Source organism: Pristiophorus japonicus, chromosome 8 (genome assembly GCF_044704955.1).
Source record: "Pristiophorus japonicus isolate sPriJap1 chromosome 8, sPriJap1.hap1, whole genome shotgun sequence".
NCBI classification, from domain to species: Eukaryota; Metazoa; Chordata; class Chondrichthyes; family Pristiophoridae; genus Pristiophorus; species Pristiophorus japonicus.
In genome coordinates, this window is record NC_091984.1 from 19,340,784 (window position 1) to 19,484,962 (window position 144,179).

General features: G+C 45.6%; 2 protein-coding genes across 2 annotated transcripts in view; both read left to right on the forward strand.

Moving 5' to 3' along the window:
• Positions 1 to 8,075: 8,075 nt before the first annotated feature.
• On the forward strand, positions 8,076 to 54,276 carry LOC139268021 (calcium-activated chloride channel regulator 1-like). Its single transcript, XM_070885998.1, has 14 exons — positions 8,076 to 8,349; positions 20,606 to 20,746; positions 21,252 to 21,402; positions 26,641 to 26,746; positions 30,551 to 30,716; positions 32,510 to 32,731; positions 35,562 to 35,786; positions 35,883 to 36,060; positions 42,168 to 42,274; positions 42,370 to 42,591; positions 42,682 to 42,952; positions 43,103 to 43,270; positions 44,580 to 44,816; positions 53,706 to 54,276. The coding sequence occupies exons 1-14, from the start codon at positions 8,188 to 8,190 to the stop codon at positions 54,179 to 54,181; spliced, it is 2,832 nt and encodes a 943-aa protein (XP_070742099.1). The 5' UTR covers positions 8,076 to 8,187; the 3' UTR covers positions 54,182 to 54,276.
• Positions 54,277 to 95,373: 41,097 nt separating this feature from the next.
• LOC139269109 (calcium-activated chloride channel regulator 1-like) overlaps positions 95,374 to 144,179 on the forward strand; it is a 78,855-nt gene continuing 30,049 nt past the window's right edge. Inside the window, exons 1-8 of the mRNA XM_070888213.1 lie at positions 95,374 to 95,535; positions 95,739 to 95,882; positions 104,796 to 104,946; positions 108,150 to 108,258; positions 113,415 to 113,580; positions 114,909 to 115,130; positions 125,751 to 125,975; positions 126,067 to 126,244. Coding sequence (XP_070744314.1) covers positions 95,374 to 95,535; positions 95,739 to 95,882; positions 104,796 to 104,946; positions 108,150 to 108,258; positions 113,415 to 113,580; positions 114,909 to 115,130; positions 125,751 to 125,975; positions 126,067 to 126,244 — 1,357 coding nt within the window. The remainder of the gene's footprint in view (positions 95,536 to 95,738; positions 95,883 to 104,795; positions 104,947 to 108,149; positions 108,259 to 113,414; positions 113,581 to 114,908; positions 115,131 to 125,750; positions 125,976 to 126,066; positions 126,245 to 144,179) is intronic.

The following is a 144,179-nucleotide window of genomic DNA, read 5'->3' on the forward strand; positions in this document are numbered from 1 at the left end:
TCACAATTGCCTTCATTCCACCAACCTCACGAAAAATATAATGTTTGGATCATTTTTGAAATCATTAAAGTGTGTAATCTTGGCCAATATTTAAAGAAACTCATTTGATACAGTGTATGTGTATAATTTACGAGCTGAAAATGTTTAACTAATGCCTGAGATATCCTTTCACACTGATGCAAACAGGTCCTGTGCCTTTTTGCACCATCTGTAACACTTTCTTGCATAATTGCTGGTCAGTCGGCGGGTAAAGTTTTTGTGGCCCGCGCGGATGGCCTGTCAACGTGTACGTTGACCGACTGCAAGTTCTGGATTTCGCACATGCGGAAATCCCAAACTTGTGGTGGATTTCAAAGGAGGTATGGCAGCGTACTCTTTGAGAGAGCACCGTTATCCCAACCGCAAAATCTGGGCCATCAAAGCTGCCATTAACCCTGCAAAATTAAGAAAATACAAAGACAGCTACTTGAATTTTGGTTTTATTTGTACTGTAAGTGGAGATATACCTCAACCGAATTATGTAATTTGTGCACAAATACTGTGCAATAAATGTTTGAAGTCGTGTCCCCCCCCAAATTACAGCGACATTTAATTATCTAGTAAGAAATATGTAAGAACAAGAAATGTTTTTTTGAGTGACAGGCTAAGGAACTGAGCAGTACTAACGCAGTAATGAAATCCACAACTACCGCTGATAAAAAGCGTTTAGTCTCATCCTACTTAGTGGCGCAGAAAATTGCTAAAGCAAGAAATTATATACAATTGCTTTGGATTTGATAATGCGGCCTGCCATTGAAAAGGCCAAGCAACTAGAAAAATACCAATGTCAAAAGATGCTGTTAAACGACGGATTGATTTAATGTCAGAAGAAATAGTTTGCAGCACATTGATCGGGTGCGTGACACTGACTTTGCTATACAACTTGATGAAGCCACAGACATTTCTAAAATATTTGAGATGTCTAAGCTGTAAGATTTCTGAATCTCTCTGGGCTTATCTTTGACAGTGAGATGATTTGTTCAAAACAATTGTAAGGGTTTATTAAAAACATACACAGATGCACATTAGCAGTAGTGATCAGTTATCCTAAATAGACACACACATGCTCATTACCAACAGTTGTCAGTTATGTTATAACAGAGCTACAATGAGGTGATAGTAACGTGTGATATACTTTATGTCCCTTTGGCTGGCTGGTTTGGACACACGGCATGCTGATTTGGCTGGTCTTCAACAGGAGGTCTTTTGCCGTGTGTCCAGCAGGGAGAGAAGAGAGTAGAGAAAAGTTCCTGGCTTGCGTTTTTTATATTCCTCAAGGCCATTGTCCTCAAAAATCCTCCTGATTGGACTTTGGTTCCAGGGCAGCTCCTTATTGGCTCTCCTCGCACATGTGGCTGTCAGGTTTGGCTCAGCCATCTCTGATTAGTTTAAATGGCTTTCCAATACACAAAACCCATGCGGCAGCTCTGGGGGCTTTCATTTTGTTTCTTACAAAACTTAGCCCATGCTGGCAATCTGTGGGCTTCCATTTTATCTCAACACAAACAGGCCTTGCTGTTAATCTACACTTTTAACATTTATACACACACAGAATCAATTAATAAACACTTTTCTTCTTACAAAGCTGAGAACATAAGAAATAGGAGCAAGAGTAGGCCATTCAATAAGATCATGGTTGATCTGATCTTGGCCTCAACTCCACTTCCCTGCCCGCTCCCCATAACCCTTGACTCCCTTATCATTCAAAAATCCGTCTAAGGAAATGAAAGACGGCTTTTTATTTTGCAAAGCACTCAAAACAACAAAGTCAGATGATATTTTCAAGTGGTTCAATGACTTTGTGGCACCAGCTGAAATCAGCAGAACAAATTGCATTGGGTCTGCACTAACGCAGCTGCAGCACTGGCTGGAAAGCATTCTGGTGTGCAAAAAATAAAAACCGCTGCACCTCCCACTATTTGGACACATTGTTTTTTAAACCGAGCGCGCTTTGCTGCGAGAGATAGTGAACCAGGTCTTCATAATGTCCTCACACAGCGGTAACACTCGTTAATTTTATTAAATCCAGAGCAACAAACCTCGGGGCCAAAATTGCTCACTGCCGGAAAAGCGGCGCCCCTACCCTGTTGCAGTTTTTACCGGTGCGGTGAATGAGGTGGCCTCTTGAACGAAATTCCGCTCTTTGGCTATTTTCTTCAGCGGACCACGAGCCGTTCATAATGGGGGCAGATGTGCGGCGGTGAGCGGAAGTTCGCACACTAGAGGGGTGGAAGTTGGGTGGGTGGAGTGTCCGCTGCTGTCACTCACACCACCGTAGCGCCGATGACATCACAGTTGCCGTGTCACCACGTCTCGCCCTTCTCTTAAAGGGGAGCGATGCTGTGATTCTTTAGGTTTGATCCACTGGGCCACCAGGGAGGGTTTTGGCCGGGACAGCGGCCTGGCACCCAAGAGGTGTCGCCAGGCTGTCTGTTGGCGGTCCAGCCGAACCCGGGGGCACAATTGTTGGCCCGACACGGCAGCCGACAAAACAAAAAGATGGCGGCAGCAGGCCCTCCCCTTTAATGGCAGCCGCTCCACCATTTTGAACAGACTCCAAGCTCAGTGACGGAAAAGGCGGCCGCTGGCACCGAGCGGTGGGAGCAAGATTTTTCTCGGTGGGATTTTGCGGTCGGGGGGGGGGGGGGCGAACATCGGTGGCGTGCGCACTGCCGATGCACTTAGAACGGATCGGCAGCAGCGGAGCGGGTCACTGCCGGGATACCGCAGCAGCAGAATTTTCAAAATGGCAGTTATTCCACGAAAAATCGGCAGCCATCGCAGTCCGCAGCGTGGCCGCTGATTTCTGGCGGTAACGGGCCTTAAGGCAAGGGGCAATTTTGGCCCCCAGGTGTGTTGCTGCACTTTGTAAGGAAGTGGGTGCAGAGGACAATTGCATGCTCATGCAGACAGAGGTGAGATGGCTACCTCGAGGCAGAATACTTGTATATTTCATCTCCAGGAAGAGACAGGTACTTAGCTGATCAGGAACCTGAACTTGGCGAGGTGCTGAAAGTTGACACATGGCTGGCTAAACTGGGTTACCTCACAGACACATTCAGTGATATGTATAAGCTGAATAAAACTGCAAGGTGGGAGAATTTTTTTTTGTCCAGTGTGAAAGAATTGTTTCATTCGAAAGGAAACTGCAAGTCTGGAAGGTTCTTGCCTGTGGAGGGGGTGGGGGGGTCACTTTGGATACCTTTGAGCTCTCGTATTCTTTCATTTTAAGAAAGAAATGTTGACTTTGATGAAATGAAACCACAGCTGGCAGTGCATCTATCTGATCCACTCAGCAAATTGGAAAGCCCAGTAATTGCGGTCGGAGGCCTCCAATCACAAAAATATTTACGAATGTACCCGGTGGTCCAGGAGGAACGAACACTTGTGCTACGAGGCCTCGATACGCAGCCCAGTGCAGGGGCCCACGTATTCCAGGAGCGTACGTGCATCCCTGGGCCGAACCGACCAATGAAAATGGCGTATCCCCATTGACAGTAATGGTGAGTTGCGTTTGTAGGGAGTGGGGATTTCTATGAGTGGGGATACTCCCAGAAACACACACATTTTAAATAAGTAACAAAAACACTTCACATATTTCAAATTAATTGGAATTTAATGCTTCAAACAAAAATTTATTTTAACTGAATTTTTTTAAATATGTTTTAATAGGGGTAAAAAATAAACTTCCCTTAATGGACAGGGATTTTAAATATAAAAATTATTGATAATGTTATTTTTCTATCTTTTAAAACTCTTATGCTGGTAAAAGCAGGCCACAAAGGCTCGTCTCCCAGGGATACGTTGGAACTGTCAATAGAAATGTTGACAGTTCGCAAATGCCGGTTCTCTCCGCGTGCGCCGGAACTTGAGGCCTCTTCGGGCGTGAGCTCACACCGTACGCACCAGGAGAGGCTGCAATTTACGGCCCGATACTTATTTTCCAGAATTCTCAATGGAACCGTCTGCTACACACCTGTGGGCTACAAACCCCGTTAGTGAGAATATTGATTGAAGCTAAACTGCCACCCTCTATTCAAAGAGCTCACTGACATTTCATACAGCTCCCTCAGAACCAAGTTCACCGAAATGCTGCTGGAGACATCTTGGTGCGAAAGCTCCGATGAATACAGCACTGAAAGTGTTGGCCCCATTTCATACAACTGACTTATGCGACATTGGATTTTCAGCAATGACATCAATGGAATCAAAGTACCGAGTCACATTGACCATGATGTGCACGCGTGCTTGTCGAAATTACCCCTACATCTCGACAGAATTGTTACTCAGCACCAGCAACAAGTTCCACATTAAATAAGTAAAACAAAAATAATATATATGTTTAATTGTATAACTAATTTTTATACAGAAACAATACTAGGGGGTCCGTGGAATTTTTATAACACGGGATGGGTTTTGGGGGTGCCTCAGAAGCAAAAGGTTGAGAACCTTTGGTCTAAGGAGCCGTCCTTATTCCATGTGGGAGGGGGACACTGTACAAAATTCACATGAATTTTTTGGTTGCAGTATGTGACCCCATCAGATGGTACTTACAGATATGTACTTTTTAAAAAGATGTTACACGGTTGTTACATTTCAAGGTCGTTCCTTCAGGATTTGGGATCAGCAAGGTAAATGGGTACAAGAATAGACTGAGATGTCAGTCATCATCTGCTTCAAACCGAAAGAATGAGTGAACCCATGTACAAGGAAGTGCCAGCTGTACCAGAACTGATTAAGTCTGACTCTTGGTACTCTGATACAAAGAGCAACACATTGTCTGGATCGAAGTTATTCATCTTTTATTAACAATTTATTCTTGGTAATAAAGATACTGCTTTAATTGATATAATCTTGCGTGCACGTCCTGTCCGCATATGTTATTTCTGTAGCACTTTTTGTGTCAGCATTTTCCAATGGGAAAGCCGTATATAAACATTTTATCATTTCACCATCGTTTATCTTTTGGGGAAAGAAGATTGTGCACCAATTTTTCTCTCTCTAGTTTCCAATGTCCAAATTATTAAACACACTAGATTTCATATTTCACAATACAGATTGAACCTCCCTTATCCGGAACCCTCGGGACCTGTCCTGTTCTGAATAAGGGATTTTTCTGGATGAGGGGTGGTCACGCTAAATTGGATGTTACAGGCACTGAGCAAGGGGATATCAGGGCTGGCTGGCTTGGAGCTGGGAGTGCGGCAGAGAAGTCTTGGGGGGGGGGGGGGGTGCGGGGTAATGGATCGTGGGATCAGGCCAGTGATTGCGGGAGTCGGCAGAGAGGAAGGACTTCAATTTGTTCATGTCAGAGTTCTGCGCATGTGCCACCCGATGGCCAAGAATAGTTCCGGGGATTCAGACTAGATTGGGGTAGATTTTAACTTGACCGCCTAGTGTGATCTGTATGGTAGTGGTGTTAAAATAATTGCAGTGCTTAATGCCTTGTTAACGCAGGTGAAAGGGACCTATCAGTGGGTGGCCAGACTGCTCAGCTGTCTTGGGTGGTAGGCATTTTCATATGCGAGGCTCAAAACCACACTCTTCCCATTTTACCCAATGGATACAGTTGAAGAAGACCCAAAAAGAGCAAATTTGATTTTCTATTTGTGGGTCACGAGATGCAGGAGTCCTCCTCCGAGCCCCGCAAAAATGGTGGGCCACGGCTGCACCCCTGTCGGAGGCTGGTCAGGAGTGCATTGGAATAGTCAAGTCTGGAGGTAACAGAGGCATGGGTGTGGGTTTCAGCAACAGATGAGCTGTGGCAGGGGCGGACACTGGCCATCTTATGGAAGTGGAAGTTGTCGGGCTTGGTGATGGTGAGGATATGGGGTCGGAAGCTCGTCTCAGGGTCAAATAGGACAGAGTTCGTGGCGGGGACCGAAGACAATGGCTTTGGTCTTCCCAATATTTAACTAGGGGAAGTATCTTCTCTTCAAGTATGGGACGTAGAGCAAATAGTGTGACAAATCAGAGGCAGTGGCGGGGTGGAGAGGTGGTGGGGTGAGCTGGTTGTGGTCACCGTACAGGTGGAATCTGATGGGCTTTTGGATGATGTCGCTGAGGGGCAGCATGTAGATGAGAAATAGGAGGGGGGGGGGGGGCCAAGGATAGATTCCTGGGGGCTTCCAGAGGTAATGGTGTGGGAACGGGAAGAGAAGCCGTTGCAGAAGATACTCTGGCCATGACTGGATAAGTAAAAATGGAACCAGCTGAGCGCAGTCGCACCCAGCCCGACAATGAAGGAGGGGTGTTGGCGGAGGATAGTGTGGCCAATCATGGCAAAGGCTGCAGACAGGACAAGGAGGGATAGTTTACCATGATCACCATCACACAGGATGTCATTTGGGACTTTGATAAACCAATTTTCTACGCCAGCTACCTTGAGTCTGTTTAAAAAATGTCTGACTGCCGAGCTGTCAGTTTCCTTTCTCATTGGCTAAGTGTTTAAGACTCTGCCTTTTCAGGCACAGAATCGGTACTGCCCCAACCAGGTGGGTCAGCCCATAATTGGGAGTCTGGCCTTGTTTCAATAAGTTTTACGAGCTACCAGCCCGTCGCACCTCCACTGCAGAGCGCCCATTCCGCTTTTTGAATTTCGGGCTCCTTGCCTCGGCGAATGGGTCGGGAAGAGGGGGAAGGAACGGCAATGGGTGTGTCTGATCACAATAATGTGGGGTCAGGGGAGCACGCCTGCGCCTCCTGGCTACACAGGAACGATTTGTTTTACGTTTTTTCTTTAAATGTATCATTTGTTGGAGCCCGCCGAAGGACCCTGGGTGGAACAGGCACAGCTCCTGCCGTGTTCTTCCTAAAGCAATTTCTGCCAGGGTGCCTAAAACAGGTAGTATACCTCTCGTTTACATCTGGCAGGGGGTCTAACGCCTGTTTTAGGTGGCTGCCAGGGACACTTGCAAAAATTACCTGACCCAATATCCGGTTGAGCGTCTTTTGTAAGAACATAAGAAATAGGAGCAGGAGTAGGCCATTTGGCCCTTCGAGCCTGCTCCGCCATTCATGGCCGATCTGTTCATGGACTCAGCTCCACTTCCCTGCCCGCTCCCCATAACCCTTTACTCTCTTATCGCTCAAAAATCTGTCTATCTCCGCCTTAAATATATTCAATGACCCAGCCTCCACAGCTCTCTGGGGCAAAGAATTCCACAGATTTACAACCCTCTGAGAGAAGAAGTTCCTCCTCATCTCAGTTTTAAATGGGCGGCCCCTTATTCTGAGACTGTGCCCCTTTCAGGCATCCTTTGAGCGCAAGCTGTTTCCCAAAATTGGTGGTGATTATGCGTGTTGTGCACTCGTAAAATGGCTGCAACGAAGTTCAGTTTGTACCCGAGTAACTATAGTCAGCTGCTATTTAAACAGGACATACTGACTAAAAGAAAGACTTGGATTTATATAGCGCCTTTCACAACCACCAGACGTCTGAAAGCACTCTACAATGAAGTACTTTTGGAGTGTAGTCACTGTTGTAATGCAGGAAACATGGCAGCCAATTTGCGCACAGCAAGCTCCCACAAACAGCAATGTGATAATGAGCAGATCATGTTTTTTTTTGTTATGTTGATCAAGGGATAGACATTGGCCAGGACACCGGTTATACCTCCCTTGCTCTTCTTCAAAATAGTGCCATGGGATCTTTTATGTCCACCTGGTAGTGGCAGCCTAGATTTATGTGCTCAAGTCCCTGGGGTGAGACTTGAACCCACAACCATCTGAGTCCAAGGTCAAGTGGGCTATCCACTGAGCCATGGCTGACACAGGGAATGATAGAGAACAATAATGGAAGAAATGGTGTTGGATAAGTTTGGTCAGTCTTGTTACTGGTTGGGAAATTTTCTTGGGGCTCGATTTTCTTCCCATTTATAGGATGAAAAATCTTGCTGGCATGTTCTTATCTCCAAAAGATAGAGCTAGATTCCACCGTTAAAATATGATTGCACCTATCTAAAAATGAGTAACATATTAGCAATTATATCTGTTAGCTGCTGAAGATGATTTCCTTATTGCACATTCAGATTTCAGCAATAAATTCATAGCTGACGTGAAAGCCATTAATACAATTCAGCATAAATTAGTTTCGCTTCATAAGTACGATCCTTTGGGAGCAGAGAGGGCTTCAGTTCGGCTCCCATAATGAAATTCACAACAGTATTTCCTCTATCTCTGGCGTGCCTTATCTCTGTCTACGTTGTAAGGTGTTCTAAAGTGAAGCTGGTGAATAACGGTTATGATAATGTCGTCATTGCTATTAACCCTGGGATTCCAGAAGATCCCAAGCTCATTGTAAAAATCCAGGTAGGAAATAAGACATTGACTGAATTCCCCAATGCAGCGGTTCACGGTTCTTCATTATTTGTATAAATGTCATTGCAAGTAGTTGGTAAAACCATTAAAAGGGCACTTTAACAATGTGATATTCCCCACAAGTTTTCTTTTGTGGCTGTGTCTGTAGGAAAACAGGAACAGGAGTCGGCCATTCAGCCCCTCGAGTTGTTACGCCATTCAATTACATCGTGGCTGCTATGTATCTTAAAAAGATAAAAGAAAGACTTGCATTTATATAGCACCTTTCATGACCTCAGGATGCCCCAAAGCGCTTTACAGCCAATGAAGTAATTTTGAAGTGTAGTCACTGTTGTAATGTCGGAAACACGTCAGCCAAGTTGCACGCAGCAAGCTGTCACAAACAGCAATATGATAATGACCAGATAATCTGTTTTTGTTACGTTGATTTGAGAGATAAATATTGGCCAGGACACCAGGGATAACTCCCCTGCTCTCCTTCAAAATAGTGTCATGGGATCTTTCACGTCCAGTTGAGAGAGCCGATGGGGCCTCGGTTTAATGTCTTATCCAAAAGACGGCACCTCCAACAATGCAATACTCCCTCAGTACTGCACTGGTGTGTCAGCTTAGATATTTGTGCTCAAGTCTCTGGAGTGGGACTATGAACCTTCTGACTCAGAGGCAAGAGTGCTACCAACTTAACCATGGCTGACATTTAACTACGTTTATCTGCCTTGGTTCCATATCCCTTAATACCCTCCCAAGCTTTTCTTCAAAATAGTGTCATGGGATCCTCAGAAACTCTGATGTTTGGCAACCCCGCTCCCAGACTCCGGTTTTAAAATTCATAACATAAATTGGTAACTGTAGGGCTACAAAGGAGGCTTCGCTCCTTCTAAGGTGGACTAACTGATATAATTAATCGACACCTCGCCTTTCTGTTGGGGTTAAAAGGAAGGCTTCGCTTCCCCGGGGTGGATTAACTGATATAGATAATCGACACTTCGCCCAACTCCCATTGTATAATGATCACAGAAGTAAACAAACGAAACCTCAGGTTTACCGGTTTTATTACGAGCAATGCACGGGAAGATTCAGCCTAAAACATCCAAAATACAAGAGGTTTCTGTAAAGTCGTAACTCTACAGTATGAAACCACACAAGGCACATTCTGGGGACAAGGTCACTCTGTGACCTTAACTCTTTATTTACAGGACTCCAAAAACCATGGCCCTGCGTGGGACCTCCCGTTATATACCTGGGTGATCAGGTAAGGAGTGTCTCCCACAAGTTCACCCCTCGTGGTCAAGGTGTGCATCTAGGTTGAGTGTATACAGTAATACAGTGGTGTTACATTGTAGTTACATACATGACATCACCTCCCCCCCCAAAGTCTTATTGGGATCATAGGTTTAGTCTTTCAGGTGGTCTACGCTCCCTCGTGGAGCGCCACAGTTGGGGCTCTGGTTGTTGGACACTGACATGAGTGTCTGTCACCTGTGGTGATTCCGGCCTGTCCGGACTGACCGCAGGGACTGTGCATTCTTCAGATAGCTCTTGTTGCTCGTTCACTGGCAGTGGTGTGAGCTCCATCTTATGGTCTTCTTCAGGTTCCTCTGTGTCGATGCTGAACCTTTTTTTTACTTGGTCCAGATGCTTACGGCATATCTGACCATTGTTGAGTTTTACCACGATGACCCTATTCCCCTTTTTGTCAATTACAGTACCCTCAAGCCATTTGGGCCCCATGGCATGATTGAGGACGAATACAGGATCATTTATTTCCATACATCTCCCCTCGAATTACAGTCATGGTACTCATTTTGTGACTTGCGCTTGCCCTCAACTATGTCAGTCAGGACTGGGTGAATGAGGGACAACCGAGCTTTGAGTGTCCGTTTCATTAGTGGCTCTGCGGGCGGGACCCCTGAGAGTGAGTGCGGTCGGGATCTATAGGTCAGCAGGAGACGCGATAGGCGGCATTGTAGGGAGGGTCCTTAAATCCAGAGCATGCCTTGCTTAATGATTTGGACCGCACGTTCCGCCTGGCCATTGGAGGCTTGAATGGCGCAGTCCTGACTGGTTGATGCCATTGCCCGACATAAACTCTCGGAATTTGTAGCTTGTGAAGCATGGGCTATTATCACTAACCAGGATGTCCGGCAAGCCATGGGTTGCAAAGACTGCACATAGGTTTCCGCGGTGGTGGATGACGTGCATGACTTCAGAATGATGCACTCGATCCATTTCGAGTACGCATCTACCACAATAAGGAACATCTTTCCCATGAACGAGCCCATGTAGTCAACATGAATGCGTGACCATGGCCTTGTGGGCCAGGGCCATGGGCTGAGCGGGGCCTCCCTGGGGGCATTACCCAGCTGGGCACACGTCGTGCACCTGCAAACGCAGGGTTCCAGGCCACCAAACATGTGACCGGGCAATGGCCTTCATCAGCACAATGCCTAGGTGCTCGCTGTGGAGTTCCCTGATGAATGCCTCCCTGCCTTTCTGGGGCATAACTACCCAGCTGCCCCATAGTAGGCAGTTGGCTTGGATGGAGAGCTCATCCATCCTTCTGTGGAACGGTCTGTCCTCCTCAGGGCATGCTCCTTGTGCGGGCACCTAATCCCCAGTCAGGACACATTTCTTAATCAGGAATAGGAGGGGATCTCTGTTTGTCCAGATTTTGATCTGGCGGGCTGTGATGGGTGAGCCTGTGCTGTCAAAGGCATCGAAAGCCATGACCATCTCAGCGCTTTGCTCCGCTGCCCCCTCAGTGGTTGCCAGTGGAAGCCTGCTGAGCGCGTCAGCGCAATTTTCAATGCCGGGCCGGTGCCGGATGGAGTAGTCATAAACAGCCAGCGTGAGAGCCCATCGCTGTATGGGAGCTGATGCGTTGGCATTGACAGCCTTGCTGTCTGACAACAGGGATATTAATGGCTTGTGGTCCGTCTCTAATTCAAAATTCCTACCAAAGAGGTATTGATGCATTTTTTTTACACTATAGACACAGGCAAACGCTTACTTCTCGACCATCCCATATCCCCGTTCTGCTTGAGAGAGCGACCTGGAGGCATAAGCCACAGGTTGTAGTTGACCCTCAGCTTTGCCCTGCTGCAACACGCACCAACCCCATAGGACGATTGTCAGAACCAATTTTTTACAGGGGTCGTACAGGGTCAACAACTTGTTTGAACAAATTAGGTTTCGCGCCCGATCTAAAGCCCGCTCCTGACAGTCCCCGCAAAACCAATCGCAACCCTTACACAGGAGCACGTGTAGCGGCTTCAACAACGTGCTCAAGTTTGGCAGAAAGCTCCCAAAATAGTCCCAGGAATGAACGCAACTCCGATGTGTTTCAGGGCCTGGGTGCTCGTCGAATCGCCTCTGTTTTGGATTCGGTGGGCCGAATCCCATCTGCAGCAACCCTCCTGCCCAGAAACTCAACGTCAGGAGCTAAGAACACACATTTAGACTTCTTGAGTCGCAGGCCTACCCGGTCCAGTCGGCGTAGCACCTCCTCCAGGTTGTGGAGGTGTTCCTCGGCGTCTCGACCTGTGATGAGGATGTCATCCTGGAATACGATCGTTCCAGGAATGGATTTAAGCAGGCTTTCCATGTTTCGTTGAAAAATCGCGGCCGCTGATCGAATGCCAAACAGGCACCTGTTATAAACGAATAGTCCCTTCTGCGTGGTGATGGTGGTCAGTAGTTTAGATTCGTCGGCCAGCTCCTGGGTCATATAGGCTGAAGTGAGGTCCAACTTGGTGAACAGCTTGCCGCCTGCCAGCTTGGCGAAGAGGTCCTCTGCTCTCGGGAGTGGGTATTGATTTTGTAGGGACACCCGATTGATGTAGTGGCCTTGTAGTCGTCACAGATCCTGACAGAGCCATCCGCTTTTAGGACGTAAACGATGGGGCTCGCCCAGTCACTGAATTCAACAGGCGAGATGGTGCCTTCTCTCAACAGCCGCTCCAATTCGCTCTCGATTTTTTCCCACATCACATACGGCACCGCTTTGGCTTTGTGATGCACTGGCCTGGTGTCTGGGGTGATGTGTGTCACTACTTTAGTGCCTTTGGCCCCAAGTTTCGCCATGATTTGCTCCTGATTTTTAGGAGCAACTGGTGTAGAACGGAATATCTTAAAATTGGAATTCTCGCCATTTAGTTTGCTCCAGTTCTAGTCAGTTAGAACAGTTTCACTTTGGAACAGAATTTTTTTCCCAAAAGCGGACGTGTCCGGCCACTTACGCCTGTTTTCAAAGTTTCGTCAGTGAAAACTTACTCCAAACTAACTTAGAATGGAGTAAGTGAAGATTTTTGTATGCTCGAAAAAACCTTGTCTACACTTTAGAAAATCAGGCGTAGGTTACAAATCAGGCGTAGGGAATGGGGGGGGGGGGTTTAAAGGGAAGTTTACAAACATTAAACACTTCAGTTTTACAAATAAAGAGCCATCATCAATAATAAATGATAAAAACATCAATAAATCAACCAATAAATCAATCAAAAAAAATTAATAAGAAATAATTTTTTAAAAAATCAATAAATAAAACATTTTCTACTTACCGACTGCAGCACCGGGAGCCCTCCAACAGCGTGCTGGGATGCCCCCCACCCCCTCCCCCGCCCCCCAGTGTGTCTCTATCTCTGTCTGTCTGTCTGTCTGTCTGTGTGTCTCATTCTCTGTCTGTCAGTGTCTGTGTTTCTGACAGCGAGGGGAGGGGGAGGAGGGGGTAGAGGGAGAGAGGGGGGAGCAGAGGGAGGGAAGGGGGAGGGATGGGGGAGGTATGGGGGAGAAGGGGAAGGGGGAGGAGCGGGGGGAAAAGAGATGGGGGGGAAAGGAGATGGGGGGGGGAAAGGAGAAGGGGGAGGGAGGCTGAACCGGCCGGGCCCGAGACTTCGGGCAGGGCCCGTCCCTAGCACCAGATTTACAGGTAGGTGGCGTTGGGTCGGGTCGGGGGGAGCGCGGGTCGGGGAGGTGGTGGGAGGTCGGTCGGTTCGGTTCGGTTCGGGTCGGGGGGAGGGAGGGAGAGGAAGGTCAGGTCAGGGGGAGTGAGGTCAGGTCGGATCCAGTCTGGAGGCGGGGGGTGGGGTGGGGAGGGAAGCGGGAGTCAGGTCGGATCGGGTCCAGTCCGGGGGGTCGGGTTGGGTCCGGTCCGGTCCGGGGGCGGGGGGGAAGCGGGAGTCGTGTCGGGGTCTGGTCCAGGGGCGGGGGGGGGGGGGGGTGGAAGCGGGAGTCGGGTCGGTGTCGGGTCCGGTCCAGAGGCGGGGGGCGAGAAGCGGGAATCGAGTCGGGTCGGGAGGAAGCAGGAGCTGGCCGTGGGAGGAGCCTTATTCACGCAGCCCCAGTGAGGCCATTCGGCCAGGGCTAGGGGATGCGTGCTTCAGCCCCTCCCACACAGTTTTGGGCGCCTGGAGCTACTGCACATGCGCGCCCACTGTAGCGCGCATATGCAGAGGTCCCGGCACTGTTTTCAGCGCAGGGACCTGGCTCCGCCCCCTACAGCTCCTGCTGCGCTGCGCCGAGCTGCAAACGACCTGCAGGGAGCTGGAGAATCTGGAACTTTTTTTTAGACGCACTTTGTGGCGCGAAAAACGGGCGTCCAGGTTGGGACTGTGTCGTTCTAGGCGCGGCTTGAAACTTGGGCCCTTTGAAAGTCCCGATGCCAGGTTGGAATAGTGAATCGAATTGTTGTAGGACTTGTGAGCATGAACTTCGCTCCACAGATGACATTGCGTGAACATCCCCCCATTTCCAGTTCATCTCGGCTAACCAGCTCCTCCCCAACAGTGCGGGACCATTGTCCGGGACAATCCAGAGCGGCAGTCGATTCACTAACCCATTGTGTGTGACAGCCAACATTGCACTGCCTAGCACCAGAATGATTTCTTTAGTGTAAGTCCGTAATTGTGTCTCAATACGTGCTAATTTGGCTCCACTGGCTTTAAGTGGCCATAGCTTTTCAAATTGCTGAATGCCCATGAGTGACTGGCTGGCCCCAGTGTTCAGCTCCATGCGTACTGGGATACCATTTAATAAAACCCTCATCATCATCATTGTTGGCGTTTTGGTGTATGAACTGTGAATATTCGCCGCATGGACCCGCTGAACCTCAGCGTCCATCGATTTTCCCCAAAAGTCATCCTGCCTCAAAGAACCCTCTTCTGGTCCATCCACCTCATATATTGGTCTGGTTGCAGGCTTCCTGCATATTCGAGCTAAGTGGCCACTGAGATTGCAGTTCCTGCAGACAAACTGTTGAAATCTGCAAGATCTGGCTGAGTGTTTTCCCCCACACCTCCAGCACAAGTTAAAGTTTCCATTGTTGGGAACAAAGGGACTTTGGCCAGGCATTCCGCGCTGACTGTCCCTTTGACTGCTCTTAAGTACCCTATTAGTGGGGGTCAATGGCCCCATCCCGGGCCGCATCGTCCACTGTGATAGCGTGAATGTCTGCTCAGCCTGTCATTGTCTTAGTCGAGGTCCTGCTCTGGGGTCTATTGCTGCCTGGGGGGTATTGGACTGCCTCTGCCTGCCTGCGGGGCTCTGAGTCGCATTGATGATGTTGACTCCCTGATCCATCGCTGCGTTAGAGGCAGAATTGCGCGCGTATATTATTTTCGTCTCTTCCTCCCCCGCCATGAAAGTTTGAGCCATCAGCACCGCCGCTTCCAAGGTCAGATCCTTGGTCTCAATTAATTTGCGGAAAATTCCCGCATGACCGATGCCCTCGATAAAGAAGTCCCTTAGCATCTCCTCCCTGCAGGCGTCTGTGAACTTACAAAGGCTGGCCAAACGTCGGAGGTCCACTACGAAGTCCGGTGTGCTCTGTCCTTCACGACGTTGGTGGGTGTAGAATCTGTGTCGGGCCATATGTATGCTACTCGCCGGTTTGAGGTGCTCCCCGATCAATTTGCTAAGTTCTTCAACGGTTTTGTCCGCTGGCATTTCGGGTGCTAGTAAGTCCTTCATCAGCGCGTAAGTCTTTGGTCCGCAGCTGGTCAAAAGATGAGCCCTTCGCTTGTTGGCCACTGCATCCCCCAGCCATTCTTTCATAACGAAGCTTTGCTGAAGCCTCTCAACAAAATCGTCCCAGTCTGCCCCAACACAGTACTGTTCCTCTGTGCTACCGGTCGTCACCGATTAGTTAATGGCCATGCTTTTTTAACTGGGTCCAGTGTTTCCACTTGCCGATACACCTTATAACTATCATAACCTACCATTATTACCTGATAGGGTCAATTCCATTTGGGTGCCAGCCTGGACCTCTCTGGGGTAATCACCTGACTGCCTATTTGGGGTGTTTGGACCTTCTGTTCCTTAGTGTCGTTCTCTAAGTCCTTGATTTGCTAATCTCTAGCCTGTGTCTTTAAATCATGTAACCGCTTACAGAGTTCCATTACCAATTTTAGTATCCTGCCTTTTTTTTAGTTCAAAGGGTGTCAGTCCTGACGTCCGACGAGGGGTTGCCTTGAGCTTCATTAGTACTCGGAGTATCCTGTCTACCCATCCCTTTCCAGTCTCTTTGATATGGGATATTTTTGCCTGATCCCTAGTAAAGCGCAGGCCTATTTCATTATCTCCCTTGTGAAGTGTGTACCTTGATTTAAGTCTACTGTAGTGGCATTATTTCTTCTGCTAGGATCCTGGCCACAGATTCTGCTGAACAATTTCTAGTGGCGAAAACCTCTACCTACTTCGTAAACTGTTCTATTACTTCTAGGCAGTATGTCTTCCCCTTGTTGCTGGGTAACGGTCCAGTAAAATCTATCTGCAAGTTTTCCCAGGGTCCTTTCGGTCGGTGCTGATGTCCCATTCTGACCTTTACTTTCCCCCCTGGGTTGTATTATGCGCATATCACGCACCTTCTACAGTGGTCCTCTATATCTTTACCCATTTCCTTCCATATCCCGTCAGTCACTTGTTGGGCCTCTCTTTGCTTCCACCCCTCCTTTTCCTGTGGAGTGGCTTCTCCCTGTACCTTAAGCATGTTTACATCTTCAGGCTCGATGCTCCGACTTGGGCTTCCCCGGCCAGTGTACCTGTCTCTGCCACTCGTTTGGCCGCTTCATCTGCCCATGTACTCCCCTGTTGATGTTGATCGCACACTCCTGGGGTAGGAGGGAGGCTTCCACTAATCTTTTAATAATCTCCTCATGTTTAATCGGCCCTCCTCTTGAGGTCATGTATCCCCGTCTGCTCCAGGCTATCATATAATCATGCACTACTCCAAACGTATATCGACTGTCTGTATAGATGTTTACTCCGTTTCCCCTGGCCAGCCTCAGAGCTTCAGTGAGAGCCACTAATTCAGCCATTTGACTGATTGACCCCCTTCAAACCTTCCTTCCCTTTTGACCGGTCCGCTGCTATCTACTACGGCCGGTCCGTGGTGTCCCGTATAGCGCTGAGACCCATCTACATATAGATCCATGTCTGTCTCCTCAAGCCTGACTACTTCCCTCATCTGCTCCTGTTGGGCTGCACTGATGCTCCTTTCCCTGCGTAATGATCCATCCTGCAGGGTTGTTACCGTTGTCTTTTATTGTTACCATCCCGTTGGGGGTGGGGGAGGCGGGGGGTAAGAGCATTGCTTCCCACCTTGCCCTTTGCACGTCAGATACCGTTTTTAGCCTTCCTGCGTTAAGCAATTCTACTAAGTTTTGCTGGGTATGTGTCCCAATATTACTATGCCACTGGCCTATGCCTGTTCCCATGTAATGATCTTTACTGTGGTGGGTATAGATGTGGAAGGGCCTATTCTGGTCAGGTAATCCCAAGACTGGAGCACTTGTGAGAGCTGTTTTTAATCTTACAACCACAATTTCCTGATCTCGGCATTTCTGCAGTAGTTGAATAGCCCTAGTACCTGCTTGACCCCTTTCACGATTCCTGGCCTGGGCATTGATTGAATTGCTTCCTTTCTGTCCTTGGGCATCTGTCATGTATCCTAGATGTTACTTCGCTCCTTCCCACCTGCACCCTCCTAGGATTTATTTTTAATCCTGCACTCTGTATAGCTCCTAGCATTGTAGTTGAAGCTAGTACGTGTTGTTGTTCTGTGCTGGAGGCAATAAGGATATCATCCACATACTTCAAAAGGGTGTTCCCTTCTTTGCCTGTTGTGGGCCTCGCCTTCCTGCGCCTTTTCCCTTATCTTCTACATGTTCTGCCCATTCCAAAGTTTCATCGTAATTGTTATGGGTGGAGAAAGAGTCAGACTGAACACTGTGAGCTCAAAGTAAAGTGTGACCTTAAGTCTTTTATTGCAGGTCTCCAGAGTGCCTCTCCAACCTGCGAGGCCTCCTTAAATACCTGTGCTCCCAAAGGATTATGGGATCCCTTGGGACTCCAGGGGATGAGCCCTCTGGTGGCTGTACAGAGTAAATACAAGTTTACATATATAACAGTAATCATCTCCTATCTTAAATCATAACTTAATTATCTTTTGATGTACCTCTCCTAGTCCGTCTTTAAACATTTTCAAGAATGCTGCATCATTTTTGTCGTGGTCATCAGACCTAGAGATGTTTTTGTATTCAATCCACTTCCGTTCCCTATACTCCCCTATCCTTTTGCCTGCCTTTTGAGTCACAGTATTCTACTCCAATCTTTTGTCAAAATTCTGTATTTCTACTATTTTGCTTTTGGGGTTGGTAACTTAGTCAATAAAATTTGTCTCTCCTGTGGGCTGAGGGGTACCTCCTGTATGGTAATGTGCGCGGCTCTACGTCAGTTGGTGGGAATGGTGATAGTGCGTATCGGTGCCACTGATAACTAGCCATTGTCATGTGCCGGGGGCCACTCTACTCCGCACTCATTATCCCAGTCTGGTTTACTGTTAGGTTGGGTTTGAGGACTGCACTTACCCACCGTGAGGTACATTGGCTCTATTACCGTAGGCGATGGTGTTATGGCTGTGCACTGCACTATCCGTCTGGTCCTGTCTTTATTTCTTCCAGCTTTTTTATCTTAGCTTCTAACTCTTGAATTTGTTTTGTTTGAGTATCTATCTGTCCTCTGTAGTTGGCGAGTATTATTACTTAGGCTTTCTTCGTTTTATTTTTATTCTGACTAGCCTACCATTTCCTCTGTCTGTCAGGTGAGTCTTCTTTCTTTTATTAAGAAATCCAAATTAATAATGTCCAGTATAAAACAGCTGTCAATGGAAAGGGTTAACTTCTTTACAAGTTTGTAAGAAGGCCTGACGTCATTATGTGACTTCGCGTAATCATCCGAAAATTTTTCCCCAAGTCTTTGTGCTTTCAAAACTTGCTTAGAAATTAGGAATCCGTTAAAATAGCAGAAATCATTAGTAAAGTTGTCATAATAAAACCTTCTCATCGGGAAAGCCAGCATTTTAGATTAAACTCCAATTTCTTTAAACTTCCAATTCAAATATTTTCCAAATATTTTTTCATTGATTTAAAACGAGACCGCACATTTTTAATAGCTATTTTGTTTACTGAAATCCAATTTTCACACAAGCACATTCCAGCATTTTGTTTTTACGGTCCCGTTCACTGAGCAAATCTTGTGTTTTATTTCTCTCGGCACAAAATCTAAACTTCCGTGCCGGTTCCATCTTTTTAAAGAACTCTCTAATTCCCAGTTTTTTCCTTCCTTTACTGAGTTCGCATAACTTAGATTTTTTTTCCCCCTTTTGAATCCTAACTTAATTTTTTGATGACCTTCCTCTAGTCCATAGTTAAACATCTTTGTTTCTCTTTCTCAGCACAAAGCTTCTGTGTCAGGTTTAACTCCGTAAGTTTTTATATTTAAACCAATATCTTTTTCACAGCCAATTTAAATCTCCTTTCTTCAAATTAGGTTTTGTATTTTAATGATCTTCCTCCAGTCCATTTTCCTAAAAATCTTTGTTTCTCTTTCTAACAGCTGCAGCTTTCAAGGTCGCATTTTTATCTTTTGATAAAAACACGCTGTCCTTTGTAAATTCAATTTAAATCTCCTTTTCTTTTATTGCAAACACTTTTTTTCCCAATTAGATGTTCAATTTTTCTCAGCTAGCATATATACCCAGGACCCTTTTGGTCCATATTCCAGAGACCTGCCTTGGTCTTCATTTTATCTCACTGGCCAGTTTTCCTAAACATCTTGGGGTCCCACCCCCTTTTTAGGTTGTATTCCTTCTTGTTTGCGCTGCGCACGATCAATACCGACTTCTCCGTGTTACTACCGTGTCACGCTTCGGGACATACACCTTATTTTTCCTCTAATGATCGCTGGGGTCCTCTCCCCCTTAGGTTGTATTCCTTCTTTTTTCAGGCAATACACCTATTCCCAACCTTGCTTTTCGTCCTTCCGTGGCTCGCTATAACTTGTTCTACAGATTACCCCTTCTAATTCTTTATACAGATTACCTCCTTCCCCGTCAATGCTCCAGCTGCAGGTGGTACAAAATCATACTCACTGCCATTCAGCTCTCACATCATCCAGGTCAGAGGGTCTATCTCCTACCGACTGTGCCAAATATAGGGGTGCAAAGGAGGCTTTGCTCCTTCTAAGGTGGACTAACAGATATAGTTAATCGACACCTTGCCCTTCTGTTGGGGTTAAAAGGAAAGCTTTTCTTCCCCGAGGTGGATTAACTGATATAGATAATCGACACATCGCCCAACACCCAGTGTATAACAACCACGGAAGTAAACAAACAAAACCTCAGGTTTACCGGTTTTATTACGAGCAATGCATGGGAAAGTTCAGCCTAAACCTCCGAAATACATGAGGTTTCAAGTACAATTTATACAGATTTTGGAGAGGAGCTACCCTCCTACAAAATCCTTGATAGGTCTAATTCTGTCAGCGAAGTTACATTGATTTGTTGACTCTTATCAAACTCTCTGAGTGGTATATGCAATTGCCCATCTTCTATGGTGTTGTTCCATGACTTACACTTTGCCACAGTATAATAGATGCCTAAACTGGCTTCCTTATCTCTTCCTCAGAGACTTCTGATCAACAACTGCTGATTTTGCTGTTTAAGTATTGCAGAGGTTACGGATTCAGTTTAATACATTTGTGCTATACCTACATAAGCAAGTGTTACATACACAGGCAATTATACAGACCCACCTAATACTGATAAGTTCACTACCTTCAGCATAATTCTGACCACCTATTTGCCACTCTTACAATTTATCCCTTACAGTAATGTTCTACAGGCTTAAGGAATTGTGCCAATTTTGTATATAGAGTACAACGGTAAAATGTATTGTGAAAACTGTGTTTCTTCTAGGAAATGGTGACTTCTGCCTCGTCCTTCTTGTACAACACCACCAAACATCGAGCTTATTATCGAGATGTGAAAATCCTGTTGCCCAACACCTGGAACCAAAACGCCAGCTATAAGAGACCAACCACCCAGTCCTACGAAAAGGTAAAATCTGGAACAATGGTATCGTAAGCATTATCCTTTTCTATTTTCGTGCGTATTCTATCACCCACACTGCGACTTATTCTTAAACGTGATACTTACATGTTCTACCTCAGTCACTTTTGTGAAAAAGTACAATACCAGCATCAGCAAAGATCTATTCTTTATTTCATTTATCCAAATAATCCACTCTGAGACCATGTGTGGTTTGGAAAATGCATGATGCTTTATCTTGGATGTTGCAAACATAAGAAAGAACATAAGAAATAGGAGCAGGAGTAGGCCATTCGGCCCCTCGAGCCTGCTCCACAAACATGCACCAACACACTTTGGTTTAAAAGGACAAGTTAATGAAAACTTGTTCGTTCAGAGAAAAAACTTCAACTTTCACTTTTGTACTTCTTCCTTCCCTGTCTTTGTTTACACACTTTTGCTGTTTATGTCTCACAGTTTTCAGAATAGTTCATTGACTTTTCGCGTGTTATTTCCCGCATTTTTATTTTAATAGGCTGATGTGATCATTGCTGACCCACACCTTAAGCATGGAGATGACCCGTACACCCTGCAGTATGGCGGATGTGGTGCGAAGGGGCGGTATATTCACTTCACCTCGAATTTCATGCTGAACGATAGCCTGTTCCCTGTTTATGGCGCTAGAGGTATAAACTTGGCAGGAAATTCCTTTCAAATGTGCAGCTAGTTATAATGAATTCCCATATGACTGGAAATATATTCGCATTAAGTTTTGCGGGGCTGAAGTTGAGAAAAATCTTATTTTGAAGGATCTTCAACAACTCAGAACAAAATAGGAGCACTGAACCAAGTGAGCACCAAAGCTTCACTTTAAAAAGTTCACTCAGGAACAAGTCAGATATTCTCCTGTTTACCTTTGGACTGGATGCAAAATTGCACTATGGTACTAAGTGTGTTAAAAAAGCAATTGAACCCAACAAAATATTCATTTCTATTTCAAAACCATTTGCTTCCTGAAGAAATAAATTCAAGGACAGAAGTATCAACAAACCTAAAAATAGAATCAAGGGTCACGATGTTATAGTAATCTGTTCTTTCCTTTACTCCTTTCCCTCTTACCCTTGCTTCCTCTCCCTCTCCCCCACTTCCCCCTCCCCCACCTTTGTCCAATTATCCTACCCCGCTCCCCAACCTTGCCTTACCTGAATATTGGTACTTAAGCACATAAGAACATAAGAAATAGGAACAGGAGTAGGCCATTTGGCCCCTCGAGCTTGCTCCGCCATTCAATAAGATCATGGCTGATCTGATCATGGACTCAGCTCAACATCCCTGCCCTTTACTCCCTTACTGCTCAAAAATCTGTCTATCTCCGCCTTAAATATATTCAATGACCCAGCCTCCACAGCTCTCTGGGGCAGAGAATTCCATAGATTTACAACCCACTGAGAGAAGACATTTCTCTTCATCTCAGTTTTAAATGGGCAGCCCCTTATTCTAAGACTATGTCCCCTAGTTTTAGTTTCCCCTATGTGGAAATATCCTCTCTGCATCCACCCTGTTGAGCCCCCCCATTATCTTACAAGTTTCAATAAGATCACCTTTCATTCTTCTGAACTCCAATGTGTATAGGCCCAACCTACTCAACCGATCCCGATAAGTCAACCCCCTCATCTCCGGAATCAACCTAGTGAACCTTCTCTGAACAGCCTCCAATGCAAATATATCCTTCTTTAAATACAGAGACCAAAACTGTACGCAGTACTTCAGGTGTGGTCTCACCAATACCCTGTACAGTTGTAGCAGGACTTCTCTGCTTTCATACTCTATCCCCCTTGCAATGAAGGCCAACATTCCATTTGCCTACCTGATTACTTGTTGTACCTGCATACTAACATTTTGTGTTTCATGCACAAGGACCCGCCAGGTCCCGCTGTACTGCAACACTTGGCAATTTTTCTCCATTTAAATTATAATTTGCTTTTCTATTATTTCTGCCAAAGTGGATAATCTCACATTTTCCCACGTTATAGTCCATCTGCCAAATTTTTGCCCACTCATTTAGCCTGTCTATATCCCTTTGCAGATTTTTTGTGTCCTCCTCACAATTTGCTTTCCCACCCATCTTTGTATTATCAGCAAACTTGGCTACATTACACTCGGTCCCTTCATCCAAGTCATTAATATAGATTGTAAATAGTTGAGGACCCAGCACCGATACCTGCAGCACCCCACTAGTCACTGTTTGCCAACCGGAAAATGACTCTCTGTTTTCTATTAGTTAGCCAATCCTCTATCCATACTAATATATTACCCCCAACCCCGTGAGCTTTTATCTTGTGCAGTAATCTTTTATGTGGCACCTTATTGAATGCCTTCTGGAAATCCAAATACACCACATCCACTGGTTCCCCCTTATCCACTCTGCTCTTTACATCCTCAAAGAACTCCAGCAAATTTGTCAAACATGATTTCCCTTTCATAAAACCATGCTGACTCTGCTTGATTGAATCATGCTTTTCCAAATGTCCCGTTACTGCTTCCTTAATAATGGACTCCAGCATTTTCCCAATGTCAGATTTAGGCTAACTGGTCTATAGTTTCTTGCTTTTTGTCTGTCTCCTTTTTTAAATAGGGGCGTTACATTTGCAGTTTTCCAATCTGCTGGGACCACTCCAGAATCCAGAAAATGTTGGTAGATTACAACCAATACATCCACTATCTCTGCAGGCACTTCTCTTAAGACCCTAGGATGTAAGGCATCAGGTCCATGGGATTTGTCCGCCTTTAGTCCCATTATTTTACCGAGTACTACTTCATTAGTGATAGTGATTGTATTAAGTTCCTCCCTACCTATAGCCCCTTGATTATCCACTATTGGGATGTTTTAGTGTCTTCTACCGTGAAGACCGATACAAAATATTTGATCAACGTCTCTGCCATTTCCCTGTTCTCCATTATTAATTCCCCAGTCTCATCCTCCAGGGGCCCAACATTTACTTGAGCCACTCTTTTCCTTTTTATATACCTGTAGAAACTCTTACTATCTGTTTTTATATTTCGTGCTAGTTTACTTTCATAATCTATCTTTCCTCTCTTATCATTATTTTAGTCGTCCTCTGCTGGCTTTTAAAAGTTTCCCAATCCTCTGGCCTCCCACTAGTCTTGGCCACATTGTATGCCTTTGTTTTCAATTTAATACCCTCCCTTATTTCCTTAGTTAGCCACGGATGGTTATCCCTTCTCTTACAGTCTTTCCTTCTGATTGGGATATATTTTTGTTGCGAGTTATGAAATATCTCCTTAAATGTCTGCCACTGCTCATCAACCATCCCATACTTTAGTCTATTTTCCCAGTCCACTTTAGCCTACTCTGCCCTCATACCTTTGTAGTCTCCTTTATTTAAGCTTAGGACACTAGTTTGGGAACAAACTTTCTCACCCTCCAAGTGAATTTGAAATTCAACCATGCTATGGTCACACATTCCTGGAGGATCTTTTACTACGAGATCATTTATTAATCCAGTCTCACTACACAGTGCTAGATCTAAGATAGCCTGCTCCCTGGTTGGTTCCTCAACGTCATGTTCAAAGAAACTATCCTGGATACACTCTATGAACTCCTCCTCAAGACTACCTTAGCCAATTTGCTTTGTCCAATCAATATGAAGGTGAAAATCACCCATGATTATTGCTGTTACTTTTTTACAAACCACCATTATTTCTTGATTTATACTCAGTCCAACAGTGTAGCTACTGTTAGGAGGCCTATAGACTATGCCCACCAGTGACTTTTTCCCTTTATTATTCCTTATCTTCACCCAAACTGATTCAACATCTTGATCCTCTGAGCCAACATCATTTCTCACTAACGCACTGATCCCATCCTTTATTAACAGAGTTACCCCGTCTCCTTTTCCTTTCTGTCTGTCCTTCCGAATTGTCAAATACCCCTGAATATTTAGTTCCCAGTCCTGGTCACCTTACAACCACGTTGGTGTTGATGGCTATCAGATCATATCCATTTGTATCTATTTGTGCCGTTACCTCATCTATTTTGTTACGAATGCTACGTTCATTTAGACAAAGAGCTTTTAAATTTGTTTTTTTACACTTTTTTCCTGCTTGTTTTCTCTGTCCTTCAAACTCACTTTCTATATTTTTGCTTTCTAATTCCAGCTTTACTCCCCTTCCTACTGAATCTATTCTGAGGTTCCCATCCCCCTGCCAAGCTAGTTTAAACCCTCCCCAACAGCACTAGCAACGCCCCCCGCCGCCCCCCCCGCCAACGAGGTCCAAGCTCTGTTGAGGTGCAATCCGTTCGACTTGTACAGGTCCCACCTCCTCAGGAATCTAAAGCCCTCCCTCCTGCACCATCTCTCCAGCCACGCATTAATCTGCTCTATCCTCCTATTTCTGTGGCACTAGCTCGTGGCACCGGGAGTAATCTGGAGATCACTACCTTTGAGGTCATGCTTTTTAATCACTCTCCTAGCTCCATAAACTCTATGTCATTGGTACCGATATGGACCACGACCTCTGGCTGTTCATCCTTTCCCCCCAGAATGCCCTGCAACCGCTAGGTGACATCCTTGACCCTGGCACCAGGGAAGTAACATAACATCCTGGAATCACGTCTGCGGCTGCAGAAACGCCTATCTACTCCCCTGACTATTGAATCTCCTACCAGTACAGCTCTTCCATTCTTCTTCCTCCCCCCCTGTGCAGCTGAGCCACCCATGGTGCCGTGGTCTTGGCTCTAACTGCGCTCCCCAGAGGCACCGCCGTTCCCACCGGTACTCAGAAGAGAATACTGGTTGGAGAGCGAGATGGACTCAGGGGACTGCTCGACTACCTGCCTAGTCCTCCTCTTCTGTCTGGAGGTCACCCACTCCCTCTCTGCCTGCACACTCTTAAGCTGCGGGTTGACCGCCTCTCGAAACGTGCTATCCAGGTAGCTCTCAGTCTTGCCAATGCACCGCAGTGACTCCAGCCGCCGCTCAAGCTCCAAAACACGGAGCTCGAGTTGCTGCAGCTGGAGACACCTCCAGCACACATGGTCGTCCTGGCTGCGCGAAACGTACATGACTTCCCACATACCACAGGATGTGCAATCCCTTTAGTTAGACTTGGAACTATCAAGTAAAAATAAACTCTAAACCTTAGCAAAACACACCCAGCAAATATTCAGCAATCAGCTGATTTAACTAACCGTTATTTAAAGACTAAATACTAACTTAACACTCACCAATCAGCTACTTCCCTTGTGCCGACGTCACTTTTAAATTCTGACATCCCTTTCGAGTGTTGCCTGTTGAGTCTTGCCTTTTAAGCTCTGCCACCGCCTCAGCTCCCGCTGCTGCTCCCACACAGGTTGACTGCCTCTGTGAAATATCACTTCCCTAGTTTTAATTTTTTTATTAATCTTCCCCGCTTCTACGAATTACACTCTTTCCAAATTCCCGAATAAACCACTCTGTTTAACTCCACTCCGTTGGTCTTGATTTCCGGTTTGCAACACCATTAGAACATAAGAACATAAGAAATAAGAGCTGGAATAGGCCATTTGGCCCTTTGAGCCTGCTCCGCTATTTAACAAGATCGTGGCTAATCATTCTACCTCAACTTCAACTTCCTGCACTATCCCCAAATTCCTTAATTCCCTTCGTTCCCCCAAAATTATCAACCTCTGTCTTGAATATACTCAACGACTGAGCATCCACAGCTCTCTCGGGTAGATAATTACATGGATTCACAACCATTTGATTGAAGACATTTCTTCTCATCTGAGTCCTAAATGACCTACCGCTTATTCTGAGATTGTGACCCCAAAGTCCAGATTCCCCAGCCAGAGAAAACCAATTGTACAATTGAAATTTGAATGAAACACAGTTTATTTTAAACAAATACTTCTGTTTCTACAGGTAGAGTATTTGTTCATGAATGGGCCCACCTCCAGTGGGGAGTGTTTGATGAATATAACGACTTGGTGCCTTTTTATTTCTCTAACAAGGAAACCAAAGCAACAAGGTAGAATATTCTTCAATTCTGATTTATTTAAGTAGAAAAATCCTTTTAGGTCTCCAGACATGTCTATAGTAGGGAGAATGTTCTTGTGATGCATTACACTAACACACAATTAAAACAACATATTGTTCAAAGATCGAAACTATTTACAATGACCAACAGCATAACACAAGGTCTAAAGATTTTTAAAAATTCATGGCCAACATTTAATGCCCATCCTTGGTTGTCCTTTAGAAGGTGATGGTGAGCTGCCTTCTTGAACCGCTGCAGTCCCTGTGTTGAAGGGACTCCCACATTGCTGGTAGGTAGGGAGTTCCAGGATTATGACCCAGCAGTCAAGAATGATACTCAGACTGCACAAATACTGCTTTCAGGTTTTGATAACCAAGGCACAAGATGAACATTCAATACCTAAAGCAGGTGAATAGAAGAGACACAAGATCATAAGATAGATGTGAATGAGGAAGACAATTCTGTCTATCCTAACTCAGCCTCTGAGAGAAACTCTCCTTCATCACACCATCCAGCTACCTTCTAAATGAATCCATGCTTTTAGCTCCCTATCTTACCTGGAAGTCCATCCAATGATTTGAACATTGATATCAGTCTTAAATTTGCCTTTTGTCAGTTTGAACTTATGCTCACCTGTCCTACTGTCATAATTTAACTTTAGGTAGCATTCCACATTTACCCTTTTTATATGATTAACTATATAATATACCTCTGAGATCCTCTTTTATTCGTTAAGGCTAAGGAGCCCAAATTTCTTTACTCGGATCAGCATTGTGGCTCTTCTATTCACCTGCTTTAGGACTTGAATGTTTATCTTGTGCCTTGGTTATCGAATCTGGAAGCAGTATTTGTGCAGTCTGAGTACTGTACTGTACAATGCTTCAACTTTTCTTTGTTGTTTTACTGTTCAACAGTCACTGAGCATGTTAGGTGTTGAACCCGTTAACTCTCCTGGATTCCACCAATATCTCTTGATCTCTTTCAATGCCTTTAACTATTTCAATACCGTTCATGGAATATATAACTTCGCCCAAGGACAAATGTTGAAGATCATAAAATAAACATATTTCAAATGATGGATCCCAGCAGGAGACACTGCCTCTGGATTGAAAGGGAGACAAAGGAACAGAGATTATTTCTGGTTGAATTAAGTCCTGCATTACTTGTTGACAATTTGACGATTTTCCTCCCCTCTTTCTGGTGAGATGGGATAGTCAGGGTTGTAACAACAATAATTTGCTACTTTATGCCTTTTAATATAAATAAACAAGGCACTTCACTAATGGATGCAGATAAAATTGACATGAGCAAATTAAGAGGGGTAGCTGAAAATCTTCTGATAAAAATGGGTTTTGAGGAGGCTGTTAAAGATGGAAAGAGAGGCGCAGAGAGTTGGGGAGGTAGTTCCAGAGAATACGACCAAGACAACTGAAGACCGTCCCACCAATGTTGGGGCAAAGGGAGGGGATGCACAAAATGCCAGAATCAAAGCAACAGAGTTCAGAGAAGAATATAGTGTTGGAATGGATTCCAGAGGCCATGGAGGGAGTTATAAACAAGTACAAGGAATTCAAATTTTAGTTGGAGGCAGGGAGCCAATGCCAGTCAGAAAGGACAGGGTGGGACCTAGTCAAACTAGAATTAGGTGCAGACTGAAATGTTTCATTATGCCAATCCTACTTTCCCCCCTTTGTGTTAGGTAGCATGACAATAGAATGCACATAGATACCACTCTAACAAGCACATGTGGTTCACAAAATTGACCGTTTTTAAATGTGTTCACGGTATATGGGTGATGCCGGCAAGGCCTCATCCATTGCCCATCCCTGGTTCCGTAGGTTTATTGCAGTGTTCTCTGTAACCTCCTCCAGCTCTACACCCTACTGCAATCTCTGCGATTTTGGCCTTGTGAGCCTCCCCAATTTCCTTTGCCCCACCATTGGCGGCCATGCCTTCAACTCCCTAGGTCCCAAACTCTGGAATTCCCTCCCTAATCTGCACTGTCTCTCTACCTCACTCCCTCCTTTAAGACGCTCCATAAAACCTACCTCTGTGCTTAAGCTTTTGAGCATCAGTTCTAATATTTCTTTATGTGGCTGGTGTCAAATTTTGTTTGTTAATGCTCCTGTGAAGTGCCTTGGATCATTTTATGACTTTTAAAGTTGCTATATAAATGCAAGTTGTTGTTGTATTAAAAGTCTGCACAGAATACAAGTGACAAAACTTTCCCTATTGCTTCAGCCGCCTGCAAAACTCTCTGAGCCAGTATTGTCATCGGTTCCTGCAGAAAGTCTTGTCCTCCTGATGCAGGCATGGAGATCTGGCCTCAGATCTAGATGGGATTTCTCAAATGGTTACATTTGGTTGGTTCATGCCATGTCATGCAACATGCAAATCAGATCCCTGCCGGGGGTATCTCACCACATCGTCTCTGTCACAGGTGGGGCAGACAGTGGTTGAAGGAAAAGGTGTTCAGGGATTGACGCACGCTCCTTCCGCTGTCTACGCTTAGCTTCAGCTTGCTCTCGGCGATGAGACTTGAGGTGCTCAGCGCCTTCCCGGATGCTCTTCCTCCACTTTGGGCGGCTGTGGGCCAGGGATTCCCAGAGGTCAGTGGGAATGTTGCACTTTTTGAGGGTGTCCTTGAAGCGTTTATTGCAAAGGGGATGGAGTATAAAAGCAGGGAAGTCTTGCTACAGTTATATAAGGTATTGGTGAGGCCACACCTGGAATACTGCATGCAGTTTTGGTTTCCATATTTACGAAAGGATATACTTGCTTTGGAGGCAGTTCAGAGAAAGTTCACTAGGTTGATTCCGGGGATGAGGGGGTTGACTTATGAGGAAAGGTTGAATAGGTTGGGCCTCTACTCATTGGAATTCAAAAGAATGAGAGATGATCTTATCGAAACGTATAAGATTATGAGGGGGCTTGACAAGGTGGATGCAGAGAGGATGTTTCCACTGATAGGGGAGACTAGAACTAGAGGGCATGATCTTAGAATAAGGGGCCGCCCAGTTAAAGCAGAGATGAGGAGAAATTTCTTCTCTGAGAGGTTTGTAAATCTGTGGAATTTATTGCCTCAGAGAGCTGTGGAAGCTGGGACATTGAATAAATTTAAGACAGAAATAGACAGTTTCTTAAACGATAAGGGGATATGGGGTTATGGGGAGCGGGGAAATGGAGCTGAGTCCATGATCAGATCAGCCATGATCTTATTGAATGGCGGAGCAGGCTCGAGGGGCCGTATGGCCTACTCCTGCTCCTATTTCTTATGTTTTTATGTTCTTATGTTCCTCTGTCCACCTGGGGCTCGTTTGCCATGTCGAAGCTCTGCATAGAGCGCATTCTTTGGGAGTCTCGTGTCGGGCATGCAGACGATTGTGGCCTGACGAATGGAGCTGATCGAGCGTTGTCAGTGCTTCGCTGCTGGGGATGTTGGCCTGAACGAGAACACTGACGTTGGTGTGTCTATCCTCCCAATGGATTTGCAGGATCTTGCGGAGGCAGCGCTGGTGGTACTTCTCCAGTGTTTTGAGGTGTCTGCTCTATACAGTCCATGTCTCTGAGCCATATAGAAGGACGGGTATAACCACTGCCCTATAGACCATAAACTTGATACTGGATTTGAGATTCTGGTCTTCAAACACTCTCTTCCTCAGGCGACACTCCTGAATTGACAGCCATTTATGAACAAACATGTCTCAAATTTTTTTTGTTTTCTGATACGTTTCGGAAAGACTACTACAGAAATCACATGATCAACAGAGTGCTGTGTTTCATTTTCACTTCCAGGTGTTCAAAAGAAATAAAAGGAATGACTGCCTCATGCACAGGAGGTTCCTGTTCCCCGTGTGGCATTGATAGCAGCACAGGATTGCCAAATGCAGATTGTATGTTTTTCCCAGACCAAAGCCAAATTACAACAGCTTCAATAATGTACCTACAAGGGTTACCAGAGGTAAGGAGAATTACTGAGAGGTACTTTCCTTATACATTATTAATAGCTATAATTCTGCAACAACAGAAAAGGAACACTTCTGAGCTAATCGAGTAATGGAAACCCTATTCAATTTAGGCACCCATCGTCAGTATCAAATATTCACAACTCGAGTATAGCACGGGCCAGATGCTAAGCTTCCTTCATGCTGCTGCAACAATATGGGCTACCCCCAACATTCCTCCAGTTCTTTTTCCCTGCGAGGGTCCTTAAATTTTGCTGCAGTGGCTGCTGTCACATGCATCATCATCATCATAGGCAGTCCCTCGAATCGCGGATGGCTTGCTTCCAAGTCAAAAAGTTCACAGGTTCTTTCAATGATGGACCTAACATTCCAGGTCCGAACTAAATCTTGAAGGGTGGAAGATGCCTGTGCGTGGATTTTTTTAACGTGTGGTGACCGTTGCACACCAGCCACCACACGGGCTTGACAGAGCTAGGTCTTGGTCCAGTAGCAAGGATTAACCAAGACGACTGGAGACCTGCTCTGCTGCACAGACCTAGTGCACACACATATCGCAGTGTGGGCTGGCCCGTGCTGCCCCTGGGCCCTCGCCTCTTCTGGGCCCCGAAATCGCGCCTCTCCTGGGCCCCGATCACGTCCCTCTACAATCTCTCGCCGCTCCTTCGCCCCGACCTCGCCGCTCCTGATGTACCTGCCCACACTCCAATCACCGACCTGGACCTTGGTGACGTCACTTTTCACTGCCATTGCTCTCCTGCTCCAGCACGTGCTGCTCCCTGGAGTGGTATGCTGCCATGCTGCTCCTTCCACCCCCGTTTGGGGGCACTAACTTTTCAAAGTTAAAAAAATTTGCATCAGGCGCTAGTGATTCTCAACATTTAAAAATTCGGGTTTTGCGCTCCAGGAAGGAGGCTGCTGTGTTCAGAAGCTTCTTCCTTCCCTTAAAGGGAAGGGCCATCGCTGCAGGCTCTGCAGTGGAAACACTTACCTGGTCCCCGACAGCAGCTGTGAACCGGCCCGATCAGCCCAATGCACTGCAGCAGGGTGCTGGGATGATCGATCGCAGTTGCAGAGGATTGAAAAAAATTGACAGAAACCAGTGTATAAATATTTTCACTTACCTTGGCCACCTCGCCTTTAAGTTTCGCCCAGCCTCCCGATCAACGCCTCCTGCAGCTGCCGGTGTTTTCATCCGGTGATGCTGCAGGGGCGGGACTGAAGTTTGTGTCCAGGGCGATGCGCACGGGAATGACGTCACGATCTCTGGGCGAAGGAGATCGGGACGCAACATCCTACCGCTGCCGCAAATCTCCCGCCGAATTTAGCGGGAGTTGTTCATCTCGCCGTGCCCGGGTGGTAAGTGGTTAGCGCCTCGTTTTCTCCCCCCAGATTCGATAACAGGAGGCGCTAAGGAGGCCAATTTCTAGGCCTCAGTCTTTACAATAACAGCAGCAGCCATCACCACCACATTGCGGAAGCAAAGTTTTCAGAGGGTTGTAGAGCTGGAGAAGGCTACAGAGAGATAGGGAGGGGCAAAGCCTAAAGTGGGACTTTAACGCACAACCTTCTGACTCAGAGGAGAGAGAATGCTGCCAACTGAGATTTCTGATAACAAACCTTCCATTTTGATCCAGAAAGCACATATTCGCTCAGCTAATATCACCCGACAAAACACCGGTGCTGTCTGCGCTATTATTTCTGCCGGCGGTTAATTTCAGCAGGCTTCCAGCCTACTGTAATTTCTAGGCCTGTGACATGTGTTACATCTGATCTTGTATTCATTTTCCAGGTGGCTGAATTCTGCAACAATAAGACTCACAATTCTGAAGCACCGAATATGCAAAACAAAATGTGCAATTACAGGAGCACTTGGGATGTAATCAATGAATCAGAAGATTTCAAGAACAACTCTCCAGCTAATATAATTCCCCTTGCGCCAAGATTTCATTTGCTGCAGGCCAGAGACCGAGTGCTGTGTTTAGTTCTTGATAATTCTGGAAGCATGAACACGGTACGTCCTGTTATGAGACTGTGTGAGTTCACGCTGATGCTATTTGAGGGCCATCACACATAACTGGTCATTATTAACCAAATGATTTAACCAAATAGTGAATTTGTTTTAAGTTTGCAGCTAGCGAGTCAAGCCTTTCATACAAGACCTACTTGTCTTATAACAGACATTTTCTGTATAGTTATGGAGTTCCTCCTAGCTTTCTGGTTGGCCTATACTAGTGTGTGCCTTTCAAATGGTTTCAGAGTTCAAGTAGAACAAAGACCATCAGAAAAGAGGACTTGCAGACATCCCACTTTACCCGCCCAGGTGCAATACCACAGGAAGTCTTTTTTATTGAATTAAAAGCAGACTAACAAATCTAGCATAAAAGCAGAAAATGCTGGAAATACTCAGTAGGTCAGGTAGCATCTGTGGAGAGAGAAACAAAGTTAACATTTCATGTCGATGACCTTTCGACAGAACCAGCTAATCTGGCACACAGCGCCACACACCCAGGCCATTATTTTCAATGTGTGTACATTCCTGTTTACATGCACTGTGACATGATCTTATTGAATGGCGGAGCAGGCTCGAGGAGCCGTATGGCCTACTCCTGCTTATAATTCTTATGTTTTTATGACAAAATATATGAAGACATTAATAAACTTGCAGAATGGATGTGTCATTGGCAAATGAACTTCAATGTGTGGGGCGGGCATGTATAAGCATGAGGTAGTACATTTTGGTAGGAAGACTAAGGAGGCCACATACTCCTTGGAAAATAAATGTCTTTTAGGGTAGAGGAACAGAGGGATCTATAGGTACAGATACATAAAAGTAGCAACACAGGTGAGTAAGGCCATAATAAAAGTAAACACAGCACTGTGGTTCATTTCTATAGGGATAGAATTGAAAAGCAGAGAAGTTATGTTAAACTGGTATAGAAACTTGGTTATACCACATTTGGAATACTATAAACATTTCTGGTCTCCATATTATAAAAAGGATATAGAGGCACTGGAGAAACATAGAAACATAGAAAATAGGTGCAGGAGTACGCCATTCGGCCCTTCGAGCCTGCACCACCATTCAATATGATCATGGCTGATCAAGCAACTTCAGTACCCCATTCCTGCTTTCTCTCCATACCCCTTGATCCCTTTAGCTGTAAGGGTCACATCTAACTCCCTTTTGAATATAATCTAACGAACTGGCCTCAACAACTTTCTGTGGTAAGAGAATTCCACAGGTTCACAATTCTCTGAGTGAAGAAGTTTCTCCTCATCTCAGTCCTAAATGACTTACACTTATCCTTAGACTGTGACCCCTGGTTCTGGACTTCCCCAACATCGGGAACCTTCTTCCTGTATCTAACCTGTCCAGTTCTGTCAGAATTTTATATGTTTCTCTGAGATCCTCTCTTATTCTTCTAAACTTCAGTGAATATAAGCCTAGTCGATCCAGTCTTTCTTCATATGTGCAAGGTGCAAAAAGATGTACTAGAATGATCCTGGAACTGACAGGTTATACCTATCAGGATAGATTGAACTGGCTGGGACTTTTCTCTAGAAAAGAGAAAACTGAGGGGTGACTTGATAAAGGTCTTTAAGGTTATGAAAAGGTTTGATTGAGTAGACGTAGAGAAGATTTTTCCACTTGCGGGGGAGACAAGAACTAGGGCCATCAATATAATATAGTCACTAATAAATACAGTAGGGAATTCAGGAGAAACGTCTTTACCCAGAGAGTGGTGAGGATGTGGAACTCGCTACCACAAGGAATAGATGAGGCGAATAGCAGAGATGCATTTAAGGAGAAGCTAGATAAACACATGAGAGGGAGAAATGAATAGAAGGTTATGTTGATAGGGTTAGATGAAGAAGGGTGGGAGGGGGCTTGTATGGAGCATAAGCACCGGCGTGTACCTGTTGGGCTAAATGGCCTGTTTCTGTGCTGTAAAACTATGTAATACACTGATAGACACAATCGTGTCACTGTGATTTACCCACCACAGGTCAGAGCAAACTGAAGCCAGCTAGAGCAAAAAAATGAACTAAAAATAAAGAGTTACTCTCAGGAAAGAAAGGAAGAAAGAAATAGTGTTGGCTGAGATCAGGATATCAGGAGAATTCCATGCTCTTCTGTGATTAGTCTCAGGGGATCTTATATGTCCACTTAAATAGATAGGTGAGACCTGAGTTTGACATTTCATCCAGTACCCCCAACAGTGCAGCACTCCCTCAGTACTGCACTGAAGTGTCAGCCTAGATCAGTGGTTCTCAAACTTGAGTCCACGGACCCCTAGGGGTCCATTGAGACTTTACCGAGGTTCCGTGAACAAAATCATATATATCATTAATATGTTTTTAAAAATTCATAAAATAATCCCGCCCCCTTTTTGATTGGTGAGAGACCAATCGTTGGAGAGCATTGATTGGATAAAGTATCTGTCAATCATTTGCAAGTGTCAGTGTCAAACATCACATAAAGGACAGACAGACTGTACAGTGAGAAGCAGGAACACCCAGTTCACTGATATCTGTAAGCAAATACTTGTTTTTTTAAAAGTATTATTAAAACACTCTTTACATGCAGCACTTTCAAATTATATAATATTATAATTTAGATGAGAGGACCGTGATTACTAATCCATTTGAGAACCACTGGCCGAGATTATGTGCCCAACTCTGTTTAAGTTTGACTTCACAAAGGGAGTGATGGGATTTATGAAAATTACATTGAAAGAAGCATTCTATTAATCTCTTAAATACAGAGCATACAATATGAAGATGGCTGCTTGTTAAGGAGATTACGTTTTGCATCTGACTTGTGTTCTTTTTGCAAATAGGCAAACCGAATTAACAAGCTCCAACAGGCAGCGGCGATATTCTTGATGCAGATCATTGAAAAAGGATCACAGGTTTGCATCATTAGTTTTAACAGTGGTGCAACGATTGAAAAAAGATTGACATTAATTGAAAATGATGATATGCGGAAGCAGCTTATAAAATTTCTACCTACAGTAGCTAGAGGTGGAACAAATATCTGTGCAGGGGTTCTGGCTGGTTTTAAGGTAAGTCCTGAAGTCCTGTAAAACTTTTAATAATCCATTATTTTCAATGTAATTATTGCACTTTTCCCACATTGACGACAACTGATTGCTTTGCAGGTACTTACTGATGATGATGGTGCTAAAAATGGTGATGAAATAGTTTTGCTGACTGATGGATTGGACAGTACAATAAAAGACTGCTTTACAACCGTGAAACAAAGTGGAGCTGTTGTTCACACCATAGCACTAGGACCAAGTGCAGCCGAAGAATTGGAACAGCTGTCAAATATGACAGGCAAGCAATATTTAGTGGGCTGAATTTTCCGGGTGATCGCGGGCGAGATCAGTGGCGGGTCAGGTGGGAAAGTTGATTTGTTTGACAGCGGGCCGGGGGAACCCAGTGTCATCTCGCTCCCACGTGTCTTTCCCATGCGTGTCTGTCAGTGTGAAGCCGACCCGACTTGCAGCGGCAGGGACCCGAATTGAAATCATTATGAGGTACTTTACAGGCACTTACAAGCCTTCCTTTCCCCCCCCCCCCCCCCCAACTTTTTAAATTTACCTGCCTGGCCACGGGATTCCCACAACCTGAGGCTTGAGTTCCATGGCCGTTGCTCCAGCTGATTACTTGACAGCATGGAACACAAACTAAAATAAAAACATTTTGATGACATCAGCTAACAGATTGAAGAAGATTCTGTACACTTGAAAAGCTACTGGTAAATGTTAATTCCGAAATTCCTGAAGGAATGTAAGTGCTACCCTGGATGGTGAGGAATGTACATTTTTTACTGCCCATTCTCGACTGTTGTCTTCCAACTCACCAGTAATTGCAGTGAATTGATCTGCACTATAAAAAAATGCATTTTTGTGTTGTTTCTGGTCAGGTTTTTCTGCAGTATACTGTGATTGTTCACTTACACATTAAATCAAGTCATCAACCGTAACAATTTCATTCTCATCACTCATTCCACTGCATCAATTTGCTTTCAATCCCTGAATATGACTAATGTAATTTTTCGGACTGAGACTTTGGGGTGAATTTCTGCAGAGGTTCTCTCATTTGCCCATTGTTAACTTCAACGGAAGAGCTGCAGAAATCCCAGAAACACATTGTAAGCACCACTTACACTGTTTGTCAGCGATTCCACAGCTTTTCTGCTGAACTTGCATAAGATTGTAAATCCACCCTTTTATAATTACATTGAAACTCTGTTTAATTTTATGTATTACCCATACACACACATCTTTTATTTGTACCAGTTACTGATACAAAATTCTATAGATTTGTGACAAAAGCACCAATAACTTCCCAATTAATGTACTTGCTAATTATGTCCCACACAAGAGATTAATATGCAAAGTTAAAGCACATGGGATTGGGGGTAGTGTGCTGATGTGGATTGAGAACTGGTTGTCAGACAGGAAGCAAAGAGTAGGAGTAAACGGGTACTTTTCAGAATGGCAGGCAGTGACTAGTGGAGTGCCGCAAGGTTCTGTGCTGGGGCCCCAGCTGTTTACATTGTACATTAATGATTTAGACAAGGGGATTAAATGCAGTATCTCCAAATTTGCAGATGATACTAAGTTGGGTGGCAGTGTGAGCTGCGAGGAGGATGCTATTAGGCTGCAGAGTGACTTGGATAGGTTAGGTGAGTGGGCAAATGCATGGCAGATGAAGTATAATGTGGATAAATGTGAGGTTATCCACTTTGGTGGTAAAAACAGAGAGACAGACTATTATCTGAATGGTGACAGATTAGGAAAAGGGAAGGTGCAACGAGACCTGGGTGTCATGGTACATCAGTCATTGAAGGTTGGCATGCAGGTACAGCAGGCGGTTAAGAAAGCAAATGGCATGTTGGCCTTCATAGCGAGGGGATTTGAATACAGGGGCAGGGAGGTGTTGCTACAGTTGTACAGGGCCTTGGTGAGGCCACACCTGGAGTATTGTGTACAGTTTTGGTCTCCTAACTTGAGGAAGGACATTCTTGCTATTGAGGGAGTGCAGCGAAGGTTCACCAGACTGATTCCCGGGATGGCGGGACTGACCTATCAAGAAAGATTGGATCAACTGGGCTTGTATTCACTGGAGTTCAGAAGAATGAGAGGGGATCTCATAGAAACGTTTAAAATTCTGACGGGTTTAGACAGGTTAGATGCAGAAAGAATGTTCCCAATGTTGGGGAAGTCCAGAACCAGGGGTCACAGTCTGAGGATAAGGGGTAAGCCATTTAGGACCGAGATGAGGAGAAACTTCTTCACCCAGAGAGTGGTGAACCTGTGGAATTCTCTACCACAGAAAGTAGTTGAGGCCAATTCACTAAATATATTCAAAAGGGAGTTAGATGAAGTCCTTACTACTCGGGGGATCAAGGGTTATGGCGAGAAAGCAGGAAGGGGGTACTGAAGTTTCATGTTCAGCCATGAACTCATTGAATGGCGGTGCAGGCTAGAAGGGCTGAATGGCCTACTCCTGCACCTATTTTCTATGTTTCTATGTTTCTATGTTTCTATGTTCTTGATTGTATTTGTAGATGGCGTCATATTACTTAATGATATTATTTAAATATTTATTTGTCACTCATAAAGAATTTTTATTATATTATTGTACAGTAAAGATTCAACATCTACGATGTTAGGTTAAACTTAAAATTTAATGTGGCCAAGGTCCCCTTAAGGATCCCGGCTTAAAACGCATCATGAATGACATCACCAGACCAGCTCCATCTCATTGGGCTGGGTAATGCGCTAGGCGGGCTCATTAGGTCCAATTACAGAAAGTTCATTTGCTAGTACGGGATGGAGTCAGCAGCAGGGTCATGACCTGCCATGGACCTACCCAGGTAAGAAAAATTCAGGGTGATCAATAATGAAATTTGATTTCTGTAGCAAATGAAATACAGGAATTTGTTTTAATGGCAATTTGAAATATTTTTGTTAATACCCCATATTCATTTACTGAGTAAAAAGTGTATTTTTTAAGGGGCTCCTTAATGATTCTGTGAGTAGCTGAACCTTACAGACCAACAATGTATGTAATCCAGGGCGCCAAATACTCCTGCCAGGTGAAACAACAATTTACTTGTACTTACATAAGAACATAAGAACATAAAAAATAGGAGCAGGAGTAGGCCATAAGGCCCCTCGAGCCTGCTCCGCCATTCAATAAGATCATGGCTGATCTGATCATGGACTCAGCTCCACTTCCCTGCCCGCTCCCCATAACCCCTTATTCCCTTATCGTTTAAGAAACTGTCTATTTCTGTCATAAATTTATTTAATGTCCCAGCTTCCACAGCTCTCTGAGGCAGCGAATTCCACAGATTTACTCATCTGAGTTCTAAATGGGCGGCCCCTTATTCTAAGAACAAGCCCTCTTGTTCTAGTCTCCCCCAACAGTGGAAACATCCTCTCTGCAACCACCTTGTCAAGCCCCCTCATAATCTTATACGTTTCTATAAGATCACCTCTTATTCTTCTGAATTCCAATGAGTAGAGGCCCAACCTACTCAACCTTTCCTCATAAGTCAACCCCCTCATCCCCGGAATCAACCTAGTGAACCTTCTCTGAACCAGCCTCCAAAGCAAGTATATCCTTTTGTAAATATGGAAACCAAAACTGCACACAGTATTCCAGGTGTGGCCTCACTAATAACTTGTACAGCTGTAACAAGACTTCCCCGCTTTTATACTCCATCCCCTTTGCAATAAAGGCCAAGATTCCATTGGCCTTCCTGATCACTTGCTGTAGCTGCATATTATCCTTTTGTGCTTCATGAACAAGTACCCCCAGGTTTGCTGTACTGCAGCACTTTGCAATCTTTCTCCATTTAAATAATAACTTGCTCTTTGATTTTTTTCTGCCAAAGTGCATAACCTCACACTTTCCAACATTATACTCCATCTGCTAAATTCTTGCCCACTCACTTGGCCTGTTATGTCCTCCTGCAGCCTCTTTATGTCCTCCTCACACATTGCCCTTCCTCCCATCTTTGTATCATCAGCAAACTTGGCTACGTTACACTCCGTCCCCTCTTCCAAGTCGTTAATATAGATTGTAAATAGTTGGGGTCCCAGCACTGATCCCTGCGGCACCCCACTCATTACTGATTGCCAACCAGAGAATGAACCATTTATCCTGACTCTCTGTTTTCTGTTAGTTAGCCAATCTTCTATCCATGCTAATATATTACTCCCAACCCCGTGAACATGTATCTTGTGCAGTAACCTTTTGTGTGGCATCTTGTCAAATGCCTTCTGGAAGTCCAAATACACCACTTTCACTGGTTCCCCTTTATCCACCCTGTAGTTACATCCTCAAAGAACTCCAGCAAATTTATCAAACATGACTTCCCCTTCACAAATCCATGCTGACTTTGCCTGACCAAATTTTGCTTTTCCAAATGTCCTGCTACTGCTTCTTTAATAATAGACTCCAACATTTTCCCAACCACAGATGTTCGGCTAACTGGTCTATAGTTTCCTGCTTTTTGTCTGCCTCCTTTTTTGAACAGGGGTGTTACATTTGCAGTTTTCCAATGTGCTGGGACCTCCCCAGAATCCAGGGAATTTTGGTAAATTACAACCAGTGCATCCACAATCCCTGCCACTCCTTCTCTTAAGACCATAGGATGCAAGCCATCAGGTCCAGGTGATTTATTTGCCTTTAGTCCCATTATCTTACTGAGCACTGCCTCCTTAGTGATTGTGATTGTGTTAAGTTCCTTCCCCCCTATAGCCCCTTGACTATCCACTGTTGGAATATTGTTAGTGTCCTCTACCGTAAAAACTGATACAAAATATTTGTTTAGAGTTTCTGCCATCTCCATGTTTCCCATTACTAATTCCCTGGTCTCATCCTCTAAAGGACCAAAGTTTACTTTAGCCACTCTTTTTCTTTTTATATACCTGTATAAACTCTTACTATCTGTTTTTATATTTTGTGCTAGTTTACCTTTTGTGTGGCACCTTGTCAATTTAGTATACTGTATTCGCTGCTCACAATGTGGTCTCTTCTATATTGGGGAGACCAAGTGTAGATTGGGTGACCGCTTCACGGAACACCTCCATTCAGTCCGCAAGCGTGGTCCTGAGCTTCCAGTCGCTTGTCACTTTAATTCTCCACCACTCCCTCTCTGACCTCTCCATCCTCGGCCTCCTACACTGTTCCAACGAAGCTCAACTCAAGGTCGAGGAACAGCACCTCATCTTTCGTTTAGGCACTTTACAACCTTCTGGAATCAACATTGAGTTCAACAATTTTAGAGCGTAACCGCTGCCCACCTTTGGCTCCGTTCCCCCGCCCCCACCCCCCGAGCCCATGTTTTTTTTTCTCCTTTTCTCCAACAGCAGCTGGTCATTATTCCGCCATTCACACCTTATCTTGACTAATCTTTTTCTAACACCAACCATTATCATTTCAATTCGTCCCATCATCCCTTTTGTCTCTCTAATCTTTCCTGATTTCCACCCTATCATAAATCTTCCCTTTTGTTCTTTCTTCCCGCCCCACTTTCAGTGCTACTTTAGAATGTGTTCTTTCCAATCACTAGCCAGTTCTGACGAAAGGTCATTGACCCAGAACGTTAACTCTGCTTTTCCCTCCACAAATGCTGCCTGACCCGTGGAGATTTCCAGCATGTTCTGTTTTTATTTCAGATTCCAGCAACTGCAGTATTTTGCTTTTGTAGCAATAAACATAAGAACATAAAAACATAAGAATTAGGAACAGGAGTAGGCCATCTAGCCCCTCGAGCCTGCTCCGCCATTTAACAAGATCATGGCTGATCAGGCCGTGGACTCAGCTCCACTTACCCGCCCGCTCCCCGTAACCCTTAATTCCCTTATTGGTTAAAAATCTATCTATCTGTGATTTGAATACATTCAATGAGCTAGCCTCAACTACTTCCTTGGGCAGAGAATTCCACAGATTCACAACCCTCTGGGAGAAGAAATTCCTTCTCAACTTGGTTTTAAATTGGCTCCCCCGTATTTTGAGGCTGTGCCCCCTAGTTCTAGTCTCCCGACCAGTGGAAACAACCTCTCTGCCTCTATCTTGTCTATCCCTTTCATTATTTTAAATGTTTCTATAAGATCACCCCTCATCCTTCTGAACTCCAACGAGTAAAGACCCAGTCTACTCAATGTCCCGGGCTTGGTCCCTGATCATAATAAAGAACAAACTTCCATTTATACAGCGCCTTTAATTAATTCAGGACATACCAAAGCACTTTGTAGCCAATGAAGTGCTTTTGTTTTGAAGTGTAGTCACTGTTGTAATGTCGGAACCTGATCTGTGTTACGTTATCTGATATCAGTCTTGGATTCTGTGATTTTAAATTTGTGCAAAGAAAAATCCAAGTGAACACGATATTGATTAAATCATTTTTAATTCTTTAGGAGGTTTACAGTTTACAGCCTCTGATAAAGTGAATGCAAGTGGATTAATCGATGCTTTCACTGGATTAGTATCAGGAAATGGCGACATCAACCAACAGTCAATCCAGGTTTGATTATCCTTCAGAGAACGACTTTCCAATTTTTACTTTCTGCTAACAACTGCCTTAAGGCTTTAAAAATAATTCTTCTGTTTGCTTTACAGCTTGAAAGTTCTGGAAAGAGCATTAACAACAACGGTTGGTTCAACGGCACAGTTTTTGTTGATAAAACGGTTGGGAATGAGACATTCTTTGTAATCACATGGCAGCATGGTGAACCCGTTGTCTTAGTACATGACCCCAGTGGAAAGACTTACAATATCGGAAACTTTGAGATAAACAAAATCTTACTGACAGCCCGGCTTAAAATTAATGGCACAGCACAGGTATGGCTCTCATTGGACTGTGTTTATTTTTCACTGTATTTTACCTTTGGCTTCCTTAGTTTAAATTAAAATGACATGTTTTTCAATCAGACAGGAGCCTGGACCTACACGATACAGAATCAAGCTGGCACAGTTCAGGTTCTAACCATTACGGTAACATCCCGTGCAGCAAATGAGAAAGTCCCCCCAGTCACAGTCAATGCGCACGTCAATCAAGATACATCGGCTTGGCCGAACCCTCTGGTCATTTATGCAGAAGTCAGTCATGGCTTTTTGCCTGTCGTTCGTGCACAAGTGAAGGCCACGGTGGAACGGGCTGATGGTCACTCTGTAGACTTTGTACTTTTGGACGATGGTTCGGGTAAATGCATACATTGCCATAGAAATCGATTTGCCGATTGGTTACTTTTAATTATAAATAAGTACGACGTTATCATGGGGTGAATTAATTTTCTATACATTCAACCCTGTACTTGACAACTTAGGCCACTATTTGTCTTTTTATCGTTAGGTGCTGATGCTGTTCAAGATGATGGTATTTATTCTCGATACTTTACTCATTTCGGTGGGAACGGGAGATACAGCGTTAAAGTATCTGTCCAAGGAAAAGATGGAGTAACAAGACTAGCAGCCAGGACGCAAGGTCGTGCCATGTATATACCAGGATATGTACAAAATGGTAATGTATTGATGGATAAATGCTACATATTGAGAATTGCCTGTCTCTGCCACTGCCTCAGCCCATCTGCCAAAACCCTCATCCATGCCTTTGCCACCTTCAGACTTGACAATTCCAACGCTCTCTTGGACAACCTCTTTCCCTTCATCCTCCTTGAACTTCCCCTCATCCAAAGTTCTGCTGCCTGTATCCTATCCTGCACCAAGTCCCAATCGCTATTTACCCCTATCCTCACTGACTGACATTGGCTCCCTCAATGCCTCAAATTTAAAATTCTCGTCCTCGTGTTTAAATCAATCATAGCTTCGCACCTCCCGACCTCTTAATTCTTCTGACTGTGGCCTCTTGCGCATCACCCCTCCCCTCACTCCACCCCAGCATTGGCAGCTGTGCCTTCAACAACCGAGGCTCCATGTTCTGGAATTCACTCTTCACCTCCCTCTCCTTCATGAAGACCCTCATTAAAACCCACCTCGATTAGCAAGCTTTTGGCCATCCTTCAGCTTGGCATTAATTTCTTCATTATGACTCTGTGAAGCTGTTTTTCTATTTTAAAGGCATTACATAAATGCTTGTTCTTGTAGTGACAGTAGTGGCTATGACTATGGCTAGGGCACTGGACTAGGAACCCAACGGTCATGGGTTTAAATCTCACCATGATAAATTGTCAAGTAGAATCTCATAAATCTGTTATTTGTGGGCTAATACCAGACAAAATGGCCATGAAAACTGCTGGACTGTTATATCAAAAGAAACAACTTGTTCATTAATGCCACTGTGCTAGTGATCAATGCCCTCTGAAGTGGCCTAGCAAGACATTCAGTTGCAAGCCAATTGCTATGGCAGCTAGGGATGGGCAATAAGTGCAGCATTGCCCACATCCCAAGAACACATAAAAGCAATTTTATTCTTTTTGTAAGTTACAATCATTTCCACGAGATAAGTTCAGCTGCAGAATGTTCTTTGTCTCATTTGATCGGAACCTTCAAGGATAACAACCATTAGAGTCTTACCATCTACCCGAGCAAGCAGACAGATGTAACATCTCACAGCACCTCTGACAATGCACTAGTTCCTCAGTTCTGCAATTTAGTGTCAGCCTAGACTATGCCCTCAAGTCTGGTGTTGGAAAGTTTTATAAGGTTGAAGTTGGGATTGGAAAGTGACTGTTTGGTAGTCCATGGCCTAAAATCTGTGCTGTAGTGTGTCAGCACGCATATGTCCTACCTCCATCACAGAGTTGCTGATTAAAATAACCTTTTAACTGTTTTAATCCATTTCTGGAATGTATCCTTTGCTTTTCTTGTAGGCCAGATTCAACAGAACCCACCAAAGCCTCCAATCGTTGATGATGATTCTCAGGCAAAGTTGGGAAGCTTCAGCAGAGTCAAATCAGGGGGAACATGTATTGTAAGTCAGGTTCCTGCGGGACCTCTCCCTGACAAGTATCCACCGAGTAAAATTATGGATCTTAAAGCAACAATAGTTGAAGATAAAATACAACTGATTTGGACAGCACCAGGCGATGACTATGATCAAGGAAATGGTAACTTATATGATATTTTAGTTTGTACATTGTGAGTGATTCCATCACTGAGCTTTCAGTCCACTTTAGGACTGGGCACTCTCATAAAATATTTTATCATCGATCAATACCTTGTCAATTCGATGCAGTCACTTAGCTGGGGAGATATTTTCCTTACCTGCACATTTCTGATGTCATGAAACATTGAATTCATTTAGCATTTAAAAATAACCTTTATTTTAAATAGGTTAATGATAGCATTTTAGTCTGAACTCTTTAACCAGTGCACTGCAAACAGGAACAATTAAATTCGCTAAATGTCCTCATCAGCCTTTCAAAAGTCAAAGTAGTATTGGCTTTAAAGAAGTCCTGATTAATCTTTCCTTCTTGAAAATTTTCATTCCCACCTTGCCAGGCTTGGCAGCAAAGTTGAAGCCCATGGAATAAAAGGGACAGTGGCAGCCTGGATACGAAATTAGCTAAGTGACAGGAAACAGAGAGTAGTGGTGAACGGTTGTTTTTCGGACTGGAGGAACGTATAGAGTGGTGTTCCCCAGGGGTTGGTACTGGGACCACTGCTTTTCTTGATATATATTAATGACTTAGACTTGGGTGTACAGGGCACAATTTCAAAATTTGCAGATGACACAAAACTTGGAAGTATAGTGAACAGTGAGGAGGATAGTGATAGAATTCAAGAGCACATAGACAGGCTGGTGGACATGTAGCAGATGAAATTTAACGTAGAAAAGTGTAAAGTGATATATTTTGGTAGGAAGAACGAGGAGAGCCAATATAAACTAAAGGGTACAATTCTAAAGGGGGTGCAGGAACAGGGAGACCTGGGAGTAGAAAAGCAAAATACTGCAGATGCTGGAATCTGAAATAAAAACAGAAAATTATGGAAATACTCAGCAGGTCAGACAGCATCTGTGAAGTGAGAAACAGAGTAAAACGTTTCAGGTCAAGGACCCTTCGTCAGAACTGGAAAAAGTAACAGATTTTTAAGCAAGTGTAGAGGCAGGGAAAGGGGGAAGGGGAGCAAAGAACAAAAGGCAAAATCTGTGACAGGGTGGAAGGCAGAAGAGATTAAGAGACAAAAGGGATGATGGTGCAAGGCAAAAGGAGATGGTAATGGGACAAGTTAAGAAACAAAAGATGAGACTAGATAGGGTGTAAATAGAGATGGCAGAATCATCAACAGCTGCCGTGGGAAAGAGGAAAAAACAGAAAAAGCAAAGAAAAATAGGAGAGGTTATGGTTTGAAATTGTTGAACACGATGTTGAGTCCAGAAGGCTGTAAAGTGTCTAAATGAAAAATGAGATGCTGTTCCTCAAGCTTACCTGAGTGTATATGTGCACAAATTGTTGAAGGTGGCAGGGCAGGTTGAGAAATCGGTTAAAAAAGTATACAGGATCCTGGGCCTCATAAATAGAGGTATAGAGTACAAAAGCAAGGGAGTTACGATGAACCTTCATAAAACACTTGTTCGGCCTCAACTGGAGCATATTGTCCAATTCTGGGGGCCGCACTTTAAGAAGGATGTGAAGGCCTTAGAGAGGGTGCAGAAAGGATTTACAAGAATGGTTCCAGGGATGAGGGGCTTCATTTACGTGGATAAGCTAGGGTTGTTCTCCTTAGAGCAGCGAAGATTGAGAGGAGATTTGATAGATGTGTTCAAAACCATGAAGGGTCTGGATAGAGAGAGTGCGGTAGATAGAGAGAAACTGTTCCCATTCGCGGAAGGGTTGAAAACCAGAGGACATGAGGGGAAACATTATTACGCAGCGAGTGGTTAGGATCTGGAATGCACTGCCTGAAAGGGTGGTGGAGACAGATTCAATCGAGGCTTTCAAAAGGGAATTACCTAAGTACCCAAAGAAAAAATATTTGCAGGGCTATGGGGAAAGGGTGGGGGGCGGGGGGGGCAGTGGGACTAGCTGAAGTGTTCTTGCTGAGAACCAGCATGGGTTCAACAGGCTGAATGGCCTCCTTCTATGCTATAACCATTCTATGTTTCTATGATTCCTTGCTCCTTTCCAGTAGGCCTCAAATCCTTGCTAAGGTATCATTTCACAGGAGTCCTGCACTCTCGGGTTCTCACCCATGTGGCTATTACTCATGTGCAAATCTTGACAATAAGCATTGGCATGGGGCCAGCGCGACCAAGCCCTTTCCAATATCCACACATGTAAATTTCCAACAAATGTTGGATGACGATCAGCATTAGGAAATCTGACTTCATCATCCAAGGGTGATGTGATCAATTGTTGTACACTTACTGTTACACGTTTATGAATAACTAATAATTGACAAATTTGCTGGAGTTCTTTGAGGATGTAACGAATAGGGTAGATAAAGGGGAACCAATGGATGTGGTGTGTTTGGACTTTCAGAAGGTATTTGACAAGGTGACACATAAAAGGTTACTGCACAAGATAAGAGTTCATGGGGTTGGGGGTAATATATTAGCATGGATAGAGGATTGGCTAACTAACAGAAAACAGAGAGTTGGGATAAATGTTTCATTCTTGAGTTGGCAACCAGTAACCAGTGGGGTGCCGCAGGGATCAGTGCTGGGACCCCAACTATTTATAATCTATATTAACGACTTGGAAGAGGGGACTGAGTGTAATGTAGCCAAGTTTGCTGATGATACAAAGATGGGAGGAAAAGCAATGTGTGAGGAGGACACAAAAAATCTGCAAAGGGACATAGACAGGCTAAGTGAGTGGGCAAAAATTTAGCAGATGGAGTATAATGTTGGAAAGTGTGAGGTCATGCACTTTGGCAGAAAAAAAAATCAAAGAGCAAGTTATTATTTAAATGGAGAAAGATTGCAAAGTGCCGCAGTACAGCGGGACCTGGGGATTCTTGTGCAAGAAATGCAAAAGGATAGGATGCAGGTACAGCAAGTGATCAGGAAGGCCAATGATATCTTGGCCTTTATTGCAAAGGGGGTGGAGTATAAAAGCAGGGAAGTCTTGTTACAGCTATATAAGGTATTGGTGATGCCATACCTGGAATACTGTGTGCAGTTTTGGTTTCCATATTTACGAAAGGATATACTTGCTTTGGAGGCAGTTCAGAGATAAGTTCACTAGGTTGATTCCGGGGATGAGGGGCTTGACTTATGAGGAAAGGTTGAGTAGGTTGGGTCTGTACTCAATGGAACTCAGAAGAATGAGAGGTGATCTTATCGAAACGTATAAGATTATGAGCGGGCTTGACAAGGTGGAAGCAGATAGGATGTTTCCACTGATGGGGGAGACTAGAACTAGAGGGCATGATCTTAGAATAAGGGGCTGCCCATTTAAAACAGAGATGAGGAGAAATTTCTTCTCTCAGAGGGTTGTAAATCTGTGGAATTCACTGCAGAGAACTGTGGAAGCTGGGACATTGAATAAATTTAAGACAGAAATAGACAGTTTCTTAAACGATAAGGGGATAAGGGGTTATGGGGAGCGGGCGGGGAAGTGGAGTTGAGTCCATGATCAGATCAGCCATGATCTTATTGAATGGCGGAGCAGGCTCAAGGGGCCGTATGGCCTACTCCTGTTCCTATTTCTTATGTTCTACCTCAGCCCAGATCAGGGATCAAACTTGGAACCTTCCTGGTCTGAACTGGTCAGCTAGTCACTGGATAAACTTAGCCATTGGGAAACCCTTCAGTCATCTCTTTTCATCCAATAAAAAATCCCCAACGTAGGTCCAGAATTTCCGGTGGGTAATAACAACGAACGAACAGCATTCGCTGTTATTACCCCTTTGAAGCTGTCCGCAACTTTAGGATTTAGCTCATGTGCATCCTAACGCAAAAACCCTGAAGTTGCGGTCAGTCATTCATTGCTCCGCCACTGACTGTGTTGTGTCCCCACACCCCTGCCCCCCCCCCCCCCCCCCCCCACCCCCAGCAGGAATATCGCTGTTAAATACCCCATTAAAAGTTAGAACTTGTTGGATTAGGTGTAACTGGAGTTTTAACAGCATAGTGGCTGCGAACCAAACGTTAACTCTCTGAAAAGAAATATTTAATATAGTGGAGAGTCAAATTTCTCCACTTTAATAGGAATTACAATTTTTAAGAAACTTTTTCAAAAAATTATATTTTTTTAAAGTTTGGTCATGTGTATTTCAAGTTTACCTTTTCCCCATGTGAGAGCCAAAATCTTTGTTTTGCTCTTTAACATCTTTAAAAAGTCAGAATAAAAGTCACGAAAGTAACAGCCCATGCGATCCAGCACAAAGTGGGAAGTTGGATCCAAAATTGTCTCAGAGGCAGGAAGCAGAGGGTAATGGTTGATGGGCCTTAAACTAATTAGAGGGGGGGAGGAGGATTCAGGTGGGCAAAAATTTTAAAAGTCAAAGAGTAATGAGAAGGCAATAGAGCAGGGTAGCACTGGGGGAAATGATAACCACAGCGTGACAGGAAGGGACAGAATGTATAAACATAAAGCTGAATCAGAAAGTGGGGTCAAAGCAGGAAAAAATGGTTAAAAAAACATTATAAGCTCTTTATCTGAATGCACGTAGCATTCGTAACAAAATAAATGAGTTCACGGCACAAATAGATACAAGTGGGTATGATCTGATAGCCATTACAGAGACGTGGTTGCAAGGTGACCAGGACTGGGAACTAAATATTCAGGGGTATTTGACAATTCGGAAGGACAGACAGAAAGGAAAAGGAGATGGGGTAGCACTGCTAATAAAGGATGAGATCAGAACGTTAGTGAGAAACAATATTGACTTAGAAGATCAAGATGTTGAATCAATTTGGGTGGAGATAAGGAATAATAAAGGAAAAAAGTCACTGATCGGAGTAGTCTATAGGCCCCCTAACAGTAGCTACACTGTTGGATGGAGTATACATCAAGAAATAATGGAGGCTTGTAATAAAAGAATGGCAATAATCATGGGCAATTTTAACCTTCATATTGATTGGACAAAGCAATTTGGCCAGGTACCTTGAGGAAGAATTGATAAAGTGTATCCAGGATAGTTTCCTTGAACAGTACATTGTGGAACCAACCAGGGAGCAGGCTATCTTAGATCTGGTACTGTGTAATGAGACAGGATTAATAAATGATCTCGTAGTAAAAGATCCTCTAGGAATGAGTGACCATAATATGGTTGAATTTCAAATTCAATTGGAGGGTGAGAAAGTTGATTCTCAAACCAGTGTCCTTAGCTTAAATAAAGGAGACTACAAAGGTATGAGGGCAGAGTTGGCTACAGTGGACTGGGAAAATAGATTTAATATGGGACGGTTGCTGAGCATTGGCAGACATTTAAGGAGATATTTCATAACTCGCAACATAAATATATCCCAATGAGAAGGAAAAACTGTAAGAGAAGGGATAACCATCCGTGGCTAACTAAGGAAATAAGGGATGGTATCAAATTGAAAACAAGGGCATACAATGTGGCCAAGACTAGTGGAAGGCCAGAGGATTGGGAAACTTTTAAAAGCCAGCAAAGAAGGATTAAAAAATGATAAAGATAGGGAAGATAGATTATCAAAGTAAACGAAATATAAAAATAGATAGCAAGAGTTTCTACAGGCACATAAAAAGGAAGAGAGTGGCTAAAGTAAATGTTGGTCCCCAAGAGGATGAGACTGGGGAATTAATAATGGAGAACAGGGAAATGGCTGAGACGTTGATCAAATATTTTGTATCGGTCTTCACGGTAGAAGATACTAAAAATATCTTAATCATGGATAATCAAGGGGCTATAGGGAGGGAGGAACTTAATACAATCACTATCACTAATGAAGTAGTACTCGGTAAAATAATGGGACTAAAGGCGGACAAGCCCCCTGGACCTGATGGCTTTCATCCTAGGGTCTTAAAAGAAGTAGCTGTAGAGATCGTGGATACATTGGTTGTAATCTACCAAAATTCCCTGGATTCTGGGACGATCCCAGTGGATTGGAAAACCACAAATGTAACGCCCCTATTTAAAAAAAGGAGGCAGACAAAAAGCAGGAAACTATAGACCAGTTAGCCGGACATCTGTTGTAGGGAAAATGCTGGAGTGTATTATTAAGGAAGCAGTAGCGGGTCATTTGGAAAAGCATAATCCAATCAAGCAGAGTCAGCATGGTTTTATGAAAGGGAAATCATGTTTGACAAATTTGCTGGAGTCCTTTGAGGATGTAATGAGCAGGATGGATAAAGGGGAACTAGTGGATGTGGTGTATTTGGATTTCCAAAAGGCATTCGATAAGGTGCCACATACTGCACAAGATAAAATTTCATGGGGTTGGGAGTAATATATTAGCAAGGATAGAGGATTGGCTAACTAACAGAAAACAGAGAGTCACGTTAAATGGGTCATTTTCCGGTAGGCAAACAGTGACTAGTGGGGTGCCGCAGGGATTGGTGCTGGGTCCTCAACTATTTACAATCCATATAAATGACTTTGATGAAGGAACCAAGTGTAATGTATCCATGTTTGCTGATGATACAAAGCTAGGTGGGAAAGTAAGCTGTGAGGAGTCCACAAAGAGCCTGCAGATGGATATAGACAGGCTAAGTGAGTGGGCAAACATTTGGCAGATGGAGTATAATGTGGTAAAATGAGAAGTTATCCACTTTGGTTGGAAAGAAAAAAAGCAAATTATTATTTAAATGGGGAGAGATTACAAAATGCTGATGTATAGAGGGATTTGGGGTCCTAATACATGAAACACAAAAAGTTAACATGCAGGTATAGCAAGTAATTAGGAAGGCAAATGGAATGTTGCTAGGGGGATGGAGTATAAAAGTAGGGAAATCCTGCTACAATTGTACAGGGTATTAGTGAGGCCATACCTAGAGTACTGCATACAGTTTGGGTCTCCGTATTTAAGAAAGGATATACTCACATTGGAGGCTGTTCAGTGAAGATTCACGAGGTTGATTCCTGAGATGAAGGGATTGTTTTATGAAGAAAGGTTGAGCAGGTTGGGCCTATACTCATTGGAGTTTAGAAGAATGAGAGGTGATCTTATTGAAACGTATTAGATTCTGAGAGGGCTTGACAGGGTAGATGCAGAGAGAATGTTTCCCCTGTGGGGGAATCTAGAACTAGAGGGCTTAGTTTCAGAATAAGGGGTCCACCATTTAAAACGGAAATGAGGAGGAATTTCTTCGCTCAGAGGGTCGTGAATTTTTGGAATTCTCTACCCCAGAGAGTGGTGGAGGCTGGGTCATTGAATATATTTAAGGTGAAGATAGACAGATTTTTGTATGATAAGGGAGTCAAGCGTTATGGGGTGTGGGCAGGGAAGTGGAGTTGAGGCCAAGATCACATCAGCCATGATCGTATTGAATGGCAGAGCAGGCTCGAGGGCCAAATGGCCTACTCCTGCTCCTATTTCTTATGTTCTTATGTTCTATGGAATTCCCACCAAACTGCACTGATCTCAACTGCACGTCGAAAAGACAAGCTTCTCGCCACAGATTGCCAGATCTTTTGGGGCAGCTTTCTTCAGGGCCAACAGCGAACGGCATCGCTTCACCGCTGACTGCAGATTATGGGCCATAAAGTCAGGTGTCGATAATGTAATGATGAATATGATGCGAGGCTCTTTCTGCTCTTACCGTTCCCAAACAGAGGGAAAAAACTGGTTTCACAAACACTACTTCTTGAAGTCTGTGCCCTTTGGCATCATTCTTGTGCTCTTAAATATTTATTTTAAAATTGAGTGTTGATTATTCAACTAGCAGAACTACCTAGTATGAGTCCAACAGTGTGAAGGCATGGAATTATCATCAGTTGATACATAGTCATTAACACAGTGCCTCAGCTTAAACTATGGATATAATGATCAGGAAGAAAAAGACAACAGAAGAGGAGGAAGTGTAACGGTCTACATTCGAGATGGTTTGGCAATAACTGATTTAATATCCATGGGGAAGGCTGTGTTGTACTATTTTCACCCACCTGATTTTCTTTTCTATTATCTTCAATGAAAAAGTGCATCAGGCAGGATGTAAAACGGGCTACCGATTTGCTATTGCCCCACAACGGCAATGTCCTCTTTAAATATACAGGTTGGGCTCCGATATCGTAATCGGGGATCTAACCTGCCATTTTACCCTGAGGCCTGATGGTGGAGCAGTGATTGCTTCCCCGCCAGGCCGAACCTGTTGGGAACACCATCCGGGGCTAGATGAGCCACAGCAGGGTAAGTATTTTTTTCTAGTATTCTTGTGGGACAGGAGGAGCTGGAGTGCTCAATATTTCCTTATTGGGCCGGACCTCGGCTTTTCCCTTCCTCCCTTGTCAGGGATTCCCTTTTCATGGCCTTCAATTGAGGCCTCCTGCTACCCAAATTCCTGCGCCCACTTGCCAGCCAGGCAATGGCTCCTGCTGGGTTTGGGCGGGAGGCTGATCTTGCATATGTAAATGAGGTATAAGAGCTAAAATCTTTCCGGGCCTCAGCATGTGAGTTTGTTGCTCGCCATGCAATACCCGCACCTACGCCGCCCCTCCTCCCCCCATCACGTACCTGTACCTATCCCTGCCTGAGCTAAGATTGAGTTCAGATCTCAAGGGGGTCCTATTCTTACTTCCCTGGGTTACACTATTCTGTAATTATATATTGGGCACTATGGGCACACTTCTGAACATAAGGCAGTCAGACCACTTAGTACCACTGTATCTCAGAGAATACGTAAGATAGACTCAAAATTGTAATGGGGGCATTCAAAAACTGAATGAATGTTATAATGGGAGAGTCCAACTTAGATGACGTTTTTGGGCTGTATGGCCTTTTCTTAGGTTCTCAATTCAGTTCTTTCACACCATTGGCTTCACTCAATTATTTGAACAAATCCCATAGTGTGCAAGAGGGTAATTTCAAGAACCTAAGTGACACAATAACTTGCATTCACATTTTTTGTTTCTCTTTTTTTTAGCTTCCTACTACGAAATAAGGTTGAGCAAAAACTTTCCACAACTGAAAGATGACTTTCAAAGTGCTCAAAGAGTAAACACCACAGGCTTGAAGCCAAAGGCTGCTAACTCGGAGGAAACATTTATGGTATCTGAGAATATCGAGTTGAAAAATGGGACCTTCATCTACTTTGCAGTTCGTGCAGTTGATAAAGAGAACCAAACTTCTGAGTTGTCAAATATAGCACAGGCTGCTTTGATTTTACTCCCTATAGTCCCAACGAATCCACCTACGCCACCTGAACCATCTCAGCCACCCAGTCCATCTAACCCAACCAGCCCACCGAACTCATCTCTGCAACCTAGTAAACCCATAATATTTAACATTGCAACAATTCTTCTGATAGCTGGTGCTGCTGTAATTGTTGTTGCCCTGATAATTGCCATCAGCGTGTGTGTTTTGGTTAACAGAGGTCATAAGAAAGTGTCACCCAGTTAGGAAACGTACTAGCTACAGCAAGATATAATTGGTGACTCTTGATTTTAATCTAATTATTCAGAGACAACAACAAAAGTCACCCAAGTTCAATTTGTAACACCGTAATTTAACTTGTGTGAAGATAAACAATTGGCCGATGTTGGGCTGAGACTCTGTCATATTTGACATAAATAGTTTTAAACCCAACTTGTGCAATATAAATAGATGAGTAAAGTATATTCCATCTAAAACGTCTGGTAGAATCCCATTGAGTTGTTCTGTGCTATTTGACCATTTGTTGATTCAAGTATATTTTCAATTCTTTGCATTTGGGTCTAATTATCCTCTCTGTATTTCGGATCTAATGTTATTTCTGCTTAGGCAAATTAATTTTGCAACCAACATAAATATGGTCTTGTTTGGGGTGGGCAGAGGCTCTGGCAAGACCACTTGGAACTACCAAATTAAAACTGGGACCTGCTGTTTTTGGATCCCAACCTAATTCCCGGTTCTTCTGGAACACTTAATTCCACTTGAAGAACGGCCATTTAGATGATATACCTGCGAGAGGTGAGCTCCCACAGAGTCGAGTCAGTGCCTTCAGAAGACAAAAGAGGGGTGGAAACTGGAACAAGAGAATTTCTTCGTTAAAAAATATATATTCTGCAGCATCTCTGCTAAATCTGCTGCCAATGCAAATGCCAAAATATCTAAGCGATGTAATGTTATTTCCTTAAGTTTCACAATTCTGTCTCATCGTCCTCTGTTTCACTGTGGAGAAAATCAACAAATCAAAAAACACTGGTTCATCTCATTTATACCTGACTTTGCATCCAAACATGCACAGCCCATTCCTATCATCAGTAATAATGGGCCCAAGTTTCGGGCCGCGCCTAAAACGGCGCCCGTTTTTCATGCCAGAAAGTGCGCCTAAAAAAAAAACGTACCTATTCTCCGGCTCCCTGCAGGTCCTCTGGAGCTGGGTGCAGTGCAGCACGAGCTGTAGGGGGCGGAGCCAGGTCCCTGCGCTGAAAACAGTGCCAGGACCTCTGCACATGCGCGCTACAGTGGGCGCGCATGTGCAGTAGCTCCAGGCACCCAAAACTGTGGGAGGGGCCCGAAGCACGCAGCCCCTAGCCCTAGCCGAATGGCCTCACTGGGGCTGCGTCGATAAGGCTCCTCCCACCCAACCGGACCCGACCCGACCTCCGCTCTTCCCCCCCCCCCCCCACCGGACCTCCGCGACTCGACCTCTGCTTCCCTCCACCCCCCCCCCCACCCCCACGGCGACCCGACCCCCGCCCCACCCCGGAGACCCGACCTCCGCTCCCCCCCCTCCCCGGACCTCCGTGACTCCCCCCCCCCCCCAGACCTCCGCGACTCTCCTCCCCCGGACCTCCGCGACCGCCCCCCCCCCCCCCCCCCGAGACCCGACGCCACCTACCTGTAAATCCAGCCCGAAGTCTTGGGCCTTTCTCCCCCCCTTCTCTCCTTCCCCCCGCCTCCTTTCCCCATCTCCCTCCTTCCCTCCTCCCCCCCTCCTCTCCTCCCTTCTCTCTCCTTCCCTTTCTCCCTCCTCTCTCCTTCCCCCCCCCCACTATCCTTCCCTCCCCCTCTCTCCTTCCCTCCCTCCTCTCTCCTCCCATCCCTCCTCTCCCCTTCCCTCCCTCCCTCCCTCCTCTCTCCTTCCCTCCCTCCCTTCTCTCTCCTCCCTCCCTCCTCTCCTCCCTCCTTCCTCTCTCCTTCCCTCCCTCCATCCTCTCTCCTTCCCTCCATCCTCTCTCCTTCCCTCCCTCCATCCTCTCTCCCTTCTTCCCCTCTCTCCCCCCTTCTCCCCCTCTCCACCCCCTTCTCCTCCCCCCCAACCCCCTCCTCCTTCCCTCCCTCCTCTCTCCTTCCCTTCCTCCTCTCTCCTTCCCTCCCTCCATCCTCTCTCCTTCCCTCCCTCCATCCTCTCCCATCCCCCCTCCTCCTCCCCCCCCCACCTCACCCTCCACCCCCCTCTACCTCCTTCCTCCCCCTCTCCCCCCCCACCCCCCTTCTCCCTCTCCCCTCGCTGTCAGAAACACACACACAGACAGAGAGATAGAGACACTGACAGAGACACACTGGGGGGGCTGTCCCAGCACGCCGTTGGAGGACTCCCGGTGCTGCAGTAAAAAATGTTTTCTTAATTAATTTTTTTAATTTTTTTTATTTTTTATTAATTTTTTTTGATTTATTGATGTATTTATCATTTATTATTGATGATGGCTCTTTATTTGTAAAACTGAAGTGTTTAATGTTTGTAAACTTCCCTTTAAACGCCCCCGCCCTCCCCGTTCCCTATGCCTAATTTGTAACCTACGCCTGATTTTCTAAAGTTTAGACAAGGTTTTTTTCGAACGTACAAAAATCTTCACTTACTCCATTCTAAGTTAGTTTGGAGTAAGTTTTCACTGCCTAAACTTTGAAAACAGGCGTAAGTGGCCGGACACGCCCCCTTTTGAAAAAAAAATTCTGTTCCAAAGTGAAACTGTTCTAACTGACTAGAACTGGAGCAGACTAAATGCCGAGAATTCAAATTTCTAAGATACTCCATTCTAAACCAGTTGCTCCAAAAAAAACAGGAGCAACTCAGGCCAAAACTTGGCCCTAATGTCTCTACTAATCTTGTGCAGTTATTGGTGTAATTTCAGTACTGAAATAAACTGTGTATGAAATAAATAGTTTAGACTTTTCTTTAATAAAGAGTATCTGATTTGCAATATTGTTGCGGAGTTAATTTCTTCCACATATTCCATTAATGTCATTTTCAGTGTGAACGTGGAGCTGCTGTTGGTTTAACATTGTTTTTAGGAGGGGCTGCATCTTCTATATTCCTTGATTCTATAGAACAGAAAATACAAATAAATAAGGAAGATAATGAATGCTGATGAAAAGAAGATGTATGTGGTGACCAACTGCTCGGTCAAAAAGCTAGATTTAAGGAGAGACTGAAGGATTTAGGATGGGAATTCCAATGTGCGAGGCCTAGGCAGCTCAAGACATGGCCACCACTGGTGGGGCGAAGGGAGGGGACAAGAGGGCAGAGTCAAAGATGGAAAGTTTAAGAGAGGGAGGTTGTAGCAGAAGATTACAGAGTTAGGGAAGGGTGAAGTCATGGAGGGATTTGAACACACGTTTGAGAATTTCAAATGTGTGGCACTGGGAGATTGTGAGTCAGTTGTGAGAATAGTGAAGACAAGGCGATGGGCGAGCAGGACTTGGTATGGGATAGGATACAGGCAGCAGAGTTTTGGATGGGGTGTAATTCATGGAGAATGGAAAGCTGACCAGGAGAGCATAGGAATGTTCCAGTCAGGAGATGATAAAGGTGTTATGTCTCAAATAAAGCAATGTGACTGAATACTGTAGACTTGAGTAAGTGTGATCTTAGTCTCTTTATTCTGACTCCAGAGTGCTGGCACAGCAGGGGAGGTCTGCTTATATACAGTGCTCCCAAGGAATGCTGGGATCCCTTGGGACTCCAACAGATGCGCCCTCTGGTGGTGATAAAATGCCAGTTCCAAGGCATTGAATACATAACATCACTCCCCTCCCCAAAGTCAATTGTACACTTATTTACAGGGTGAGACAATCTGGAGCTTTCCGCTCCCTAGTCGATCGTCTCGGTACAAACACAGGTGCAGGTGAGTTGGTTGGGCCTTCGCTGGACTGCTGCTGTACAGCTGGCCTTGCTGGGCTGCTGGGGATGATGAGTTCAGCTTCGTGGTCAACCGTGATGTCGGTTGCCACTTGTATGTGTATCGGAGGGTCGAAGTTGGTGGTATCCTCTTCAGGTTGCTCGTGGCTGTCTGTGAATCGTAGTTTGGTTTGGTCCAAATGCTTTCTGCAAGTTAGTCCATTTGCAAGTTTGACCTCAAACACCCTACTCCCTTCTTTGGCTATGACAGTGCTAGCAAGCCATTTGGGATCATGTCCATAGTTGAGTACAAATACAGGGTCATTGACTTCAATATCGCGTGACAAATTTGCGCGATCATGGTCCATGCTTTGTTGATGCCGCCTGCTCTTGACATGATCATGGAGATCAGGGTGGACTAGAGAGAGCCTTGTTTTGAGTGCCCTTTTCATGAGCAATTCGGCAGGGGGAACTCCGGTGAGCGAGTGGAATCTTGTGCGGTAGCTGAGCAGGACTCGGGACAGGTGGGTCTGCAGGGAGCCCTCCGACACTCGTTTCAACCTTTGCTTGATGGTTTGGACTGCCCGTTCTGTCTGGCCGTTAGATGTGGGCTTGAATGGGGCAGATGTGACGTGCTTGATCCCATTGCAGGTCATGAATTCCTTGAATTCAGCGCTGGTGAAGCACAGCCCATTGTCGCTGACAAGGACATCATGGCAAACATGGCTCATAGGCTCTCGATGGTGGCAGTGGCTGTGCTTACAGACATTATTACACACTCAATCCATTTTGAATAAGCATCCACAACAACCAAAAACATTTTGCCTAGAAACGGGCCAGCGAAGTCAACATGGATCCTAGACCACGGTTTGGAGGGCCATGACCACAAACTTAGCGGTGCCTCACTGGGTGCATTGCTCAGTTAAGAGCAAGTGTTGCATTGGCGCACGCAAGACTCCAAATCTGAGTCGATGCCGGGCCACCACACATGGGATCTGGCTATAGCTTTCATCATTACTATGCCTGGGTGGGTACTGTGTAGGTCGCGTATGAACATTTCCCTGCCTTTCTTAGGCAAAACCACGCGATTACCCCACAAAAGACAGTCCGCCTGTATGGCCATTTCGTCTTTGCACTGCTGGAACGGCTTGATCTCTTCATGCATCTCCACTGGGACGCTGGACCAGCTTCCATGGAGGACACAGTTTTTTACAAGGGACAGTAAAGGATCCCGGCTGGTCCAGGTCCTGATCTGGTGGGCCGTAACGGGTGACTTTTCGTTTTCAAATGCATTCATCATCAAGAGCAAGTCTGCAGGCTATGCTATTTCCACCCCGGTGGTGGACAATGGTAGCCGACTGAGAGCATCAACGCAGTTCTCTGTGCCTGGCCTGTGGCGAATTTCATAGTTATATGCAGACAGCGTGAGTGCCCATCTTTGGATGCGAGCAGAGGCATTGGTATTAATACCTTTGCTCTCTGAGAGTAGCGATGCAGGCGGCTTATGGTCAGTTTCAGCAGCAGCTGGGCTGAGGAAGAGGTAGAAGCGGGTGATGTTACTGAGGTGGATGTAGGTGATCTTTGTGCTGGAGGGTTTAAGGGCTCAGAAGCTCAGTTTGGGATCAAATAGGACTATGAGGTTGCAAACAGTCAGGGATTGAGAAAGGTGGCGGAGAGATAGATCTAGTTGCCATCAGCGTACATGTGGAAGCTGACCCCATTTCTGCAGATGAAGTCACCCAGAACAACATGCAGATTAGGAAGAGGACGGGGCTAAGGATGATTTGTGGGGTCAAGGATGGCTCCTTGGGGAATCCCTGAAGTAATGCTGGGAGGAGAAAACATTGATCGAGACAGTTGAGCATATGAAACTTCGCTCTCATTGTCCAAGTACATATGACTACCAAGATTACTGGTTGAGATTTGTATACAAATGTGTATTCAGATTGTTTTGTTATCCATTCAAGCTCGCAGGTATGGGCTACTATGGACAGCAATAGACAGGCAATGCAATTGGGGCCATAGTCCACAATGGACACCCAATGGGCAGCAAAGAGCATTGTGCAACACCACTTTTAATGGCTAGCATGTGGGGCGTGATGTGCAGCAATTTGATCATGACTTCAAAAGCTCTAGATGGAGAACTTTCTTCGAGCAGAGTTCATATTGCTGCTATTTCTGCTTAACACCTACCTGTCACCCACCCCTCAGACCACAGTGTTGCAGAGGTATCCTAGTTTTGCGGAACATAGGATCGGAAGTAGCTAGTCAGCCCCTCAAGCCTGTTTTGCCATTCAATTAGATCATAGCTGATCTGTACCTTAACTTCATTTACATGCCTTTGGTCCATATCCCTTGATACCCTCATCCAACAAAAAATTATCAATCTCAATCTTGAAAATTTCAATTGACCCAGAACACACAACCTTTACGAATTTCCACTCCCCTTTGTGTGAAAAAATGCTTCCTGATTTCACACCTATCTGATCTAGCTCGAATTTTGTGATCAGGCCCTCTTGTTCTGGATTTCCCCTCTGGAGGAAGTGGCTCCTCTGTACAGGTATATACCTGACCGAATCCGTTCATCATTTTAAAGGCCTCGATTAGATCATCCCCAATGTTCTAAACTCGAGGGTATACAAACCAAGTTTATGCAAGCCGTCCTCATAAACCATCATTCATTATATGTTTGATGTCTCCTATTGTCTCTTGCTAATAACTTTTTTGCTCTTTAACCATCTCGAATTAAGCACTTTACAGGTCATTACATTTATTTCCCTGTGTGGAAGTGGGGAAGAAATTTGTGTAGCTCCAGAAACCAATGCGAAGTGTGAGATGCTCCTGGAATGTGAACTGAAGAGATCGGCCTGAGCCTTGCTGCAAACCGGGCCTCGGGCCTTATTTCTACAAAGCAGACGAGCTGTGGATGCCAATTGGCCAGATTTGATGCCGAGCCGTCCCTGGGAGGCGAGCGGTGGTTGTGGGGAGCCTGAGTTGGCAGTGGCCCGCAGTACTGTTGCGGAGCCAGGAGGAGCGCTCTTCCTCCTTTTGCCTCCATATAAAGGTACATAAGTTTTAAAAAAAGCCAACTTTAATGCAGATCCGCAAAACCTGTGCGGAGACTGCGCACAGTGTGCTGCACCAGGTTATGCCGAATTTAGGAGCGGGGGTCCCAAAAGAGGCATTTGGGACCCTGATTTGCATTTTCAATAAGAACATAAGAACATAAGAATTAGGAACAGGAGTAGGCCATCCAGACCCTCGAGCCTGCTCCGCCATTCAACAAGATCATGGCTGATCTGGCCGTGGACTCAGCTCCACTTACCCGCCCACTCCCCGTAACCCTTAATTCCCTTATTGGTTAAAAATCTATCTATCTGTGACTTGAATACATTCAATGAGCTAACCTCAACTGCTTCCTTGGGCAGAGAATTCCACAGATTCACAACCCTCTGGGAGAAGAAATTCCTTCTGAATTCAGTTTTAAATTGGCTCCCCCGTATTTTGAGGCTGTGCCCCCTAGTTCTAGTCTCCCCGACCAGTGGAAACAACCTCTCTGCCTCTATCTTGTCTATCCCTTTCATTATTTTAAATGTTTCTATAAGATCACCCCTCATCCTTCTGAAGTCCAACGAGTAAAGACCCAGTCTACTCAATCTATCATCATAAGGTAACCCCCTCATCTCCGGAATCAGCCTAGTGAATCGTCTCTGTACCCCCTCCAAAGCTAGTATATCCTTCCTTAAGTAAGGTGAACAAAACTGCACGCAGTACTCCAGGTGCGGTCTCACCAATACCCTATACAGTTGCAGCAGGACCTCCCTGCTTTTGTACTCCATCCCTCTCGTAATGAAGGCCAACATTTTCAAGTAGGCTTAACATCTGTTTCAGATTGGTGCCCTGGACAACTGGGAGTTGCTGGCTTTCAATTTGGCAACCGGCGCATTTTTGGGGAAGATCGGGCATGAGACATCGCGCCAGAAAATTGTTTCTTACCCCAAAGCTAATTTTTCATACAGGTAAAGGGGCGTGACAGCGACCAATTTCTAACCATTCCCCCCCCCCCCCCCCACTCCACACACAATTTGTGGGTGTGTTTTTCCTCCTGTTCTCCTTGTTCTATTTCTTTTTAAGTGCTGGAATGTGAACGCAGAATGAGAGAGGTAAACATTTTAGCGGCCTTTCGAAGGCAGCCAGAGAGGTAACTGGGCAAAATGGTTTTGCAAGAGAATTGCAGCCTCAGGGCTTCAATGGGAAATGGAGAGGGTTGGGGAACAAGTAATAATCCAGGGTCAGGGAATGCATGGTTCGTGAGGAGAAGGAACTGGCAGTAACTCTGACCCCAGGAAATTTACAACCTTGCAAAATATTCCAGCTGCCACTGACTTTGCCCGAATGATCTCACCTGTGGAGAACCTAAGTTATCAGATTGTGCAACTGATGCTGATTTGTAGATAATGTTATCTGAAGGTCAAAACATAGCCATTGAACCTAAATACTTACAGCTGTATCGTAAGGAATATCACACATTAACTTTTAAATGAGGGTTTAATGTTAGTGACCAATTTATATAGGTAAAAAAAACATAATTGCAGTCTGACATTCACGGGCAAAAACTGGTGGGCTCAGAGTTCCTCCGGTCACTATATGTTCTGGGACGGACACGTTGTGTATGCAATAACTGTTAGACTGAGTACTGTTTAACTCCAAGAGGTATGACCTTGGCTCTGCTTTATTAAGGCCCAAAGTGATTAATATACAAAATGGCTGGCCTTTTATACATGGGCTGCACACACGTGCGTACAGCCCCATGGCCTTCAACAGTGACGCCATCTAGTGGCTAGTGATCTCAAAAGTACACACATGACACACGTCGAGAGCGAATTTCAACTGCCGGCTGCCTGTTTCTGGACAGCAGTTGAAAATTGGGGGAGGGGATCTTCGACCCAGCCCCATTGACACTCAAGACCCACCTGATGCAATGTTCAGGTGGGCCTGTAAATATGCGAGCAGCACGCCAGCCTTTATTGGGTTTGAATATGCTTGAATATGCATATTTCTGAATTATTTTTAAACAAATTGGGAATTTTCATCAACTTTTAACTTTTAAAGTAACTTTGGAAGTGACCTTGCATATGCCTGCCCCCCCAACCAAGCCTCGGGCCATCTACCATCAATGGCGCTACTCGGCGATGAGCTTGCGGCCAACACTTTGCCATAGGCAATTAGGCTTATAGAGCTGTGCCTGGTCTTCAGTTGTCTTGGACCCCCTTGCCACTGGACCAAGGCCTTGCTCAGCTAAGCCCGTGTGGTTGCCGGTGTGCAGCGGCCACCCCACGTTAAAAGAACTCACGCACAGGCATCTTCCACTTCGTCAGTATGAAGTTCGGGACCTGGAACGTCAGGACCCTCATGGACAATTCCAACAGCAACAGGCCGGAACGCCGCACCACCCAGGAACTCAGACGTTTTGACATTGACATCGCTGCCCTAAGCGAGACCCGGCGGGCAGGGGAAGGCCAGTTGAAGGAACATGGTGGGGGTTGCACCTTCTTCTGGAAAGGAAAACCAGAGGCAGAACGCCGCCTTCATGGAGTCAGCTTTGCCATCAAGAATGAGCTGGACGACCGCCTCAAAGATTTCCCCTGTGGGGTTAACGAACGCCTCATGACTCTTCGTATTACCCTATCTTGGAACCAATGCGCCACAGTCATCAGTGGGTACGGCCCTACACTCGATGCAACGGATGAGGTTAAAGAGGGTTTTTATTCCAACCTCAAGACATCCTTGTCCCGCATCCCCAGGGGTGACAAATTGATCCTCCTGGGTGATTTTAATGCCAGGGTCGGCAAAGATACAGCCCTCTGGGGAGGCGTGATTGGCAGAGAGGGGGTAGGGAAAGCCATCTCCAGCGGTACTCTACTCCTGACAAAATGTCTAGAACATGAACTCCTCATCACCAACACCCTGTTTCACCAGAGGGACAAATACAAGGCATTGTGGCAACATCCTCGCTCCAAACACTGGCACCTGCTCGACTAGGTCATCGTCCGAGCCAGGGATCGCAAGGATGTGCGCATCACCCGCGCTATGACAGGAGAAAACGACTGCTGGACAGACCACCGCCCAATCAGATCCATCATCGACATTAACATTGCCCCAAAGCAGAGAGGACAGCAGAAGCAGTTTTGCAAAAAAGTTAATGCCGGGGCACTTAGAGACCCAGCTAAGGGAGCCTTGTACAGCCAGCGTCTCACAGCTAATCTGGCGTACCCTGATGACCCTGAGATGCTGAATGCCCACAGCGCTTGGTCTGCCCTCCAGGCCTCTATAACCAGTGCCTGTGAAGCGACACTTGGTCACTCAACTAGAAAACACCAGAACTGGTTTGATGAAAATGATCAGGAGATCAAAGAACTAATAGATCGCAAACGCAAAGCATTTCTAAGCCTCAAGCAACAACCCAACTCGGGAGCTGCAAACTAACATTACAGATGGCTCAAGGCTCAGGTCAAACAAAAAACCCAGGACCTAAAGAACAGGTGGTGGATGGAGAAAGCACAGGAGATACAACAACTGGCTGACAGCCGCGATATGCGAGGATTCTTCACTGCAGTCAAGGCCACCTACGGTCCAAACTCCCAAGGCCCCACCCCACTCCTGGCCAAGAACGGGGAAATACTCATCAAGGACACCGAGGCTGTCAAGGCCCGATGGAAGGAGCACTTTGAAGATCTCCTCAATCGAGACTCGCCTTTGACTCGAGTGTTCTCGACTCCATCCCGCAGCATGCGACCCGCCACCAACTCAGTGAAACTCCAATGTTGCACGAGGTAGGCAAAGCCATAAAACAGCTCAAGAATAACAAGGCTATGGGTGCAGATGGAATCCCTGCTGAGGCGCTAAAGTATGGCGGAGAGGCGCTGTTGGCGCAAATACTTGACCTCATCTCTCTCATCTGAAGGGAGGAGAGCATGCTGGGAGATCTCAGAGATGCAGTGATTGTGACCATTTATAAAAAAGGGGACAAGTCCGACTGCGGCAACTACAGGGGAATCGCCCTGCTATTAGCCACTGGGAAAGTTGTCGCTAGAGTTAGAAACATAGAAACATAGAAAATAGGTGCAAGAGTAGGCCATTCAGCCCTTCTAGCCTGCACCACCATTCAATGAGTTCAACCTGAACATGCAACTTCAGTACCCCATTCCTGCTTTCTCACCATACCCCTTGATCCCTCTAGTAGTAAGGACGTCATCTAACTCCTTTTTGAATATATTTAGTGAATTGACCTCAACAACTTTCTGTGGTAGAGAATTCCACAGGTTCACCACTCTCTGGGTGAAGAAATTCCTCCTCATCTCGGTCCTAAATGGCTTACCCCTTATCCTTAGACTGTGTCCCCTGGTTCTGGACTTCCCCAACATTGGGAACATTCTTCCTGCATTTAACCTGTCTAACCCCGTCAGAATTTTAAACGTTTCTATGAGGTCCCCTCTCATTCTTCTGAACTCCAGTGAATACAAGCCTAGTTGATCCAGTCTTTCTTGATAGGTCAGTCCCGCCATCCCGGGAATCAGTCTGGTGAACCTTCGCTGCACTCCCTCAATAGCAAGAATGTCCTTCCTCAGGTTAGGAGACCAAAACTGTACACAATACTCCAGGTGTGGCCTCACCAAGGCCCTGTACAACTGTAGCAACACCTCCCTGCCCCTGTACTCAAATCCCCTCGCTATGAAGGCCAACATGCCATTTGCTTTCTTAACCGCCTGCTGTACCTGCATGCCAACCTTCAATGACTGATGTACCATGACACCCAGGTCTCTTTGCACCTCCCCTTTTCCTAATCTGTCACCATTCAGATAATAGTCTGTCTCCCTGTTTTTACCACCAAAGTGGATAACCTCATATTTATCCACATTATACTTCATCTGCCATGCATTTGCCCACTCACCTAACCTATCCAAATCGCTCTGCAGCTTCATAGCATCCTCCTCGCAGCTCACACTGCCACCCAATTTGGAGATACTGCATTTAATCCCCTCATCTAAATCATTAATATACAGTGTAAACAGCTGGAGCCCCAGCACAGAACCTTGCGGTACCCCACTAGTCACTGCCTGCCATTCTGAAAAGTCTCCATTTACTCCTACTCTTTGCTTCCTGTCTGCCAACCAGTTCTCAATCCATGTCAGCACACTACCCCCAATCCCATGTGCTTTAACTTTGCACATTAATCTCTTGTGTGGGACCTTGTCGAAAGCCTTCTGAAAGTCCAAATATACCACATCAACTGGTTCCCCCTTGTCCACTCTACTGGAAACATCCTCAAAAAATTCCAGAAGATTTGTCAAGCATGATTTCCCTTTCACAAATCCATGCTGACTTGGACCTATCATGTCACCTCTTTCCAAATGCACTGCTATGACATCCTTAATAATTGATTCCATCATTTTACCCACTACCGATGTCAGGCTGACCGGTCTATAATTCCCTGTTATCTCTCTCCCTCCTTTTTTAAAAAATGGGGTTACATTGGCTACCCTCCACTCCATAGGAACTGATCCAGAATCAATGGAATGTTGGAAAATGACTGTCAATGCATCCACTATTTCCAAGGCCACCTCCTTAAGTACTCTGGGATGCAGTCCATCAGGCCCTGGGGATTTATCGGCCTTCAATCCCATCAATTTCCCCAACACAATTTCCCGACTAATAAGGATTTCCCTCAGTTCCTCCTCCTTACTAGACCCTCCGACCCCTTTTATATCCGGAAGGTTGTTTGTGTCCTCCTCAGTGAATACCGAACCAAAGTACTTGTTCAATTGGTCCGCCATTTCTTTGTTCCCCGTTATGACTTCCCCTGATTCTGACTGCAGGGGACCTACGTTTGTCTTTACTAACCTTTTTCTCTTTACATATTTATAGAAACTTTTGCAATCCGTCTTAATGTTCCCTGCAAGCTTCTTCTCGTACTCCATTTTCCCTGCCCTAATCAAACCCTTTGTCCTCCTCTGCTGAGTTCTAAATTTCTCCCAGTCCCCGGGTTCGCTGCTATTTCTGGCCAATTTGTATGCCACTTCCTTGGCTTTAATACTATCCCTGATTTCCCTAGATAGCCACGGTTGAGCCACCTTCCCTTTTTTATTTTTACGCCAGACAGGAATGTACAATTGTTGTAGTTCATCCATGCGGTCTCTAAATGTCTGCCATTGCCCATCCTCAATCGTCTTCTCCCTGTGGCTGAGGAGTTCCTCCCGGAATCACAGTGCGGATTTCGTCCCCTACTGGGTGCAACAGACATGATCTTTGCAGTGCGACAGCTGCAGGAAAATTGCAGGGAGCAGCGCCAGCCCTTATACAATGGCCTTTTTCGATCTTACAAAGGCCTTTGACACTGTCAACCATGAGGGTCTATGGAGCGTCCTCCTTCATTTTGGATGCCCCCAAAAGTTTGTCAACATCCTTCGCCTGCTTCACGACGACATGCAGGCCGTGATCCATACCAACGGATCCATTACAGACCCAATTCACATCCGGACCGGGGTCAAACAGGGCTGCGTCATCGCTCCAAACCTCTTCTCAATCTTCCTCGCTGCCATGCTCCACCTCAAAATCAACAAGCTCCCCGCTGGAGTGGAACTAAACTACAGAACCAGTGGGAAGCTGTTTAACATACACAGCCTCCAGGCCAGGTCCAAGATCACCCCAACCTCTGTTGTTGAGCTGCAGTACATGGACGATGCCTGCGTCTGTGCACATTCTGAGGCTAAACTCCAGGATATAGTCAACGTATTTACTGAGGCATATGAAAGCATGGGCCTTACGCTTAACATCCATAAAACAAATGCCCTCCACCAGCCTGTCCCCGCCTCACAGCACTGCTCTCCAATCATCAAGATCCACGGCACGGCCCTCGACAACGTGGACCATTTCCCATATCTCGGGAGCCTCTTATCAACAAAGGCAGACATTGATGCGGAGATTCAACATCGCCTCCAGTGCGCCAGTTCAGCCTTCGGCCGTCTGAGGAAAAGCGTGTTTGAAGACCAGGCCCTCAAATCTACCACCAAGCTCATGGTCTATAGGGCTGTAGTAATACCCACCCTCCTGTATGGATCTGAGGCATGTACGATGTATAGAAGGTACTCAAATCGCTGGAGATATATCACGAACGATGTTTCCGCAAGTCCCTGCAAATCCCCTGGGAGGACAGGCGCACCAACATCAGTGTCCTCGACCAGGCCAACATCCCCAGTATTGAAGCACTGACCACACTCGATCAGCTTCGCTGGGCAGGCCACATAGTTCGCATGCCAGATACGAGACTCCATTAAGCAAATGCTTTATGCGGAGCTCCTTCATGGTAAACGAGCCAAAGATGGGCAGTGGAAACGTTATAAGGACACCCTCAAAGCCTCCCTGGTAAAGTGCGACATCACCACTGACACCTGAGAGTCCCTGGTCGAAGACCGCCCGAGGTGGAGAAAGTCCATCCGGGAGGGCGTTGAGCTCTTCGAGTCTCAACGCAAAGAACGTGAAGAGGTCAAGCGCAGGCAGCGGAAGGAGCACGCGGCAAACCAGCCCCACCGACCTCTTCCCTCGACGAATGTCTGTCCCACCTGTAACAGGGTCTGTGGCTCTTGTATCGGACTGTTCAGCCATCAAAGAACTCACTTTGAGAGTGGAAGCAAGTCCTCCTCGATTCCGAGGGACTGCCTATGATGATGATATCTGAATATGCCATTTGCAATTTTAAAAGAAAGGACTTGCATTTATACAGTGACTTTCACGACCTCAGGACGTCCCAAAGCATTTTACAGCCAATTTTTGAAATGTAGTCACTGCTGTAATGTCGGAAACGCGGCAGCCAATTTGCACACAGTAAGCTCCCACAAACAGCAATGTGATCATGGCCAGATATTTTGGGGTTTTTAATGGTGTTGATTGAGGGATAAATATTTGCCAGGACACTGGGGAGAATGCCCCTTCTCTTCTTCGAAATAGTAAAGAAAGAAAGATTTGCATTTATATAATGCCTCTCATGACCATCGGACATCTCAAAGTGCTTTACAGCCAATGAAGTACATTTGGAGTGTAGTCACCGTTGTAATGTAGGAAACGCGGCAACCAATTTGCGCACAGCAAGCTCCCACAAACAGCGATGTGATAATGACCAGATAATCTGTTTTTTTGTTATGTTGATTGAGGCATAAATATTAACCAGAACACCGGGGATAACTCCCCTGCTCTTCTTCAAAATAGTGCCATGGGATCTTTTTCATCCACTTGAGAGAGCAGATGGGGCCTCGGTTTAACGCCTCATGTGAAAGATGGCACCTCCGACGGTGCAGCACTCCCTCGGGTACAAATAGACAGAAGCTGCGTCGTGCATGTTCTGCCCATTTCTACCCAATAGTGAGCGGCCTAAGCAGTGGTCATTAAAGGGACCGTTGGCAGCCACGGTCAAGAAAAGGGACCAGGATTTACTCTGTGACAATTTTCTGAGGACCGGAGGAGCAGAAATTGTTCTTTTGACTCCTCAAAATATTGCAGCCCGCTGCTGGTCTATGCTCAACTCATGCGGAACCCGACAATGGCTTTAGCTTCCTGATGCCATCTTCGGACGGGCAGCATGGCTGCTCCTCCCGACCTTGCGTCGTTTCCGGCTGTAGGTTTTGATTTCTCTCAATCTGTAGGCTACAAGAGGCAAGAACCAACTGAATCTGAAACACATTTCAAAATCATTGGTTTTATACGACCCAACAATTTTGCAGATAAAGCTGCTCACAACTTTATCTGGGAGTGCAACTGAGAAGGTGGGGTGATCAAATCCTTCTTCTGGGAGACTGATGGGTTAATTCTTTGACTCTTAAATGCTTCTTGTGGTCTCCTACATATCACTGTAAAATGGTTTTTTTATGTATCCTTGCTGCTAGGAGAACAGCCTGCCAGTGGTTTCTTCTCCTATTTATCACGGCTTGAGAAGACTTTTCATTGCTTATCTCTCCTGCCCTTCGAAGGTATGGCACATCTTGAACACTTTCCAGGCCTTGGCACCTGCTAAGGCTCCAGACACATGCTTTCAACCAAACTTCAATGGACAGTAAACAAAGACCATCATGAACTCTGATTTTAGCCCAGTTGAATTAAATTCTGCTCTGTTACCAAGTAATCCAATATTTCAAGTCCATTCTTTCGGTCTTCCTTAATAACAAATATCCAAAGTCCATATTGAAAAGTTCAAAATTCTCCAGGTCATAAGTCCAATTTCCCGCTCCCCCCCAATCTACTTTTATAGCCACAAAATCCCAGAAGCTTGAGAAGGAAATGATATATTTGTTTTAATCTTTGCATGCCTGCCTGCAATAAACAGCTTGCTTATGCAATGAGTACACTCTTGCCAGTAAAGGACCAAAATTAATCTTGTTCGATGTTCCTGTATGCCTGTGGTTTTCTCTCTCTGTCGCATGTTTCTCTGCCCCTTGGGACATTTTACTACATTAAAGGCGATATATAAATACACACTGCTGTTGTCTGTGGTTCTCTTTCTGTAGTTACATAAAATTATGTAGAATTTTACAGCACAGAAACTGACCAAACGACCCAAATGTGTTTATGCTCTACAGGAGTGACCCTGTGAGTCCTCAACATTGACTCAGGACCCCATGAAGTTTCATGGTTTCAGGCCAAACATGGGAAAGGAATCCTCCTGTAGGTTGCCACCTATTCCCTCCCTCAGCTGATGAATGAGTAGTGTTGTATAAGGGCAACGAGGGGATACGCAATAAATGCCAGCCTTGCCGGTGATGCCCACATTCTGAAAATGACTGTTAAAAAAGGTGACTTCCGACAAAGTTGATTATTTGATATTAAAATAATTTGCGGCTCAGGGACATTTTACCCTTCACGAGAGGAAAGATACGTTTCCAGCTTTTGTTAACATAATCCACACGGGTGGTAAATAAAGCCTTTAAAACCTAAACAGGGTATTAGATTTTATATTCAATCTCAGGATGAGGGCGCCACTGGCAAGGCCGGCATTTATTGCCCAACCCTAGTTTCCTGTGAGAATCTGGCTGCCTTCTTCAACCACTGCAGTGTAGTGAAGGTGATCCCACAATGCTGTTAGGGACAGCAGTATAGGATCAGGCTGGTGTGATTCCCATGCACCTGCTGCCCTTGTCCTGTTAGGTGGTATAGGTTGTTGGTTTGGGAGGTCCGGTTGAAGAAGCTTTGGTGAGTTACTGTAGTGCATCCTGCAGATAGGACGGACTGCAGCCACGTTATGCCGATGGTGGAGGGAATGGATGTTTAAGCCAATGGATGGGATTACCGATTAAGTAGACTGCTTTGTCCTGGATGGTGTGAATTTTGAGTATTGTTGGAGCTGCACTCATCCAAGTAAGTGCAGCATAATCCACCACACTCCTAACTTGTGTCTTGTAGGTGGTAGATAGGCTTTGGGAAGTTGGAAGGTGAGCCACTCACTGCAGATTATCCAGTCTCTGAACTGCTCTAGTAGCCATTCTATTTATGAGGCTGATCTAGTTCAGTTTCTGGTCAACGGTGACCACCATGACTTTGATGGTGGGGGATGGTAATGCCATTGAATGTTAAGAGGAGCTGGTTATGCTCTCTCTCGTTGGAGATGGTCACTGCCTGACATTTTTATTGTATTATTCTGAGGCAGCCGAGACTAATGTGAAATTGTGCTTCATTTGACTCCGCAAGAGAAATATAATGATACACGTCCAGCCAAATGTTTGATTATTTGTACATTACACATTCTAATGGTCTAATTTTGATGTGTGTACTTCACAAGTAGATCGTAAGAACATATCTATTGGAAGAGCTGCCAACTTTATGTCACCTCTTATAACTAGCACACAACATAGAATTACTGAAAACAGCAGAAGACAGCAGAAGCAGACTAAAGAATTACTGGTAACAGTAACAAGAGAAAGAGGCCATATGACGAAACTGGCAAGTTAGGCCAAAATGTCGGCCCATCTTGACCGTTGGCAACTTAAGGGCAAAATGTCCTGAGAATCTCATCAACATCTGACAGAAGATAAAAGCTGACGTAAAACAAGCAGAAATCAGTGTAAACATTCGGGGAACGAGGTAGTGGAAATCTGGAACACTCTCCCCCAAAAAGCTGAGATTGACAGGCAAGGGTCTTTAGGGTGACGGGACCAAGGCGAGTAGATGGATTTAAGATGCAGATCAACCATGATCTAATTGAATGGCAGAACTGGCTTGCGGGGCTGAATGGCCTCCTCCTGTTCCTATGTTCCGATGAGGGCTTGGCACTTACACCATATTCCATCTTCTAGTCCCTCTTTAAATCAAAATTAAAGTTTGAAGCCATTAGACTATCAATTATGCACATTAGGTGGAACAGCATATTTAAAAAAAATGCAATCATGGAAGGATTTTAAATTTTAATATGACTCATTCTAATGCCATAAAAATGCTTCTAAGATACAGAGAATATTGTGAAGGTCTCAGTGAGGATAAATAAAATTTCTTTAAAAATCATTGAAAATCGGCGTAATTACACCATTGTTTTGCTTAAGGTTTCAGGAATTAGGGGCAGCAGCGAGGTTTATAATGAAGGTAAGAAATCCGCTTCCCGATGCTGTAATTATTCATCCACGTTCACAATGTTCATAGTTCACATTGAACAGTTTTATTGCACTGTAAAAGTTATGGAGCCCAGCAGCAAGGAATGAAGGAGGGATTTTACAGCACTGTAAGAATCATAACTGTTCACCTTAGATGATGAATAATTACATTGAGGGGAAAAGCCATGAACAGCAAAGCCATTGGCCTAGAAATTAGTGCTCATTTTTCAAGTGCCAAGCAGCCTATTAAGTCCCCAGAATGGCGGGTAGCGAGCTCACATGCACGTCTGGCCAGAAATGCACAGCCGCCACACTGGTAGAGGAGTTAACACTTGCATCAGGAACACACACCGACAACATTCTAAGGTGAGATGAATATTTTGTAGATGAGAGTCCTGCACTTTCTGGAGGACTCGGTTTCCATTTTCCAGCGCTTCACTTACCACATGCTGACCTCACGCAGTACAACGTGACACTAATCGGCATGAAGGCCCTCTCACTGGTGCTATTTTAAGGGACGATGCAGCACTTACAGATCAGTTGCTGCGTTAGTATTGCTATGCACTGATTGACTTCTAAAGTCATTAAGGAGACATGGTTGCAGAGTGACCAAGGTTGGGAACTAAATATTCCAGGATACTTCTCTTTTAGAAGAGATAGAGTTAAAAAAAGACTTGTATTTATATAGCGCTTTTCCAGAACTCCGGACACCTCAAAGCGCTTTAAATGCAAAGAAGTACCTTTGCAGTGTAGTCACTGATGTAATGTAGGAAACACGGCAGCCAATTTGCGCACAAGTAAGCTCCCACAAACAGCAATGTGATAATGACCAAACAATCTGTTTTTTTGTTATGTTGATTGAGGGATAAATATTGGCCAGGAACACCGGGGATAACTCCCTTGCACTTCTTCTAAATAGTGCCATGGGATCTTTTACGTCCGTTTGAGAGAGCAGACGGGGCATCGGTTTCAGTGTAACTATTTGTACTGCCCCGAATCATTCCCTCCACGTGGTGCGAAGAAGAAGGACCCGAGGCCTGAGACTCCTCTCTCCCCCCCACAACTCTCTTCCCCCACTCAGGCCTCAGCCCCAACTCTCTTCACCCCCGCCCTCCCGCGCCCCCACCCGCCGCCTCTCTTTGCCTTCTCAGGCCCCGACCCCGACTCTCTCCCCCGCTCTGACCCCGACCTCTCTCGGGAGCCCGAGAGCGGCGGCCAGGGGTCCAAGGGCGGCAGCGGAGGGGCATAGAGTGCTGATGAGCGGCTGAGAGGATCTGTGGGTGGCCGAGAGTGGCGGCGGCAAGCAGAGAAGCTGCGGGGGTCCGAGAGAGGGGTGGAAGAGAGAGACTGGAGGAGGGAGAGGGAGAGAGAGAGAGGCTGGGGTAGAGGGAGAGAGGAAGAGAGAGAGAGGCTGGGGGAGTGAGAGAGAGAGAGGCTGGGGGAAGAGTGAGAGAGACTGGGGGAGAGAGGGAGACTTTGGGTGGGGGGAGAGACATGGGTGGGGGAGAGGGGATCGGAGGGGAGAGAGGGAACTTGGGAAAGACGGATCACATTCTTCCAAACCCCTTTCAGGGATATCATTGAAGTGAATGATATCCAGAAATCACGACATTGTCACTATTCACTTCATGCCCAATAAGCCTGTTAGCAATCCGTACAAAATGCCTAACTCATCTATGATGGGGTGGGGCGGGGGAAGGATGCACTTGCACTGGGGTAAGGCATTTTGGCTGGGGAGGGATGCACTTGTGCTGGGGTACGGGACTTCGGCCGAGGGAGGGATGCACTTGCACTGGGGTAAGGCACTTTGGCTGGGAGAGGGATGTACTTGTACTGGGGTACAGGACTTTGCCTGGCCCTTGTTGTCTTCTGGGAGCTCTGTCCTCTGTCACTTCAGGAAGTCAAAGTGGATCGAGTTACAATTTGCAAAGTCAGGGAGACCTTGGGTTGGGCGGTTCCAGTTACACATTCCAGTGAAACTGCAGGGTGTGGCTTATCCTCCAAGGGGACCAATCATAGACAAAGGGTGGAGCATGGTGGCCATTTTTGCAGTACAAATAAGTGCATCCTCAGTTTACGTCTCATCCGAAAGATGCCACCTCCGACAGTGCAGCACTCCCTCAGCACAACACTGGAGTGTCAACCTAGATTTTTTTTTGTGCCCCAAGTCCCTGGAGTGGGCCTTGAACCCACAACCTTCTGACTCAGAAGCAAGAGTATTATCCATTGAGCCACAGCTGAGATAGAAAAAATGGAAAAGCGGGGAGGGGTGATAGCCCTGATAATGACGAATGGGATAAAGACTGTAGAGAGAAAGGTTCTTAGCCAGAAAATCAAGATATAGAATAAGTTTGGGTGGAGCTAAGAAACAACAAGGGGCAGAAAACACTGGTGGGAATAGTTTACAGGGCCCATAATAGTAGGTGTAGTGTCAGGCAGAGTATAAATCAGGAAATTAGAGGTGCAGCTGAGAAGGGCAATACTGTAATCATGCGGGATTTTAATCTTCATATAGACTGAGCAGCAATAGTGTGGAGGACGAGTTATTGGAATGTATCCAAGATTTTTTTCTAGATTAGTGTGTTAAGGAACCTACTAGAGAACAGGCTATTTTAGATCTAATATTGTGCAATGAGAAACGGTTATTTAATAACCTTGTGGTAAAGGAGCCTCTGGGGAAGAGTGATCATAACATAATAGAATGTTATGGAGTTTGAGAGTGATTTAATTAAGTATGAAACTAGGATCTTAAATCTGAATAAAGCAAATTATGTAGGTATGAGGGGCGAGATGGCTAAGGTAGATTGGGAAACTAGATTAAAAGATATGATAGTAGATAAGCAATGGCAAACATTTAAAGAATTAACTTATAACTCGCAACAAATATGTATTCCCTTAAGGAATAACAAGAGAAGTTAAAGATAGTATTAGATTAAAGGAAGAGGCTTCTAATATTGCCCAAAAAATCTGAGGATTGGGAAGATTTTAGAATTCAGCAAAGGCTGACCAAGAAATTGATAAAGAAAGAGAAACGAGAATATAAGGGTAAACTAGCAAGCGACATACAATGTAAGATTTAGATCACAGGTCACACACAGATTACCCAAAGGGTCTTAGGAGTTGTAAGGCGTTTTATTATAGACCGACAGTTTAAGCGTAATCAGATACTACATGTGATTGAGATAGGTATAGTAGACAACCCGTGATAGATGAAAGCGATCTATGTCCCAGGAACAGAACGGAATGAACGGATAGACAGACGGACGGTAAGGCATAAGGGTTGTCTCGGATTGGGTGGATCTGAGCAGCTTGCGGCAGTGGTCACTTCTATTTGTTTGATTCCCTGATCTGTTGGAGGTGTTAGGTCATAGCCAACATCGATCCACTCCAGAGATTAAGCATGACCAAGATGTTAGGTCATAGCCAGCACGTATCCACCTTGGGGAAGCTGTTCTCCCTAATTGCCTGTCTCGCTCTCTCTTGGTCACCCATTTATATACCTTATTTCGATGGGCTGGTGGATACCTGTAGTCAATCATTTTTACCCATTCCATGGTCCATTAATGGGGAGTGAGTACCTCTGACAGCCCACTTCCATCCTCATGAGGTCAGCTTTTTCCTTATCTCTGTTCTAACTGTCGTCTTGTTCTTCTGTCGTCAGTTTTCTTACCCAAGGCTTCTTGCTACTTCCATTATCAGTTTAGTCATGTTTGCTAGGAGACCTGCTTTTCATGTCCTAACCTTGGAACAACCTGTGTCTGCTGAGCTGGCATAAGTACTTCTTTTACAAAATAATTATTCTATAATTCGCAATTTCTTTGGATTCATGATTTCTTACAAAAAACAGATTATGGGATCCATTTTACACTTTTGTGCATATCGCCCAAAAATGGGCATTATTTCCGATGTGGGCGGTAAAAATGGGTTTTCAGGTCGCCGTCTTCTCTCCCATTCTCAAAGCACCTAGTCTCCATTTTTGCAAGCGATATGAAATGGGCGGTAGTGTTACATCTCGCTGACCTGCCATAAAGTGTTGCCGACCTTAGCAATGGCATGGCAACGCTCGATTCCCGCGATTCAGGAGGTCAAGGGTCATCATGACATGCGCAGAAGAGGAGACAGAGAGAGAGGGAGTTGAGAGGGACTGAAGGCGTGTGTGGGTGTGGTGTGGCTGCTTTGGGATGAAGGAGGTACAGCTTAGTGCTTTACAGCAAATAGGGAAACAAAAATTAGCTGTTACTAGCCACATTTTTGACCGAATTTGGCCTATAATGGAGGAAGAGGAGGAGGCATCACAGCACGCTGTGGAGACTGATGCTGGAGAGAGCAGTGAGCTGGAAGAGGAGCACATTGGAGGGTGGAAAAGAGCCAGGAGGTTCTCGGATGAGGCAAATGACTCCCTCCTGCAGGTGGTTGAGTTACGCTGGGGTGATTTGACACAGGGAGGGCGTGGGAAGCCCACCCCAAAGGCATACCAGAAGATATGGACCGAGATAGCAGAGGTGGTCTCGTCGGCGACCAACGAGGTGCGTGAGGGCAACCAATGCCGCAAATGATGGAACGACCTTGTGGGATCCGCAAGAGTAAGTATTACATTTATTTACATGTACTTAAGTATTTACATAATTTGATTTGTAACAGTCATGAGTGACTATCAGCAGATGTGAGGTCTTTCACTTTTATCGGGAATGTTTTACTCAAAGCCTGCAGTCACAGTGCACATTTTCAGTAAAGAATGATAATTATCATAATAATCATGATTACATCTGTCGGTTATGTGTTGTGTCAGTCTCTGTGACAATACCTAGCAATGATATCACACAATGATCTCATGCCATGTCATCCTGTCACCTTTTACAGAAGAAGCTATCGACGATGAAGTCCATGCAGAGGTGAACAGGTGAGGGGCCACCAGTCCCCAGCGACATCACTGAGATGGAGGAGTGGGTGCTCGCACTCGTGGGGAAGTACACCCGGACAACCACGGAAGCATCTGCAGATCCTGAAATGATGCCATGTGAGTAAAGTTTACACCATTGCGTGATGTAAAGTCAATTTATGCCACACTTACTCATATCTGAACAATCATATGTGAACGATGATTCCTAAAATTGTCATAGAAATAATGCTGCCCTAATGAAAATCATTGCAATGCAAATGTGTTGATGATCATGAAATGTGATGTCTGTGATGATTTTGAGAGCGGTGGTGCTTTTGTTGTGCATATGCTGTGAGTAACGCTGGACTCACCTTGTGACCCTAGCATCCCCTTCTCCTCTAAATAACCTAATTTGTGTTTTGCAGCTCAGCCAGCAGTGCAGCCCCAGGCAAGATCAAAGAGGCCAGAAGCAAAATTCGGTCAGGCAGAGTCAGCATCGATTTATGAAGGGGAAGTCATGTTTGACAAATTTGCTGGAGTTCTTTGATGTAACGAATAGGGTGGATAAAGGGGAACCAGTGGATGTGGTGTATTTGGACTTCCAGAAGGCATTTGACAAGGTGCCACATAAAAGGTTACTGCACAAGATAAAAGCTCACGAGGTTGGGGGTAATACATTAGCATGGATAGAGGATTGGCTAACTAACAGAGAACAGAGAGTTGGGATAAATGGTTCATTCTCTGGTTGGAACCAGTGACTAGTGGGGTGCCGTAGGAATTAGTGCTGGGACCCCAACTATTTACAATCTATATTACCGACTTGGAAGAAGGGACTGAGTATAACATAGCCAAGTTTGCTGACGATACAAAGATGGAAGGAAAAGCAGCGAGTGAGGAGGACACAAAAAATCTGCAAAAGGACATAGACAGGCTAAGTGAGTGGGCAAAAATTTGGCAGATGGAGTATAATGTTGGAAAGTGTGAGGTCATGCACTTTGGCAGAAAAAATCAAAGAGCAAGTTATTATTTAAATGGAGAAAGATTGCAAAGTGCCGCAGTACAGCGGGACCTGGGGGTACTTGTGCATGAAACACAAAAGGATAATATGCAGGTACAGCAAGTGATCAGGAAGCCCAATGGTATCTCGGCCTTTATTGCAAAGGGGATGGAGTATAAAAGCAGAGAAGTCTTAATATAGCTATATAAGATATTGGTGAGGCCACACCTGGAATACTGCATGCAGTTTTGGTTTCCATATTTACGAAAGGATATACTTGCTTTGGAGGCAGTTCAGAGAAGGTTCACTAGGTTGATTCCGGAGATGAGGGGGTTGACTTAAGAGAAAAGGTTGAGTAGGTTGGGCCTCTACTCATTGAAATTCAGAAGAATGAGAGGTGATCTTATCGAGACGTATAAGATTATGAGGGGGCTTGACAAGGTGGATGCAGAGAGGATGTTTCCACTGATGGGGGAGACTCGAACTCGAGGGCACAATCTTAGAATAAGGGGCCGTCCATTTAAAGTAGAGATGAGGGGAAATTTGTTCTCTCAGAGGGTTGTAAATCTATGGAATTCGCTGTCTCAGAGAGCTGTGGAAGTTGGGACATTGAATAAATTTAAGACAGAAATAGATGGTTTCTTAATCAAAAAGGGGATAAGGGGTTATGGGGAGCGGGCAGGGAAGTAGAACTGAGTCCATGATCAGATCAGCCATTATCTTATTGAATGGCGGGGCAGGCTCGAGGGGCCATATGACCTACTCCTGTTCCTATTTCTTATGTTCTTATGTTCTAAGGTGGGGCGCGGGGCCTGACTCTCCGGACAATCCTACATCTGGTGCTGAGTGTAATATATGCAAACACTCTAATAACGACCCCACGAGGTAAGGGTATTGTACTTGAACTGTAGTGACCTTAGTCGTTTTATTTGCAGCTCCTTGAATGAGGACACAATGAGGTGAGCTCACTTTTATACTTGGTTATCTGTAGTGTGCAGGTGACCCTTAGGTCTCCACCAATAGCACCCTCTGGTGGTATAGGTATGGTCTATAGATTGCAAAGGTACATTCAGTGGTCTAGTGTTACAGTATATACATTAACATACATAACAACACTCCCCCCTAAGTCTTATGCCACAGGCTTTTGCACTGTGTTCTCTGGCCCTCGACTTGAGTGCCCAAAGCCCTTGCACTTTGTATTTGCTAGGGAATGGCTCACTCCCTGTGGACCCCCAAGTCCTTATTGCCATGACATTGGGAAGTGGTCGGCAGTGGACGGTTGGAAGTTGTAGTGAGGGTTGTGGGGTTCTGGGTGTGATCCATGTGTTCATGGCTACATGCATCCATTACCCCCCCCCCCCCCCCCGCCCCATACATAGACCATGTGTGTGGCTCAACACCTGCATTGGCATACATGTCGGGTGAGTAAGGGATCAGGTTGGTTATGTCACTGTTTTTGAGTTCAGCAGTGGTGGAGCAAGTACATGTTATCGGTAAGGTACATACATTATATTGTCTGGGTGGGTGAGGAAGTTTAATAGTGGGCAGAGCCACAGGGTGATGTGGCCTCCCTGTCCTCCATTGAAGGCTGCAGAATCACCCTGCTGCCCTTCATTGGTGGTGGAAGTCTGGTCATCCCAGGTCCCGCTGGGAAGGCTGAAGAGTGCTGGCCTCTTGTTTCCGGTGCTGGTCCTGGTGGCCAGGGGGGTAGGGGCAATCTGGGGCAGGTTGCCAGTGGTGGTGACTTTGCCGTCCATTGATCGCTGGCCCTGCAGTGGGTATGCTCCCACTGTGTGTGTGTGTGCACGCTCCCTGGGGCATCACATTAGTCCCGGAGGCGCAGGCTACATGATCGGGTAGCCCGTTGGACCTGGGTGTTTCCCACGGGGGGGTTTCCTTTGGCTTTGTCGACATATGTGTAGAACCCGGCATCATTTCTCATTTCATCATGAGCATTCATGATACATTGGCTCCGATTTTCACATTTGTCCATTACAGCACTTTCTTGTGTACTATCAGTTATACTTTCACACTTGTCCATTACAACATTTTCCTGTGTACTATCAGTATCTCTGTGCAGGGTTACAATTGGATGCCTGCCTTTGTTAATTACATTTGTCTCATTAGCATTACCAGCATCACTGTTCAGCAGTACGAATTTGTCACTTACATCACTTTTTTGAGTGTTATCAGTATTACCGTGCAAGGTTACATTTGGATACCTGCCTTTGTTAGCTACATTTTTCTCATTAGCATTACCGGCATCACTGTTCAACAATATATTTATATACTTCCGTTCATTAATTACACTTTTATCATTAGTGTCACCGGCATCGATGTACCAAGAGTGGAATTGTCCCTTTAATTGTTTCGGGTTGCCAGTCTCTTTTAAGAGGGCCTTGCAATCTTTACACCAATCCGGTTCACTGCTCGGCATCATGTGTTGCTCCCTCAAAGCTGCCCCTCGTGGTCTGGTCGTGGCCATCTTGATTTCAGGTGCTTCACCTCGTGGTGTGGGCACCATCTTCTTTCTCTCCACGAGGTAGGCTGCGGTGATCCTTTTCTCCCCAGGTTCTGTCGCGGAGGCCAGGAATCCACCTTCTGTGCCAATTTTCTTCCCTCGGAGTCCTGCCACTGGAGCCTGGAACGTGAGGTCTGGTCGTTCAGGTTGGATCATCTCGCCGTTGAGTTGTGCAGCCTATGTCGTCGGCACGCAGTCGAGCTGGATGGTAGGATTTCCAGGTGCTGCGATGGATCCAAGTTTGGGGTCACATAGGACGTCGATCGCCGGGGCCTGGAGGCTTTCCGCTCCAACAGATTTGGATTTGCTCCATCCATCTTCTTCCCAGCAGCGTTGGACCATCACCGGCAATGATCCACAAAGGAAGCTTGTGCATCGCGCCGTCATGGGTCACCTGGACATCTACGCTGCCAACGACTGGGATGGTGTCTTTTGTGTAAGTGAGCAGCTTCACCTGGATTGGGAATATTTTGGGTCGTTTGGCGGGATTGTCCCAGAGTTTCTCAAAGGCCGTCTGATTCATCAGCGATTGGCTCGCTCCTGTGTCGATCTCCATCGAGCCGAGAACACCATTGATTTCTACTTCCATTTTCCACAGGGAGCTCTCGGTGGAGCAAGTATACACTCCGTACACCTCTTCCAGGGGCTGAGCCACTTCGTCTTCATCAGTGCTGGAGCCCGGGTGATCAGCCAACTCTTCAGCGACTCGGTGAGTAAAATTTCTTCTACATATTCGCTGGAGATGACCTTTAATGTTGCAGCCTATGCAGGTATAGTCTTTGTATCGGTACTGGTGGGCCCTGTGATTTCTTCCACAGCGCCAGCACGGGGCCAGCCGGTTGGCCCCATGTGGCGGACTCAGGGTTGTGGGACTCGGGGCAGCAGCCTTGCCTCTGAAAGGCGCCATTCGGTTCACTGGACTCGTCAGGTTAGAGTCCTGGGGGTGAGCCATCATCTTCTTGGAGTCGTAAACCAAAATCATGAAGACCTGGCTCACTGTGATTGCCTTCTGCAGGGTGACCGTAGTGTCCGCAGAGAGCAGCTTATGGAGGAGGCCCTCGTGGCCGATTCCAATAACGAAGATGTCCCTTAGTGCTTCAGTGAGGTGGTTGCCAAAATCACACGGTGCAGCCAATCTTCTCAGGTCTGCCGCATATTTAGCAATTTCTTGGCCTTCAGGTATAGAACCGGTGTCTGACTATGAGGATGCTCTCTTTAGCTTTGAGTTGTTCTTGTATTATAGTTACGAGCTCCGTGTAAATTTTGGTTTTCGTCTTCGCTGGGGCTAACAGGTCCCTGACGAGGCCATGGACATTGGGCCCACAACTGCTGAGCAGGACGGCTCTGCGCTTATTAGCCAGCGAGGTTGGTGTGTCTCCAGTCAGGTCGTTCGCGATGAAGAAGTGTTCGAGCCTTTCCACAAAGACATCCCAATCTTCCCCATCAGCGAATTGTTGGAAGTTACTTAGGTTAGACCTGTTGTGCGTGGAAATTCGTAACCTCATCGCCAGTTGTCGTATATGCAAACACTCTAATAACGACTCCACGAGGTAAGGGTATTGTACTTCAACTGCAGTGACCTTAGTCCTTTTACTTGCAGCTCCTTGAGTGAGGACACAATGAGGTGAGCTCCCTCTTATACTTGGTTACCTGCAGTGTGCAGGTGACCCTTAGGTCTCCACCAGTAGCACCCTCTGGTGGTATAGGTATGGTGTATACCGTGTGAAGGTACATTCAGTGGTCTAGTGTTACAGTATATACATTAACATACATAACACTGAGGAAATTCTCGCCCGTCAATCCGCTGGGTCTGTTCTCTACGGATGAGAGCGCAGACTTCGAGGAACCTGCATTGCCACGCTCCAGAAGCCATTCCACCTCAAGGCCATCGAGTGCTCCTCTGGTCATTCCCGCCTCCACTCTGGAGATACCGGCCCCAAGCACCTCGCCCAGCATTAATTTCCGCACGGAATTCACGCCGAGATTCAATAATACCGCCCGCCCATTTATTTTGTTGTTGTAAAGAGCACATTTGGCGAAACTAACGCCCAGGAGATTGCCCACTGTCACTTTCACCACCTCGCACACATATCGCCCACAATATCGCTCGCCCAAAAAATCGCCCGGAAAAAGTGGAACTGTTCTGAAATAAAGCCAGTGGTGGGGCTACCATTTTTTAAATCGCAGGTCGCTTTTTTCAAAAGGCTGCTTCAACTTCGGTGGAGTTTGCATTGACTCTGGAGATCTTCTCAGGTGAAGTGACCATCACAACAGACATATTTTCAGACTCTGGACTATTGGTGGTTTACTGTAGGTGTATTTTAGTGAGGAAATTATTGCTTCTGATCAATCGCGATTATACTTCATTGCAATGGGGCCGGCCATTTCTCAGCCTGCATCAATTAATACGCAGATGCTGCAGAGTGCAGATGGCTCAATGTGTGATGCATCATTATGTCCCCAATTTAACATGTGCAAGAATGAGGAGGAGGGCCAGACCATACACATCTCGCACGTACAGGGAAAAGAGGTCTTACCTCGATGTGTCCGACCACACCTGCCTTCGGAGACTGCGCTTCCACAAGGTGGTGATCAATGAAATATGCGAGCTCATCAGGTCACATATGCAGCCTGTCATCAGGACATCAGTGTCGGTCGAGGTCAAGGTCACCGCGACACTGTCTTTCTGCGCATCCGGATCCTTTTGGGCCTCCGCGGTCGAGATTTCCCCTGTCTCACCATGCCACCCATCGCTACATTAGGCAGGTCACGGAGGTCCTGTACATGAGAAGGATGGACTTTATCTGCTTCCCCATGACCACGGAGGCTCAGACTGACAGGGCTGAAGCATTCTACCGCATTGCTAATTTCCCCAGGGTGCATGGAGCAATAAAGTGCACTCACATCGTCATGCAGGCACCTTCTCAGGACCCAGAGCTTTTACGTAACAGAAAAGGATTTCGCTCCCCGAAGGTTCAACTAGTTGTCGACCACAACCAGATCATAATGGCAGTGAATGCCAAATGTCCGGGCACCTTCACTGAGGCTCACATCCTGCGTGAGAGCACTGTCTCTGACATCTTTAAGAGTTAGCCACAAGGACTGTTGTAGAAACATAGAAACATAGAAAATAGGTGCAGGAGTAGGCCATTCGGCCCTTCGAGCCTGCACCATGATTCAATAAGATCATGGCTGATCATTCACCTCAGTACCCCTTTCCTGCTTTCTCTCCATACCCTTTGATCCCTTTAGCCGTAAGGACCATATCTAACTCCCGCTTGAATATATCCAATGAACTGGTATCAACGACTCTCTGCGGTAGGGAATTCCACAAGTTAACAACTCTCTGAGTAAAGAAGTTTCTTCCCATCTCACTCCTAAATCCTTAGGCTGTGTCCTCTGGTTCTGAACTTTCCCAACATCGGGAACATTCTTCCTGCATCTAACCTGTCCAGTCCCGTCAAAATTTTATATGTTTCTATGAGATCCACTCTCATCCTTCTAAACTCCAGTGAATACAGGCCCAGTTGATCCAGTGTCTCCTCATATGTCAGTCCTGCCATCCCGGGAATCAGTCTGGTGAACTTTCGCTGCACTCCCTCAGTAGCAAGAACATCCTTGCTCAGATTAGGAGACCAAAACTGAACACAATATTCCAGGTGAGGCCTCACCAAGGCCCTGTACAACTGCAGTCTTAAGTTAAGGGGTAGGCCATTTCGGACTGAGGCCACTTATGGCTAAAGGGATCAAGGGGTATGGAGAGAAAGCAGGAAAGGGGTACTGAGGGAATGATCAGCCATGATCTTATTGAATGGTGGTGCAGGCTCGAAGGGCTGAATGGCCTACTTCTGCACCTATTTTTATGTTTCTATGTTTCTATGATTACCCGACAGTATACATTGATTGAATAGATAGTTTGTCTTTGCGATGGATGTAAGGTTTGGTCTACTCACACATTTGCTTGGGTATGGCAGACCAATCACCACTAAGGATACAACGTTTCACAACAAATAATATCGGGTCCTGGCTGATCCAGGTCTTAACTTGTTGGGCTGTGACAGGGGTTTCCTTCACTTTCAAAAACATCCATGACTAACAGTAGGTCTGCTGGTTGTGGCGTTTCCACTTCCAGTGTGGGCAACGGCAGATGGCTCAATGCATCGGCACAATTCTCAGTGCCAGGTCTATGGCGAATTACATAATCGTAGGCAGATAATGTCAGCGCCCACCTCTGGATATGGGATGATGCATTGATATTGATACCTTTGTTTTCAGAAAACAATGAAGTGAGTGGCTTGTGATCTGTTTCCAGTTCAAACTGAAGACCAAACAGGTACTGATGCATCTTTTTAACCCCGTACACACAGGCTAGTGCTTCTTTCTCTACCATGCTGTTGGCTCTTTCCATCTTTGACAAACTTTTTGAAGCATATGCAACAGGTTGTAATTTTCCCGACTCATTAGCTTGTTGGAGCAGGCAACCAACTCCATATGACGAAGCATCACAGGCCAATACTAGACGCTTACATGGATCATAATGTACCAGCAGCTTGTTAGAGCAAAGCAGATTAGTAGCTTGCCCAAAAGCTCTATCTTGAGACGCACCCCAAACCCAGTTGTCACCTTTTCTTAGCAGCATGTACAGTGGCTCTAATAAGGTGCTCAATCTAGGTAAGAAATTATCGAAGTAGTTGAGTAGTCTCAGGAACGAACATTCTGAGGCTTGGGTGCATTTTTGATGGCCTTTGTTTTCGAGTCTGTAGCTCTGATACCGTCAGCAGTAATTTTCCTTGCCAGGAATTCGACTTCCGGTGCCATGAAGATGCACTTTGAGTGTTTCAGTCTGAGTCCCACTTTGTCCAGACGATATAGAACCTCTTCCAGGCCATTCAGGTGTTTGGCAGAGTCACGACCTGTGACCAGTATGTTATCTTGGAACATGACGGTTCTAGGGACAGACTTCAGTCGACTCTCCATGTTCCTCTGAAATATTGCTGCAGCCGAGCAAATTCCAAAAGGACACCTGTTGTAGATAAACAGTCCTGTATGAGTGTTGATGCACGTAAGTTTCTTCAACATGTCGACCAGCTCCTGTGTCATGTAGGCTGACGTCAGATCCAGTTTTGTGAACGACTTCCCCCCGGCTAGCGTTGCAAACAGGTCATCAGCCTTCGGTAACGGGTATTGATCCTGTTTCAAAACTCGGTTGATTGTAACCTTGTAGTCTCCACAAATCCTGCCAGTGCCATCACTCTTTAACACAGGCACAATGGGGCTGGCCCATTTTCTAAATTCTACCGGTGATATGATCCCTTCCAGTTCGATTTTGACCTTGTCCCTCATCATGTACGGAACCGCCTGAGCTTTATGATGGACGGATCTTGCATCTGAGTCCACGTGGATCTGCACCTTGGCTCCCGTGAAATTGCCGATGCCTGGTTTAAACAGTGAGGGAAATTGCTCAGTACTTGAGCACATGGAGTATCATCCTCCGACAACAACGCTTTGATCTTGTTCCAGTTCCATTTGATTTTTTCTAACCAGTTCCTGCCGAACAATGTTGAACCATTGCCTGGAACAATCCATAACGGTAAATCGTGAATCGCACCATCATACGATACCTTGGTTACTGCACTGTCAATCACCGTTATGAGTTCTTTAGTGTACGTACGCAACTTGGCATTGACTGGACTCAGCTTAGGCCTCACAGCCTTAGTATCCCACAGCCTGTCGAATGTCCTCTGGCTCATTATTGATTGATTTGCACCCGTGTCCAGTTCCATTGATACCAGCACACCATGAAGTTTTACATTAATCATTATCGGTTGGCTCTTTGTTAGGAACGAATACAGTCCATACACTTCCTCCTCTGATATCTCGGATTGCATATCCAGATCCGCGTTAGATTGATCATCATCCTCCACATGGTGTGTCGCAGCACACTTGCTCAGTTGCGGACACATGCACTGGAGATGCCCCACTCTCAAACAGCCTTTACAAATATACTGTTTAAACCAACACTGATGATGCCAATGATTTCTGGCACATCGCCAACATGGTGATATCGGATTCATTCCCGTTGGTGGATTTTGAGCAGCCACAGGTTTCGTGTACGCAGTCGGGTAGGCCCTGCCATATGCAGCTCTGCCAAACGACGATACTATCTTGTTTACAATACTTGCCGAGTTCCGATTTTTCAATGATATCTGCTTTAAGCTTTTGTCCGTCGTCATGCATGATTGGGCAATCGTGATGGCCTTGCTCAAATTCAGCGTCTCCGCCGCCAGTAGCTTACACAGGATCACCTCTTGGTTGATGCCGATTACAAAGAAGTCCCGCAGCATGTCTGCCAATGCAGTTTCGAACTTAGCTAGACGTCTTAGGTCGGCAATGAATTCTGATACATCATGGCCCTCAGAACGAACGTGTGTATAGAATCGATATCTTGAGATGATGATGCCTTCATCTGGTTTGAGATGGTCACGTACCGGAGCACACAATGTTTCATAGTCCTTGTCTGTTGGACTTGAGGGTGAGAGGAGATACTTTATGAGTCCATAGATTTTCGGACTGCAACGAGCATGGTGGATAGAGGTGTACTGATGGATGTGGTGTATTTAGATTTCAAAAAGGCATTCGATAAGGTGCCACACAAAAGGTTACTGCAGAAGGTACGCAGAGTCAGAGGAAATGTATTAGCATGGATAGAGAATTGGCTAGCTAACAGAAAGCAGAGAGTTGGGATAAATGGGTCCTTTTCGGGTTGGAAATCGGTGGTTAGTGGTGTGCCACAGGGATCGGTGCTGGGACCACAACTGTTTACAATATACATAGATGACCTGGAAGAGGGGACAGAGTGCAGTGTAACAAAATTTGCAGATGACACAAAGATTAGTAAGAAAACAGGTTGTGCAGAGGACACAGAGAGGCTGCAAAGAGATTCAGATCGGTGAAGCGAATGGGCGAAGGTTTGGCAGATGGAATACAATGTCGGAAAATGTGAGGTCATCCACATTGGAAAAAAACCCAGTAAAAGGGAATATTATTTGAATGGGGAGAAAGTACAACATGCTGCGGTGCAGAGGGACCTGGGGGTCCTTGTGCATGAATCCCAAAAAGTTAGTTTGCAGGTGCAGCAGGTAATCAGGAAGGCGAATGGAATGTTGGCCTTCATTGCGAGGGATGGAATACAAAAGCAGGGAGGTCCTGCTGCAACTGTACAGGGTATTGGTGAGGAAGCACCTGGAGTACTGCGTGCAGTTTTGGTCACCTTACTTAAGGAAGGATATACTAGCATTGGAGGGGGTACAGAGACGATTCAGTAGGCTGATTCCGGAGATGAGGGGGTTACCTTATGATGATAGATTGAGTAGACTGGGTCTTTACTCGTTGGAGTTCAGAAGGATGAGGGGTGATCTTATAGAAACATTTAAAATAATGAAAGGGATAGCCAAGATAGAGCCAGAGAGGTTGTTTCCACTGGTTGGGGAGACTAGAACTAGGGAGCACAGCCTCAAAATACAGGGGAGCCAATTTAAAACCGAGTTGAGAAGGAATTTCTTCTCCCAGAGGGTTGTGAATCTGTGGAATTCTCTGCCCAAGGAAGCAGTTGAGGCAAGCTCATTGAATGTATTCAAATCACAGATACATAGATTATTAACCAATAAGGGAATTATGGGTTATGGGGAGCGGGCGGGTAAGTGGAGCTGAGTCCACGGCCAGATCAGCCATGATCTTGTTGAATGGCGGAGCAGGCTCGAGGGGCTGGATGGCCTACTCCTTTTCCTAATTCTTATGTTCTTATGTTCATATATGCGGGAAGTGTATCCGCCTCCAGCTCCTGACGGACCGCGTTGAGGAACTGAAGCTGCGGGTGGATTCACTCTGGAGCATCCACGATGCTGAGAATGACGTGAATAGCATGTTTAGTGAGTTGGTCTTACCGCAAGTAAAGGGTCCACAGCCAGATAGGGAATGGAAGACCAACAGGAAGAGCAGTGCAAGGAAGGTAGTGCAGGGGTCCCCTGCGGTCATCCCCCTGCAAAACAGATACACCGTTTAGAGTACTGTTGGGGAGGATGACTCATCAGGGGAGGGCAGCAGCAGCCAAGTTTACGGCACCGTGGCTGGCTCTGCTGCACAGAAGGGCAGGAAAAAGAATGGGAGAGCGATAGTGATAGGGGATTCAATTGTAAGGGGAATAGATAGGCGTTTCTGCGGCCGCAACCGAGACTCCAGGATGGTATGTTGCCTCCCTGGTGCAAGGGTCAAGGATGTTTTGGAGTGGGTGCAGCACATTCTGAAAAGGGAGGGTGAACAGCCAGTTGTCGTGGTGCATATAGGTACCAACGATATAGGTAAAAAACGGGATGAGGTCCTACGAGATGAATTTAAGGAGCAGTTAAATTAAAAAGTAGGACCTCAAAGGTAGTAATCTCGGGATTGCTACCGGTGCCGCGTGCTAGTCAGAGTAGGAATCGCAGGATAGCTCCGATGAATACGTGGCTTGAGCAGTGGTGCAGTAGGGACCGATTCAAATTCCTGGGGCATTGGAACCGGTTCTGGGGGAGGTGGGACCAGTACAAACTGGACGGTCTGCGCCTGGGCAGGACCGGAACCAATGTCCTCGGGGGAGTGTTTGCTAGTGCTGTTGGGGAGGAGTTAAACTAATATGGCAGGGGGATGGGAACCTATTCAGGCAGACAGAGGGAAATAAAATGGAGTCAGAAGCAAAAGATAGAAAGGAGAATAGTAAAAGTGGAGGGAAGAGAAACCCAAGGCAAAAAACAAAAAGTGCCACATTTCACCAAAATTCTAAAGGGGCAAAGTGTGTTAGAAAGACAAGCCTGAAGGCTCTGTGCCTCAATCTGAGGAGTATTCGGAATAAGGTGGGCGAATTAACTGCTCAGATAGCAGTTAACTAATATGATGTCATTGGCATCATGGAGACATGGCTCCAGGGTGACCAAGGCTGGGAACTCAACATCCAAGGGTATTCAGCATTTAGGAAGGATAGGAGGCGGGGTGGCGTTGCTGGGTGAAGAGGAAATTAATGCAATAGCAAGGAGCGATATTAGCCTTGATGATGTGGAATCGGTATGGGTGGAGCTGCGGAATTCCAAAGGGCAGGAAACGCTAGTGGGAGTTATGTACAGACCACCAAACAGTAGTAATGAGGTTGGGGACAGCATCAAACAAGAAATAAGGGATGTGTGCAATAAAGGTACAGCAGTTAGCATGGGCGACTTTAATCTACATATTGATTAGGCGAACCAAACTGGTAGCAATGCGGTGGAGGAGGATTTCCTGGAGTGTATTAGGGATGGTGTTCTAGACCAATATGTCGAGGAACCAACTAGGGAGCTGGCCATCCTAGACTGGGTGATGTGTAATGAGAAAGGACTAATTAGCAATCTTGCTGTGTGAGGCCCCTTGGGGATGAGTGACCATAATATGGTAGAATTCTTTATTAAGATGGAGAGTGACACAGTTAATTCGGAAACTAGGGTCCTGAACTTAAGGAAAGGTAACTTCGACGGTATGAGGCGTGAATTGGCTAGAATAGACTGGTAAAGGGTACTTAAAGGATTGATGGTGGATAAGCAATGGCAAACATTTAAAGATCACATGGATGAACTTCAACAATTGTACATCCCTGTCTGAAGTAAAAAATCAAACTGGGAAGGTGGCTCAACCATGGCTAACAAGGTAAATTAAGGATAGTGCTAAAGCCAAGGAAGAGGCATATCATTTGGCTAGAAAAAGCAACAAACCTGAGGACTGGGAGAAATTTAGAATTCAGAGGAGGACTCAGGGTTTAATTAAGAGGGGGAAAATAGAGTACGAGAGGAAGCTTGCAGGGAACATAAAAACTGACTGCAAAAACTTCTATAAATATGTGAAGAGAAAAAGATTAGTGAAGACAAACATTGGTCCCTTGCAGTCGGATTCAGGTGAATTTGTAATGGGGAATCAAGAAATGGCAGACCAATTGAACAAATACTTTGGTTCTGTCTTCACAAAGGAAGACACAAATAACCTTCCGATTTTACTAGGGGACAGTAGGTCTAGTGAGAAGGAGGTACTGAAGGATATCCTTATTAGGCGGGAAATTGCGTTCGGGAAATTGATGGGACTGAAGGCCGATAAATCCCCGGAGCCTGATAATCTGCATCCCAGAGTACTTAAGGAAGTAGCCCTAGAAATAGTGGATGCATTGGTGATCATTTTCCAACAGTCTATTGACTCTGGATCAGTTCCTATCGACTGGAGGGTAGCTAATGTAACACCACTTTTTAAAAAAGAAGGGAGAGAGAAAACAGGTAATAATAGACCGGTTAGCCTGACATCGGTAGTGGAGAAAATGTTGGAATCAATCATTAAGGATGAAATAGCAGCGCATTTGGAAAGCAGTGACAGGATTGGACCAAGTCAGCATGGATTTATGAAAGGGAAATCATGCTTGACGAATCTTCTGGAATTTTTTGAGGATGTAACTAGCAGAGTGGACAAGGGAGAACCAGTGGATGTGGTGTATTTGGACTTTCAAAAGGCTTTTGACAAGGTCCCGCACAAGAGATTGTTGTGCAAAATTAAAGCGCATGGTATCGGGGATAATGTATTGATGTGGATAGAGAACTGGTTGGCAGACAGGAAGCAGAGAGTCGGGATAAACAGGTCCTTTTCAGAATGTTAGGCAGTGACTAGTGGAGTGCCACAGGGCTCAGTGCTGGACCTCAGCTCCTTACAATATACATTAACGATTTAGATGAAGGAATTGAGTGTAATATCTAAAAGTTTGCGGATGACACTAAACTGGGTGGCAGTGTGAGCTTTGAGGAGCATGCTAAAAGGCTGCAGGGTGACTTGGACAGGTTAAGTGAGTGGGCAAATGCATGGCAGATACAGTATAATGTGGATAAATGTGAGGTTATCCATTTTCAGGGCAAAAACACGAAGGCAGAATATTATCTGGATGGCGGCAGATTAGGAAAAGGGGAGGTGCAACGAGACCTGGGTGTCATGGTTCATCAGTCACTGAAAGTGGGCATGCAGCTACAGCAGGCGGTGAAGAAGGCAAATGGTATGTTGGCCTTTATAGCTAGGGGATTTGAGTATAGGAGCAGGGAGGTCTTACTGCAGTTGTACAGGGCGTTAGTGAGGCCTCACCTGGAATATTGTGTTCAGTTTTGGTCTCCTAATCTGAGAAAGGATGTTCTTGCTATTGAGAGAGTGCAGCGAAGGTTCACCAGACTGATTCCAGGGATGGCTGGACTGTCATATGAGGAGAGACTGGATCAACTGGGTCTTTATTCACTGGAGTTTAGAAGGATGAGAGGGGATCTCATAGAAACGTATAAGATTATGATGGGACTGGACAGGTTAGATGCGGGAAGAATGTTCCCGATGTTGGGGAAGTCCAGAACCAGGGGACATAGTCTTAGGATAAGAGGTAGGCCATTTAGGACTGAGATGAGGAGAAACTTCTTCACTCAGAGAGTTGTTAACCTGTGGAATTCTCTGCCGCAGAGAGTCGTTGATGTCAGTTCATTGGATATATTCAAGAGGGAGTTAGATATGGCCCTTACGGCTAAGGGGATCAAGGGGTATGGAGAGAAAGCAGGAAAGGGGTACTGAGGGAATGGTCAGCCATGATGTTATTGAATGGCGGTGCAGGCTCGAAGGGTCAAATGGCCTACTCCTGCACCTATTTTCTATGTTTCTATAAGGGGATTGTTCTTCGAGGTGAGATTGAGTAGACTAGTTCTATTGTTCAGAAGAATGAGAGGTGATTTCATTGAAACATACAAAATTCTTAAGGCGTTTAATAGGGTAGATGATGGGAGGATGTTTCCCCTGGCTGCGGAGTCTAGAACCAGAGGTTTAAGTCTCAGAATAAGGGGTCGTCCATTTAGGGCTGAGGTGAGGAGAAATGTCTTCAATAAGAGGGTTGTGAATCTTTTGAATTCTCTACCCCAGAGGGCTGTGAATGCTCAGTTGGTGAGTATATCGATAGATTGTTAGATACTAAGGGAATCAAGGGATATGGGGATAGTGCGGGAAGGTGGAGTTGAGGTAGAAGATCAGCCATGATCTCATTGAATGGCAGAGCAGGCTCGAAGGGCTGAATGACTTATTCCTGCTCCTAGTTCTTATGTTCTTATGTTCTAGTAGTTTGGTGTTGTGTTCTATCACTCAGGAACATTCACTTTGTCTGCACCAGGAGGTTTTGTTGCTTTTGCACTGCTGCTGATCTTTGTCTTAAAAATAATCTGCTGCAGACTTAAGTGGTCCACTAAGGCTATCTTTGGGAATAGAGGATGAGGTGAAGCAGCAAGGTAGAAACCACAGAGCAGGAGAAGCTGGCTGAAGAGGTCTAAGGAGGGCACTGAACAGGAGGCCATACCCATAGAGGGTTTTCAGTCGAGCATTTCTCCATAACCGAGCTGTGTTATCTGCTGCAGCCACAATTCCAGCCTCAAACCAGGCCACGGACAGCACAGCCTGTGGCTGGTAAGGTCACCAGCGCCTTCAACTTTTATACTGCGGGCTCCTTTCAGGCTGCTACAGGTGACATCAGCAACATCTCGAGTTGGCCGTGTACGAATGTATCAGGGAGGTCATTGAGGCTCTCTACACCAGGAGAGATACCTACTCCCCTTCCCTATTGACGAGAGAGCACTACGTTTCACCCACATGGCAGGCATCCCCATGATGCAGGGTGCCGTTGATTACACGCAGCACTGAAATGTTTATCAATCGAAAGGGATTCCACTCCCTCAATGTACAACTTGTTTGCGACCACAGGCAGCGCATGTGCTTGTTATCCCGCAGTAGAATAAAAGTGCAAACTCTCTCCGTCTGCACCTTTATTCAAACCAGTCCTCCAAGTTACAGGTTGACTCTGGACATTGCTAACGATTCCAGTCTGGGCCAGAACATGCCTACAATGAGAGCCAAGCTGCCACACAGAACATCATTGAGCAAACAATCAGCATGCTCAAGCACCACTTCCGTTACCTGGACCGTTCTGGCGGAGCTTTGTAGTACACCACTGAGTGAGTATGCCAATCTGCTGCATGCCCCACAACTTCGCCATCATGACCGAGCAGCCCTTGCCACCACCTGGGCAGCAACAAGTACAGGTGGAGGACCAGGAAGAAGATGAAGACTAGAAGCAGCCACCACGAGAGCCCCTATCTGCCCAAGCTCTTATCAAGGAGCGGGTCAATTGAGTCAGCCCTCCCATTCCCCGTTCACCAACAGTGCCACAATCCTTATGACTATTTTACAATCACCATCCGATTACCTTCCTTCACTCCTCACTTATTGGTCTTGCCCTCACTTCACTCCAAAGACAAATGCCAACACCAAATCCAGATCAAAAAACAAGTTTATAAAACAAATCAGGTCAGCATTGACACATACAATAACCAATCACCCTTTTGCAAGCCCTTAGTCCCTGTCTTGTGTGCTCTATTGTCCTATCCTGATGCTCTTACGAGGTGCTTCCCCAATGCCTACAGTTTGAGAGATGGAAGGCTGCCAAGCTTCCGTTAAGTACACTTCAGATGGCCCTGGGGAATGACCCCAAGAAGCTCTGGGCCTTGAGGGCCCAGCTGCAGGGGCAGTCTGGCCCACCTGTCTGAGTAGCACCAGCAAGGGTACTGGTGGAGTGGCTGGTGATGGAGCAGGCATGCTGTCATCCTGAGAGAGGAGTCCTAGTGCATTCCCCATGGAGCCAAAGCCACTCACCTGGGTTGGAGCTTCAGAATTCCTATGGTTTAGCCGGAGAATAGTGTGCAGAAGTGATGTGATGCTCTGCAAGCCCTTTGCAACAGTTGTCCCCAAAGCCAATATGGCAACCATCTGAGCTTCCATGCCAGCAGTATGTGCTGCCATGCACGCTGTCAGAGTTGTAACAAGACGCTCCATCATAGTGGTCTCCACTTATGGACATGACCACTCGGTCCATGTTGGACAGAATAGTCTTCATGCTCCGTGCAAAGACTTGAGACAAGTTAGAGCAGGGTTCCTCCATGCTCTCTGACATTGTGCGCAAACTCTCTGGCAGTCTTCCCAGTGCACCAAGCATTCCCTGATGTACGCCCATCAATAGTGCTGATTGTGTGAGCAGCAGGATGGTTAGAGATGTGTGGTGCACCGTTTGCAGTACGGTGCAGCTAGCCTTCTTCTTGAACCAATAATAAATCTTTCCTTATTCACTACGTTACTCATCCCTCAAACCCCCTGTTTGAACTATTTTTCCACTTTATTCTCTATTTTTAGCCTCTTACATTCTACTGTCCTTCATCAGAATGCCAACAGCAGTTAACTGCCTAACAACAGTGTTATCAGCATGAATGTACACAGACCATTTAAACACTTCTCACAATTACTCTTTGGACCCTGATACCAACATTTACAAGCTATCATTTATACCATCAAGAAAATTACAGATTAAATGTGCTATATGACAGGCAGCATTGAAGCTTTGCTCTGCAGATCAAAGCCTCGGTGCAATGATGGTGCTCCAAAAAACATTTGGCTTATTGTTTGGCTGTCTTCTGTGTACTTGTAATATAAACTGTTCCGGAGTAAAGTTGGTGAATAATGGATATACAGACATAGTTATTGCTATTAACCCTGGAATCCAATATAATGACAACCTTATTGACAACATTAAGGTGAGGTACTAATGTGGTGTCTGAAGAGAACTAATAGCTGTTACTTTGTGGCATTGTACGTTCTTTATGTTGTATTTTATTGTTTTGAATTGAGGATTTGGTGCTAGGAGGGAGAGTTAAAGGAATATGTTGCATCCTCTTCCCCCTCAACAATTGATTAAAATGCAGCAAGGTATTGATTTTAAACCTATGGTCCTTTTCAGGAAATGGTGACGGAAGCCTCCTCCTACCTGCACCGAGCTACCAAACAGCAAGTTTATTTTTCAGATGTAAAAATCCTGCTGCCTCTTAATTGGGGAATTAATTCTAGCCTGGTTCAGAGGCCGACTACTCAATCCTACGAGAAGGTAAGAACTGAGGGGTGAAGACAGAAAATTTCCTCGGGGCTTCTCCCATTCAGCCGCTGGTAACTTCTCCTGAAACCCCGTTCACATGTGTAAGTGGGGTTTGCGCCAAATTCCTGCCAAAGTTACAGCGGGCGGAGCAGGAGACACTCCGAGGAAATTCCTGACTGAATGTGACACTTTCTAAAGGTTTGCTTAATTGTCTATAATATATCCTTACTATACAGTATAAATATACACGAGACCCATGCTTGAGAGAAGGTCACTCTGTGACCAGTAAACTTTATTTGCCAGCACTGAAGTGAAGAAGGTGGGTGGAGCTTCCCCTTTTATAACTGAAAGTCCAGGTTAGGAGTGTCTCCCACAAGTTCACCACGTAGTGGTCAGTGTTCTCACGGTGTACAACTTTGGTCAGTTTATACATGGGTTACAATGACAGTTGAATACATGACAGTCTACATTACCCTAAAGATGATTTATTACTTACTTAGTTATCTATTACTTAACAGCTTTCCCATGGCGAGGCAGGGAGTACCCTGTTTGGCAACAAAAATGGGAATGATACCTTGTAATGAACAACTATATTGTCACTGGTGTCAGAATAAGATCAATTCCATTGTGTTTCGGAATTATTACTGGTGCTTTGGGGATTGAGTTCCACAACCCTGTCTATTTTCTCATGAAGTCGGTAACTCAGTGGCTTAGAATATTATTGTATTTCCCTTTAACTGTGTATTAGATTTTTAAGCTCAACTACCTGAGCATACACAGGTTCAGCAATACTGGGGACAGGGTTGTGGCATTCCCGAGCAGTTGTAGGGATGGTTGTGTTTTAGTAGCATTGAGAGGTAGTTCTGGGATCTGGCAGGATTGCAGGACTGTAAAGGGTGCACCTGCAGTTTGGTGGCATTGGGGGATGAAGTGATAGGATGCAATTCTTACAGTCGTGCAGTATTGGTGGAAGGAAAGTCAACCGTTTTTCAGAGCACAGAGTGGTCTGCACAGAGTGGACTTAAAGAGTGGTTTATTTGGGAATTTGGAAAGTGTGTGAATTTCTGGTAAGTATTGGGTAAGTTGAAGCTCTAAAAAGTGAAATTTAGTTTAACATTTTGATTTAAACCTAAACCTTTAAAACTGTAGTTGACAGAAATTGTCTGCCAGTGGCAGTTAACTGTCAGTCAGCTGTTAGTGTTCGTCTTGAATAGGTGTTAATCACAGGGGATAGGGGAACTGAGCCAACACTTGCAAATTGGGTGTAGCTCTTCAGAGTACAAAGGTCAACTGTTTTTCAGAGCACGGAGTGGTCTGCACCAGTGGACTTAAAAAGTGGTTTATTTGGGAATTTGGAGAAGAGGGGGAAGGAGTTGCAGCTTTTTGCCCACACTATTTGTAGTGCTTTGTCTTACAGATAGATATTTAATTACATGACCCATTACTTAATCCAGATCAATTAAGGTCAAGGAACTAAACTGTAAACTGAGTTACTTAAATACAAAATGTAATTACATTTAATTAAATAGAGCAAGATCATATAGGGAGGCCGTGCAGGTGGTGTGCCTCAACTGCAGCATGTGGGAGTTTGTGGAGAGCATTGTGACCCAGATAACCACGTTTGCAGTAAGTGCTTAGGTCTTGAGGAATTTCAGCTCAGAGTTGTTGAGCTGGAGTCTGAGGTGCAGATATTGCGGGGCATCAGGGCAGGGGAGAGTTACCTGGACACTTTGACCCAGGAGGAAGTCACACCCCTTGGGTTAGGTAGTGGTGCAGGTCTGGTTAGAGGTCAGGGACAGGAGGATGTGACTGCAACTCAGGCAGGTAAGGGGACCCCAAGTGCAGTGCTGGAGGAGCCTCAGCTTTTGCCCTTATCCAACAGGTGTGAGGTTTTTGCTGCCTGTGTAGATGAGGGGAAAGCCTGCATGATGGATGAGCAGGCTGACCATGGCAGCATGGTGCAGGAGGCCATTCAAGTGGGGGGAGTGAAAGGGAATATAGTTGTGGTAGGGGACAGTATAGTCAGATGGATAGATACTGTTCTCTGCAGCCGTGACCGGGAGTTTTGAAGGTTGTGTTGCCTGCCAGGGTTAAAGTCATCTCCTCCCAGCTGGAGAAAAACTTGGAGTGGGATGGGGAGGATCCAGTTGTCATAGTCCACAAGAGAACCAGCGACATAGGTAGAACTAGGAATGAGGTTCTGCTGAAAGAGTTTGAGGAGTTGGGGTCCAAATTAAACCAGAGAAATTAAACAAATACTTTGTGCCTGTCTTCACGGAAGAAGACACGAAAAACCTCCCGAAAATAGTGGGATATCAGAGGTCTAAGCGAGAATGAGGAACTGAAATAAATTAGCATTAGTAAAAGAATAGTACTGGAGAAATCAATGGAGCTCAAAGCCGATAAATCCCATAGACCTGATGACCTACATCCTAGGGTTTTGAAAGAGGTGGGTATAGAGATATGGAATTCCAAAATTCCATAGATTCTAGACTGGTTCCTGCAGATAGGAAGGTAACTAATGTAACCCCGTTATTTAAGAAAGGAGGGAGAGAGAAAATGGGGAACTACAGACCAGCTAGCCTGACATCAGTAGTAGGAAAAATGCTAGAATCTATTATTAAGGACGTGGCAATAGGACACATAGAAAATAATAATAGGATTGGACCGATTCAACATGGATTTATGAAAGGGAAATCATGTTTGACAAATCTGTTAGAGCTTTTTGAGGTTGTAACTGGCAGAATAGATAAGGGAGGACCATTGAATGTGGTGTATTTAGATTTTCAGAAGGCATTCAATAAGGTGCCACACAAGAGGCTATTGAACAAAATTAATTGGATTGGGGGTAATATACTAGCATGGATTGAGGATTGCTTAATGGACAAAAAAGATAAAGCAGGAATAAATGGGTCATTTTTAGGTTAGCAGCCTATAACTAGTGGGGTGTCCTTGTACACAAATCACTGAAAGTTAACATGCAGGTACAGCAAGCAATTAAGAAAGCAAATGGTATGTCGGCCTTTATTACAAGAGGATTTGAGTATGAGTAAAGACGTCTTACTACAATTATATAGGGCCCTGGTGAGACCGCACCTGGAAACATAGAAACATAGAAAATAGGTGCAGGAGCAGGCCATTCAGCCCTTCTAGCCTGCACCGCCATTCAATGAGTTCATGGCTGAACATGAAACTTCAGTACCCCCTTCCTGCTTTCTCGCCATAACCCTTGATCCCCCGAGTAGTAAGGACTTCATCTAACTCCCTTTTGAATATATTTAGTGAATTGGCCTCAACTACTTTCTGTGGTAGAGAATTCCACAGGTTCACCACTCTCTGGGTGAAGAAGTTTCTCCTCATCTCGGTCCTAAATGGCTTACCCCTTATCCTCAGACTGTGACCCCTGGTTCTGGACTTCCCCAACATTGGGAACATTCTTCCTGCATCTAACCTGTCTAAACCCGTCAGAATTTTAAACGTTTCTATGAGGTCCCCTCTCATTCTTCTGAACTCCAATGAATACAAGCCCAGTTGATCCAATTTTTCTTGATAGGTCAGTCCCGCCATCCCGGGAATCAGTCTGGTGAACCTTCGCTGCACTCCCTCAATAGCAAGAATGTCCTTCCTCAAGTTAGGAGACCAAAACTGTACACAATACTCCAGGTGTGGCCTCACCAAGGCCCTGTACAACTGTAGCAACACCTCCCTGCCCCTGTATTCAAATCCCCTCGCTATGAAGGCCAACATGCCATTTGCTTTCTTAACCGCCTGCTGTACCTGCATGCTAACCTTCAATGACTGATGTACCATGACACCCAGGTCTCGTTGCACCTTCCCTTTTCCTAATCTGTCACCATTCAGATAATAGTCTGTCTCTCTGTTTTTACCACCAAAGTGGATAACCTCACATTTATCCACATTATACTTCATCTGCCATGCATTTGCCCACTCACCTAACCTATCCAAGTCACTCTGCAGCCTAATAGCATCCTCCTCGCAGCTCACACTGCCACCCAACTTAGTATCATCCGCAAATTTGGAGATACTGCATTTAATCCCCTCGTCTAAATCATTAATGTACAATGTAAACATCTGGGGCCCCAGCACAGAACCTTGCGGCACTCCACTAGTCACTGCCTGCCATTCTGAAAAGTACCCGTTTACTCCTACTCTTTGCTTCCTGTCTGACAACCAGTTCTCAATCCACGTCAGCACACTACCCCCAATCCCATGTGCTTTAACTTTGCACATTAATCTCTTGTGTGGGACCTTGTCGAAAGCCTTCTGAAAGTCCAAATATACCACATCAACTGGTTCTCCTTTGTCCACTTTACTGGAAACATCCTCAAAAAATTCCAGAAGATTTGTCAAGCATGATTTCCCTTTCACAAATCCATGCTGACTTGGACCTATCATGTCACCATTTTCCAGATGCACTGCTATGACATCCTTAATAATTGATTCCATCATTTTACCCACTACTGAGGTCAGGCTGACCGGTCTATAATTCCCTGTTTTCTCTCTCCCTCCTTTTTTAAAAAGTGGGGTTACATTGGCTACCCTCCACTCCATAGGAACTGATCCAGAGTCAATGGAATGTTGGAAAATGACTGTCAATGCATCCGCTATTTCCAAGGCCACCTCCTTAAGTACTCTAGGATGCAGTCCATCAGGCCCTGGGGATTTATCGGCCTTCAATCCCATCAATTTCCCCAACACAATTTCCCGACTAATAAAGATTTCCCTCAGTTCCCCCTCCTTACTAGACCCTCTGACCCCTTTTATATCCGGAAGGTTGTTTGTATCCTCCTTAGTGAATACCGAACCAAAGTACTTGTTCAATTGGTCTGCCATTTCTTTGTTCCCCGTTATGACTTCCCCTGATTCTGACTGCAGGGGACCTACGTTTGTCTTCACCAACCTTTTTCTCTTTACATACCTATAGAAACTTTTGCAATCCACCTTAATGTTCCCTGCAAGCTTCTTCTCGTACTCCATTTTCCCTGCCCTAATCAAACCCTTTGTCCTCCTCTGCTGAGTTCTAAATTTCTCCCAGTCCCCAGGTTCGCTGCTATTTCTGGCCAATTTGTATGCCACTTCCTTGGCTTTAATACTATCCCTGATTTCCCTAGATAGCCACGGTTGAGCCACCTTCCCTTTTTTATTTTTACGCCAGACAGGAATGTACAATTGTTGTAATTCATCCATGCGGTCTCTAAATGTCTGCCATTGCCCATCCACAGTCAACCCCTTAAGTATCATTCGCCAATCTATCCTAGCCAATTCATGCCTCATACCTTCAAAGTTACCCTTCTTTAAGTTCTGGACCATGGTCTCTGAATTAACTGTTTCATTCTCCATCCTAATGCAGAATTCCACCATATTATGGTCACTCTTCCCCAAGGGGCCTCGCACAATGAGATTGCTAATTAATCCTCTCTCATTACACAACACCCAGTCTAAGATGGCCTCCCCCCTAGTTGGTTCCTCAACATATTGGTCTAGAAAACCATCCCTTATGCACTCCAGGAAATCCTCCTCCACCGTATTGCTTCCAGTTTGGCTAGCCCAATCTATGTGCATATTAAAGTCACCCATTATAACTGCTACACCTTTATTGCATGCACCCCTAATTTCCTGTTTGATGCCCTCCCCAACATCCCTATTACTGTTTGGAGGTCTGTACACAACTCCTACTAACGTTTTTTGCCCTTTGGTGTTCTGCAGCTCTACCCATATAGATTCCACATCATCCAAGCTAATGTCTTTCCTAACTATTGCATTAATCTCCTCTTTAACCAGCAATGCTACCCCACCTCCTTTTCCTTTTATTCTATCCTTCCTGAATGTTGAATACGCCTGAATGTTGAGTTCCCAGCCCTGATCATCCTGGAGCCACGTCTCCGTAATCCCAATCACATCATATTTGTTAACATCTATTTGCACAATTAATTCATCCACCTTATTGCGGATACTCCTTGCATTAAGACACAAAGCCTTCAGGCTTGTTTTATTAACACCCTTTGTCCTTTTAGAATTTTGCTGTACAGTGGCCCTTTTTGTTCTTTGCCTTGGGTTTCTCTGCCCTCCACTTTTCCTCATCTCCTTTCTGTCTTTTGCTTTTGTCTCCTTTTTGTTTCCCTCTGTCTCCCTGCATTGGTTCCCATCCCCCTGCCATATTAGTTTAAATCCTCCCCAACAGCACTAGCAAACACTCCCCCTAAGACATTGGTTCCGGTCCTGCCCAGATGCAGACCGTCCGGTTTGTACTGGTCCCACCTCCCCCAGAACCGGTCCCAATGCCCCAGGAATTTGAATCCCTCCCTGCTGCACCACTGCCCAAGCCACGTATTCATCTGCGCTATCCTGCGATTCCTACTCTGACTATCACGTGGCACTGGTAGCAATCCCGAGATTACTACTTTTGAGGTCCTACTTTTTAATTTAGCTCCTAGCTCCTTAAATTCGTTTCGTAGGACCTCATCCCTTTTTTTACCTATGTCGTTGGTACCAATGTGCACCACGACAACTGGCTGTTCTCCCTCCCATTTCAGAATGTCCTGCACCCGCTCCGAGACATCCTTGACCCTTGCACCAGGGAGGCAACATACCATCCTGGAGTCTCGGTTGCGGCCGCAGAAACGCCTATCTATTCCCCTCACAATTGAATCCCCTATCACTATCGCTCTCCCACTCTTTTTCTTGCCCTCCTGTGCAGCAGAGCCAGCCACGGTGCCATGAACTTGGCTGCTGCTGCCCGCCCCTGATGAGTCATCCCCCTCAACAGTACCCAAAGCGGTGTATCTGTTTTGCAGGGGGCTGACCACAGGGGACCCCTGCACTACCTTCCTTGCACTACTCTTCCTGCTGGTCTTCCATTCCCTATCTGGCTGTGGACCCTTTCCCTGCGGTAAGACCAACTCACTACACGTGATACTCACGTCATTCTCAGCATCGTGGATGCTCCAGAGTAAATCCACCCTCAGCTCCAATTCCGCAACACGGTCCGTCAGGAGCTGGAGGTGGATACACTTCCCGCACACGTAGTCGTCAGGGACACTGGTGTCATCCCTGAGTTCCCACATGGTACAGGAGGAGCATAACACCCGACCGAGCTCTCCTGCCATGTCTTAACCCTTAGATACACTTAAACTGGTAATAACAATGTTAAAAGTTACTGACCAATATAAGAAGAAAAAGAAAAACTACTCACCAATCACCAGCCAATCACTTACCCCCTAGGCTGTGACGTCACCTTTGTATCTTTGCCTTCTCCCTGTAGCTGCACCGGTACGCCTCTCGCCGACCCCGGAATCGCGCTGCTCCGAGCTCCCGCCTCCTCGACTGACTGCTCGAACTGCTCGACTCCCGCTGGCCTTTATAGGCCTCTCGCCGACCCCGGTCTCGCGCTGCTCTGAGCTCCTGCCTCCTCGACTGACTGGAGTATTGTGTACAGTTTTGGTCTCCTTACCTAAGGAAGGCCATTGAGGGAATGCACCAAAGGTTTACCAGACTGATTCCTGGGATGTGGGGTGTTTCCTATGAGGAGAGATTGAGTAGACTATGCCTATATTCTCTAGAGTTTAGAAGAAAGAGAGGTGATCTCATTGAAACATACAAAATTCTTACAGGGCTTGACAGGGTAGATGCAGGGAGGATATTTCCCCTGACTGGGGAGTCTAGAATCGTGGGTCACAGTCTCAGAATAAGGGCATGGCCATTTAGGACTGAAATAAGGAGAAATTTCTTCACTAAGAGGGTGTTAAATCTCTGGAATTACTCTATCCCAGAGGGCTGTGGAGGCTCAGTCTTTGAGTATATTCAAGACAAATATTGATAGATTTTTGGATATTAAGGAAATCAAAGGATATGGGGACAGTGCAGGAAAGTAGAGTTGAAGTAGAGGATCAGCTATGATCTTATTGAATAGCGGAGCAGGCTCAAGGGACCGAATGGCCGACTCCTGCTCCTAATTCTTATGTTCTTATGAAGGTATACGGTGTTTGGCAGCAGTGAGGGGGGGACGGGATTTCAGGTGATGGCAGCGCTGGGAGCAATGGCAGCGCTGGGGGAGGTCTTGAAGTCTGGCCGCACTGGGAGCAGGTGTCAGGCTCTGGCAGCATTGACTGTGGGAGGTACCAGGATCTGTCCATATTGCGGACAGGAGGTCCTAGGAATCAGTATTACCAAACAGAGAGTCTCGGTTCCAGTGGCTCTGGGAGTGTGCTGTGTCTGGGAGCAATGAGAATGGAGCTCATGACGGTTGGAATCATTTAAGTCTCGGAGCATTGGATGGGGTTTCTCACAGGATCTTAGAACACTGAGAGAGGGATATCAGGATCTGGGAGGTGGTATCTTACATCAGGGAACATACGGAAGGACTCAGAGCATTGGGGAATGAACTAATGGGTACCAGGGGCATTGTGAATAGGATACTTGTGTCCAGGAGTACAAGGGGATGGGCCTGTCCAAGGAATATTGAGAGTTTGGGATGTGGCACCACTGGAGCGGGGAGCCAGAGTTAGGTAGCCTTGAGGGGGAGGAGGGACCAAGACAATTTAGATTGACCCTGGACTGGTCCAGGCCACCAGGCACTCCTGTACATAGTACTCAGATTATGAGTCATGTCCAGCCAGCTTTGAGCACACAAGGGACTTTAACACTATTGTTGCTGTTATTCTATAATGAACATAGCTGTAATTAATTAGAATGGTTATAATTGGACTATGCAGGACAAAGTTATGGCAGCAGATTGGGAGAATCCCCTCAGAAATTCTACCCCAAGTACTGCATCGGTATTTACACTTCTGCTGTATGCAGTAATGTGTGTGTGTGTGTGTGTGTGTGTGTGTGTGTGTGTGTGTGCGCGCATGTGTGTGTGTTGCAGTGATTTTCACGTGGAAACATGCAATTGTCTCTTCATAGGCTGATGTGCTCATTGCTGAACCATACCGTAAGTATGGAGATGACCCGTACACACTGCAGTACGGCGGATGTGGTGAGAAGGGACGGTATATTCACTTCACCCCGAACTTTATACTAAACAACAGTCTAACCGCAGTTTATGGCTCAAAAGGTAAATTACTTTAAGTAAGTTAACACCATTGTAGCATGTGTTTTGGGCACTGAATTACATAGAAACAGGAGTAGGCCATTAAGCCCCAATCCACGTCTGGACCGGGGTCAAGCAGGGTTGCGTCACCACACCCACGTGCTTCTCAATCTTCCTTGCTGCAATGCTTCATCCCCGCTGGAGTGGAACTAACCTATTGAACCAATGGGAACCTGTTCAACCTTCGTCGCCTCCAGGTTAGATCCAAGGGCATTCCATCTTCTGTCATTGAACTATAGTACACGGATGATGCTTGCATCTGCGCACATTCAGAGGCCGAACTCCAAGCCATAGTCAACATCTTCACCGAGGCATTACAAAAGCATGGGCCTTACACTAAACTTCTGTAAGACAAAGGTCCTCCAGCAACCTGACCCCGCCACATAGCAGTGCCCACCCCCCCCCCCCCCCCCCCCGGTAATCAAAATCCATGGCACGGCCTTGGACAACGTGGGACATTTTTCATATCTTGGGAGCTTACTTTTAGCAAGGGCAGACATCGATGATGAGGTCCACGCCACCACAGTGCCAGCGCAGCCTTTAGTTGCCTGAGGAAGAGAGTGTTCAAAGACCAAGACCTCAGATCTGGCACCAAGCTTATAATCTACAGGGCAGTAATGATACCCGCCCTCCTATATGGCTCAGAGATGTGGACTATATGCAGTAGACATCTCAAAGCGCTGGAGAAGTACCACTAGCGCTTCCTCTGCAAGATCCTGCAAATCCACTGGGAGGATAGACGCACCAACATCAGTGTTGTGTATGGAGAAAGAGTCAGACTGAACACTGTGAGCTCAAAGTAAAGTGTGACCTTAGTCTTTTATTGCAGATCTCCAGAGTGCCTCTCCAACCTATGAAGCTTCCTTAAATACCTGTATTCCCAAGGGATTATGGGATCCCTTGGGACTCCAGGGGATGAGCCCTCTGGTGGCTGTACAGAGTAAATACAAATTTACATATATAACAGTCAGTGTTCTCGCTCAGGCCAACATCCTCAGCATCGAAGCACTGACCACACTTGACCAGCTCTGTTGGGCAGGCCACATCATCTGCATGCCCGACACGAGACTCCCTAAGCAAGCACTCTACTCTGAACTCCTACACGGCAAGCGAGCCCCAGATGGGCAGAGGAAACGCTTCAAGGACACCCTTGAAGCCTCCTTGATAAAGTTCGACATCTCTACCGGCACCTGGGACTCCCTGGCCCAAAACCACCCAAAGTGGAGGAAGAGCATTCGGAGGGCGCTGAGCACCTCGAGTCTCGTCTCTCAGAGAATGCAGAAATCAAGCGCAGACAGCGGAAGGAGCGTGCGGCAAATCAGACTCCCCACCCACCCTTTCCTTCAACCACTGTTTGCCCCACTTGTTACAGAGACTGTAATTCCTGCATTGGACTGTACAGTCACCTGAGAATTCACTTTTAGAGTGGGAGCAAGTCTTCCTCGATTTCGAGGGACTGCCGATGACGATAATGATGATGGAGCCTGTTCCGCCATTGAATGAGATCATGGCTGATCTGTACCCTAATCTAATCCATCCACCTTTGCTCCTCATCCCTTAATACCCTTGGCTAACAAAATCTATCGCTATCAGATTTAAAATTATTAATTGAGCTCGCATCAACTGCTTTGTGTGGAAAAGAATTCCACACTTTTACCATCCTATACATGAAGAAGTGTTTGTGAACGTTTGCCTTGAATGGCCTAGCTCTGATTTTAAGGTTATGACCCCCATGTCCTAGACTCCCCCACCAGTGGAAATGTTTCTATCTACCCTATCAATTACTTTCAAAATTCCCAAAACTTCAATCAAATCTATATTCCAAGGAATGCAAGCCTAGTTATGTAATCTCTCCTCATAATATAACCCTTGGATCACTGTTAACACTCTGGTAAATCTGCACTCCTTCCAATATATCCCTTCTAAGGTGTGTTGGCCAGAACAGTAGGATTCCAGGACTCCAGATGCAGTCTAGCCAGGGCCATGTATAGCTGTCGCAAAACTTCATCCCCTCTATATTCTAGCCCTCTAGATGTAAAGGCAAACACTCCATTCATTCTTTTGATGATTTGTTTTGTACCTGCTCGCCACATGTTAATGATCTGTGTACATGGACCCCTACATTTCTTTGGATCTCCACTGTTCCCAGCTTTTCACCATTTGAGAAATACTCGGATCTATCCTTTATTGGTCCAAAATGGATGGCCTCACACTTACCCGTGTTGAAATCCATCTGCCACAATTTTGCCCACTCATTTAATCTATCAATGGGTGAGAAATCCCAGCCTTGCTGAGTTCGTACGGAATGCGTACGGTCCCGGCGAGACCTCACAAAAGCCGGTTTTCGGTGCGTAATGCACATTTGCCGAAAACCAGCTTTTCCGATCTGTCAAGTTATCGCTTGACAGATCTTCTGCATCCCGGGAGAAGAACATTCGTACGGGTGAGATTGGGCTATTTGATCATCTCTTGCCCAGCGAATGCCCTTGAACCTTTTACGCCTGGTAAAAGCCGTCGCATAGCCTACTGTTACCAGCTTAAGAATTTTAAAATGCATAAAAATGTAATTTATATACACATTTTTAGAGTAAAATCCCTGTCCGTTAAGGTAAGTTTATTTTAAATCCTATTAAAACACATTAAAAAAAAGTCCAAAAAATATATATTTTTTCTAAAACATTTAATAAACTTTTTCAATTAATTTTAAATATGTGAGGTGTTTTTTTAATTTATTATGTTGTGTTTGGGTGTTTTAGGGGGTTATTCTCATTGATAGTAGTGGGAACTTGGAAAAACGAAGTTCCCACTATATCAATGAGAATACTGTACCGTGATTGGTTGTCCAGGCCCACGTGACTTCAGCTTCCACTTGCGTACCTCGAAGACGGGGGCAGCTGTGATGTGCGTGAACAGAAGGTCTCCGACCGGAATCAAAGGCACCTCCGGTACCACCAGGTACATTCCCAAAAAAATTTCGGGTCAGAGGTTTTCGTCCAAAGGAAGCCTCCAACTGGAATTTCAGGGCAATTGTCTCTTTGTACTTTTACGCTAACATCTACACTACTTACCATGTCACCAATCTTTGTGTCATCAGTAAACTTAAATATATGGCTCTCTATTGGTTCATCTAAGTCATTATTTTCAACAAAATGCTTCTGTTTCTACAGATAGAGTACTTGTTCATGAATGGGCCCATCTCCAGTGGGGAGTGTTTGATGAATATAACCATTTAGTGCCCTTTTATATATCTAACGCTGGAATCCGTGAAGCAACGAGGTATGGCAATTCTAATAGTATGATTGAGTTCAGTGAAAAAAGACTTTTGGGATTTCTAGACAGGGCTACGTTACCCAAGAAATGCCTTTCCGTTCTTGTAAACTGCCACAGTAGATGTGTTGACACAGCTAAGCCAGCAAGTTGCTCAGGTAGCTTGGTGGTGTCGCCATATTATGGACGGAAAGGACTTGTGTTTCTGGCAACAACTGCCCCAAAGGTGATGAAATTATTCCTAGGTACAACAATAACTTATAGTAAATGTCCCAAGGCGCTTCACAGGAGCATTGTAAAAACAAATTTAACACGAAGCCACATAAGGAGATATTAGGACAGGTGGGGTAGATTTTAAGGAGAGACTTAAAGGCGGACAGTGAGGTAATGATGAGGAGAGGGTTAGTGAGGAAATTCCAGGCCTCGACAACTGAAGGCAGGGCCGCCAATGATGGGACAAAGGAAATGGGGGATGCGCAAGTGACTAGATTTGGAGTAGCGCAGAGATCTCGGAGGGCTGTAAAGCTGGAAGAGGTTACAGAGATAAGGGAGGGGCGAGGCCATGGAGAGATTTGAAAACAAAGATGAAAATGTTAAAATCAAGGTGTTGCCGGACTGGGAGCCAATGTAGGTCAGTGAGCAGAGGGGTGATGGATGAACGGGACTTGGTCCAAGTAAGGATATGGGCAGCAGAGTTTTGGATGAGTTCAAGTTCATGGCGAGTGGAAGATGAGAGGCCGGCCAGAAGAGCATTGGAATAGTCAAGTCTTGAGGTAACAAAGGCATGTTTCAGGGTTTAGCAGCAGATGAGCTGAGGCGAGGAGGAGATGGCCGATGTTATGGAGTTGGAAGTAGACGGTCTTGGTGATTGGAGCGGATATGTAGTCGGAAGGTCATCTCAGGATGGCAATGTTGCGAACAGTCTGTTTCAGCCTCAAACAGTGACCAGGGAGAGGGAGACAGTGGCTAGGGAGCGGAGTTTGTGGCAGGGACGAAAGATAATGGCTTCTGTCTTCCCAATAATTTCTGCTCATCCTGCTCATCCAATTCTGGATGTCGGACAAGCAGTGAAATAAATCATGGAGAGTGGAGGGGTCAAGCGAGGTGGTGGCAAGGTAGAGCTGGATGTCGTCAGTGTACATATGGAAGCTGACATTGTGTTTTCGGGTGATGTCGCCGAGGGCAGTACGTAGATGCGAAGAAGGAGGGGGCCAAGGATAGATCCTTGGGGGACTTCAGAGGTAACGGTGCAGTAGCGGGAAGAGAAGCCAATGCAGGGATTCTCTGGCTACAATTAGATAGCGAAGATTGGAACCAGGCGAGGTCAGTCCCACCCAACTGCACAATTGACTAGAGGTGTTGGAGGAGAATGATGTGGTCAACCATGCCAAAAGCTGCAGACAGGTGGAGAAGAAACATAGAAACATAGAGAATAGGTGCAGGAGTAAGTCATTCGGCCCTTCGAGCCTGCAGCACCATTCAATAAGATCATGGCTGATCATTCACCTCAGTACCCCTTTCCTGCTTTCTCTCCATACCCCTTGATCCCTTTAGCCATAAGGACCATATCTAACTCCCTCTTGACTATATCCAATGAACTGGCATCAACAACTCTCTGCGGAAGAACATAAGACCATAAGAAATAGGAGCAGGAGTAGGCCATTTGGTCCCTCGAGCCTGCTCCACCATTCAATAAGATCATGGCTGATCTGATCCTGGCCTCAAGTCCACTTCCCTGCCCGCTCCCCATTACCCGTGACTCCCTTATCATTCAAAAATCTGTCTATCACCACCTTAAATATATTCAATGACCCTGTCTCCCCAGCTCTGTGGGGTAGAGAATTCCATAGATTCATGACCCTCTGAGAGAAGAAATTCCTCATCACCTCCGTCTTAAATGGGTGACCCCTTATTCTGAAACTGTGCCCCCCAGTTCTAAATTCCCCCATGAGGGGAAACATCCTCTCTGCATCTATCCTGTCCAGCTCCCTCAGAATATTTTATGTTTCAATAAGATCACCTCTCATTCCTCTAAACTCCAATGAGTACAGGCCCAATCTGCTCAACCTCTCTTCCTATGACAACCCCTTCATCTCAGGAATCAACTTCGTAAACCTTCTCTGAACTGCCTCCAATACATGTATATCCATCCTTAAATAAGGAGACCAAAACTGTATGTAGTACTTCAGATGTGGTCTTACCAATGCCCTATACAGTTGGAGCAGGACTTCCCTGCTTTTATACTCCATTCCCCTTGCAATAAAGGCCAACATTTAATTTGCCTTCCTGATTACTTGCTGTACCTGCATGTTAACTTTTTGTGTTTCATGTACAAGGACCCCCAGATCCCTCTGTACTGCAGCATTTTGTAATCTCTCCCCATTTAAATAGTAATTTGCTTTTTTATTTTTCCTATCAAAGTGGATAACCTCACATTTTCCCACATTATACTCCATCTGCCAAATGTTTGCCCACTCACTGAGGCTATCTATATCCCTTTGTAGATTCTTTACGGCCTCCTCACAACTTGCTTTCCCACCTATCATTGCATCATCAGAAAATTTGGCTATGTTACACTCGATCCCTTCATCCAAGTCATTAATATAAATTGTAAATAGTTGAGGCCCCAGCACTGATTCCTGTGGCACCCCACTAGTTACAGTTTGCCAACCTGAAAATTACCCATTGATCCTGACTCTCTGTTTTCTGTTAGTTAGCTAATCCTCTATCCACACTAACATATTACCCCCAAACCTGTGAGCTCTTATCTTGTGCAGTAACCTTTTATGTGGCACCTTATCGAATGCTTTCTGGAAATTCAAATACACCATATCTACTGGTTCCCCTTTATCCACCCTGCTTGTTACATCCTTAAAAAAAATCCAGCAGATTTGTCAAACATGATTTCCCTTTCATAAAACCATGCTGACTCTGCTTGACTGCATTTTGCTTTTCTAAATGTCCTGCTAGTATTTCCTTAATGATGGATTCCAGTATTTTCCCCAATGACAGATGTTAGGCTAACTAGTCTATCTTTTCCTGCTTTCTGTCTCTCTCCTTTCTTAAATAGGGGCTTTGCACTTTGATTTTCCAGTCTACTGGGAGCTCTTCAGTATCCAGGGAATTTTGGTAGATTACAACCAGTGCATCCAATATCTCTGCAGCCACTTCTTTTAAGACCCTAGGATGCAGGCCATCAGGTCCAGGGGACTTGTCCATTTTTAGTCCCTTTATTTTGCCTAGTATTTTATCTCTAGTGATAGCGATTATTTTAAATCCCCCACCGCCCCCACTAGCTCCTTGATTATCCACTATTGGGATGTTTTTAGTATCTTCTACCGTCAAGACTGATACAAAATATTTATTCAAAGTCTCCGCCATTTTCCTGTTCCCCCATTATTAATTACCCAGTCTCATCCTCTAATGTTTACTTTAGCTACTCGCTTCCTTTTTATATACCTGTAGAAGCTCTTACTTTTTTTTTCTTGCTAGTTTACTCTTACATGCTATATTCTCTGCCTTTATCATTTTTTTAGTCATCCTTTGCTGGTTTCTAAAAATTGCCCAATCCTCCGGCCTTCCATTGTCCTTTGCAACATTGTATGCCTTTGTTTTCAATTTGATACCATCCTTTACTTCCTTAGTTAGCCACAGATGGTTCATCCTTCTCTTAGAGTCTTTCTTTCTCACTGGAGTAAGAAAGACTCGAAGTGAAGGATGAACCAGGGATAGTTTACCACCATTACAGTCACACAGGATGTGTGACTTTGATAAGGGTCATTTCAGTGCTGTGGCAGGGGCTAAAAACCTGATTGGAATGGATCAAATATGGAGTTGCGGAAAAGATAGGCACGGATTTGGGAGGCGACAACGTGCTCAAGAATGTTGGAGAGGAAAGTGAGGTTCGAGATGAGCTGGTAGTTTCCAGGACAGAGGGGTTAAGGGTGGGCTTTTTGAGGATGGGGTTGATAATGGCAGATTTCAAGGGGTGCAGAACCATACCTGAACAGAGGGAACTCACAATATCAGCTAAAATGGGAGCCAGGGAGGGAAGTTGGGTGGTCCACAGTTTGGTGGGAATAGGGGCAAGGATAGTCTCATGGACAAGATCAACTCAGATAGGGCATGAGAGCAGATAGGAGGGAAGCTAGAGAAAGATGCAAGTTCAAGGCTGGGGTGGGAGGTACCTTAGGGGAAGTTTGACATGGTGGCTAGGGGCAGAGGCAGAAGCAGCAGAGGCAGCTGAATGGATGGTCTCAATCTTAGTGACAAAGAAGTCCATGAGCTCCTCACACTTGTTGGAGGTGAAGGTAGAGGAGGAAGGGGAGAGGTTTTTAAGAAGAAAGTTTGTAGTGGAGAAGAGGAGCCTAGGGTTATCATTGCATTCCAGGATGATCCTGGAATAGTGAACAGTTCTGGCAGACGAGAGCAGGATCCGATAGGGCTTCATGTGGTTCAGCCAGATCTGGCGATGAATGGGTAAAGCAGTTGTCCGTCATAAACTTTCAAGTCTACGTACCTTGGACTTAAGGGAGTGGAGATGAGATTCATGCCAGGAGAAACAACCAGCATGAGAGAGTGTAATGGTTGTAGTGAGGACAAGGGCATCAAAGGTCGAGGTATGGGCATGATTGAGCAGAAATGTCGTGGTGAATGGAGGGTAAAAGGCTAGACAGTTGGGAATTTGTAAGTGACTTGGATAATGAGGTGTTCAACTTTTTGGTGCGGAGTGGCGGGGAGGTGGGGGGGCAATGTCTCTCACTAGAAGAGTGGGCTATATATGGGCTATATATAATGAAAATGCTTCACAGTTGGACAGAATGCTAAACATGAGGACCAATTTTAACTCGGCCCATTATCACCCCATCCCGCCCAGTGGCCTTAAAAATCACGATGCAGCACATTCACACTCCGATCTTGCCCACGTCCATTTTTTCCGGCTCCTATCGCTGGGCATCCCAAATGCCCATTGGTTCAGGTGGGAGCCTCATTATTGTATGTAAATGTATCCTATGGCATCAGACCATGATGTCATTCAGAGGGACAAATGGATGGAATGAAAATGGGTCTAAAGGAATTTCCACTCCTTTCTAAATAAACAGGTCTAATCTCGTTAAATGGTTACTTGGAATCAAATATATCATTTATTATTATTTTGACTTTAGGTGCTCAAAAGAAATAAAAGGAAAGCCTGCTGATTGCACAGGCAGTTCCTGTTCACCATGTCACATTGATGCCAACACAGGGTTGCCGAATGGCGATTGTAATTTCTTCCCAGAGAAGGGTCAGAGTTCATCATCTTCAATAATGTACCTACAGGGATTGTCAAATGTAAGTGGAGTCACTAGAAGGTGCTTTTCTCAAACATTGTTAACAGTTGTGTTCCTCAGCATATATTTTCTTTAATGGGGGCTTTTGTATCGGTGCCAGCACTCCAGCAGAGGTTCACTTTAGTGGAGACCTGCAATCTCTGAGCATTGCTCTCGCTTTTTTACTGCACAGTTGGAGTGACCAGTCTCCATTGAATCGCCAATAGGAAGAACTTGCTTTTTCCGTACCTCCAGCAAAAACTCTGGAACAGGAACCGAACCTGCCTTGAACCTGCCCGCTTAACGGAGGCAGGATAAGAGACGGGTGACCAATCCGCTTGTGGGAAGCGGATTGGTCATTTAAATATAACGAGGTTCCCTGCCTTCGTTTTAACAGTCATTCTATTTTTAACATGTTGGCCGGGTTTCCCAGGCCTCAGGAATTTCGGCAGCTTAATGGAGGCGTGAAGGGCTGAATCCATGAAGTAAGTGCCTTTACAGCACTGCTTGTGGGTCAGAAGGAGCAGGAGTGTTTCTGTCAGGCCCAAAAAGCTACCCAGTAAACCCATCTTCGCGATTCATCTGCTCCACCCCCACCATTGGAGCCCTTCGCCCCGCAAGCACCATAGGACCCCCAACCACCATCGGACCACCCATGACCACCATTTACCCCTCCTCCCAGACCAAATTCTGCCCTCCTGACCACCAACTGTTCTCCCCCCCCCCCCCACCATCTGCTCCTGAACACCATCAGCACCACCACCCACTCCCTGTGAATGAGAGCCCCCCCCCACCGCCCCCCCCCCCCACACAATCAGGCATCCCTCTGCGATAGGGACTTCCTTGTGCGATTGAGACCCCCCCCCGCCAATGGGACTGCCCCACCTTGTGTTGCAGGCTTCCAGTCTGTCAAGAAGGAAGGCTGCCTTTGGGCGGGAACCCAACTTCACAAATATGTCATAATGTTATCAACACATTATGGAGTAAGTTTTCAATTTTGCGCTCAGGTATAAACCTGGCGTTGTGGTTTCCTGTCTGTTATGGAACCCACACAATTTCCATTTCCGTCGGGATCAGTGGGATGCCAGTCTCAACGGGTGGGTGATGGCTCCGTCAGGTTACCGCCCCCAGATGCTGAAGGTAAAAATGAACCACCCACCCAGTGTCAACTCGATTCAATGTCTCACTCATGACTCTAAGTCAGAAGGTCATAAGTTCAAGCCTCACTAAGATTCTTAATATATTCCGATTATTTCATTTTACAAGATTTTGCGTAGCGTTTTTAAGCAGAGCAGTTCTTCCCTTGTTCTTGCACTTTTAACATATTTTATCTTTTTTTCAAATATCCAGGTGGCTGAATTCTGTGACAATAAGACTCACAATCCTGACGCACCAAACATGCAAAACAAAATGTGCAATTACAGGAGCACTTGGGACGTGATCAGCAAGTCAGAAGATTTCAGGAACAATACTCCAGGCCATAATGTTTCACTGATGCCGACATTTACACTTCTGCAGGCCAAAGACCGTGTGCTGTGCTTAGTCCTTGATGTTTCTGAAAGCATGCATCAGGTAAGGTCACAGAAAATGTTGATTTGGTCTCTGCTGTTGCGTGGCCTCACACAACAATCCCGGGAAGGTCAGTAATAACCAATCGAGGTCAAATTTATCTTGCCAGTGAATTTCCCAATAAAACATTGTGAGAACAAATCAAAAAACCCCGTTTTATATTCATACAGAATTTTTCCATAAACTTATTGACGGGAGCAAGTCTACTTCCTAATTAATTGAAAATAAAAAGAAATTATGGGACCAGCAATTTAAAACTCAATTTTTTCATATAATGGTTACATCTCAGAAGGAGGCCATTCGGCCCATCGAGCCCGTGCTGGGTCTCTGCAAGAGCACTTCAGCTAGTCCCACTCACCCGCCCTTTCCCCCTAGCCCTGCAAATCTTTTTCCTTCAGGTACTTATCTAATTCCCTCTTGAAAGCTACGATTGAATCTGCCTCCACCACCCTTTCAGGCAGTGCATTCCAGATCCTGAACACTCGCTGCATGTAAAGGTTTTTCCTCATGTTGGCTTTGGTTCTTCTCCCAATCACCTTAAATCTGTGACCTTTGGTTCTTGACCCTTCAGCCAATTTATTCTGTCTAGCTCCCTCATTATTTTGAACACCTGTATCAAATTTCCTCTCAACCTTCTCTGTTCTAAGAGACTAGGTCCTGAACTTAAGGAAAGGTAACTTCGATGGTATGAGGCGTGAATTGGCTAGAATAGACTGGCAAATGATATTTAGAGGGTTGACGGCGGATAGGCAATGGCAAACATTTAAAGATCACATGGATGAACTTCAACAATTGTACATCCCTGTCTGGAGTAAAAATAAAACGGGGAAGGTGGCTCAACTGTGGAAATTAAGGATAGTGTTAAATCCAAGGAAGAGGCATAAAAATTGTCCAGAAAAAGCAGCAAACCTGAGAACTGGGAGAAATTTAGAATTCAGCAGAGGAGGACAAAGAGTTTAATTAGGAGGGGGAAAATAGAATATGAGAGGAAGCTTGCCGGGAACATAAAAACTGACTGCAAAAGCTTCTATAACTATGTGAAGAGAAAAAGATTAGTGAAGACAAATGTAAGTCCCTTGCAGTCAGATTCAGGTGAATTTATACTGAGCAACTAAGAAATGGCAGACTAGTTGAACAAATACTTTGGTTCTGTCTTCACAAAGGAAGACACAAATAACCTTTCGGAAATACTAGGGGACTGAGGGTCTAGTGAGAAGGAGGAACTGAAGGAAATCCTTATTAGGTGGGAAATTGTGTTACGGAAATTGATGGGACTGAATGCCAATAAATCCCCGGGGTCTGATTGTCTGCATCCCAGACTAATTAAGGAAGTGGCCCTAGAAATAGTGGATGCATTGGTGATCATTTTCCAACAGTCTATCGACTCTGGATCAGTTCCTATGGACTGGAGGGTAGCTAATGCAACACCACTTTTTAAAAATGGAGGGAGAGAGAAAGCAGGTAATTATAGACTGGTTAGCCTGACATCAGTAGTGGGAAAAATGTTGGAATTAGTTATTAAAGATGAAATAGCAGCGCATTTGGAAAGCAGTGACAGGATTGGTCCAAGTCAGCATGGATTTAAGAAGGGAAACCATGCTTGACAAATCTTCTGGAATTTTTTGAAGATGTAACTAGTAGAGTGGACAAGGGAAAACCAGTGGATGTTGTGTCTTTGGACTTTCAAAAGGCTTTTGACAAGGTCCCACACAAGAGATTGATGTGCAAAATCAAAGCACATGGTATTGGAGCTAATGTACTGATGTGGATAGAGAACTGATTGGCAGACAGGAAGCAGAGAGTCGGGGTAAACGGGTCCTTTTCAGAATGGCAGGCAGTGACTAGTAGAGTGCCGCAGGGCTCAGTGCTGGAACCCCAGTTATTTACAATATACATTAATGATTTAGATGAAGGAATTGAGTGAAATATCTCCAAGTTTGCAGATGACACTAAGCTGGGTGGTGGTGTGAGCTGTGAGGAGGACACTAAGAGGCTGCAGGGTGACTTGGACAGGTTAGGTGAGTGGGCAAATGCATGGCAGATGCAGTATAATGTGGATAAATGTGAGGTTATCCACTTTGGGGGCAAAAACATGAAGGCAGAATATTATCTGAATGGCAGCAGATTAGGAAAAGGGGAGGTGCAACGAGACCTGGGTGTCATGGTACATCAGTCATTGAAAGTTGCCATGCAGGTACAGCAGGTAGTGAAGTAGGCAAATGGTATGTTGGCCTTCATAGCGAGGGGATTTGACTATAGGAGCAGGGAGGTCTTACTGCAGTTGTACAGGGCCTTAGTGAGGCCTCACCTGGAATATTGTTTTCAGTTTTGGTTTCCTAATCTGCTATTGAGAGAGTGCAGCAAAGGTTCACCAGACTGATTCCCAGGATGGTAGGACTGGCATATGAGGAGAGACTGGATCGACTGGGCCTGTCTTCACTGGAGTTTAGAAGGATGAGAGGGGATCTCATAGAAACATGTAAAATTCTGACGGGACTGGACAAGTTAGATGCAGGAAGAATGTTCCTGATGTTGGGGAAGTCCAGAACCAGGGGATAAATTCTAGGGATAAGGGACAAGCCATTTAGGACTGGGATGAGGAGAAACATCTTCACTCAGAGAGTTGTTAACCTGTGGAATTCCCTACCGCAGAGAGTTGTTGGTGCCAGTTCATTGGATATATTTAAGGGGGAGTTAGATATGGCCCTCACGGCTAAGGGGATCAAGGGGTATGGAGAGAAAGCAAGAAAGGGGTACTGAGGTAATGATCAGCCATGATCTTATTGAATGGTGGTGCAGGCTTGAAGAGTCGAATGGCCTACTCCTGCACCTACTTTCTATGTTTCTATGTTTCTAACAATCCCAGCTTCTCTAGTCTTTCCACATAATTGAAGTCCCTCATTATGGAACAATTCTTGTAAATCGTTTCTGTACCCTCACTAAAGCCTTCACATTGTTCCTAATGTGCAGTGCCTAGAATTGGACACAATACTCCAGTTGAGGCCGAACCAGTGTTTTATAAAGATTCATCATAACTTCCTTGCTTTTTACTCTATGACTCCAATTATGACGCCCAGGATTTCATACGCTTTTTTAACTGCTTTCTCAACCTGCTCTGCCACCTTTAATGATTTTTACACATATACCCTCAGGTCTCTTTGTTCATGTACCCTTTACCTTTTATTGCCTCTTCATACCATAATGTATTATCTTGCACTTTTCTGCATTAAATTTCATCTAACACGTGTTCGCCCATTCCATCAGTTAAGGGGATCATGGGATATGGAGAGAAAGCAGGAAAGGGGTACTGAAGGAATGATCAGTCATGATCTTATTGAATGGTGGTGCAGGCTCGAAGAGTCGAATGGCCTACTCCTGCACCTACTTTCTATGTTTCTATGTTTCCATACCATCCGGTCCTGGTGACGTATCTACTTTAAGTACAGCCAACCTTTCTAGTACCTTCTCTGTGGTATATTCTCTATGACATAACAAACACACTGCACTTACAAGATGGCTCCATTACTTTTTATTCTTATAAACAACAATGGCTGCATTACCACAGTAGTCCACTAGATGGAACAGTAGTCCACTAGATGGAACTATATATTACATTTCTGTCTCCTTAATGAAGAAGTAATTATAACAAACAATCATCATACATAACGTGCATGGTTATACATAACAAAAGATATAGACTTATGTTGCCATATTTACAAATCAAACTTAACCACTTGTTTTCTGTTTCAAAGAGAATACCTTTGCTCTCGAACAGAACCTTCCAAACATGGTGTCGAACTTAGACTCATTCTAGGCTGAGCCTGACGAGAGTTTTACTCCAAGGGCAGTCCTTGAGCTACTTTTGAACTCACTACGACTTCCGACTGTCTGCCTGACTCGGACTCATACTTAAATTCTGACTTTCTCTTAGACTTTTTTCCAGTATATTTGATGTAAGATATGCTACTGGTACTGTACTTATACTAAGACTATCTGACTCACCAGAAATAATTGAATCATTCCAACTTTCAACTCCTTCCACATCTGTAGGTAAAATATAAATCAAAGTGAACAAACCTAATCTGTCCATGTTCAAACATTTTGACCACATATGTGTGAGGACCACATATCTTCACCATTCTTCCTGGTAACCATGTTAACCATTTATGGTGATGGTTCTTCACTCTCACCTATCATGATTGTCTTTCTGTCTTAATTGTTTCTCTTCTACAGATTGTGCCAAGTTGGGTTTTAACAACGAGAACCTGGTTCATGGCTGTCATTTGAGAAACCACTCTGCTGGTGTTCTACAAGTAGTTTTATGAGGGGTATTATGATAATTAATCAAAAAATTAGCCAATTTGTGGTTGAACGACACACTGTCATTTCTTTGGATTTGGATCCAATATTTGTTTGATGAGGGCACGTTTTACAATTTATACTATGTGCTCTGCTGCACTATTTGAAGCAGGGTGGTGTGGTGGAACTTTGGTATGTTTCACACCATTTCTGTTTGTGAATTGTGCAATCTTCTGAACAAAATTGGGGCCCATTATCAGACACAATCTCTTCTGGGAGGCCATATGAAGAAAATAATCTTTGCAAAAGGTCTAGTTTTTTACTTGTTGTTATTTTCCGCATCGGAAACACCTCTACCCACTTTGAATGGCTATCAATCACAATGAACAATTGCGGTCCTTCTAGCTCATCAAAATCAATATGTAACCTTTGCCACACTCTGGGGGGCCATTTCCACGGCTGTAATGGTACTGATGGTGGTTTCTTGCTTACCGATTGACATGTTATACACTGCCTAATAATGTACTCTATATCTTCATCTAGACCTGGCCACCATAAGTAACTGCATGCAAATCTCTTGCTCAAGCACATTCCCAGGTGCTTGTCATGAAAATTTCCGAATAAGTTGGACCTGAATTTATTTGGTATAACCACTCTTGCACCCCACATGATACAATCTTTATCCACAGACAATTCATTTCAACAAACGAAGTATGGATGAAAATATTTCCCTGTTACCTGGTTTGGCCAGCCATTTGCTATGTAATTATACACCTTAACTGGGTCACGTTTGGTTGCTCTACCAATCTCTTCAGCTGTGACTGGCAGCTCATCAATGTATGAAAAATATGATACTTCTTCCCTATCGAGTGTAACTTGTAATGGGGAAGGCAACTTGGACATAACATCAGCATTACTGAGATCAGCTGATCGTCTGTACTCAATGTCACATGACAAAATCAAAGCCCATCTCTGCATTTGGGCTGCAGCTAAAGTTGGAACTGGGAACTTTGGATGGAGGATTGCTGTCAGTGGCTTATGGTCTGTAACGATGGTAAACTTACGACCATACAAGTGTTTAATGCCCAAAGCTTCCATTTCGATTTGCGCATAATTACGCTCACTGTCACTGAGAGTGCATGAAACAAAAGCAATCGGTCTCTCCTCCCCACTAAGGGTACATGAGAGATCACTGCCCCAACTCCATGGAGAGGCATCATATACTAGCTTAATCTCCTTCGATACGTCATAGTGAACTAACATGGTGCTCCCCACCAATTGGCTTTTACACTTCTTGAATGCTGCATTGCATTCTTCTGACTGCTTCCATTGGACTTGTTTTTTCAACAGCTCATTCAGTGGATGTAATACGAAAGCCAGATTTGATAGGAATTTCCCATAATAGTTCAAAAGACCCAAAAATGATCGAAGTTCAGTGACATTCTTGGGAGTGGGTGCATTTCCAATTGCCTCCAGCTTTCCCTTGGTTGGATGTAAGCCATCTTTGTCAACTCTGTGCCCTAAGTACTCCACTGAGTTTTGAAATAACTCACACTTGCGAGCAGTCACTCATACTCTGTTCTTCTCTAGCCGTTTGAACACTTTATTCAATAGATTATTATGGATTTGCCTGTTTGTTGCTGAAATGACTATGTCATTTAAATAACATACTATCCCTTCAATGCCTTGCAAAATCTAGTTCATCACCCCTTGGAATATGGCGGGGGCAGAAGACACTCCAAATAGTAGCCTATTAAATTGATATAGAACTAGATGATTATTTCTAGTCAAGCATGACTTGGACTCCTCATCTAGTTCATTGTAAGCAGGCGTTTGTAAGATCTAACTTTGAGAAGATTTGACCACCTATTAGCGTTGTGAACAAATCTTCTACATTTGGCAATGTATTGGTGAGATTACCCTCTAGAACTTGGTTATCGGTTACTTTATAATCACTACACAACCTTACCTTACCATCTGACTTAGGTACAACAACAATGGGTGTAGCCCAATTCCATAGATCTTAGACATAATGTTCTCAGTCTCTAGTCTTTTGAGTTCTTGCTCAACTTTCTCCTTGAGTGCATATGGTATGGGAAGTGGCTTGCAGTAAACTGGTCTTGTGTCCTTCTGTACCCTGACACTCGTCTTGAAGCCTTGGATCGGACTGCCTGTTTCTCAGAAAAACTTTGGACACTTCTTGATAATATATCCTTCAATGCAAATCTCGTTTCAACACGAAAAATCTCATTCCAATCCAGCTTCAGTGATCCCAACCAATTTCTACCTCATAAGGCAGGCTTGCCTCCTGCCACTACTAAGACAGGAAAGCTCTGAAATTGATCCTTATATTTCACCGGTACGGTGATACGACCTACCACAGGGATTTTCTCCCCTGAGTAGCCTCGCAGCTCTACCTTTGACTTTTCCAGAGGAAAATCTCTCAAAAACTTGTCGAGATATAGCGATTTCGGTAGTATGCTCACGGATGCACCAGTTTCGATTCCCAATCGGTATCCTGGTTCCTACAACGTCTACTTGGATAATGATACTTTTCAAATCACTGTTAGATACCCTTGTGCTCCTGATGATGTGTATCTCTTCATCCTGTTTCTTTTCTTCTATGCTATGTACTCTCTGGGGATTTCTACTTATCATCTTGAAAGTTGGTTTACTTTTCAGTCGGCATTCATGAAGGGGAAATCATGTTTAACTAATTTACTAGAATTCTTTGAGGATATAACGAGCATGGTGGATAGAGGTGTACCGATTGTTTGTAGTTTTTTTAGATTTCCAAAAGGCATTCGATAAGGTGCCACACAAAAGGTTACTGCAGAAGACAGAGGTACGCGGAGTCAGAGGAAATGTATTAGCATGGATAGAGAATTGGCTGGCGAACAGAAAGCAGAGAGTCGGCATAAATGGGCCCTTTTCGGGTTGGAAATCGGTGGTTAGTGGTGTGCCACAGGGATCGGTGCTAGGACGGCAACTGTTTACAATATGCATAGATGACCTGGAAGAGGGGACAGAGTGTAGTGTAACAAAATTTGCAGATAACAAAAGATTAGTGGGAAAGCGGGTTGTGTAGAGGACACAGAGAGGCTGCAAAGAGATTTGGATAGATTAAGCGAATGGGCAAAGGTTTGGCAGATGGAATACAATGTCGGAAAGTGTGAAGTCATCCACCTTGGAAAAAAAAACAGTAAAAGGGAATATTATTTGAATGGGGAGAAATTACAACATGCTGCGGTGCAGAGGCACCTGGGGGTCCTTGTGCATGAATCCCAAAAAGTTAGTTTGCAGGTGCAGCAGGTAATCAGGAAGGCAAATGGAATGTTGGCCTTCATTGCGAGAGGGATGGAGTACAAAAACAGGGAAGTCCTGCTGCAAATGTATAGGGTATTGGTGAGGCCACACCTGGAGTACTGCGTGCAGTTTTGGTCACCTTACTTAAGGAAGGATATACTGGCTTTGGAGGGGGTACAGAGACGATTCACTAGGCTGATTCCGGAGATGAGGGGGTTACCTTATGATGATAGATTGAGTAGACTGGGTCTTTACTCGTTGGAGTTCAGAAGGATGAGGGGTGATCTTATGGAAACATTTAAAATCATGAAAGGGATAGACAAGATAGAGGCAGAGAGGTTATTTCCACTGGTAGGGGAGGCTAGAACTCGGGGGCACAGCCTCAAAATACGGGGGAGCCAATTTAAAACCGAGTTGAGAAGGAATTTCTTCTCCCAGAGGGTTGTGAATCTGTGGAATTCTCTGCCCAAGAGGAAGCAGTTGAGGCTAGCTCATTGAATGTATTCAAGTCACAGATAGATAGATTTTTAACCAATAAGGAAATTAAGGGTTATGGGGAGAGGGCGGGTAAGTGGAGCTGAGTCCACGGCCAGATCAGCCGTGATCTTGTTGAATGGCGGAGCCGGCTCGGGGGGCTAGATGGCCTACTCCTGTTCCTAATTCTTATGTTTTTATGTTCTTATGGCCCCTTCCATTAGTCATCCCACTGCAGCATCCATGTGGCATATTAGGCACACACACTCACAACAATAGGTTGCGTCAAACAATGCATCGGCATATTTACAGCCATTATTAACATAATGAGTGCATCTGTCCATAGTGGACAAAGTTCTCACTCAGACTTCCGCTCTTACCTTCACCCCCTCCCACGCCTAGTGCTTCTCCTCAATGTGGCCTCAGTGCCTCGAGCAAGGCTGCTTGAGAGCTGCTGTGTGAGTGGGGCAGACAGTACAGACAGCCTAGCATGATGCCCTCGACCAGCTCAGGTCCTGGTAGACCCGGCTGTGGACTGCACCACCTCAGGATGGGCGGCAGCAGTCTCGGCTGGATAGGGTGCAGACAGCGGCAGGTGCAAAGTGGAAGTGGCAGTGGTGGGAGCCAGAATGATGTCCTGAGAGAGGACATCACGCTCCATGTCGACCGACATGCTGCCACGCCCCTGGGGCAGAGCCTCAGCATCCGGAGCAATCTGTTGGAGCTCAGATTGCTGGCCTGCTTCGGCACATTAAGCTCCCCTTTGGAATGCTGGGGAAGCACACACGATGGCAGCAGTCAGTGCTTGCGTGGCATCAATGTGACTCTGCATCAGAGCATGATGCCACCATGCACTGACGCTATGCAGCATGCAGGCCTAGTGTGGCTTCAGCCTAGTGTTCAATGGCGACTGCCACATCAGCCATGGCACGCGCCATCATGTCTGGGACTCCATGGTCACCTGTAGCTTCCAATGCCAGGTAGTATCTACCAAGGCTGGGCTCGGGATCTATCGGGGTCTCGGAGCATTTACATTGCGCCTCGCCATGAATAACACCGCAAAATGGCCAGAACTGAATTTCCAGCCCAAATCTGGTCATTATATCATTGCTGGTTTGTGGGAGCTTGTTGGGTGCAAATTGACACAATTGTTGTGTTTCCCCACATTACAACAGTGACTGCAGTTGAAAAGTATTTCTTTCTTTCTTTCTTTCTTTCTTTCTTTCTTTCTTTCTTTCTTTCTTTCTTTCTTTCTTTCTTTCTTTCTTTCTTTCTTTCTTTCTTTCTTTCTTTCTTTCTTTCTTTCTCTATTTCTTATTTGCATAATTATTCACAGCAATGAGTGAAGACTCTCAGACCTGCTTGTTGGTTAAGTTTGAGGAGATGTTTTTCTCTTAACTCTCTGAAGCAGCTTTGGGTGTTTTCTACATTGAAGTCACTATATAAATATAGGTTGTTGTTATTGGATGGAGCCAATTAAAGAGGGGTACTACATTAGGGGGACAAAATCCCGACAGACATTGGAGAGCTTCAAATGGCATCTTATCCCATTAGCAACCCTTCCCAAGGCTGAAGGGGCAAGGGATTAAGAAGTGGAAGGCAGAAAAGAAGAGAAAGATCCACACACGAATCTGCAGACGTGACAGGTAACCAAGGTTTGGCTTTGAAGTGGAGGTGGAGCTGCGTGAATTGGACGTGAGGTGGTTTCCCCTCTGTTCCATTCCATGGTGCCTTCCCCATAGGCCAGAATTACAGCATGTCTGCAAGGAGGTGGGGCAAGTTTCCGGCCAGGCTGATTATTGCTGAACCTGCACGTGCCAACCCTATGCTGCATCTATCCTTGCAACAGTACATGGCTCGACTAATCCAGACTCTAAGAAGGCAGATTACCACCCGTCATCTACAGGTGGATGTCCTAGAGCCTGTGGAGAAAGTTGTTGACAACTTGGCAAGTGTGACCAACCAGGCTTTTGATCAGCCTGGCATACCTGGATGGGGGAATAAGGGGTTAATGTAAGTGGGCAGGCACATGGGATTAGAATACTGCTCATGTTAGGGATAAGCACCACAATGGGCTGCAGGGTATTATTAATGAGGTCATTCATTGGTTATCACCTCTTTCCAGCTCTTCAAAAAGCTTATTTGCAGACATTAGCTGGGCCCCAAGCTTTGGAATTCCCGTCCTAAACCGCTCTACCTCTCTATCTCTTTTTCCTCCGTTAAGACGCTCCTTAAAACCTACCTCTTTGAGCGAGCTTTTGGTCACCTGTCCTAATATCTTCTTATGTGGCTCGGTGTCAAATTTTGTTTGATATCGCTCCCGTGAAGGGCCTTGGGACATTTTGCTATGTTAAAGGTGCAATATAAGTGCAAGTTGTCATGCTGGAGAGGAAAGAATTAAACTAAAAATAAAATTAGATCCTCAGGAGATTATATTAAAATTAACTTTAAAAAATTCTTATTTTAAACACAGTGTATAAAGAAACCAAGCAAATGGGTGTTTGTTAAATTTTATATCTGACTTAATGTACTTTTTGTAAATAGGAGAAACGTATCATCAGACTCCAAAAGGCAGCCACGATATTCTTACTGCAGATCATTGAAGAACAATCACAAGTTGGAATTGTCACTTTTAGCAGTGGTGCAATTATTAAATCACATTTGAAACCGATTGAAGGTGATACTGTGAGGAATGAACTTATACAACTGCTACCTACATCTGCTGGCGGTGGAACAAATATCTGCGCAGGGGTTCAGTCTGGTTTTGAGGCAAGACCGTAAAAGCTTAAAGAATTTTTAATAATCCATTACTTTGAGTTATTACATTTTACGGCATTGATGCTAACTGACTGCTTTGCAGGTTCTTCGTGGTGATGACGGTGCTACAAGTGGTGATGAAATCGTTTTGCTGACTGATGGAGAGGACGGTGGAATACGCAATTGCTTTCCAGAGGTGGAAAAAAGTGGAGCTGTTATCCACACCATAGCATTAGGACCAAGTGCAGCCAGAGAATTAGAACAGCTATCAACTATGACAGGTAATTAGCACTGAAAATCCCTGCAGCATGAGAACACGTCATGTGTTTGTTTCAAGTTCTTTCCTCCACCATTGCAGCGGAGGTGTTAGTAGGTTTACAATAAATAACACTTGGTCCATGTGATGCTCTGGACTGGTTTTGATCACCTGAGGGGGTCAGACAGGAATTTTCCAGAGTATTTTTTCTATTATTGACCCTGGAATTTCAGGCAAAAGTATTAAACGATAATGTTATGAATATCACATGGTGTAACTTCATTGAAAATATATGTTGAAGACAGTGTGTTGAAGTCAGTGAAAATGAGTTTCTGCAGTGAATCTGACATGCAAATTAGCTTCAATGTGTAAATACGCTATAAAGAATTACATGGAAAATGTAGCACAGAAACAGGCCATTCGGCCCAACCAGTCCATGCCGGTGTTTATGCTCCACCCGAGCCTCCTCCCATTCTTCCTCATCTAACTCTATCATCAAAACTCTCTATTCCCTTCTCCTTCATATGTTTATCTAGCTTCCCTTTTAATACATCAATATTTACCTCAACCATTCCCTGTGGCAGCGAGTTCCACATTCTCACCACTCTTTTGGATTTCTTGGTGACTCTGTTATATTGATGGTTTCTTGGTGACTCTGTTATATTGATGGTTTCTTGGTGACTCTGTTATATTGATGGTTTTGCTCTTCCCCACAAGTGGAACACTCTCTAGGGCCGCGATTTCACCGACCGTGGCGAGTCCAGGGCGGCCGGGGTCAGTTGCAGATGGCGACCCCGCTCTTGGCTCCAACCCGCACTGTGTGAAGAATCTTCCATTGATTGGGCTTGTTAAGCCCGCCCTGTGAGATTCCCGGCCAATTAGAGGAAGTGGGTCTGATTACATCAATTGATGGCGCATCATCATCCGGTTTCCTTAAAGGGATCACGGCCAAACTGATTTTTGACAGTGTTCTGCAGCATTGAGGTGCTGCATATATTGACAAGCATTGCACAAAGATGCACGGCTGCACCCAAGCTCTCCCATGACTTCCCCCAGATGCTTATGGAATGAGTTACAGCTCGCAGGGAAGTTCTCTTCCCTTCCAATGGGTGGAAGAGATTTCCCCAGCATACCAATGCAGCCTAGAGGACAATTGCAGGGATGTCGTCAGGAGGACCTGGGTGCAGTGGCACAAACCTTTCAATTATCCCAGGAGATCATGAAATGTTACTGCAAAGCCACACTCAATCTCATCCTGCTGTGTCACTTATCACATCCCCATCACTCTGCCTACATACACATCCTTACTTACTTGCACAACTTACCTTGCACCTACACCCATCCCCCTCCCTCTATCTACATTATCACATGCCCATCTTACTAGCCACCCCTCACACTCATCCTCATCCTTGTCCAATCATATCAACTAACAACACACAAGAATAGGCACTTGGGTCTTTTAGCCAATGTTCATGTAGAGTTTCTGGCAATGTGTTGTCAAACGTTGATATCTTTATTTTGAATACTTTGCGTCCTTTGACAGATTTGTGTGAACCTTTGGAAGTGGCTTAGTGAGTTGTAGTGAATGGTGAGACATAAGGGTAGCCCCCGCAATGATGATAAGTGTGAAAGGAATGGCTTGGTCATTGTAGGGACACTTTATGGTGTTGGTGTGGGGTGGTACCAACCTGACACATCATGTGGCAGCCAGGGTGTACAGCGTCAAGTGAATTAAATGTGGCCATGGTGAGACCATCCCTGGTGATTGCGGAGAAGGTTGGTGTTGTTGATGGTGATGCTGGTGTGTTTAGTGATGTTGGTGTTGGGGCTGATCGTGGTTGGATTCTGAGGACCAAGGTGAGATTTTCTCAAGGGCATAGATGCTAATGGAATAGATGGCAGCTGAAGTTGATCTGTCAATGGTGAGAGAGGTTGCTCCAAGGAGGTGACAGTGGATAGAGAGTTCATGGCAAACACTTATAAACAGCTTAAAAGTGTCTTCCAAATCCTGAAGGCTTCAGCTTCTGAGATTAGAAAGTGAACAGCTGTGAAATGATAGCTTTTATACCACTTCTGCAGCGATCAACTAGTCAAAGCAATGGACAGTCATTCAGAACCCGAGGTACTTGCTGGCGTGAGGCCCGAGCAACAGGAAGCTCCTGAAAAAGTTGGAAATAAGTACCTGGTAAAATTTTTTAAAATACCTTTAAAGTACCGCTTAATGATGTTAATTGGCTGGCCTGCCGCTTGGTGTTGGGTCTGTGAACCACAGTCAGACCCGACACTTTGGAAACTGACACGGAGACGGGTTCAGAGCGGAACTCACCCCGCTGTCAATCACGGTCATTTTGACAGCCGGCCCACCTCCAAACCTACACTCACTGGGCTGGGAAGATTCCGACCATGTGTCCACTCTATCAAAACTTTTCATCATTTTAAAGACCTCAGGTCACCCCTCAGCCTTTTCTTTTCTAGCGAAATAGACCCAGACTGTTCATCCTTTCCTGATAGGTATACCCTCGCAGTTCTCGTATTTGTCCCATTACCATCTCCTTTTGTCTTGTACAATCATACCTTTTGTCATTTAATCTCTCCTGCCTTACATCCTATCACAGACCTTCTCTTTTGTTCTTTCTTCTCCTCCCCCTTTCCCTGCCTCTGCATTTGCTTAAAACCTAACTTTTACCAGTTATGATGAAAGGTTACCAACCTGAAGCCATAACGCTGTTTCTCTCTACACAGATGCTGCTGACCTGATGATTAGTTCCTGCATTTTCTGTTTTCATTTCAGATTTCCAGCATCTGCAGTATTTTGTTTTTGTTGTAGTTCTGGTATCATCCTTGTAAATATATTTTTCACGTTCTCCAGTGACTCTATATCCTTTTTAGAATATGGTGACCAGAATTGTATCCAGTAGTCCAAGTGTGATCTAACCAAGGTTTGATACAAGTTTAGCATAACTTCTCTTTTTCAATTCTACTCCTCTAGAAATAAACCCTAGTGCTTAGTTTGCTTTTGTTATGGCCTTATTGATCAGCATCGCAACTTTTAGTGATTTGTATATTTGTACTCCCAGATCCCTTTGCTCCTCTATCCCTAGAAATTGGATAAGGCCCAAAAATGGCGGGAGCAGTGCCCAGCGCTATTTGCCTGTGTCCGTTCTAAGTGGTGCAGGTATCAGGCAAAATTCGTGTTGCCTGCACATTTATATGATTGCAGCGCTGATCTCAGCACTAAACACGCTGCTGATTGGCTTTGTGATCAATGGGGGAAGGGGGTAGAAATATCGGGTGCAGTCTACTGGCCAATAAAGATTGGCCTAGACTCTCTGTACTACCTAAAGGGGAGGTGCTTTGTTTCATGGTAAAAGCAAGGCATGGCACAACACCCAAGAGAAAGGACAAAACGTTTTTCAGATGCGGCACTGGAGGACTTGGTCCTGGGGGTCCAACGAAGATGGGACGTCCTTTACTTGCATGGGGTCAAGAGGCCTTCAAGGTTGAAAAGCAGAAGGATCTGGGAGAAAATCGCTCAATCCGACACAGTGACGTATGTTGTTCCCAGGACCTGGATTCCTGGGAACAATAGTGCCGTGAAAAGTTTAATAACCTCACACAGCTAGTCAAGGTGAGCGAAGGCTTCAGCAAGTGCCATATCCCACCATCTGCATCACAAACCTCACACACTGCTCAATGCTCCACACTCCCATCACTCACCTACCAAAATCTCGAGCTTTCACCACTCATACCTCACAATCAGAGCTTCACTTCACCCTCACACACTTACCACTGCTGCAACACTCACAACTACATCTCACACCTAGCTCACACTTTCAGCTATTCAATCTCTCTCTCTTACGCAGACCCTCATATCAAGGATGACTTGCTTCCACACCAAAAAGGGATGAATTCACAAGTGTTTCAATGAAGGTCCTAATATTCCAGGTCCCGAACTACATATTGAAGGGTGGAAGATGCCTGTGCGTGGATTTTTTTTAACGTGTGGTGGCTGTTGCACACCAGCCACCACATTGGCTTGACAGAGCTTGGTCTTGTTCCAGTGGCAAGGATTGACCAAGATGACTGGAGACCAGCTCTGCTGCATGGATCCAGTGTGCACACATATCGCAGTGTGGGCTGGCCCGTGCTGCCCCTGGGCCTTCGCCTCTTCTGGCCACCGAACTCACACCTCTCCTGGGCCCCGATCACGTTGCTCTACAATCTCTCGCCATTCCTAATCGTAAACACCCTGATCAGCAAAACATTAATCTTAAACATTCTAAGCAACAGAACATTAATGTAAAACACCCTAACCAACCATACAGAATAGCGCATGTCAGCACTGCGTCCAAAACGTAGTGTGTGTAGATTTAATGAGAAATGGTCAAGATAACTTCTCCAAGCCTGTTCACACCCCAAGATCCCGAATGCAGCTTTCTTTCCTTCTTTCTAACTAAGTAATAGCAGGCACATCACCCAAACACATTGCACTACAGTCACGGACACACTTGCCTTTCTTTTGAAGGAAAATGTGGCTCATGCCCGCAGGGAACAACAGCAGACAGGAGGCAGTCAAGCAACGGTTGACAACCTAACTGACCTGGAGGAAGCGGTGTTCAACATAATTGGAGGGGCTGTGAGAGATTGTTGGTGAGTGGAGAAGTGGGAAGCATTTCTGATGTTGACGGGAATCCTTCTTCTCACATCCCACTTCCCCCTTATCCCACAATCTCTCTTCACTTGGAAGCTGCTGATTGTGTATACATGGATATCTTACAATTCTCCCCCCACCCCCCCCCCCCCTCACCACAACCTGACCCTTGTATCTTTCTGCTTTCAGATACACAGCCTGGCCAGCCTGTCCCTGAACTTGAGGGAGAGACTGATGGAGGAGAAGAGGAAGACAACATCGGCACTACATGTGACATTCGCAGACACCAGTTCAGAAAATGGCACTGTGCACATTATAGAGGGTAGTATAGAGGTGGGATCTACACGTGGTGAGTCACCAGGCACGAGTGGGTTGCAGCCAGGCCAGGGGGAAAGGGCAGCTCCCTGGAGGGTGAGTTTGCACACGAGTTCTGCTCCACAGGGCTCCGTTGATGACTTCGACGTGGCGGCCTTCAGAAGAAGGGTGATGGGCATGCACAAGGAAATGCTTGGTGCAATGGCCAGCCTGCCAGAGAGCCTGTTGTCAGTGTCAAAGAGCATGGAGGAGTCCGGCTCCAACATTGCACGGGTTTTTTGCGCAGAGCTTGGAGCCCATGATTTTCAGGATGGAAATGATGGGCAACTCCAGGAGAGACTTTGTGGACCCACAGATGATGCCAAGTGTATGGTGCGATCTCGCAGCTTCCATTGCAGCACAGGCGGAAGAGGCCCGATATCTCAGTGCCATAGTGGAAGCGCATACATCTTTCCTGCAGTCTCAGCTTGCTGCAACGCTAGCTCAGCCTGGTGCCATCATCGCTGGGCTTACGAGTGTCGAATGGGGCTTGTAAAATGTTGCAACAGTCCAGCATTCTGTGCTCCAGGTTGCAAGGAATGCTGAGACGCCACCCCGGGGGAATGGCAGCGGCTCCGTGGAGCAAGAACCTGCTGTCCTCTCTCAGGATGACAGCTTTTGTCCTATCACCAATGCCACTCCGCCATTGCCCCTGTCAGCCTGCCTCACAGACTGTTGCCAGCCCAGACTGCTGCTGTCTAGACTGCTGCCAGCCCAGAATGCTGCCACCCAGACTGCTGCTGCCAGCCCAGACTGCTGCTGCCCAGACTGCTGCCAGCCCAGACTGCTGCCAGCCCAGACTGCTGCCACCCAGACTGCTGCTGCCAGCCAAGACTGCTGCCAGCCCAGACTGCTGCTGCCACCCAGACTGCTGCCACCCAGACTGCTGCTGCCAGCCCAGACTGCTGCCAGCCCAGACTGCTGCCACCCAGACTGCTGCTGCCAGCCCAGACTGCTGCTGCCCAGACTGCTGCCAGCTCAGACTGCTGCTGCCAGCCCAGACTGCTGCCAGCCCAGACTGCTGCCACCCAGACTGCTGCTGCCAGCCCAGACTGCTGCCAGCCCAGACTGCTGCCACCCAGACTGCTGCTGCCACCCAGACTGCTGCCACCCAGATTGCTGCTGCCAGCCCAGACTGCTGCCAGCCCAGACTGCTGCCACCCAGACTGCTGCCAGCCAGACTGCTGCCAGCCCAGACTGCTGCCAGCCCAAACTGCTGCCACCCAGACTGCTGCCACCCAGACTGCTGCTGCCAGTCCAGACTGCTGCCAGCCCAGACTGCTGCCAGCCCAGACTGCTGCCAGCCCATGCTGAGGTGGTGCATTCTACAGCCAGGCCTTCTAGGTCCAGAGTTGCTCGGGGTCATTCTGCAAGGCCAACTGCAGTCTCCCCCACTGAAAATCAGCAGCCTTTCACCAACCATGTCGTAGCCACTGCGGAAGCACTTCGTAAGCATGGGACATTGTGGCCCCCCGACATCGAGAGAACAGCTCTGCAGCTCGGGCTGTAAAAGAGCTGGAGCGACGTACCACTTCAACCTCCAGCGCGCGCTGCTCCAACTGTGTGACAATTTTGCGATGGGCGACTGGGTGACGTCATCAAAACCCTGGTCGCAGTTTTGGAGCGTGGGCAGGAACATTGGCGGGGCCCAGGTACAGAGGAATGGGAAGGTTGGGGCTTAGGAGCAGTGAGTGTTTGTGGCGTAGGTGCGGCAAGAGATCGTGGCGTAGGAGGCCGTGGCGGAGTTACGGTGATTGTTTTTGTGGTGGAGGAGCAGCGAGAGATCGTAGCGGAGGAGCGATGTGAGATCGCGGCAGAGGTGAGGCGAATGTTTGGCGGAGGAGCGGCGAGAGATCGTAGCGGAGTTGCGGTGAATATTTGTGGCGGAGGAGTGACGAGAGATCGTGGCGGAGGTGTGGCAAATGAGGGTACGGGGCCCAGAAGAGCCTAGAGCCATGGGGTAGCACGGGCCAGCCCACACTGTGATATGTGTGCGCACTAGGTCCGTGCAGCAGAGCAGGTCGCCAGTCGTCCTGGTTAACCCTTGCCACTGGATAAAGGCCTAGCTCTGTCAAGCCCGTGTAGTGGCTGATGTGCAACGGTCACCACACGTTAAAAAAATCCATGCACAGGCATCTTCCACCCCATCAATTAGAGTTCAGGACTGGAATATCAGGTCCTTCATCGAAACACCTGTGAACTCATGTGGAAGCAAGTCATGCTCGTTCGAGGGACTGCCTATGATGATGATGATGACTTCGTAGGAGCACTAGAATAGGCAAAGGAACACGAAAGACTAAGAGAATGCACAAGGGTAATTAGTTGACTTTGTCCTTTTGATTTGAATTTTATAAATTTATGAATTATGTTTGGAATGTTTGTTTTGTGGTGGCTCTTATTTCAGCTTAGTGCCCAGGAAGACACGATCATGTTCCATGACAGTGGGATGTTATGATGGGAAAATGGTGATCAATGGGGATCTGGGGTTTCATTCACTGGAACTGTAGTTTGATGAGATGCTTACGGACAGCCAAAATCTATATCATTAATATAAACTGTGACCAACAGTGGTCCCAGCACTGATCCTTATATGAACCCACTTTCCACTTTCTGCCACTCTGAATAATTACCCTTTACCCCTACTCTCTGCTTTCTGTCTTTCAGCCAGACAACTATCCATTCTGCGATTTGTCCCCTGACTCCACCTTATTCATTAGTCTATTATGTGGTTCCTATTTTGTGGTATGGATGAGATGTTAAACCGAGGCCCTGTCCGCCCTCTCAAATAGATGTAAAAGATCTCATGGCGCTATTTCGAAGAAGAGCAGAGGAGTTATCCCCGGTGTCCTGGCCAATATTTATCCCTCAATCAACATAACAAAAACAGATTATCTGGTCATAATCATATTGCTGTTTGTGGGGGTTTGCTGTGCACAAGTTGGCTGCCACGTTTACCACATTGCAACAGTAACTACAGATCAAAAAGTACTTCATTAGCTGTAAAACACTTTGAGTCATCCGGTGGTCATGAAAGGCGCTATATAAATGCAAGTAGTTTTTCTTTTATCTTATCGAAGGCCTGTTGGAAATCTAGATATATTACATCTGCTGCATTACCCTTCTAAAGTCTCTCTGTTACTCCTTCAAAGGATTGAATGACATTGGTCAAGCATGACTTTCCCTTTTGAAAGCCAAGTTGACTATTCATTATTATATTTTTGGTTTCTAGATGTTTTTCTATTTTCTCCTTTTGTAGGGATTTGATTATTTTTTTCCTATTATGATGTTAAGCTGACTGGTCTATAAATTCCTGGATATGTTCTCTCCCCTTCTTAAATATAGGTATTGTGTTAGTTTTTTCTCACAAATTATTAAATATGTGTAGTAATGCTTCTGTTATGTCTTCCCTAGATTCTATTAAAATATGTGGATGCAATCCATCCGGACCAAAGGTTTTATCCTTTTTGAGTTTGATGAGTTTATTTAATATACCCCCTCTTTTTATTTTGAATTCAATTATTTTACTTCTCATCTCATCATCCGATGTCATCTCCACCTGTTCTATCTCCCTGGTAAATACTGAAGCAAAGTAATTATTTAATATTTCTGTGATCTTTCTATCACTGCCTGTGATATTATCATGTTTATCCCTTAGTGCCCCTATTCCCATCCTGACTTTTACTTTTTCATGTGCCTGTAGAATATTTAACTATTTTGTTTTATGTTCCTTGATAATTTAATTTCATATGTCCTCTTTACCTTTCTAATTGTTTTTCTGACTTCTTTCCGAGTAACTTTGTATTCTCCCTTGTCTTGCTCTCCTTGGCTATCCAGGTGTTTAGTGTATGTCCCTTTCCTTACCTTCAATGTTTCTCTTATGTCTTAATTCATCCATGGTGTGTCATTCGTGTTTAGTTTGTTCTTGTTTTTTAACAGAATATATTTTCCTTGGGCTGTGTTGAACACTGTTGTAAATGTTTCCTATTGTATTCTACATCACTGCTTGCCAATATTATTGTCCATTTTATTTTCCAAAGTTCTATTCTCAGCCTCTCAAAATCAACTTTTCGCCAATCTGCTATCCTGGTCTTTGTCTTCCTTATGTCCTTCTCAATTATTATCCTAAACCATATTATATTCTGGTCACTTCTGCCTCGATTTTCCCCTAGTTTTACTTCTCTTATCTGCTCTAGTTCATTCCCAGATCCAGTATCAAGTCACCCCATGTTAGGCTTCTTACATACTGGGTTAGAAAGGAGTCCTACACACATTGTAGGAACTCCATTCCCTTATCTTGACAAATCTTCTGGAATTTTTTGAGGATGTTTCCAGTAGAGTGGATAAGGGAGAACCAGTTGATGTGGTATATTTGGACTTTCAGAAGGCGTTCGACAAGGTCCCACACAAGAGATTGATGTGCAAAGTTAGAGCACATGGGATTGGGGGTAGTGTACTGACATGGATTGAGAACTGGTTGTCAGACAGGAAGCAAAGAGTAGGAGTAAATGGGTACTTTTCAGAATGGCAGGCAGTGACTAGTGGGGTACCGCAAGGTTCTGTGCTGGGGCCCCAGCTGTTTACACTGTACATTAATGATTTAGATGAGGGGATTAAATGTAGTATCTCCAAATTTGCGGATGACACTAAGTTGGGTGGCAGTGTGAGCTGCGAGGAGGATGCTGTGAGGCTGCAGAGCGACTTGGATAGGTTAGGTGAGTGGGCAAATGCATGGCAGATGAAGTATAATGTGGATAAATGTGAGGTTATCCACTTTGGTGGTAAAAACAGAGAGACAGACTATTATCTGAATGGTGACAGATTAGGAAAAGGGGAGGTGCAAAGAGACCTGGGTGTCATGGTACATCAGTCATTGAAGGTTGGCATGCAGGTGCAGCAGGCGGTTAAGAAAGCAAATGGCATGTTGGCCTTCATAGCAAGGGGATTTGAGTACAGGGGCAGGGAGGTGTTGCTACAGTTGTACAGGGCATTGGTGAGGCCACACCTGGAGTATTGTGTACAGTTTTGGTCTCCTAACCTGAGGAAGGACATTCTTGCTATTGAGGGAGTGCAGCGAAGGTTCACCAGACTGATTCCCGGGATGGCGGGACTGACCTATCAAGAAAGACTGGATCAACTGGGCTTGTATTCACTGGAGTTCAGAAGAATGAGAGGGGACCTCATAGAAACATATAAAATTCTGACGGGGTTAGACAGGTTAGATGCAGGAAGAATGTTCCCAATGTTGGGGAAGTCCAGAACCAGGGGTCACAGTCTAAGGATAAGGGGTAAGCCATTTAGGACCGAGATGCGGAGGAACTTCTTCACCCAGAGAGTGGTGAACCTGTGGAATTCTCTACCACAGAAAGTTGTTGAGGCCAATTCACTAAATATATTCAAAAAGGAGTTAGATGAGGTCCTTATTGCTAGGGGGATCAAGGGGTATGGCGAGAAAGCAGGAATGGGGTACTGAAGTTGAATTTTCAGCCATGAACTCATTGAATGGCGGTGCAGGCTAGAAGAGCCGAATGGCCTACTCCTGCACCTATTTTCTATGTTTCTATGTTTCTATCTCTTTTACCTACCTCTTCTGGCCAATTCATTTTGGGGTAGTTGAAATCCACCAGGATTATTATTCTATGTTTGTTACTCATTTCCCTAATTTGTTTGCATATTTCTTCCTCCACCTCCCTTCCACTATTAGGTGGTCTGTATTAATGTGATTAATGTAATTAACCTCTGTTAATGTGATTGGCCTTTTTTTTTATCTCTTATCTCTATCCACACAGATTCTATTTCTGTCTTACTGATGACTGTGTTACTTTTTTCATTATGTTATTTCTAATAAGTACAGCTAGTCCTCCTCCCCTTTTTCCTACTTTGGCTTTTCTAAATATATTAGACCCTGCAATGGTTAATTCTCAGTCTTGATGTTTCTGTAGCTATGTCTCAGTAATCCCGAATATATCTGGTTCCTCACAAATGATTGCCTCCAGTTCCCCTGTTATATAACAGACACTTTGTGCGTTGTTGTACAGAGAGTTTAACTTATTTTTAATAGCAGTTTCTCACTGTATTTTTTACAATCTTTTACACTCTTATTCTATAACTCTAACCACCTTGGTTCCATAACCCATAATACACTTGCCTAACAAAAATCTATCAATCTGCATTTTGAAATTTTCAATTGGCCCATTTTTGGGGGAGAGCGTTCCAGATTTCCACTACCTTTTGTATCAATAAGTGCTTTCTGACATGGCCCCTGAACGGCCTAGCTTTAAGGTTATGGACCCTTTTTCAGGATTCTCCCACCAGAGGAAATAGTTTTTCTTTATCTACCCTATCAAAATCCTTTAATCATCTTAAATACTTCAATTAGATCACCATTTAATCTTCGATATTCAAGGGAATACAAGCCTAGTCTGTGCAACCTGTCCTCATAATGTAACCCTTTTAGCCCTGGTATCATTCTGGTGAATCTGCACTGAATCCCCTCCAAAGCATTATACCCTTCCTGAGGTGTGGTGCCCAGAACTGAAGGCAGACCTCCAGATAGTCTAACCAAAGCTCTGTACAGCTGTAACATCACTTCCACCCTTTGTATTCCAGTCATCGTGCGATAAAGGCCAACATTCCATTAACCTTGTTCATTATTTTTTTTTCCTGTCCACTAACTTTTAATGATTCTGTATTTCCCTAAATCTCTCTGCTCAGCCACAGTTTCTTGCTTCTTACTATTTAGAAAACTATCTTTCTTTGGTCCAAAGTTGATGACCTGACACATTCTCATATTGTTCTGTCACAATTTTGTCCACTCACTGATTCGATCAATGTCCCTTTGCTACTTTTTGTTCCCCGTCTCCAGTATTTACTATGCCACCTAAGTCTCCTCAGAATACTTAGGTATATGGCTCATTGGGCTAGAACCTCCACTTTTGTGGTTATCGCCCAAAAATGGGCGTTATTTCCGGTGTGGGTGGTAACAAAGGTTTTTCTGATTGCTGACTTCTCGCCCATTCTCAAAGCACCTAGTCTCCATTATTGAAAATGGGTGTTACCGCGAGCGATATAAAATGGGCAGTAGCGTTAAATTTTTTTGAATTCCTGCTGTAAAGAGTGGCCGTCCTTAGCAACGGCGTGGCAATGCTCGATTCCCGCGATTCAGGAGGTCAAGGGTCATCATGACAGGCGCAGAAAAGGAGACAGAGAGAGGGAGCTCAGAGGGACTGAAGGCGTGTCTGGGTGTGGTGTGGCTGCTTTAGGAAGAAGGAGGGAGACTTTAGAGCTTCACAGCAAGTAGACAAACAAAAATTAGCTGTTACCAGCCACATATTTGCCCGAATTTGGCCTATAATGGAGAGAAAGGAGGAGGCATCACAGCACACTGTGGAGACTGGCGCTGGAGAGAGCAGTGAGGTGGGAGAGGAGCACATTGGAGGGCACAAAAGAGCGAGGGGATTCTCGGACGAGACAAATGCCTCCCACCTACAGGAGGTCAAGTCACGCTAGGGTGATTTGACCCAGGGAGAGCGTGTGAAGCCCACCCCAAAGGCCTACCAGAAGATATGGACCGGTATAGCAGAGGTGGTCTCGTCAGTGACCAATGAGGTTCGTGAGGGCAACCAATGCTGCAAATGATGGAACGACCTTGTGGAATCCACAAAGTAAGTATTACATTGATTTACATGTTCTTATGTATTTATATAATTTGATTTGTAACGGTCATGAGTGACTATCATCAGATGTGAGGTCTTTCACTTTTACCGGGAATGTTTTACTCAAAGCCTGCGGTCATGATGTACATCTTTAGGTAAGGAATGATAATTTTCATAATAATCATGATTACATCTGTCGGTTATGTGTTGTATCAGTCTCTGTGACCGTACCTAGCAATGATATCAGGCAAAGATCTCATGCCATATCGTCCTGTCACCTTTTACAGAAGAAGCTATCAACGATGAGGTGAACGGGTGGGGGGCCACCAGTCCCCAGCGACATCACTGAAATGGAGCAGCGGGTGCTCACACTCGTGGGGAAGCACACCTGGACAGCCACAGACGCATCTGCAGACCCTGAAGTGATGCCACGTGAGTAAAGCTTACACCATTGCGTGATGTAAAATCAATAGATGCCACATCCACTCATATCTGAACAATCAAAAATGAAAGATGATTTCTAAAATTGTCATAGAAATAATGCTGGCCTAATGAAAATCATTGGAATCATCATAGGCAGTCCCTCGGAATCGAGGAGGACTTGTTTCCACTCCCAAACTGAGTTCTTTGATGGCTGAACAGTCCGATACGAGAGCCACAGACCCTGTCACAGGTGGGACAGACATTTGTTGGGGGAAGGGGCCGGTGGGGCTGGTTTGCCGCACGCTCCTTCCGCTGCCTGCGCCTGGCCTCTTCATGCTCCTTGCGTCGAGCCTCAAAGAGCTCAACGCCCTCCTGGATGGATTTTCTCCACCTCGGGCGGTCTGCGGCCAGGGTCTCCCAGGTGACAGTGGTGATGTCGCACTCTACCAGGGAGGCTTTGAGGGTGTCCTTATAACGTTTCCGCTGTCCTCCTTTGGCTCTTTTACCATAAAGGAGCTCCACATAAAGCATTTGTTTAGGGAGTCTCATATCTGGCATGCGAACTATGTGGCCTGCACAGCGAAGCTGATCGAGTGTTGCCAGTGCTTCAATAATGGGGATGCTTGCCTGGTCGAAGACACTGATGTTGGTGCGCCTGCCCTCCCAGGAGATTTGCAAGATCTTGCGGAGACATCATTGGTGATATATCTCCAGCGACTTGAGGTGCCTTCTGTACATCGTCCATGCCTCAGATCCATACAGGATGGCAGGTATTACTACAACCCTGTAGACCATGAGTTTGGTGGTAGATTTGAGGGCCTGGTCTTCAAACACTCTTTTTCACAGGCGGCCGAAGGCTGCGCTGGCGTACTGGAGGCGATGCTGAATCTCCGCATCAATGTCTGCCTTTGTTGATAAGAGGTTCCCGAGATATGGGAAGTGGTCCACGTTGTCCAGGGCCGCGCCGTGAATCTTGATGTTTGGAGGGCAGTGCTGTGCGGTGATGACAGGCTGGTGAAGGACCTTTGTCTTACGGTGTTAAGCGTGCTTTCATATACCTCAGTGAATATATTGACTATATCCTGGAGTTCAGCCTCTGAATGTGCACAGACGCAGCTCAACGACAGAGGTTGGGGTGATCGTGGACCTGGCCTGGAGGCGGCGAAGGGTAAACAGCTTCCCACTGGTTCTGTAGCTTAATTCCACTCCAGCGGGGAGCTTGTTGACTGTGAGGTGGAGCATGGCGGTGAGGAAGATTGAGAAGAGAGTTGGAGGGATAACACAGCCCTGTTTGACCCCGGTCCGGACGTGGATTGGGTCTGTAATGGATCCGTTGGTAAGGATCACGGCCTGCATGTCATCGTGAAGCAGGCGAAGGGTGTTGACAAACTTTTGGGGGCATCTGAAATGGAGGAGGACGCTCCATAGACCCTCACGGTTGACAGTGTCAAAGGCCTTTGTAAGGTCGAAGAAGGCCATGTATAAGGGCCCTGCATTTTTCCTGCCACTGTCGCGCTGCAAAGATCATGTCCGTTGTGCCCTGTAGGGGACGAAATCCGCACTGTGATTCCGGGAGGAGCTCCTCGGCTACAGGGAGAAGACGATTGAGGAGAACTCTAGCAACAACCTTCCCAGTGGCTGATAGCAGGGAGATTCCCCTGTAGTTGCCGCAGTCGGACTTGTCCCCGTTTTGAAAAATGATCACAATCACTGCATCTCTGAGATCTCCCGGCATGCTCTCCTCCCTCCAGATGAGAGAGATGAGGTCATGTATCTGCGCCAACAGCGTCTCTCCGCCATATTTTAGTGCCTCAGCAGGGATTCAATCCACACCCGTAGCCTTGTTATTCTTGAGCTGTTTTATGGCTTTGCCTGCCTCGTGCAATGTTGGAGTTTCACTGAGTTGGTGGCGGGTCGCATGCTGCGGGATGGAATCGAGAACACTCGAGTCAAAGGCGAGTCTCGATTGAGAGATCTTCAAAGTGCTCCTTCCATCGGGCCCTGCCAGCCTCGGTGTCCTTGATGAGTGTTTCCCTGTTCTTGGCCAGAAGTGGGGTGGGGCCTTGGGAGTTTGGACCGTAGGTGGCCTTGACTGCAGTGAAGAATCCTCGCATATCCTGGCTGTCGGCCAGTTGTTGTATTGCCTATGCTTTCTCCATCCACCACATGTTCTTTAGGTCCCGGGCTTTTTGTTGGACCTGAGCCTTGAGCCGTCTGTAATGTTGTTTTGCAGCTCTCGAGTTGGGCTGTTGCTTGAGGCTCAGAAATGCTTTGCGCTTGCGATCTATTAGTTCTTTGATCTCCTGATCATTTTCATCAAACCAGTCCTGATGTTTTCTGGTTGAGTGACCAAGTGTCTTTTCACAGGCACTGGTTATAGAGGCCTGGAAGCAGACCAAGCGCTATGGGGATTCAGCATCTCAGGGTCATCAAGGCATGCCAGATTAGCTGTGAGACGCTGGCTGTATAGGGCTCTCTTAGCTGGGTCTCTAAGTGCCCCGACATTAACTTTTTTGCAAAACTGCTTCTGCTGTCCCCTCTGCTTTGGGGCAATGTTAATGTTGATGATGGATCGGATTAGGCGGTGGTCCATCCAGCAGTCGTCAGCTCCTGTCATAGCACATCCTTGCGATCCCTGGCTCGGACGATAATATAGTCAAGCAAGTGCCAGTGTTTGGAGCGAGGGTGTTGCCACGATGCCTTGTATTTGTCCCTCTGGCAGAACAGGGTGTTGGTGATGAGGAGTTCATGTTCTAGACATTTTGTCAGGAGTAGGGTACCGCTGGAATTGGCTTTCCCTACCCCCTCTCTGCCAATCATGCCTCCCCAGAGGACTGTATCTTTGCCAACCCGAGCATTAAAATCACCCAGGAGGATCAATTTGTCACCTGTGGGGATACTGGACAAGGATGTCTCGAGGTTGGAATAAAAACACTCTTTAGCCTCATCCGTTGCATCGAGTGTAGGGGTGTACGCACTGATGACTGTGGCACATTGGTTCCGAGATAGGGTGATATGGAGAGTCATGAGGCGTTCGTTGACCCCACAGGGGGAATCTTTGAGGCAGTCGACCAGCTCATTCTTGACGGCAAATCCGACTCCATGAAGGCAGCGTTCTGGCTCTGGTTTCCCTTTCCAGAAGAAGGTGTAAGCTCCACTATGTTCCTTCAACTGGCCTTTCCCTGCCCGCCGGGTCTCGCTTAGGGCGGCGATGTCAATGTCAAAACGTCTGAGTTCCCGGGCAACTGTGGCAGTGCAGCGTTCTGGCCTGTTGCTGTTGGGGTTGTCCATGAGGGTCCTGACGTTCCAGGTCCCGAACTTCACACTGACCGAGTGGAAGATGCCTGTGCGTGAATTCTTTTAACGTGGGGTGGCCGCTGCACACCAGCAACCACACGGGCTTAGCTGAGCAAGGTCTTGGTCCAGTGGCAAGGGGGTCCAAGACAACTGGAGACCAGGCACAGCTCGATAAGCCTAATTGCCTACGGCGAAGTGTTGGCCGCAAGCTCAGTGCCGAGTAGCGCCATTGATGGTGGATGGCCCAAGGCTTGGTTGGGGGGCAGGCATTGGGAAGGTCACTTCCAAAGTTACTTTAAAAGATTAAAAGTTGATAAAGGTTCCCAATTTATTTCAAAAGTTTTTAAGAGTTGTTAAAACGTTTTAAGAAGTTTCCCAGAGTTGTTAAAAATCTAAGATGTAAATCAATAATAGATTATAAAAGTTTCCCCAATTTAAAAGTTTCTAAAATTTGTTAAAAGTCAAAGATGTAGTTTAATAATAAATGTTTAAAATTATTTCGGTTGAGAGTCGAAAATGTAAGTTTTAAAACTTGTCAGTCTCCGGCTCAGGTGCTGATGTTGGGCCGTGCCTCCGGTCGATATGCTGCTGAAGGTGGAAGGCGAGCTGGCCTGAAGGTACTGGTGTTGGTGGTGTGGGCGCGGCTGGTGTCCCTGGAGCTCTGCTGGGCTGTAGTCCCTCCTATCTCAGTGTCCCCGCTGGGCCGGAGCCTCTGCTCTCCCGGCGTCTCCGCTGGGCCGGAGCCCCCGCTCTCCCAGCATCTCTGCTGGGCCGGAGCCTCTGCTCTCCCGGCGTCTCCGCTGGGCCGGAGCCTCTGCTCTCCCGGCGTCCCCGCTGGGAATTCTTGGAAGGCGGTCTCCACCTCCAGCTGGCTAAGGGTATTGCTTACACATTGGAATGCAAATGTGTTGATGGTCATGAAATGTGATGTCTACGATGATTTTGAGAGCGGTCGTGCTTTTGTAGTGCATATGCTGTGTGTAGCGCTGGACTTACCTTGTCACCCTAGCATTCCCTTCTCCTCTAATAACCTCATTTGTGTTTTGCAGCCCAGCCAGCAGCACATCCCAAAGCAAGACCACAGAGGCCAGAAGGTGGGGGCGCAGGGCCCGACTCTCCGGACGATCCAACATCTGGTGCTGAGGAGCTCCGATTCTCGCCCGTTAATCCACTGGGTCTGTTCTCCATGGATGAGAGTGCGGACTTCGAGGAACCTCCATCGCCACGCTCCAGAAGCCATTCCACCCCAAGGCCATCTTGTGGTCCTCCGGTCATTCCTGCCTCCACTCTGGAGGTACCGGCCCCAAGCACCTCACCACAGGGCACGCTATTTGTCCCCAGGATGCCGCCGACCCCACAGAGATCTCGTGGACGTGCCAGGCCTGGTCCACGAGCGCCATATGACAGCGGAGAGATGGTACAGTTGTCCAGGAGGACTGTAGACATTGGTGACCAGCTCATCAAAGCATTGGGGGGCATATCCCGACAGCTGGCCACCATGACCGAGTACATTCCGCGGATGGCGGAGGCCCTGGATGCGATAGCCAGGGACACTGCTGCCACAGGCCTCCCAGTGGTCCTCG

Bases quoted from the DNA above. Each gene is read 5' to 3' on its own strand.
- LOC139268021 (XM_070885998.1), top strand. From the start codon at position 8,188: ATGAAATTCACAACAGTATTTCCTCTATCTCTGGCGTGCCTTATCTCT. The intron at 30,717-32,509 runs GTAAGGAGAATT...TTCATTTTCCAG, and splicing joins ACCTACAAGGGTTACCAGAG to GTGGCTGAATTCTGCAACAA. The intron at 35,787-35,882 runs GTAAGTCCTGAA...ATTGCTTTGCAG, and splicing joins GGGTTCTGGCTGGTTTTAAG to GTACTTACTGATGATGATGG.